The 133,283-nt window shown below is 44.2% G+C and overlaps 2 protein-coding genes across 7 annotated transcripts in view; both read left to right on the forward strand.

The window, feature by feature from the left end:
* The first annotated feature begins 19,729 nt into the window (after positions 1-19,729).
* Positions 19,730-108,560, forward strand: ACTN1 (actinin alpha 1). 6 transcript variants are annotated; one of them, XM_054400281.1, is made up of 22 exons: positions 19,730-19,921; positions 61,598-61,712; positions 66,837-66,956; positions 73,288-73,374; positions 74,755-74,842; positions 75,772-75,850; positions 81,766-81,847; positions 83,445-83,530; positions 90,250-90,342; positions 91,462-91,692; positions 92,309-92,456; positions 93,026-93,176; positions 95,605-95,713; positions 96,215-96,355; positions 98,308-98,490; positions 99,188-99,322; positions 100,430-100,609; positions 101,543-101,689; positions 103,578-103,658; positions 104,205-104,270; positions 105,742-105,900; positions 107,666-108,560. In XM_054400281.1, the coding sequence occupies exons 1-22, from the start codon at positions 19,817-19,819 to the stop codon at positions 107,822-107,824; spliced, it is 2,745 nt and encodes a 914-aa protein (XP_054256256.1). In that variant the 5' UTR covers positions 19,730-19,816; the 3' UTR covers positions 107,825-108,560. The 6 variants fall into 6 exon arrangements, with proteins under 6 accessions (XP_054256256.1, XP_054256258.1, XP_054256259.1 ...); XM_054400283.1 differs by lacking the exon at positions 103,578-103,658 and having other exon boundaries at positions 92,978-93,176; XM_054400284.1 differs by lacking the exon at positions 104,205-104,270.
* An 8,583-nt stretch (positions 108,561-117,143) lies between these two features.
* Positions 117,144-133,283, forward strand: part of LOC128981300 (serine/arginine-rich splicing factor 5-like) — an 18,405-nt gene continuing 2,265 nt past the window's right edge. The window contains exons 1-7 of the mRNA XM_054400013.1: positions 117,144-117,239; positions 119,525-119,663; positions 123,763-123,833; positions 124,576-124,662; positions 127,141-127,213; positions 132,033-132,106; positions 133,059-133,169. Coding sequence (XP_054255988.1) covers positions 119,538-119,663; positions 123,763-123,833; positions 124,576-124,662; positions 127,141-127,213; positions 132,033-132,106; positions 133,059-133,169 — 542 coding nt within the window. The 5' untranslated portion in view covers positions 117,144-117,239; positions 119,525-119,537. The remainder of the gene's footprint in view (positions 117,240-119,524; positions 119,664-123,762; positions 123,834-124,575; positions 124,663-127,140; positions 127,214-132,032; positions 132,107-133,058; positions 133,170-133,283) is intronic.

Consider the following 133,283-nt stretch of genomic DNA (forward strand, 5'->3'; position numbering starts at 1 on the left):
CCAGCTTGTTCCTTAGTTTCCCTCTGGGGAAAGGGAGCAAGGAAACTACAGAATCGGCTCTCTATGACCTGCACCTGGAAGCTTTTACCCTATCTGAAGTTGTCTCCTAATAGGATTTGGCTGGTCAATACCAGCTAGTGTGCTTGGGCTGAGAGTACTTTTAAATGGGTGTTGAAAACTCTTTTGTGGAGAATTTCCAGCTTGCTTATTGCTCCAGGTGGGAGAAGCCTGGAAGAAAGCCACATGCATGCAACAGTCTAGACATGTTTGATTTCTTTTTGGAATTAAAGAACAGAAGTCCCATAATACCCTTTTTTTTCCCAGCATTTGTACAAGTAGCCAATATAAACAATTCTCTCACTGCCCTGAAATTTGGAGTTGCTCACAGGATGAAGCAGTGACCTACTGCACCTCTGGGAAGAGTAATATTAGCCTCCGTCTGGTCTGCTGCCTTCTTGGCTTGGGTCTGGCAACTGCAGCCCAGCTGCCCTGCGTACCAGCAGAGGCACTCTGCTGTGATGTGTCTCCAGGGTGCTTCTGGGGCTGCTGTTCCCATAAAAGGAGAGGAGATGCACAATGAGATCACTGAAGCTGTATTTAGGCACCTAACAAACCGGCTGCTGCTCAGATGCAGCAATCCACCTGGAAGACTAATCCAGGGATCAGCGACTCACATTAGACACTACAAAAGTGTTGACCACAGAGAACATTTTTCTATCACACCCAAGAGTTGCTGCTCAAGCTAGATTTCAAAGTGCCTACAGAAATATGTTCATGACTGCAAGCCTCTAGGCTGACTCGCAGGCAGATGACTGGGTTTGCTGGTTCCTCTCACATTTGTGGTGCTGCTCCTTCAGACTTCCCCTAAGCATTCTTGGCACTAAATTGCGGCCTGGAGTACTGCTGCTGTCACTTCTCCAGCTTGTTTTATACGATTGGATTTATCATTTCTAGGTTTTCTATGCCTTCAACTTTGGTCCTGCTTGCACGCTCAGCCATGTTTGGAATTGCATTGAAGATACATCCAACAAAGAACAATGGAGCAGCTGCCCATATACCCTGCTTGGTTTCAAGTGCAATAGAAGAGATGTCAGCTGCCCAGGCTGGGCTCCCGAGCATGGAAATGGCTCAAAAAGAGCCAAAACATAATGAGTGAAAAGATCTACTCAGGAGTCAGCCTTCCTGACAGCACAGGGAGGAAGGCTAGATGCAGATAGGTTTGTGTAAGCTGGATAAGCCACCCTGTGCAACTAGGAGACTTATTTTTGAAAAGCAATTGTAACAGCCAAGAATGGGGAGGTCATATCTTCCCTGTAGTGGTAGGATGAGTGTGGGGGGTGTAAGAAGCCCCTAAATGGAGTCAAGAGAAACACCTAAATGGGGTGAAGGGATTGTTTCCTTTCAGCTAAACTCTTGTCCTTGCCTCTTTGGACTTCAAGATAAAGAAGAGGCCTTTGGAACTAATTAGGACTTAGAGAAGCAGCCAGGCTGATAACACGTTTCAAGGCTTTCATGCCTTGTGGATTCATTTTGGTCTAATCCCTGTGTAGTTAATTTTGCTTCCCAAAGTCCTTTTGCAGACTTTCACCGGCTCTGTTCTGCCTTGCATTGCACTTCATGTGGTGCTGGTGTTGCTGTGGTGAATCCCACCACAAGCTCCTGGGTTGATTACCTCCTCCATGCTCCCTGGACTCAGAAGGCAAGATGAGATCCCCTGGCCTGAGGGTGCAATCCCCAAAGGAGCAGTTACTGCTGTTATCATTGCTGAAAATTCCTCGAGTATGTCTCACTGAACTTCATTTCCTGTGTCGCTCTGGCAAAGTTCCTCGTTTCCATGGCAATGATTTATTCCTTTAAACAGTTCCTATTCAAGAACAATATCACAGGTTCTTCTCTGTTGGTTTAATTGTAAATAACCTACTCTTCTTCTGGCCTCAGTCTTGGCTGAAGAAGTTGGAGTTTGACACGAGCCTCCAACCTCTCCAATCTCCCTCAGAAATGAACCTCCTTGCCTACTTGTGGATTGGTTTAACCTCCAGGTCTGTTCTTGGCTATTCCTGACCTATTCTGCTGAAAAACTTCACAGAGGTGGATCTGGAAGGAAAATACAGAGATGAGGAAAGGAGGCACCAGTTGAATTCTCACAGAACAGCACCATGCAGTCCAATGTCCATCCAGCAGAAGAACAGGAGCCTGATGCCCTCCACACTTTTGCCCTTGAGCTTTCCTTGTCATGAACAGGGAGGCTTGTGAGAAACAGGAAGCTTTGTGAGAACAGCATGGCTCATGATGAAATGTTTTATAGTGCATCACTCATCATTGCAGCCTGGATGTTCAAACAAGCTGCCAAAGAGGGAACCTTCTCCCTCCTCCCCAGTCTTTGTTTTCCAAAACAGATTTTTTTTTCTATGAGTAGAGCAAGAACTTATAGCCTGAAAACTGGAAACAACCTCCCTCCCCCACCTTTCCCCCCTCCCAGAAAAGGAGAGAAAATTAAAAGTCTGAACTACATATTTAGTGTCCATTTTACTGCATGGAAGTTTGAACAGGCAGTCTGCTCTCCACACAACAGGGACCATTTTATGTTTCTTGGGACACTTTATTCCTTGCTCTCTATGCAGAGGGAGACAGAACATCTGGTTTCTCTGCTTCATTATAAAAGCCAATGCTTATTTTGTTAAGACATTTACATTCCGATTTTCCTCACACATGGTAAAAAAAGAATGCTCTGGGGCTCTTCTAGGTAGAAGCCCATTAGCATGGGATTTTTTTTTTTTAGGCACCAGTAGCAGCCGCTCCAGCCAAGCCTGGAGTTCAACCATCGACAAAGAGAGTAGACGTCAGGGAAAGTGAATTCCCATCCACAAATCAAATTCCTAATTCACTGCAGAAATTTTCTGACTTGCTGTGTTAACTGCAGCCAGTACTGGCTTGGGCTGGGAAAGGGACAAAAATCTGTCTACAAAAAAAAAAAAAGTATATAATATAGCCTTCCAAGTGCTGTTTGCTCAGGCATACAAAACAGCATCCCAGGAATGCCATGCTGCTGGCTAATCCAGAAGGGCAGGTACCAGGTACATTTCCTTCTGCAATACTCAGGCTGTGAAATCCTTTAAAGTGGTTGCAGCACCTTTCAAATGAGCAGTGCAACTCATCCTTATAAGGTGGAAAAGCTCAGCGTTCCACTGTTGGAAGACTGGAATGTGAGCACAGCAAGGATTGCTTCACAGGAGCCCCTTATCTGAGAGATTGGCGATAAAACTAAAGAAGCTCACTTGACACGAGAAGAATTTCTCCCTTATCTCAAGGAAGCCAGAGATGTGCAAGTCAGAGGTACAACACACAAGATGAGTTATGAGAAGGAAATGATGTCAAGGGGCCAGACGGTTTGGAAATCTGCCTGCTTGCTTGAGTGTGTTCTATTTTGTACTTTGGAGGATTGTATTGGCATCAATACAGCATCAGTTTTAGAAACACTTGACTGGAAGCTTGAATCTGCTGACTGTAGGGCAAAGCAACAAAATCCAAAGTCCTGAGGACCCTCCAGGTGTGGCAGCCCTATTTTTGGCCTCTCTTTGACACTGAAGAGAGAAGGCAAGAGAGGATTTTGATATAAGCCTTCCAATCTGTCCGTTATATTTGTCATTTTCCTTAGGCAATTTTTTTCCTGAAAGTAGCAGCCTCTGTGCCTCTTAAAATAAAGTGAGGGAAGATGCTGTGCTATTGAAATGTTTAGTTTGCCTCTTACCAGACACCCACAAAGTTTGCCCAGAAGAGATATTTTTCAATCATTTAAACCCTTGTTTTAAGATGGCTTGTGTCCTTTACAAGCAAAGAGGAAAATGCTACATCTCAGTATAGAATATAGGCACACCAAGTGTTAAAATCCAGTTATTTCCTCCATACCCTTTTTCAAAGGCTGGCTATAAATGTCTTGCACAGTTGCAAGAAGCCTGTGTGGTCCTTGTCTTCTCTTGGCACACCACTCTGAACAGTGTCCCTCAGCATGCTCCCTGGTTATTCATCCAATCAACGGCTCCTGCTTCCATCACTCGTGCCACTGCTTCTGTGTATTTCCCGTTTTACCTTTCTACTATGGTGTGGGGCAAGGGCAGCCACATCTGTCACCAGCCTCTTTCCCTGCCCTGCAGGACACATGGCCACCAGTCTTGCACCAGCAAGACTTGTCATCCACCTTTTGGGCATTCAGGGGAGAGACCCACATCTTTCTTGCGATACTAAGGACAAAAAAATTTCATTTTGAAGACAGCAGATATTTATGATGTCCTCAAAAGTTTCCATGGAGCAGGCAGGACTTGATTCCTAAAACCAGACGGACCCAAACACCACTAATGTTCCTACTGGGAGCACATGATCTGATGGCTCAAATACATCTTTCCTCCCTCCCCTTCTCTGTCTCTTTACAACCTCTCATTCTCCACAGTTTTTTTTTTCACCTAGTCACAATGCTTGACCAAAACACTGTTTACTCCACCCAGCGCTGTGAGGGAAAGCCAAACATCACATCTTACCTCTTCTGGTCCATAGACTCCAGCAAAAGCAGTTACAAGGCATAGGACTCCTGGTGAAACTAGAAGGCTGCAAGGGAAGGACCACGAGCTCACATGGACCCTGGGCAGCACAGACTCAGCATGCTCTCTGTTTTGCCAGGAAAATTCCAAGGCAAAACCCAGGTACCACAAAAAGAGCTCACCAGCAGTGTTTTAGTTGTGGTGCTATGAAGGCATGCCATGGCAGATATTGTCTTTCAGATACAGTTTTCTATCAAAAGACCTTGTCCTTCCTGAGGAGATCAGAGCATGTTTTTAAAAGAACAGCCCTGGGCTATTTTTATCAAAGACAATGTGGCCACTAGAAAGGGTGTAATGGGGCTCAGCATGACTTGCTTTTTTCCAGAACAATGGCCATTGTTCCAGTGGAGCTGAGGACAGTTTGGGCTCTTACCAATTTCCATTTTTATATAAACCAGGGAAAAAAAAATAAACTAGAACCTGGGCACAACTGCAGTGGTTTCTGCATTGCTTGTGTGACTAAACTGTGGAAAGAACATAACTCAGTCTCTCAAGCCAGCAGATAGAATGAATAAGAAAGTGTTAGTGAAATTATGGTTTTTGGACTGAGTAACTTGATCAAAACTGGCCTTGCTCTGAGCTGGCTGTTAGACCAGATGTCCCCCAGGATGTCTGTCCAACCTGAATTACCTGATGGTACTCAAGAATTACAGACCTCTACTGGTCTGAAGAAAAAATTGGCCTGAACGTTCACAGACATTAAACCAGAATGAGATTCTAAGCTCCTAATGCCTTTTTTTATTATAAATCCAGAACTTGATGTGGTTTTCTGGTTTTACTTTTAAAAAACACTTGGAAGCAGCCAGGCACCCCCACCCCCCAGCCAAAGCAGGAGGCCTTGCAGCTCAGCCAGTTCTTCCCACCTGGTGGCCCATGCGTGTGCGTGTCCTCCCTGAAGGCAACGCCCTGCAGCAGTAGCTCTTTCCAAGCCTTCCCGTTGGATCTGGAAGGAGCAAGAGACGTGTCTGTAGCTAGAGATTAAAATGTAAGACCTAAATTTTTCTCAGCAGGACTGAGTATAGAGTCAATGCAGCTTCTGCTCCTCCAAGGGAGCTGGAAGGCAGATACTGGCCCCGTTCCTTCTGCAGGGCATCCATCCCAGGCTTATCTGCAAGTAGAGACCTATGCTGGAATAAGGATAGTCTGAATATCATCTGGTGCCTAATAAAAGGGGATGGTGCCAATGTGAGAGTGTTCTAGCACATGTAACATGGGGCTGTGCTTGGGGAACACCACACTGTCCTTCCTTTGCAACATCCATATCAACCATGGCCATGGAGGGCTGGGGAGCCTCTGGGCTGCTTGTGTGGGCAGAGACCAGAAGGTAAGAGGGACTTGTCAGGAGGGACAAGTCTGCTGCAAAAAGCTGCCAAACCAGGCTGGAGAACTGTAGCAAGAATTTTTCAGCCTTTTGCACCCACCACTAATTTATCCCACCAACGCTCTGGCAGTGCTGAAGTCTTTTGATGTTCAAGAAGATCTTGGAGCTGGTTTCCTCTCTTAGGGTATTCTACATGTATGCAATGTGCTGTGGCTATGTGCCGAGAAACTTGTTGGATGGGCTGAATTTTGTAAATATAAATGCTAAGTCACAGATAAATGAACACAGCAGATAAGCAGGTACGAGAGAAAACGCTGCTGTTAATCCAAGGTGTGCCTCTTTTGTAGCTGTGTTTGGGAATGAGGAAGACGCCAGCACTCAGTCCTCTTCAAGATAATGGTAGTTTTGCTATTGGGCACACACTGTTTGAACTGGGCCCAGACTCTTTTCTCCCTCTGTTTTTAATTACTCTTTCCATAATTACTGCTATTGTTGCATGTAGTTCTTTTTTCCCTTGCAAAAGTTCTCATTACTTGAGTGCAAAAGCTATGAGCAGATGGAAGTCACTCCCAGAGAGTGCCCAAGGGCTAGGGTGCCACTGCCCTGAAACAGATCATGCTGCAAAATAAGGAGGGTCAGGAGACTTGTTTCAGACCAGCTGGCATTGGTGAAGATGTTGTGCCATCACCGTGCTGCAGAAGACCAAGCACTGTCAGCCCTGGTCGTGTCCCAGGAGAACCTGAATCGTTGGGCTGGGATTTGCCTCCCCTCTATGGTAGTCATATAGGAGGCTTTGGGCTTTCTTTTCCCACAGCTATTTGATAGGTCTGGGCAAACAAGGAAACTGGTCCTGGAGAAGAAGCTCAGCACTTGCATGGTGCTGAAAACAAACTGCAAAAGCATGGAGAAAAGGGGGTGCCTTGTGCCTTCCACTTTGTTTTTCACTTGTAGGGGTTTCAGGTGTCAGGCACAAAAAGAAAAAAACATGCAGAAAACCCCACAATATTTACATTTTATTTTTAGCTAAAGCAATGCAATTTGTGACTAATTTGCTGGTTTAAGAAAACAGAATCAGAGAGGACTATAAACTACTGAGGTTATTTATGTGTTTCAGTGAGATTAACAGAACCTGTTCCAGCAGCTCCACAACCCCAGCCAAAGCCTCTGGGCAGAGGGGATGTGCATGCAGACGCCACCATGCTGGGAGCTGCACTCAACTCTACTATTAGCAGATGCTATTTGAACATGTCATAAAGTGATAATCCAATAACCTTAAGCACACTTTACTCTCATTCAAGTCAAGCAATGGTGTTCAGCTGGACTTGGCACAAAGGTGACTTAAGTACCTTTCAAAATCCAAAATAGAGCCTTGCTTGAGTGAAGTGGTAAAGAAGTGTTTCTATTTATTTCCCACCGTGTCAATTGTGTAATTTTTGCATTGTCTGTTATTCGAAGAATGGAGAGTTAGGAATCCAAGGGGATCAAGGGGGATGCTTTGTTACTTTTTTTCCTTAGCAGAAAATAATCCTTGAATTAAGAGCATGGAAACATGATTAATCCCAAAGCTGTATGTTTCAGAAACTGCAAGTATGTGGAGCAGAGTCTGTGCACAGACCTATGATGGAAATTGTTTCCCAGCTTTGTTTATTAAGAACCACAGGGTGTCCCAATGAGGTGCTGTCAGGACAGAACTTAAACCAGAACTTCCCAGTAAAAATCCTTCATCAACCAGGTTTGTATCTGTGTGGTGCTAGGGCTGAATTTGACACTGCCTTGGCAGAGGTTTGCATATGGGTAATTTGCATGGAGGTTCCCTTAGGTTCTTAGTCAAATGTTCACAATTTTTTGTTTTCTGATTCCATCGTTCTTTACAGTACCAGGTACTCAAGGTACGTGAGGTACGCTTGGATCTGAAAGAAACACAGAGGTTAAAATGTGCTTCATCAGCTGTGGACGGAGGTCTGTCAGCAGAGATCTAGAACTGTTTCTCTGAGAGCATATTTCTAGCTCTGTACCTGGGATGATCATGAGCACTGGGAAACAATAGTAGTTACAATGGTTTGTAGTAGAAAAATAACACATCTCACTGTATTTCACAAACAAATATTGGCAATTTATTTTACACAATTGGAAGCCCTATTATTTTTTTCACATTTTCCCCTTCAGAAACTACTTCCCATTCAAAAAAAAAAAAAAAAAAAAAAAAAAAAAAAAAGAACTGCCTTTATAAACAGAAAGACAGACTGTGCCACAAGGCTTTTTCTTTTATGTGGGTATTGCTGTAGAGAAAGACATATTATAATCCTTGGTTGTTGCCCATGGGGTATCTTGAGAACCATTTAAGTTCATCTGTGACAGTGGAGGATTTAAAACAGGACTTCATAGGAAATAATGAAGATGTTTCACAAAATCTCAGTATCCTGGCATTTCCAATCCCTCTCTGTCAGTCTGCAGTGCTGTGAACAGTGTCCCCCAGAGGCTTCAGATGTCAGAAGGGTGTTCAGAAGAACAGGATAATTCCACAAACCCAGCCCTAGAGCTGCTGAGTCTTGCAGTCAGACCAGGCCACTTTCTTTTTCTTCCCAGACTTCTATTTTAATCACTAATTATGGCCATCAGAGTACCAGAAAGATGCTCTTTTTTAGCTCAGCCTTATGAGGAAGAGTAGAGAGCACCTGGGGCTCTTTACCACAACAGTACAGGGAAACTTCATGAAGCTTTATTAGCTCACCTTGTCCAGCCATGCAGGTACAATGAACATAACCTGCACAATGATTACTGCAACAGAAAATTCCTTTTTCTGCTCCAAGGTCTATGCACTACCATCAACCATGAAAGACCTTTTTTTTCTGGCTCCAAATATAACTCTTTTTCCAAGACCTGCAAGCTCAGTTATCCCAGAGTTACTGCACTAAAAAATACCCTCTGAGATGAGGTAATTTAAAAAAAAAACAAACCCTAGAGATAAGTGATTAGGAGAAAGAGGCCAGCACACTGACCTTGTGGCTCATTCTTGTCATCATTGTTTTTGCTGGATGGGGATGCCCTCACTTCTTCTCCAATAACTTTGAGGTGCCTGCTTGGGGTCAGCTTCTCAGAGCTGTGGGTAGAAGCAAGACATACCAGGCTGCTATGATGGAGGACACCATGGTACCAAGCATCTTGGCTGGAGAACTGACCTCAACTGAGTGGAACTCAGTTGGACTTGATGATCCTGAGGGTCCTTTCCAACCTGAATGTTTCTGTGATTCTGTGATTCAAAATGCTGTGGTCAGGCATTGTGTATCAGGATATACAATAGCCACAGTGCCACCACTGCAGGTGAGGCCAGCTCTCTTCTTCCAAATAACATCTCTGTCTTTTTAAGGTTCATTGATCTGGAAGATCTGACTCCCTGGAGGTAGTACATCACTGCCAGGGGATGGGGAATCAACGTTTTAGTCTTTACCTTTAGCCTTTCTCCAGAATTTTTCATGGAAATGGATTCCAGCTCTTCTCTGCAGACCAAAGAAAAGTTGGTGTTTGCCATCCAGTGTGTTTTGGGCCAAGGTTTGTGCAGGATGGATAAGATGAAGCCAGTGACTCAGTGACAGAGGAGGTGTATCAGGCTCATTCCAAGGCTGCAACAGCCTCTTCCTAAGGCTCTCCCTTACCCAGGGCAAGAACATGTGGGTCTCACTGCGTCAGCCCCACAGCCAGAACCCTTATGCCTATGATGGGATTCCCACTACATGTCCAAAGCTGCCAAGCTCTTATACATCACTGCTCTCACTAAATATACAGAGCCAGAGACCTCTGGCTCAGGTGATAGAAACCTAAGGTACAGCTGTTCTTATGCTTAAATCCCTCCATTTCATAGCTGCTCTTGCCCCAACAAGCTGCCACACAGGCAGCTGAGAGTGCAGATGCTGAAACCCTGTACACTCTGTCCTGTGAAGAAGATGGGGTTGGGATGTTTGGATTATTTTTGGCCAAGAATAGTGATGGTGGCTGTTAGCCATAACACAAGAGAAAACCACATCTTCCTTTATATATACAAGCAGCTCTCCCTTTTCAGCAGGGTAAGACCCAAGTTTGCTGTAAGGAACGCCCAAGCTTTCTAGACAGGAGAGCATTGCCACTTTCTGCCTGTGCTGGAGGCAATGTAAAGCACAGATGTCTGGAGCATCTAGCTCACCCCCAAACTCTCCACTCAGCATTTCTTCTTCTTGCTCCCAGTTTGAGTTTGTCCCTCCATTTCACAGCTTCAGTCCCAGCGGTCTCCTGCTCTGGTTTGGGAAAGCTGCTGGTGGGGCAGCAGACAAGCTGAGTGCTGCAGGAGGGAGGTCAAGAGGAGCCAGCACCAAGCAGGCAACGCAGGCTTGGGACCCCCAGTCTGTGGGACAGCATCACCCCTGCTGCTGCTGCACCACTGCCATCCTCCATGTAAGGCTAGCTTTCTACCAGGCACACCGGGGCCAGGCACAGCCTAGAATGGAGGAAACCTGGGTGAGGAGAGGAAAGCATGGCCCATCAGGATGACTGGAACACTTGGCTCTTGTCTTCATACCAAGTGCCAGCCAATACTGGATCTGGGGAGAAACAGAGTAGATAACAGTGCTTCCACTCCACAAGTGCTGCAGTGATGCAGCTTGTGTGCATTGATTGTCCAGGCAGACCCAGTCAGGTCACCAACTGCTGGGATGGACAGCAATTGCACTAAAGCCTTCTTTAAAGCTTCAAATGATAGTGCGTAAGAGCCTACAGGCTGATTCATAGGCATCCCTCATGGAAGTGTATCTGTCCTTCCCATGACAGGAGCACAACCACAGGGAAAGCCTCTGCTTGATGCCTGCCCTGTCAAAAAAAAACAAAGCCGACCAACCAACCAACCAAAAGAACCCAAAAAAACCAGAAGACAACAAAAAAAAGAAAGCCAAAAGCAACACTTTTTAGAGACTTTGCTGATCTCCTAGAGGTCAGGAAAGAAACATGTAACCACAGGGGTTAATTTGCTGGTCCAACAAAGAACATGAGAGAGTTGTGTCTTGACAGATGAACTTCAGGCTTAATGTGAGGTCTCTCCCACCATTTCATATGATTCCTCAGCCCCTTCATCTTCCTTTCTGCTTGTGGAACAAACTCTCTAAACAGTGAAGATGAATTCTGAGTGCTGGCCCTGACTACTGAGCTACAGCCCAAGAGAGCAGAGGTGGGGTGTACCTACAACCAGCAGCCCAGTCTGAATGTGGTAGGTTGCCCCAGGAGCCTCCTTCACTTGGTCCAGAAGTACCACTGTCTGTGCTTCTCATATCCCTCTTTACTTGCTGTGTTCCAAAACTAGTTTTGTGGTAGGCTTGGAGGGCATGAGCATGTAGTAATGGCTCATCAAAAAAAAAAAAAAAAAAAAAAAAAGAGGTACCGGAGCCCAGGACTTGCACTGCTGGTTTAGAGTCTTCTCTTAGGAGCAAAACCACAGGTGTATGTTATGTGAAAAGATGGGGAGGAGAGGGAAGTCCTACTAGGGAAGGGATTAAAGGAAGCAGCTTGTCTAGTTTCCTTGCTGAGTGGTTGCTTCTGCTGAGAGCTGTTGTATCTCCTCCAAGCTCTGTTTTATGGCACCTTTCTAGCAGGGAAGATGCTACAAATATGACAGTATGAGGTTTGCTGCTTCTTCCCAAAGAGGCCTTCTGATGCAGGAGGTAACTTGGCACTGCAGTTTGATTTGAGGTAGCTGTGGAGTTGCTCCTACTGTACAGAGAAGAAATAGCAAAGAAAATGAGCCAGTTAGGAAAAAATAAAATAAACATAAGATTTTCTGTGCATAATCCATAGCCTTTGCTATGCAGCAGGCTTTGTGTGTGGAACATGAGACCTAAATTTGCTTTGTGGGGGCAGGCATGCTGCTGACCACCCAGGTGCTCCCTGCACCTTCCAGAGGAGTGAGATGAAGGGGCTTCTTCAACCCCTTGCCCATCCCTGCTTGTAAGATGGATGAGCTTTAGGCATACTTTGGGAAGGCAAGTTAATGGAGTGGTGGATTCAGGCTCAGCATGTGGATCTTGCTCCACTTCTGAGACAAGTCTGAATTTGGATCACAACCTTACTGACTCAGCATCATGTTCCCCACTCACTGCTGGGCCACGGTGCTGAGGAAAGGCTGCTGTGCCTGGAAGACTGTTGTGTTTTGCAGTTGTACCAACTACTTTTCTGAAATCAGTGAGCTCTTCCTCCACACCACACTGTGCTAAGATGTGCCATCTCTGCTGCTGGTGGAGGTAGGTGGCTTGGCATGGTACAGGAAACACCAAAATAGCAGCTCAGCTGCTTTGCCCTGATCCCCCTGCACTCCCAGCACTAAATGATGTTACAGGAGCCTCAATTAGCATCCTGAAGACCACAACTAACAGGAAAGAATTAACCACCACCTTCTCCCTAATGTTAAGAGGACTCACATCCCATCGGTGCACTAATGCTGTCATCCCTTCATGAGCTGTCATCATGGCCCCACACGCAAGCACGGAATGTGAATATAGTTTGGAGTCCAGTGTCACTGTGAACTCTCTCTACTGAAATAAGCAATGCTAAGAGCACAAGGAGATAAAGAGGCCATGAGAGGTGCATTTGAAAGCCAAAGCCAGGAGTAAAGCGTTTCTTCTCAGCATTTGGAGTACTAAAGGTGAATTTTGTTGATAGCTGTAACACAAAAGAGAACTGCCACTTCCTTTATGAGAAAGCTGCACGTGGGTTTAGAGTGGCTTTTGTCCATGCAAGTGTACCTAAATGTGTGGCTGTACTTTTTTTTTTCTACAGCGCCTTTCACCTTAGTCACCTCTCAGCTGAGTCAAGTTCCTGCTGCAGGCATGCTGTAATGTGCTTTACACATGAACATTGGATGGGACTGTTTAGGTCAGGTTCCATGTGTCTGATTTTACATTTTTTACATCTCTGCAGCTGTAAATGCTTTTCTTCCATTGTTAGTCTCTTTAGAACCATGTACATGTTGCTTCACAGTACTTGTCTTACCCTCTAAAGCTGACTGTGTTGCAGGGCTGTGAAACAGAGCTGGAGGGGATCCCCAGAGATGACACAGGCTTCATCATCCAGGCTCGTGGTAAGATTGGTTGTCCAGCCTTTCTTATCGCTGTCCTGCTTGAACTTTAAAGCCTTCAGCAGTGGAGATTCATCAACTTCCTTTGGGCCTACTCAAGTGCTTTGCTATCCTGCCCTTTTGCAGATTCTCTGGCAGTTACAGCAAATGATGTACTGTTTTCCTTCTGCATTGAAATTTTACATGCTTGAGGTCTGCTACTGTGTCTCACTTCATTTTTTTTCTTCCCTAGACTAAACAAAACTGCTTCTTTCAGTCTTCCCTTTAAGGTCAGGTTTTCTAGACCTCTGTGCCCTCTTGTTACTTCTCCTTGGGACTTTCTCCAACTGATGTGTATCTTTCTTAAAAACTTGCACCCAGACCCAGCACTCCATCCACAGCCTTACAAATGCTGAGGGAAACAGAAGCTTTTGCTATCCATTTTCTACAAGTGACACTGCTGTGTCTGTGAACTTCTGGGCATGGATTTCCTGGGGAAGGCCAGAGAGAGCTGCAGCTCTGCCATTACATCAGCCTGCAGAGCACATGTACTGTGCCATGCTGCTGCAGTGGCACAGCATTCCCTGGCTGTTCACTCTGCTCAAGATCTGCTGATGTCTCTTCTGTGTTTGCTCTGTGTATGTAACTGACATAGCCTTAAAAGCAACGCAGTGTGAAGTTTGCCCTTTCGCACCACTAACTCCTCCACCTAGAATCAAAGACTGCAGCAGCCACCTGGCCTGCTTGTATTGCATTTTGCATTGCATCAGATCTCCACCATCCATCACCCTCTGTGGTTCCCTCTCTGTGATCATCCTGGGTCTGCATCACGCAGGGAACAAAACTTGTGAGCAACTGAGCTTCGTGCATGATGGGTTCTTGCACCAGCGCTCTGCAGCTGCTGCGTAAGCAGCCTGCCCGCAATGAAAGGGCCACATGACCAGAGCGCTGAGCTCTTGGGTAATCCATCTCCGATGCACTATCCTTGGCAGGACTAGTGTGCACTGGAGCAGACCCACGGCTGCTTCACATGTCCTGCAGATCTGCCCTAAGAGACACTTCTCTGGAGCAAAACTGCACCATGAGTGGATGGAGCACGGGGTCTCCAACTGGCTACAGATCACCGAGCGCTGTGAAAGCCTGAGCAAGCATCCCCAAAGTGCTTTCCTCTGAACATGGTGGTGGTTTTGGTCAGTCACAGATTGCTGCCACACTATTGCAACTACTGTTGCATGCCCTACCTGTACTAGCTGAAACTAGCAGACCTAGCATGTCCCAGAGCAGTGATCGATGGCACAGCAATGACTGGTCAATGTTAGACTTGCAGATTAGTGGCAGAGCCACACAGGGTAGAAGCCAGTGAAGCATGTTGCTGGAGTACAGTGAGCAAGCTGCCCTGCTCAGAAGTGGTGAAACGTTTGTTGGCTTTCCTTTGGAAAGTCGTTCCAAGCTGTGGCCAGATAGGGGCTCTGCTTGAAAACAGCCTGAGGATACCACCGTACAAGTGATGTGCATGGAGATGGGGGAGGGCTGGTTTTTTTCCAAGCACTGTGTTAGAAAATTGCAGACTTGCAATTATGGAGAACATCAAAGGGAAGGGGTTTCAAGTGAAGTTTTTAAGCTGGAGCTAAATAATGACAGGTCTGAGAGTTCATTGACTCATATAAAGAGATTTTCTGTGAGGGCATGGGTGGAGCTGGAAAGAGACTAATTCCTGTGCTTGCCTTCTTGCTACCATCTTGCCATCATTCCTATTCCAGAAAGACTTCAACACTTGACTCCAAACCTTGTCACACGTTGTTTTTTGGTGCCTGGGAAGCAAGAGAAACATCAGATTTTGCCTCTTGAATCTGCAAGCCATGGGCACATCATCATTCTCTCAGCCAGAGTGCAAACAAGAGACTCAGACCTGAGTCTTTCCCATGGAAGCATCAGGAATGTACCATTCTGGACTTCATCCATGGTCTCCAGAAGTAACCAAGCTCCTCTGCTTTCTCGCTACTTTGGCCATGAGGAAGGCACAAGTTGGCTCTGCCTTGCATACCTCTGCTTGTGGAGCTGGGTACCTATTACAGCCTTTTCCCCTTCAGCTGCTCTCATCCCAAAAGTCTACACTGAGCATGGCCTGGATCAAGCCTATGGTTAGTACATGAATATACCACTTGTCAGGGATTTGTGTGCTTACAGTCTTCAATTGGAAGTGTGTTTTAATCCATTCCCTTTCTCTTGTAGGAACATGGAAAATGCTGTTGTCTGGCATCTCTGGTCCCTGGGCCAGACAAAGGTACTGTGTCAGGACTGTGAAATGGGATGTCCTTTAAAGAATGACACAGGAAATGAAAAGGGCTCAGCAAACAAGCCCACAAAGACCTGAATTACAGGTGGTAGCAGGAATATAGGACTGGAGGTATAATTCCTGATTATATTGATGCTCAAATGACACTGTGAAAGCAAAGGGAGCAATCTAGGGTATATTCTGCTAGAAAAGCAAAATCAAAGCTTTTACAAGGAGGAAAAATATAATCATAATTTTCACAAAATGACACACAACATTAGCAAATGCTTACTGTCTGAAGACAGCTCTGTAAGTCACTTTGGCCTTAAAGCCCATGCTCTGAACAAGCACAGCTGACTCCCAGTCATCAGAAGGAGAGAACACCTTCTTCGGCTGAAGACACGTTACTTCCAGGGTGCAGGGCTGGGGAATCCATTTTGGAAGTTTAGTTAAATGGTATGGGAGTTAAAAGGAAAGTGGAGACCAGATGGTAAGGGCAGGATAGAAGATGAATACAGCTCAGGTGAGGAGGCCCTGAAGGAGAGAAATGATGTTTTGTGCTTGGGAGTTTCATTCAGGTCCCTTTTTCCCATCCTCCAAACACAACATCCCTGTCTTGGATGTTCCTTTTTTTTTTTTTTGCCTTGCTTCCAGCTATCCCTGGATGACCATGGCACTTACTCCATAGCATTTCTTAAAAACCCAAATTTTACTTAATCTCTGGGAACAAGCTCCCTCCTCCCCAGTCTCCCATTGAATTCCACCAGATTAATGTCTGCATTTCAGAGGTGTTGAGTTTTTGTTAATAATGTGTCCTGGACTGAGGAAGTGGAAATAATGAAAAAGAATAACTCATTGCATTCCTTAGCTTAAGAGCCCGATGTGCAGTCCAAATTTAAGTGCTAAATCCCATAGCTACAAAGTTGGTGTATCTGCAAAATGTAAGCACTGAAACTTGACTGTGGGACTTCCTAAAACAAAAGTCAAGGGCCACTTCAACACAGACTTGTCCATTGTTGTAGAGTGACCGAGCTCACCTGCTAGGCTTCATTAGAGAAGCCTGGGGATGTTTTTGGCAAGAAAACAGATATCTCCCCAGGGAAGCTTGTGACTTGTAGCTAATATGCTAAGCACAAAGAAAAAGAGCAGCAAACAGTAACCAGAAATACCCCAATGCTCTCAGGTTGCTTCCTATTTTTGTCTGTTGCAAGCTGAAGAAGTAGGATGTATGTCCAACTGTTCCCACGGTGGCTGTGCTCCCTGTCCCACAAAAAGTCACTTTTCCATCAGATTGGAAGGACACACTCGAAGACCCACTTGATCCAGCAAGGTATGGATAATGCCCAAGGAAATCAGCAGCCATCTTGTAACAGAGGAGAAGAGTACTCTAGGAGACTAAGGGAAACCAGAGGATTGCTGTAGTTACAGGCATCTCTCCTATCAGCAGCACTGGCTTCTGTAGCCTCTGCTGCTGCTGTGCCTTCCTCTCCCATTGCAAGATCATCTCTTTCCCTTCATGGTGCTTGTACAATTCTTTGCAAGACCAAGGGTCACCTGCATCCAGGAACTACCCAAGTTTACAAACAATCTCCCCCCACCCCCAACCCCCAGGGCTGCCTGTAAGTTCACAAAACTTTGGCCGAGAACACTGACTTGCATTTATTAAGGAATCTGAGCAAAACTGAGAGTCAGGATGGGGTTAGGAGAGACAAATTGAGATATTTCCCAGAAATCCATACAAGAATTAGAGATACAAAGGGCAGGAACAGTTCAGACAGAGGGTCTAATACACTGGAAACCTCTCCATTATTGCCTTTTATTGCACTGATGTTGTACATTAAATCACCTAATCCATCCTCTGCCCTGTTCTAGAACAGGTAAATGAACAGGATATTGGCAATTACTAATATTTTTCTATTTATAATACCACTAGTCTCTGTAAGTAAGATCACTACATGTATAATACACAGCTAAGAATAAAAACTTATGACTATGGAGATAGTTGCATTGTAAACAACTCCAAGAAACCAAAGAGGCACCTTACAGAAGCTTGCCACATCTTACAGGTTGGATCTCCCCAGTGCTGAGCATCTCCTGGAAAATGCTGAAATTCCTCACTCACAGAACTTCAGCTGAGATCTTTCACCACATTTAGGGAGGTGTGAAAAGTGGCCTTCAATAACGTCCTCTTAAAGTGCAAGGGTGGGGAAGAGACATAATAGGACCCCCTGCCTTAAGGTCCAAAGCCCATGAGTTCTCTCAAGGAATGTCTTTGTTTCCCTCCTTTCTTTGTTTCCTCAGATCTCACTAATTCCCATGTTATTCCAGATTGGAATAACAAGTTGGAAGTGTCTTGATAAACAAGGAAAAAAAAACCAAAGTAAGAAAACTTTCAGGCACATATGCTGTCTCTATCATGTCAGCAGGCTGTAGCTGTTAGTTCATAATTTCTGTTACTGGGTGTTCATCAAATGATTCCAATAAATAAAATTTGGTCTTTTCTCTTCAAACCCTGATGATTTATAGATGTAAATCCCTCCATTTTGCTTTTCAAAAAAACATCAGTTATCACCTGTATCTCCCTGCAGTGCAGAACTCTGGGGGAAGTTTCTTTCAAGTCCATTACTATCTCTCCAGAGTGATAGGACTATTTTGTGTTAGAATCATAGTATCATAGAATCAGTCAGGGTTGGAAGGGACCACAAGGATCATCTAGTTCCAACCCTCCTGTCATAGACAGGGACACCTCACACTAGAAGTCATGATGAAGTGTTCCTCAACACTTCATCACGAAGCACATCCAGGAGGAGTTCCAAAGTGCCTGGTAGACCTAGATTCCTCAGATCTGGTTTGCCTGAGCTGGTAGGATGCTGAATATCCTGCTTTACCAAAGGGTCTCAAAAGGGAGACATCTTGCATTGCTTTTGAAAATAATTGGTATTACTGTACTTATGTATTTAAATAATCTTTGGACCCCCAAATGATGCAGATCTCTGAATAGTGCAGAACAATGCTCATAATTGGGTTTATGATGGCTGAGAGTACACACAAGGAACATCGTATGACAGATGAAGACACAGTACAATACAGGTCATTTCTCCATTATGGTTTGCACAGTTATTTATGATGAGAAGTGAAAGAACATATCTGATTTCACTTCCAGTGTCTGTAAGAAGCAGAAAAGAACAAATTCCTCTTCTGGAAGAGGAGCTTGCTGGTGTAATTTGGGGCTAAATCCTACCTGATACTGAGCACTGATGCTCAGTTCATCCTGATGCTTTGCAGCAACCTTCCAGTCTCCTCTCAGCATCACTCACAGGTCACAAACTCTCCATTTCCTCTGATCTGGATGAACTGGGATACGAGCTCACTCTACCCTGGATGACGTTGCAGAGCAGCGTTTCTTTAGGCTTCCTCTCACTTTTGTGAGAGATACCGTCCTGCTTCTCAAAGAGACTGACACAGGAAACTCATAATGCTTCAGTCATTTTTTGCCTCTCAGCTTTCAACGGACAGAAAACCATTTGTGTATCATAATGCTCCTTAAGGGTTTGTGTTTCTCTCCTAGGAAGCTGCTAGATGAGCCAGATGCACGTTAGTTCAGGGTTTTCTTGTTAAACAGGATATTGTGGGCAGAGTGCGGCAGCTGTGCCCGAGAGGCCTGGATGCAAGAAAGGCCAAGCTGGGCAGCCCTGGCACCCACTGCACGGCCGCAGCTGTTGACTCCGGCTGGCAAGCCTCGGCCGTCAGCGCTGCCATCCTAACCCTGAGCAGCAGCCGCCAGCAAGGAAGGGGAGAACGCAGCTATTTTTTGGCATCCTGAGTGCAGGCACAGCTGCGTGACCACACGAAGAAGCTGCGTCTCGTGTACGGTGGCGGTAAGACTGCAGGGCTGCGATCAAGCATCCGCACTTCGGGGCCAGGAGCGGCGACCAGCGCACGAAGGCATCCTTTCAGTGATCACACGCTGCCGTGACCCGCGCTGCTCGGCCACTCCGCGCACCGCTCAACCGTGACGGCGAGTCTGCGAGTGACCCGCTCGCCCGCACCCTCCCGCCACGGAGCCACTGAGAGAAAAACACCCCAAAAGCAGCACTAAGATCCTCAACATCTCTCCGGCCCGGCCCAGGCCGCCGGCTACAGCCCCTGCTCGCCCGCCCTCAGTCGCCGCCGCAGGGGGGTGTCGGGCGGTGCCGGGGGCGGGGCGGAGCGGTGGCACATCGCCTATCACGGCGGCCGAGAATTGAGACGGACGCGAGGAACACGCAATGAACGAGGGGCTGGCGCTGGGAAATGCAGGGTCGACGGGGGGAGGGGGGGCAGCCAATGAGAGGCACGGGGGCGGGCCGCAGGCCACGGGCAGGGGCGGGGCGCTGCGTCCCGCCCCCACGGTGCTGCGCGCGGCCGACGCGAAGAAGTGGGAGCGGGCGCCAGCGCCGCCTGCTCGGGCTGAGCGGCCGCGGGGCCGGGCACAGAGGGCAGCCACTGGCACACCGGACGGACGGACGCACGCCAGGACAGAATAGGGACAGGCAGCCGCCGCAGCAGCAGGAGCAGCCATGGATCACTACGACCCGCAGCAGACCAACGACTACATGCAGCCGGAGGAGGACTGGGACCGGGATTTGCTTCTCGACCCGGCCTGGGAGAAGCAGCAGAGAAAGGCGAGTACACGCCGCTCCCCTCCCCGCACACATGCACGCAGCGGGTCTCCGGACGCGGCCCTGTTGCCCCTCAGCGCGCGCCCGTCTGGGGACTGGCGCTGCGCAGCGTGGCGAGGAGATGAAAGCCGGGCCGGCGGGGGCTGCGGGGGCGGGTGGAGCGGGCAGGTGATGGCGGGGCGGGCAGGGAGGTGCCGCGGCGGGTCTCCCCGCAGCAACAGATGTCAGCGGTAACCGGCCTGCAGGTGCGCCCAGGAGGAGCGGAGAGCCTGGGGGTAGGTGGCGGCGCCCCCCTGCCTGCGCCCGCCACCCCACTGCCTGCGCCCTGGCCCCGCCGGCCCGGCAGCGGGACGGTCACTGGCTCTTCGTTTGAATGGTGTGGTTTAGGGCAGGGCTTGCGCCGAGCTCATGTCCAAAAATGGTAACATTCAGCCCTTTTTTTTAAACTGAAAGGGTGGCGGCGGGGAGGGGAGCTCAGGAGGAGCTCTAGCCTCGCCGCTCTCTGCTTATGTGGTTTTTTTTTTTTCCCCTCCTCCTTTCAACCAAAAGCATCCTGTATTAGATCACTCAGGAATCCTAATCCCTGAAACGTTTCCGTCTTAGTCACTTCATCAGGCAACAATACAGCAGCATGTGAAGCGCCGCTCATGGTAGCGGGGCAGGGGCCTCGGGTTGCAGCCGCCTGCCGCTTCTCTTCCCGGCCAGTCACTTGCCTGCTCACCTTTTGAATCGAGTCTTGCCTGCCGGAGCTGCGAGCAGGCAGGAGAATCCCCAAACCTCCCTTGCTAGCGGGGAGGATATATTAACAGATACTATGTAGCTCGAGGTGTGGAGCTTCAAGGAACTGGGAGGGAGGGCACACAGGTGAGAAAACTCTTCTTGCCATTTAAGCCGATCTCCTTACCCCCTTCTCTGCTTCTATGTGAAGGGTTTTCAGGTTCTGCTGCTCATAGCTGTCTGAAATGGTGCCAGTGAGAAGTTATTTCCTTGGAGGCTGATGAGTTAACTGAAGGTGATGGCTATAGAGCTGCTGTCAGTGGTTTCCTCCCTTGGAAGGACTTGGGTGGTGAGAGCAGACAACATAAGAACTAAAACACACAAACAAGGGCATTTAAGGGAGAAGGAATTGATGCCATGTGAGCTTAGATTTCAACAAATGAGAAAGCATGGGCTCTAACCATGGTTTGGGGTTTGAGTGCTGGATTGCTTATGGGAAGACCAGGCTCTACTCCTTTGAGGAGGGAAGTTTCCTCCTTTTCACAAGATCTGCCTGGCAGTGATCCATATCTTCAGTCCTACGCCTATATCTGGCCAATGCATCTAAAAAGAGCCAGTGGAGCCAGAGTGAGCTGGGCAGTATTGCTCACAGGCTGAGGGGAAATGATTGTCATGCCATGGGACTTTTTGCCTTTCATGGTGCAGGGTGAAATGAAATATCTTACATGTAGTGGAACACTGTCTTGATTCAGAAACAGGAGCTGAACATTTGTAGTAGAAAGAAGTCTCAAACCCCAGGTTTTGGTATATGCCATAAGGTGAAGGCCCTGCTCTGTTAGGGATACCACCTTCCAGGAGATTTTAAGTTCTCTTGGTCCTATCACAAGAGGGGGACAGAGAGCTACTCTGTTAACATGGGTTACTTGAGTGGAGGGGAGAAGCCTCTTAAGAAAGAGTTTTAAAGAATTAATGCATCTGCTTCAAAATAATTCGAGCCAATTTATTTCAATGGACCTCTACCAGTTGAATTAGATGTGCCAGGTGTTTCTCGTCAGCTTGCTGAATGGGAGGGCTTTATAGAAGAGAAAGCTGGTAAGGGACTTTTTAGGGTGTCAGGTAGTGATAGGGTTAGGGGGAATGGAGCAAAACTAGAAGTGAGTAGATTCAGATTGGATGTTAGGAAGAAATTCCTCACCATGAAGGTGGTGACACACTGGAACAGGCTGTCCAGGGAGGTGGTAGAAGCCCCATCCCTGGCGGTTTTTAAGGCCAGGCTGGATGTGGGTCTGAGCCACAACCCTAACAATTCTATGATTCTATATAGTCCTTCTCTGATTGCAAGATCACTTGATTGTTTCTTTTCCTGCCAGTGAACAGCTGGAGCTGTTCCCTTCAGCAGTGTGTGCAAATTTTACCATGATCCACCATTCTGGTGTCTGTAGGTAGGATGGTCTGGTCTGGGAGTGGGGACTTCCCATTTGCAGCCCATCAGTTAATGCCCTTTCAGAGGGATGGATGACTGGATCCCTTGGCTGTACAGTTCTTGTTCTTCTCCCAGTGGTCTGAGTGTGACCAAAAGCACTGTTAGGGTCTTGGGGCTTGCTTCCTTCAGAGGTGTGGTGATGTTATCCATCAAGCATAAGCTTGTGATGTGTGTTGTAGTAAAATGGTCACTCCTTACCTGTGAAATGAAATGATCAAAGTAATTAAAGTTAAACGTTCATTACTGTTAGTTAATAGCTTACTGGGGTGAACTGGAGAGATTCATGCTTCCCAAATACTCCTCTCTTCAGGCTCTGACTTGCCTCTCTGACTCATGTTTTAGGTTTTTCTTCGCTTAATCTGGAGAATTTATCTGATTTAAGTACTACTGAATTATTGGCATTTTTAGACCAGTCAGTGGGGCAGACTTGAAACTTTCATGCTTGGGCACTCTCTGGGAGAGGAGACAGCATGTCTATAGTGCTGGCATGGCCAGTAATCCAATAGGCAAATGCTTGTGTGAGAAGTGGCTGTGTCTTGATGGGTCTTTCCAACCCCTTGTGTCTTGGCTCGGTAAGGCCCTCTGTTGGCCCTGTGGGCATAGCTGTGACTTGGTGCTGTCCTGTGTATCTTTGTGCAGCTGGGACTATTTGGGAAGCAGACAGTCTAGAGCTGTTGCTCAAAGATAAATTGAATCCAGCTCCCTTTCTTTTGTCTGCACATGCTCAACAGAGCTCATGGCAGGCATCAGAAGCAGGAAGATCTCCTGGACTTTAGTAATGACCTCAACAGGCACAACAGAGGAAAGACAGGTTTGCTGAGCTGTTGGGACCTGGCTTGCAGGTTTCTGAGCCATGCTAAGTCAGATATGACAGCCTTCACTCAGCCTTCAGATGGGTAAATAGGTGAGCTGCAGAATGAATTTCATATTTGGAGGGTGAAGCTTGGCCTCTTGAACATGATAGAAGAGGCACTGGTCTCACACCTCTTCCCACCTGGCCCTTCCTGGGGAGTTACTATTTTACAGTGTAGGGATACAATGACAGTTCCTGGGTGGAAAGCAGCTTTCCTCATAGAGCCTACTTTTCGTGTCTATCAGAAGAGACTCTCAAAGGTTTTAAAGAGCTCATTGCAGCATTGCTATTCATAAGCAGCGAAAGATACAATGTGCAGAACAAATTAATCCACTTCTCATTTGATGTCTCTCCACAGCCTTTTTTTGCAGGAGCAGGGAGTTTCTTATGGGGATTAAAATACTTTCCCCTTTGCACCGCTGAACTCCTCTCATTAGTTTCTTCTAATAGCTCAGATTTACAGTGCTGCTGAAGCAGTGATAGCACACACTTTGGGAGCACCTTTTCTGCCCCAAAGAAATGCTTAAGTACAGTTATTCATGAACTTAGAGAAATTCCTTTTTAGAAATGTCAGTCCCCCAGAACTCCTCTTGCCATTCTGTGCCATGCACTGTGTATAAAGGCACACACAAATACAAGGCTGATCCCATAATCTAAAAAGCCATGGATCTTGCAGGTCTACTGTGAGTGTCTGCATCCAACAGATCTTACTGCTTTTGTTAATGATTTGAGTTTTGCTGTGCTAGTTGCCTCTCTGAGGTGGGGTTATTAACGTTAGAAAGTACTTGTTAAGTAGAGCCCAGGTCCCTGATGGAAATGCCTGACCTCCAAACCTGCTGGTAGCATGCTCAGATCGGGTGGTTTAAGTGTGACTGATGACTGAAGTGTGACAAAGTGTAAAAGTCACAACCACAGCTTCCTTTTCGCTTGGACTGAGTGTCCTCTCGTACAGACAGGGTCTGTTTTGAGAAGGGTGTCTGGATTTCCAGAAAGCAGCAGTTGTGGTAGTTGCTGTGGACACCCACGGATGTGATACTGCACCTAACCTGTAGTTCGCTAAAATGTCTTTCAGTACCATCATGAATTCAGACGTGAGGTAAATAAATGTGGGTTGTTGGTGAATGTACAGCATTGGGTCCCTTTTCTCCCACTGTGGGTGACGCTGTGTGGTATTTCATGGGCCATAGCTAGGGATGGTCCTTGTGTGGTCTTTGCAGTGTGGGTGTGCTGTAGGAGGGCTGGCCCTAATACACCTGAAGATCCTCTCTGTCTTATTTTGCACTAACCGCTATTAAATACAGAAGCAGAATGGTGAAGTTTGTGCTTGCTCAGCTGCTCATTTAGAGTCAAACAGGCAGGGAATATAGGTCACCAGATATCTCCTACCTTTCAGATAAAGCTTTTGTTGTTTAACACAGGTAGTGTGTTGTCAGGTACTTGCTCTTCAAAACATTAAACTTAAAAATTGCTGTAGAGGGCTCTGGAAGTATCTGGCTTTGTAAATCACTTATTTGTCCTTGGGTGTAGGAGCTGCTTCATACTTTCTGTGATCAGGTTTTGTCAGGGTGTGTGCTTGTTGGTTTTGTTTGTGTTTTTTTTTTTTTTTTTTTTTACAAGAACTTTGTTATTCATTGTAATCTCTTCGTGCATGATGAATGAGGCATCTGTGCTTTGCAGTGACTTACCCATCTGGTCAGCAATCTATTTACGAGGGGGAACTAAGGAGAAAGCCTGCACAGGTTGAAAAGGAGATTGCATGTTCTTTGGGAGGTTCTGTACTATATCCCAAATATCAACTCACGAGAACACAATGCTCACCAAGCTTTATTGAACTGTTTCTTCACCTAATCCTGTAGGGGAGGGTGAAACACCTCAAAGGAATCCATCTACCAGCCCAGCGATGTAAAATGTGTATGGGGAATTTCTTGCTGACTGCTTCAGGCAGCCAGGTTAAATTCTTGTGCATGTGATGTGGTAATGATGTTTTTGCCATGCATAAGTGCAAAGGCTAGAGAGGGTAACATTGTTTTCTTCCCTAACAGTGTTCAGTGGTATAGCTTGGGACATCTGCCACGAAGGACATCTTTAAGCAGAAGCCATTTGGAAACTTCAGTTTTCTTGGCTGTCTGGTGAGAAATTGCCCCCTTAGAAGGAAGATTTTGTATGAGGTGATGTTGCCTGGCTATCAGATTGAAGTGTGACTGTATGGTAGCTGTGGGAATGTGGGCCATTAAACCTGTTTGGTAAAAGTGTTCATGAACTCTGTGATCATAGTTTTGGAAGCTGTGTGTGTTACAGTGGAGACCCAGTGAATAGTACCTGTCCTTCCCAGCACTGAGGTGACCACTGTGAATGAATGCTCCTTAGCTGCTTCTGCTGTAAGCACTTTGCTTTTCTCACATGTGGTGTGTGAGGTGCAGTTCTGCAAGTGAACGTGTCTCATGCATTTTTAATCAAAGGAGGAGCCAGGGTTCAACTGGCCTCCCCAGTCAAGTTGTGAGCCTGTGAGCTTTTATGTGCTGTCTCACTGGGATCCACTTAAGACTTTGGCCTGGACTTCTTGAAGTTGGCACAAACAGCAGTGACAGAGATGGTGAAAACTTGCACAACTGTGCTGGGGAGAGACCGAGAGCCTTTTCCAGCTGCCTGTGGATGGTCCCCATGGTGCTTGACCTGTAGACTGTCCTTCAAAGTGCCTTTGTGCTAGCAGAGGATGGCTCTGCTCTTGCTGACAATTAGGTGCAGAAAGCAGTCACTGTAGAAAAGAGACTGGAGACCTGACCCGAGAATTGTTGGGAAGCTGTTAAAATGTAACATATACAGTTGATCTGTCTCACTTTCATGTGTTGCATCTGCCCCAGGGGCTTGGTGGATGTATTGATGTGTTTTGTTTTTTGTTTTTTTTTGTATGTGGGATTTTATTGACGCAGTCTAAGCAGTGGCATTTGGGGAGAATGGGGGACAGAGCAGCAGAGTTTTATGTAAGAACATAAAACTGATTTCTGGCCACATGTGACTATTGGAGATATGATGGCTGCCATAAGGAACATGCTTAGCATGACTTTACAGATCTTATATAGCAATGTAAAACCCTCTCATCCCCTAGAAGCCACAGATGCACTGTGTGTGTAGGGGAAAGAATGTGTGTAGTATGTTTGAGAGCTGCTGGGTTAGAATAATATGACCTTGGCAAGAAAGGCAGAGAGTCATCTTTTCTTCAGAGGCACAGAATTTACTCTAACTCTGGTATTTTGGGGAAGAAACATGTTACACAGACCTTGGATCTGTAGGATGAGTTGGTATAGCACAGTGAGATAGGCATGTCAGCAGCAGGATCCTCAGTCTGGTGCTAGTCATGCCAGAAGTCTGTTTTATTGAACTCTGAGGAGCCTCCTTCCTCTTGATTTATAACCCCAGCACATGAGACTACTGTACAGGTTCTCAGTGGAGTCACTGAAGTCCCAGAGACAGAACTAGAGAGTTCTTGAGCCAACCCAAAAGATGCTTAAGTGAGCAAAACCATTGGCATTAATATAATTAGACAAAAAAAGTTTGCTTCCTGTTTCCCTCCTGCTGTTGCCTTCCCTCCTCTTGTTCCTTTACTCCATGAGAGCAGAGCTTGGTCATAGGATGTCTGTGGTGTGGCCTGGTGCCAGTTGAACCTCTTGGCTCCCTATTAGGCAGTAAAGTAGAACGTTGGAGCTTTTTTCCATGTGCTGGTTTCCTGTCGTTGTCTTTCCTGCTCAGTTGGCAATGCATGTACCCTTTTGGTAAGGACTAGGTCAGGCCTTTGCAGGCCAATCCTGTACTGCAGCTGGCTGACCTCAGGCTTTTACCTGAGGTTGTCTGCTCTTTTTCTTCTTCCAAATCTGTTGCTGCTTTGAAGCACTACAACATGATCATGTCTCTGCAGTGTAGAGATCTGCACCCTCAGTGCACAGCTCCCATTGACAGGGCTGGGTTATTTATTTAAACAGAGGGGATTTTGGTTTCTCATACAGATGACTCTTGGATTTGTCATCCTCCTGGTGTGGGAAGTTAACAGTGAAAATGGCCTTTTACTGTATTGGAGCCAAGATGGGAAGTGCTGGCAGTTAAAAAGGCTTGTGTCTTGGCTAGTAACACTCACTACAGTGGATGCCACTGAAGTAAGTCTCCAAATATCACCTGTCTGTTGCTCAGACTGGAGTGCTTTCAAGTAGATCTCTGAATGCCAGCAATCCAGGTCTTCTGGGCAATCTTACAGAAACACACCAGCATGGATAGTTGATAGGCAAGGTGAAGGCTGCAGGGCAGAATTCATAGCAGCAGCTTGTCCCATATCCTCTTAGATGGCTTACGAGGTCAATGGGAAGACAGGAGTGCTTTGGTTGCTTTGGCAGGCTGCTTGACTTCTCAGTGACTGTGTGCCATTGTGGCATAGGGCCTGCCCTTCAGGATAGCACAGGTGGGCTCTGTGCATGGCCATCAGTTTCAGAGGAACCCTTGTGAAATCTGCTGCACAGTGTGGATGGATAGCCTGCTTTGCTCCTTCCATGAGCAGGGTGCTGAGTGGCCAGAGAAGTTTCACACAGAATATTCATATTTTATTTTACAACACTGAGAACAGCTCTGCCACCTTACAGAAGTGGTTAACCAAGGCCAGCTCACAGCAGAGGAAGGACTGCTGCTTTCCATGGCCTTTGGATCAGGCAGCCATGGCACTTGCTGGTTCTCCCTGCAGTGTATTTGATGCTAAGCACTTGAGCTTTGCTGCTGCTGTAAATGGAAGTTGTGCTGTTACATCTTTGCTCCCTGAGCTAGCCTGTAAAGGTCTCTGAGAGATTAGGGAGAGTGAGAGAACCATGTATGGTGTCTGCATCCCAACTGAGTGCTCTTTTTTTCATCATGGAAAGTGTTGTGTACATCCCAGAGCCCTGTTTTCTGGCCAGGTTCTTTGGCTCTGTAGCAGATCAGTTTCTGCTTCTACCCAATGTGCTTTCCTGTGATTCTCCTCAGTTTATTTAAATTTACCCTTCAATAGATGATGAGTTAGTTCTGCTACTTATGTATATTATCCCCAAGAAAACATTAACATTTGGCTGCACAGGTGAAAAAACCCCAAAAGGGCAAGTCAACTTCTTAACTGCTAAAAAACGGCAAAGAACAGACACTTTGTTTAAAGATGTTTAGACCACATCTATGCCAGGGTTTATCACAACAGAAAATATTTAATTCCTAAGGAAGACTGCAATTGCAACTAAATACAGTTGCAGCTTCTTAAGCATATTTATGCTTCCAGGTGAGCTTTCTACATGTGTCATCTGGTTTGGGAGATGTGGAGACCTTCCACTGATGAGGGAAGAGAGAGCAGATGCAAGGGTGTGGTGGGAAGAGGAGTAAGCAGGTACATTTGTTCAAACCTCTGCCTTCCCTCTAGCTCTGCTTATGATGTTGCTGTGTACAGGAGGGGCACCTCCAGAGGAAGTGTTGGTCTCAGCCACACCTGTCTCCACACAGAGCAAGAGCTTGGACTTCATCAGTGCTTGCTCATCAAGCACTTCTTGGCAGTGGCACTTGAAGGCAGCTGTGCTGGGCAGAGAAGGCTGGGTGGGGACAGCTGGGGAACACAGTCATGAATATGAAGCAGTCTGTTTCAAAATGGCTAACGTGTGGAAACTCGCTGTTTCCCAAGCGCTTTGTTGGGCTGTTGGGGTACTCTGGCCAGGGATGAGACTATTTCCAGCTGTGGTGAGTCAAGTGTGAACTCACTATGGGCAAGGTGCCCTGCTCCACTGGTCTTGTCCTGCCAGAAATCCTCACCCTGCAGCCAGCGATACCAAGCTCAGTTTCTGCCAATCCTCAGATGAAGGCCTCCAAAGGGATGGGAGAAGATGATGCAGACCAAGATACTGTGAAGGAGAGGGTGAAGGGAGTCACTGAAGAGCTTGTACAGGGGCCATGATGTTGGAGCATCACCACTGAAGAGTGGCTATGGTGGGTGAGGGATGTAAGGACCCATCTCATCTTGGGTGAGTGATGGGCAAAAGTGGGTGATGGGATGCCAGGGGTTGGCTTTCCTTGATTACACAGAGCTATCCAACAGGCAGGGACATAGTGCTGGCAGTGCCATCGTGGTAGTCATCTGGGAATGACTGTTGTTCCCTTCAGTGTGGTTCCCACCCACTGGGGATTTCTTCTGTGAAATAGGACGTTTCCTCTTTTGTGGAAGGTGCTGCAGGGCAGAAGTTGCCCTTCAAGGGGAAGCTGTGCATCTGGGACCTTTTGCCCTCCACAGAAAAGACATGGCCACAAGAAACTTCATAGGGCTTCATTTAGGGAGTTTTTGGTCCAGCTAGTTTCCCACAGAGACTGCTCTGCAGTCAGATGCTGTGGAATAACAAGGGGATGTGTGTCAGGTGTGCAGGGAGCCTTGTATGGATTAGTAGGAACTGGAGGAGCTAGAGTTTTAATGCCTGATACTGTGGTCCTTCCAGTACTGGCAACAATTGCTAGTGAAAGGAAATTTCTAGCTGCTGGTTCTGGTGAGTGCTTTTGGCTCCTGATACTGTGGGTGTTTGCGTTTAGCTGTTTGGCTGGAGCTAGCAGGTCTCTGTTAGAGTTTCTAAAATGCCTGTAGGCACAACTCCTTGCATGCTGAAACAAAGCACCACAAGCATGACACTGTGTCGGTGGGTAGTTTGGCGTGCACACACCTGTCTGCATCATGTCTTCTGGGTCCAGTCATGCAGAGGTGCTGGAGCTGACAGAGCCAATTTATGAACAGGAGACCTTTTGTTCCTGCAAGCACACCTCCTCCAACGCTGATAATTTTCATGTGCCAGCGTATCATTTAGTGACATGTTGTTCCATGCCGTTTGAAATGGTCTGACCCAGCCAGCTACTGACAGCCTCCTATGGGGTGGATCTCTGAAAGCTGTTTCCATCCTAGAACCAAAGGAGTATTTCCCTCCCCCTCCTGCAATGGCTTGTTTCTTTTAAGCTGTTAACTGGCCATAATCCAATCATTACTACTGTAATTAGTGAACTGCTTACAGTAACTAAAACACTTGTAGTGTAATATCCTCTCTGTTTGCAGAGCTTGGAACAACTTTTGCCTGTAGTCCTGTGAGAGGTCTGATGATGGCACAGGGTTTAGTGCAGGGGGCACAGGGCATGCTGCCTCTTCTGCCGAGCCCTGGCTGATGCCACTTGGGCTTTCCATAGCAGGAAGAATTCTGTTCAGGAGCCCCATGCAGGTGAGCTAGAAAATCCTTGTGTGCACCAAGCTCAACATCTCGTCTTGGTGTCAGATTGCCCCCTTGTTTCTGTGCTCTCCCTTCACCCACCAAATTATTGACTTTGTAGGCAAAGCCAAGACACTTAATCTCCTGGCCCTGCACATACATTCTGCAGAACATGACGTTTCAGAAGGGACAAATTCCTCTTCAGCTATTTGTACTTTTGTGAGTAATGTCCTGGCTTTCCTGAAGGCTTCTCCAGCCTTTCTCTTCCTACCCTCTCTGGAGGGTAGTACCAGTGCATTTATCTCCAGCCTTTGTTCTGCTTCCTTATTTCTACCTCCTGAGATGGAACTTGTTGTAACTCAGGCTCTTCTTTGTTGAGAAGGAAGAGGACTGTGGTGAGGAACAAGCATAGGCAACTTTTGAAGTGGGGAGTGCTGCTGGATGAGAAGGAGCGAGGGTGCATGAGGAGAGCAACTACAGCAAGCAAAGGCCCTGCAATGGTAAAATACCCAGCACAGCCAGCCATCAGTTGGCAGACAGACTCTACTCAGCAGCTGAGCAGGGTCTGGCCTGTGATAGGGTTGGAAAAATGAGAAGCCTTTTTGGCCTAAGGATGAGGTTTTAAAATAACAAAACCAACTGAACACCAAAACCAGAAACCATGCAAATCCTTACCCAAAACCCACTTCCATCACAGAGTTTTCATTCCTTTGTGGTGCTGGGCAATATAGGCACAAGATGATGTACAGTCTCCATCATGGCCCCCTGACAGGTGAAATGAGTAGAGAAACCACCTCTGGTAAGAATGAGTTTGTTCCATGTCTTCTGGATTTAGCTTAGGAGGGGAGTTCACCTCCCTGGAGTTTGTGCATGCTGCCAGCCTTCTGCTATACGCTTACCTTACTGCCCCAGGAGAATGCTGCTCTCACTGAATTGTGTGCAAGACTGAAAATTTACTTGCTGTCATGTAAGTCAGAGTGGTCAGTAGGGTGAGCAGCAAATCCTAGGATGCCAGTGGCCTGCAATCTATGTGGTGGGCCCTACAATGTGCCAAGATTTATGCTTGCTGGCCTGAGCCTCTTGCCTTCTACCCTGCCTTTGCAGCTATCTGCATCTTCCTGCAGTCCTGCTGTGCTCATAGCCTGCAGGGTAACTGGGGAAAGGGAGAATGTTTCTGCTTTGTTTGTCCACTGTTATCACCACAGAGCTCCAGTTTGTGAACCTGGTTCCCAGATGCTGCAAGGCTGTGCATAAACAGTGAAGTGATGGACACTTTTTTTGTTGTTGTCTTAAGACCACTTACTTGTGCTAATTACAGTGCATGGAAGTTGCTTCCCTGTTTGTGGTACTTGCTTACAATCCACTTGACTCAAAGAAATTGTTATAAATTCCCCATTCTTCTGCACTAGCACCATGTGTTTGACTTGGTTGGTTTTAAGTACTGGTGCAGCCACTGTCAGCACACCCTGCTTGAGTGCTTCCCAGTCTCTTCAGGAGGAGGTCTAGTAATAGACCACTTCAGATTGGTGCTTCTGTTTTTAGCTTCAGATACTTGCTTTCAGCGTGTTGCAACAAAATTCCAAGTACAGCTGTCTTTTTCTCCACATTCGTCCAACTCTGCTAGGATACATTAACAAAATGATGTTCTGGAAAGCACTTAATTTTTTTTTTTATTAGTTTTTGTTCATCCTATTCACCTAAAGAGTATTTTGGTGGTGTCACTTTTTCCTTCAGTGCTTCTTTGGAAGTCTGCCACTTGCCATGGCAAGGAGAGGGGAACAGCAATATTAGCTAGATGTGCCTATCAAACTGGCCTAATTTCCCTGCCATTTATTAGTTTCTTTGCCTTCTGAAGAATATATGAGTGGGCAAAATATTTTACATGTGTGTTGTGGATAATGTGCTCCAGAGCTCTTAATGTAGTTTATGTAGCAGTTATCAGCTTCTTGGCTAGTGAACTTTCTGTCTTCTGCAGCCTTACAAAAAGAATGAATAAATGTATTGTGTAACTGTAAAGTCTGTAAAGTGAGTTCTAGACATTTGCCAGAGGCTGACATAAGGTATATTCAACTTGACAGTTCCCTATGGTTCCAAAGACCTGCCAAAATCTGATGGTTTTGCACCTAATTAATTAAACTTCTGCATACGCGAGTGCTGAGCATTCTTTCTCTCTTCATTCATTTACTTGGGGCAGATCAAGTTTCACAGACTTCAGTCCAGTCTGACTGTACTTATCTGTCACTTGTTCTCACTTGGATGCACCCACAGTCAGTCCTTGCATGTGCTCTGGAAAAGTTTTCAGCCAGAGCTGATCCTGCTGTGCCTAGAGTTATGGGAAGGAGAAGGTGGCAGGGTGGAGGAAGTGAAGGGTCAGTGCAAAGTGAGACCATCTGCTTAAATAAAGTGGTCGACACCAGTCATGGAACCAGTCCCTCAGCAGTTGGTGTTTGGAGCTGCAGCAAATGCAGAGGGGCTGTGACTCTGGCAGCCAGAGGAGCTTGAGGTTTGTGCTGTGTTTGGGACTTCTGAATACCTTTTACTTGATTGGAAAGCACAGCAATGCCTTCTCACTTTTAAGTCCTGCCCAAATTCCTTGAATACTTGCAGGTTGGACCAGGTGATAGTCCTAGTCTGCATGTGAAAAGAATAAACTGCCTGCCAACTCTCCATAGGTAGGAATGCAGCTTAAAACCACCTCAAGCCATGCAAAATATCTGAGGTTATGGGAGAAGGGTGTTGGAGTGGGGGAATGGGAATCTGCCTAACACAAGTAGTGTTGAAAGCAACAGATGCAGTGCTTGTGGCTTGCTAGAGTAAGTGTTAGCAATAGCTGTTCCCAGCTGCTTCATCCACCCCTTGCAAGGTACAGCATTGTTCCAGGACAAATGCTTGTGGACAAGAACGGGTGAGGCAGATTAGAGAGCTTAATCTGTGTTAAAGTTAATTTACCAAAACACTAACAGGGAGGGAAGTTAAACCTAGATAGCTCCCCACAGTGAGGGAGCAGCAAGAGAATGAGAAAAAGTTGGAGAGTGTCTAATAAAAAACATTACAACCTCTTAACTGTTTGGCTTTGTGGTTTTGTGGTGTGGTGGTGGTGGTGTTTTTTTTTTTTTTCCCCCCACTATGGAAATAAATATTGGTGGATCTGTTTTCTGAACATCACATTGCCTGGTTCCCCAAGCACTGGCCCTGGACTGGGATTTGACATCTGTCTCATTTTCAAGTCCAACACAGTCTCCCACATTCTGGAAGAGTGCTTAATAGCTGGTCAGAGAACTGCTGCACAGCAGCTGCTGAGCTGGAAAAGAAGCTGCTTCTGTTGCCTATTCAGGAACATAAGCTGCCACCTCTTAGGCCCTGCAGAGATTGCCAGAGCTCAGAGCATTTCATGTGAATCCAGTTGCTGAAGCTTTGAAGAAATAAAGCTGCTCAGCAAGTGTGGTCTTCAGCCCTCTAAATCTGAAAGCTCAAAACCTGAAGGCTTTGCCATGCTGCTTTGCAGAACACCAGACTTCTTCCATGAACAGGTACCAGTAGTCTAATCCCTGCCTTTAAAGAGCAGCAAGGTCACTGCAGGGAGTTTGGGCTGTGCTGTGGGTTGGTTTCTCATGCCTAGGAGCTGGTGCTGCCCTGCTAGGATAAAGCACCTGGGCTGGCTGCTGCTACAGTGAGCTGAGGGGGACTCCCCTATTAGCAGGGAGACGCTCTGCTGCAGTGGCTCCACTGATGGGTGCCTAACTCTTTATTCCTTAGATGCATAGTGCTCTGATCTGATCAGATTTTGCCACCTGGTTGCTGTTCATGTGGACCTGTACTGCTCTGCCAACTGTTTTAAATGTAGTCCAAACTCTGAAGCAAGGCTCTGATCTGGGTCTTCCTGTGTAGAGCTCAGGCTACAGCAGTCCTAAATACAGAGAAGCCATACAGAAATTTGGAGACAGGCTCTGAATATCAGGAGTGGATTCTTAAGCATCAGGAAGCTAGGGGAGAAAAAAGGTTAGAGAGTATCCAGTTAAGCAATGCTTAGCATAGGCTTAGCTCTTTTTTTGCTGCTGTGAAGGGAAGAATAAATTCTAATTTACTTAACAATACCTTACCTGTGTGCAGAAATGTGCTGGTTGGCTCATGGCATGGGAGACAGTCTAATCTGGAAATGACTAACTTCCTCTGGCAGTTGCCAGTGCAGTGCATAGGATGTGGGAGGTAGGATGTGAGAAGGTCCTGGGCCACTAATAAGCGTAGCTAGGCTTGTGAAGTACCAACTTGAGCTTAATGCTGAGAAAACTCCACTTTGAGTTTGGTTGTCTGATCTGAGCAGGAAGAAAATGTTTCCCTTATGAGCACAATGCTCTGTGGTCATCTAAGAGGAAGGAAGAGTCCTACAAAGGTTAGATTCTCTGTGCCTTTATGATGGGATACACGATTCCATGAGAGGGAAGAGGATCCCATGGGAGAGAGGGGCTGAAAGCTGTTACTTACCTGGCTTCCAGCCTGATAGTTCTGGTCACTTTCCCTTCCCAGGCTGGTGCAGGGCTTCATGCTCATGTGTGAGCAGCATGTGTGGCAGCAGTTGGAATGGGAGCTCAGCATGTGAGGCAGGGCACCGGATGCTTGTGCAGCAGCCACGATGCCCCTGGGTGGTGGCCAACACCTACTGTAGTGTGTAACAATTGTGTGATTGCTTGCTGAGGAAAGGGCTGGGACAACTGTGCCCTTGCTCTTCAAGCCCACTCATTGCTTATTCAGCATGTTGGGAGTGGGATTATTTCTTCTTGGCTCACAGACAAGAGTGGATTGAGCCTCCCACTGTGGGATCATAATTGCCCATACCCTTTTCCCTGTGAAGCTGCACATAGACCAGTAGTGTTGTTTGACATGGCTGTGGCTGGTGCCCAACCAGCTTGAGTTGGAGCAGGGTAGATCACTGAATGGAATTGATTTCTAGGGGACTGGTTATGGTGGAAATCGCATTCCTCCTTCCCCGCTCTATGAACATGGTTTCCCAAAGGAGACAGCAGTGAGCACAGAGCTGAGGACAAAAGGCCAATCAGTCTGCTTTGCTGTTCCCACTGCAATGCTGTGCTGATGTGCAGCTGCCAGCAGGAAGAGGGTTAAGCACACAGTTCTGTTTACTGCATACTTCTCATAATCGGGGCTGGCATCCAAATCCGGAAGAAGATTAGCAGTTAACTAGGGACCCTGAAACAATGTGTTTCGTGTCAGTGTTCTGTGAAGCTATTCAGCCTGCCATCAACTCACTTGCAGAGACCTGCTCATCCCTGCAGCCCTCAGAGTGAGCTCTGGGGAGAGGAGAAAATGAACGGCTTTAGTAACAAAGACTTAATTGGACTGAGCTGCATTTATCATTGGTGTAAGCTTGAAGCCAGGGGGATTTTGCCAGAAATTAATTTATTCCATAATACTACTGAATGAGGTTCTGGCTGGACACAGGTCTTGAGATTAGTGCATGAAGTTATCCAGGCTCAACGGTGACCAGTCTGGGTAATGGGATTGTGCCTTTTGGCATAAGAATTTACATGGGCGTCATTGAGTGCTTTGACCAGTATTGAAGACAAGCAATTGTGGTGCTGGAGAACCAAATATAAAATTCAAGTTGGTTTTCAAGGTGTGGTTTTGGACAAGAGGGAAGGTGTGATGATTTTTTTTTTTTTGCAGCAGTCTGTGGCGTGTGTGCTGTCAGCGTGGATATAATTGTAAGCAAACTTCCTTGGGGTCCAAGGCAGAGTGTTATTTACCTTGCTACTCCTCCTTCTGTTTCTTTCTTCTAACAAACTTTCTTCTAAGAAACTCATCTCAAACTCATCTAACTCATCATGCATATACACAGCATGGAGCTTTTGCCTTCTCCAGTCTAGTAGCAGTTAATTTGTGGGGACTCACCTTTTCCTCCTTAGAGCTTCAACACATGGCAGCAACCTGACTGCCAGAGTTGTTTCTGAACTCCTATCGTCTCTTAGGAACTACAGAAGTCTGTTTTCCCTCATGTTTCTGAAGGTCTTTCTATCACCCTCTTCCTGTCTTACCTGAAAAGTCTGATCATTATCCATGGATGATGTTTATATGTGTTGAAGCCAAAGTTAATGGAAAAAGAACTCCTGACCATCCTGTTTTGTTATTGAGGTCTGCCTGCTTAGGAAGTTCTTGGTCTGAAGGGGAATAGGAGAGGTTTTCCAGTCTAAGCACAAGCTTAGAATAAACCTGTGTCTGTTCGTAATGTCAAGGGGACTCTCCTTTTTTTCCCAACAAAGTTGACTTTTGTTTACGCTTTTGTTTCAGCAGGAAAGGAGATGAGTTCCTGCTTCCTATTCTGCCCAGTGGTAGCTGTGACTGCTAACCTATGGTGTGGTTTCTTTAGCTACAAATATTAACATAACAGTTTGAACCTGTCTTGAATTAACTTTTGTATATTAGTTTTGCACTGAGTCGGATTATTGTAGGACAGACAGAAAGCTACTTGAACTTCTGGAAATGATTCCATGTTCCTTTAATTAGAAGACACATGCTGGATATCTTAGAGTGCTAGCAAGGTCTTTGTTTTCAGTAGATATTGACAGACATTGTATGGATGTTGCTGGAATTAGATTTTTAGGTCTTCTGAAACAAGTGGTAATAAATGTTTCTTGGCTGTTTGTTCCAGGGGTAATTGCTTCCAGGTGGTAACTAACCCTGCTGTCTGTCATCTGTGTGCACCTTGCCTGGCTCAGATGATTCCTTAATTGAGAAAACAGATCACAAAGATCACAGCAATTGTGACAAACTTTGAGTCCTGCCATTTGGGCTATTTCTTGTCAGTGCTTTGTTGTTTGGTTTTGTTTTTTTTTTTTTTCATTTTATACCCTTTCTAATGTAATATGATGCCTCATCCAGGATACGCTAGTTTAATTGTTCTTACTGTATCTGTGCATGCATGTCGTGAAGTAAAAATGATTTAGGTGTTCCCTAAACAGCCTGAGTGTATGGAAAAAAAAAAAACGGGAAAAAAATGAACAGGACTCAACAGCCTTGTATTTTACTGTGTAACCATTAGGAACAATCACCATGTATCAGCTGTGATAGTAAGCTGAGCTAGGAATGCTTTGCTTAGCAACGGTTGCAAAGGAAAATTGTCAGGCAAGGGCAAAAATTTGGAATGAGTATGGAAGGCCCTCTTTTGAAGAGGTGAGCTGTACTCTGTGACTAAATGAGTTGGCATTTTTCTTACACAAACACCTAAGAAATACGAGCATTTATGAATAAGCATGAAAGCAAGTTCAGTCTAATCCCCTAGCTTCATAAATGCTCTTGCTTGCTTTCTGAGTGTAGTAGATCTCTCCAGGCAGCATCCCAACAACACAAGGCAGCAGGGTCAAAGAGCTTGGTGTGGTAGTAGCTTCACAGCCAACTTTTGGGCTGTAGTGATAAGTTTGAATGGACACCTGACCATGGCAACTGGAGAATGGTCGTTGGCTTTGTCACTCTCCATCATGAAGCTGTTCCCCTACCCCTAAAATCGATGACGTACCCGAGAGGGCTATCACTGATACCACGTTTGACATCTCCCTCCTGTGGAACTGCACCAAGGTTGAAGGTGGTGTCATCAAGAATGTGAGTGAGGTACTGGTGCGTCCACTCTCAAGTACATAGCAGGACAGGGTAAAACAATGAGTGACACACCATGTGCCATCTGCATAAGTGCTTGTTCAAGAAATACTGGCTGTGGAGCTGCCTAAATGGAGGATGAGCCTACAGTGAAGAAGGCTTTAGTTTTGTCATGCGTACACATTACCAGAGAACACTGTGTTTAAAAGTCTTCATGAATGGGGCCAATCCAGCAGGGTTTAGGCCTGGAATAAGTAATTGAAACTTAGCCAAAGAACTGCTTTAAGCACCTTTGTTAGGCAATGTCTGCTTTCACATGCTTCTTGCCCTTGCTACTGTAATCTTAAGGAGGGACTGTCTTGAGAGATGCATGTAAGTAGCAGCTGGGTATCAGAATACAAATTCTGTCAGGGTAAAAGCACTTTCATTAGACATTACTTATTCATGGGAGGAATTATTAAAGACCTTGAACTGGTACATGAGATGTGCCTCAGTGTGCAGGAGCCTTTCTGCTGGGTTATCCATGAGAGGGTGCTTGACATGTCTTACACACTCCTTTTTAGCTGACTATTCTCTGCACAAGTAGATTAAAAGTTATGTAAGGAAAAGTCAGGGTAGAGCATAGTAGTGACCTGCCCAAGCTATTTGTCCAGTCTTGAAGTGAAGTATCCCAGTGTCACAGCATGAGGTTTTATAGTACTTTCATCACCCTTCCAGTCCTGGGCTCAGCTGGAACGAGGGCACTGTCTCTGAAGTACCTGATCTTTCCACTTTGTCTGTCCCAAATGTATGGTGTGTGGCAAGGGGGAATTGGTCCTTTGCCAGGGTCACGACATAGCTCAAGTGGAAACCCTCCAAGACGAGAGCTCCACTTTTGAACCAGAAGAGTCTGGCAGGAGAACATTTTCAGTGAGGCGTTGTCTTTTCCTGAAATTTTCTTCCCACCTGAGTCCAAGCTATTTCTGCAAGTTCCATGCCTTGCAGTGGAAGGACACCAAGCAGGATATCCCTCTCTATGATGGGCCACAAGAGCTGTGTTGTGAGCATGAGCTTTGGACTTGTAGTTCTGTTGTTCTGGCTGCCCTTTATGAGTTTTGTGACCTCCTCCAGCAGGAATCCTGTTTGTTACAAGCCATGGTAGCTCCCAAATAAAAGTCCAGGCTACTTCATCTTGCCCTCAAATGAAATGTCTTGTATAAATAATTTGTCTTTCCCTGGGCAGAGACTGTATTTTATCCTTGCCATCAGGTGCAGTAGATTCTGCAGCCTTGTTGATCTCCTGAACCTTTGTGATTTCAGACATGTCAGCAAGGGGTGCCTCTTGCTTTGTTACAGATGTGGTGTTGTAGCTGTTGTACTTGGTCCCTAGCTGTGTTGCTGTGCTGATGAGCATGGTGAGGGTGGTCCTGGGGATCCTCCATGGCTGATGGAGGAGGCAGGTGCTCCTGGAGACACTGGGGAAGCCTGTACTGTTGTTACTGACTCACTCTTCCTTGCAAATAACTCTAAAGCCTGTTTTTTGGGGTTTAATAACTCAAACTTCTTGTTGTGTGCATCTGCTTTTCCAAAGGCTGCTCAGTTGGTGGAAAGCAAATGGTGTCTCACAAGAAGTGGATGGTTGGAGGCACAGGGGCCTGCTGCCAGGCCCATCCCTGTTGCTGTGTGGCTGCCAGGGCCTTTGTGGTGCCTGCAGGAGATACAGGCTGTCGCTGTCCCCTGGATACCAGCAGCTCTGTGCTGGCATCTCCTTCTGGCTCGTGTCTCGTCAGCAGCAGTCTCTTCCCTTTCTCTTGGCTCTGGCCTGTACTTGGCAGAGCAGCCCACTGTGCAGGGTACTCCTCTCCCCATGCACTGTCCCCACTGGTCCATGGTGGTGACTCATCTCTGCCAGCCTCCTTAGGATGGTCTGTGCTGCAGTCCCACCACTTTGGTGGTGCTGGCGTGTCTGGAAGATAAATGGATTGCCACCCTGATTCCTGCCCTGTCAGCATAAGTGTGCTTGGCTCTGTGAGCAAGCGTGCCATGCCTGTACCCTGTGTACTTATGGCTTCCTTGGTGTAGCTTTGTCTCTGTTCACTGAGCAGGTAGCTTGGCAGGTATATCTATTCATCCAAGAGGTCTGCTGACTTGTGTCAGGAAGCACAGGGAGAGACCAGCTCTAGTACTAAGGCCACTGAGCAGGCATCCATCTGTATGTTCTTCAGGGGTGTACTGAGTGGGCACAGCCAAAAGAGCCTGCTTAAAACCAGACAATGGCTGAGAATACAGATGTGGAAAGCACAATTCTGTGGTGATTGGCACATCATAGCACACCAGTAATTGACACTCTGAGAGCCATTGAAGTAATTTCCTCCCCCCACCCCCCGCCCCAGGATTGAAAAAAGTTCCCTGTAGCCTAAACTGAGGTACTGGTAAAGGACTTACAGGATTGTGGGATGATGGAAACCCAGGATGGTGCTCTGGGCATGTGGGAACTCCTTTCCTATTGCTTGTCACAGGCAACATCTCAATGCCTTCAGCTTCAGCCTGCTGCCAGCACATTGCTTAGGTCCATAGGCTTTTCCAAAATTGCCATAGAAAGCTGAAAACTATCTGGAATTTTAACACTCTCCTATGTTGAATAAATTCTATGCCACCTACTGAACAAACGGCTTTATTTATTTATTTATTTAGAAATGCCATTCAGGAATTATGGGATTAGAAGTTTCTCTTGTCCCTGGGGGAAAAGCTGTGCTCTGATATCCCAGGGCCCCAGGTTGATGGGCTTCCGTGGTAGCTTGGGAATGCTGCTATAGGGTACCTTTGTATTTTTTTAATGGGTGCTCCCTATTTTGAAAACCATTAGATGGCACAGATTTACTGGCTGTTCATTTCTGCAGCAGAGCGTTTAATGCATCACAGAAAACAAGATGAGCTAGGTAAGATTCGTGATTCCAGCTACCTGGGTACAAATATAAAGCAGTAGGCATCCTTGTACTTTGCTTTTTCTACAAGCTATACCACAGATCATTTCCTGTGGTCAGGAGCCATATCTGAGAGTACCATATGCAAGTTGGGGACCTTGTAGCTAAAACAACATGCATTTCGGATGAGATCAGAGCTTACTAAAAAGAAGAAAACTTCTAAGGAAGGATAGGGTTAGAGATATGATTGCGTGCGTACTCACTTTAGGCAAATAATGTCTTCTAATGGCTCGCAGTAGTCATACGCCCTGTTTTATAGGGAGTACTCAAGCACTGCTTTTTGAAGCAGCCCAGTTCTGTTATCTATTCATAATTATTATCTTTGTAAGACTATTTCAAAAGCTGCAGTAGGTAGACAAGGTAGAAAGCACCCCATCCTTTGAATGCTTTCCCTTCTGTGTATGCTGCCCTTACAGCTGCTGCCGTCAGTGGCATTTCTCCCTGGTAGTTAATGTGCAACCACAATGTCCACAGAAAGTCTAGATTTCAACAATTATTTCTGTACCTTGACAATGTCTTTTTCAAGAGTGATGAGGGAGGGGCAGGAAAGGGGAGATTTACTTTGTATTGCTTTAAAAAAAGCTAAACAAGCCAACCGTAAGCCAGATAGTATTGATCTGACCTTCACCTAAGTCAAACTCTGCATAAAATCTGCCATTGATGTATGGAACAAGTACAGTGTAATTCTATTCTGCTCTTTGCTGATGAACTGTGAAGCAGAAGTAAGCTGAACATCTCAGATGATTTAAGGAGTTTGCTTATGAAAATGTTTTGTTCCTTCTCTCTGATTGTGCAGGTTCAGGACCACGGTGTGCTCTGTGTGTAGGTGCAGCACAGAGCAGTATGTGGTTAATGTAATGCCCATAACGGTTTTCATCCCATTCTTTCCTCACCTCTATTTGCAGTGTCACTTCTAGGGTGTTGCTGTCCATTAAGCAGATGAGTTGGGGAGCAGCTGTTCAGAGCTCTTCCCTGTTTTGTCCTGGTTTATCTTGAATTAAGGGTCCAGTAAGATGTTTGAGTAGTTCTAATATAACTGAGTCCTTGAGAATTTATCAGCAGTGACTTTTATTTGTCATGATGCTACTCCCCTGACTTAGATTAAACCTAGTTCTTTGCACCTGGGCTTTATAATCAAAATATATTTTCACCTAATTGATGATCTTAGTTTTTCTCTTAGTAATAATTATATCAGGTGATATTTGTGTTTGTATGAAATATTGTGTAACTCTCTTGCTTAGTTTGCTTCATGATGGAAGCTGGGCCTTTAATGCTTTCATTTTCTATTTCTAGCTAGTTTATGTTCAAGGTGAGAATATTCCTCTTGCCCTATAACTATTTGCCTTTGAGGGGTCAATGATGTTATGATAACAGCAAAGTTAGGAAAAGTAAGTTAGAAGATGGGCAACAAAGAAGAGAGGTGTAAACTGCCTGCTTGTTTCTGGAGATGTGGCAGGATGAGACAAGGAAATTGGGTTTGTTCCTTTTTAGACACTAGTGAAAGTGCACCAGAGCAGTGTAGGAAGCCAGACCTCCTTACTTCCACTGCTTATGGAATGGCTTGTTATCGAGGAATAAATAGGTTAATATTTGACTTTGGGTGTGAGGCATTAATTCTCCAGAAGAGCTGAAACCAAGCAGATATTTAATGCAATAGTATGTGGGAAAGGCTGCACTAGCATTATGTTGCATCTTTCAAGAATGACATGTTGCCTATTCTGTTACTGGCAATTTGTTTGAGTTGCCAAGGAGAGCTGGTGCTTAGCAGTGCTAGGAGAGGCTAAGGCATCTTCCTGAAAAAAAAAAAAAACAAACTACTGATAACCAAAGCAGCTGTGGGCTTTGGTAGGCTAGCAAGGAGAGGGAGAACGGGGACATATCGTCAATGATGTTTAACTTTGATGCCATTTTAATGGTCAACTTTAAAGCTTTTACTAGGAAGATGGTGTTGACTTAATGCCTAGGGCAGCTGCAGTCAGTTCAGCAGTGATGCAGGTGGAGCCTGCTGTCTGGAGGGGAGCACTCCAAGGGTGTTGTCCTCCATCCTCCTCCACTCTTTGCAATGAAAACTGCATGTCCTTAAGTTAAGGATTTCCATTACTCTGCCTGAGTGACAAGACCTATGTGGGGGTGCTCAGTCACCTGATGCAGAGGTTTAGTGGATTTGCTCTTGGCTGTTGGTGGGACTTTCTTTGTGTTGATAAGGTGTGGCATGATTTTTGGCATCTAAGTGCAATTCTTTGTCATACATGAGGTGGGAATGAAGTTCCTGTGTTGACTCTGTGCACATCTCTTCAGAAGATGGAGTAGGATTTACTTCAAGGAAGGGGAAACTTTTCTAGGGCTTACATGTGGTTTGCAAGAAGATTTTGGATCTAGTGGTAGAGCTGCTGCAGTTCAGGCGCAGCTTGCTACACTACTTAGTGGAATAGCAATGTTCAGCAGTGGGGCAGGGTGGAGTTGTGTTAAACAGAAGGTTTCTTTGATCCTACCTTCTTGTTGAAGCTGGAAAAACAACTTTTGTGGAACATTGTTACACAGTGTGCAATAACACTGTTGCTTATGTGCTTCTGCTGCGCTGGATGGTGTGTAATTAGCCCTGCTTACTGCAATGTTCAACAGCCCATTGCATGTCAGGCTGTCTTCAACTCTTCTGTTCTTATGGCTTTGCAAGTCTTGAAGTGAGGAATCCTTGCCTAGATGTAGCCAAGGCACAATGCTGAAATGGGATTATGTGCCCTGTTGCAAGCAAGCAGTGTGTGCTACAGTGGAACATCCAACTTCCCAAGTGTATCTTTCATGGCACCTCTCTCTTCCTTCCTCCATCTTGGAAGAATACAAGTGAACGGATGGTAATGCATTAATGTATTAGCATTTATGTGGCCAGAGCAACAAGCAGTGTTTTCATGCCATGATTTCAGCTGCAAGATTTCCTTTTGTGCTCAGGTGAATTGCCAGGGGAGTTGTAAGGGCTTCTGGGGCAGCAGTTTGAAAGCCAGGTCTCAGCCTTTGAGACTTCATGAAGAACATGTGCTTCCTGGGGTGGCTACAGCTCGTGAAAGTCTCTGTTACATTTGGACAAGTAAGATGTCAATGAAGAGCAGTACACAGGCCCTTTAAGAACAAATTGGCAGAAGAGCAGCTCAGTGTTTAAATTTAGTGCAGACAAAGAGGGGAAAAAATTCCCTGCAGCATCTGGTTTGTATTACTGCTCTCTGCTTCAGTAGAGGATGTGTTTACAGGGAAGCTCTCTGGTGTGCAGCAAGGGGGGTGCTTAAGCTGTTTGTTTCTGAGGGACTCTCAGCTCAGGGTATGCTTTGCAGTCACCCCCATGTCCTCCCTTTGGCCTCCTTAACTAATCCCATTTCAGCTGTTGAGCAGAACAGACAGGTGCCCTGCTGGATCTGGAGTGTCTGAGCACAGCCCTCCATCTTCCAGGGCTCTTCAACAATGCTTGCTGGCCTGGCTGCTTCCCTTTTTGCTCAGCTTAGAAATGGAGGCAAATAATCCCCTGATTATGAGTTATGTGGACATATGAGAGTGCTGGATACCTACAAAGACTAAAAAGCTGCTGAGGCATCTGCATCCTGGCTGCTGTAATGCTTTAAACAGAGCTGGTGGCTTATGACTTGTTCATAATGCAAGGTTGAAGCTCAGTGTGGGAGGTGGGAAGAGCAGAAGGGTAACTGAATTTTAGTTGTGGTGAAATTTCTCTTCTGTCTGTCTCTCTGTTTTCTTTATTAAGCCATGGTTTGTGGTCTCTTGAGCAGTTTCAGCAGAGCTGAGTGCCAAAAGGAAATCTGACTATAGTAGCATTAGTAGAGTGAGCTGCTTCTCAGAAAGTAGTAGAGCTTTGCACAGGTAGTGCTTTGCAGTAATTTGTGGTAACCCACCCAAATGTCCTCTTCTACCAGTACCTTGTGCATTTTGTAGTGTGTCTGACTACGTCTCTACTTGTGCATGTCCAAAAAGTACAGTTGTTGGACTCTGCAGCAAGCTCCTGTGCTCTGCTTGGGAGGCAGGGAGGTTAAAAATTCTCTTGAGTTCAGCAGTAATAAATTGTATTGCAAGATTTCATCACATTCAACAATAAAATGCCCCCCTTTTTTTTTTTTATTTTTAGACCTAGAGCTGTGAAAAAAATAATTCTTAGACCCCCCAAGGCTAGTGATCATTTCAGTGCCTCCTGTTTTAAACTTTTGGGAATAGATGACATATGCTTCCAGGCAGAAGGAAGAGGAATGGAAAATTCTGGATTTATGTTCATGTATAATACAGACTTTTGATATGGTCATTTTCTCCAGCTGCTGCTGGACCAAAGCCTGTTGCCACCACTGCCAAACTGAGATTAAAGCTCGTAATACAAATAAACTCTTCCCCCAGCTATTTTTGCAATTTTTCTCATCCAAGAAAACACAAAACTAGTCTCCACCTCCTCTTTTTGCTTTGCCTGTCCCAGGACGAGTCAGAAACAATTCTCATCTTGCAATTTTCATCATCCCTTCTCTTTAAACAGAAAAGCAGCAAAGGCAAATGATAATTATTTTGTCTGATCCCATTCAGATCAGTTCTCCCCAACTACCAGTCACTCTTTATGACTGAATGCATCTACCCACAGATGAATCAAAAGTTAAACCCTACCCTTGCCTCTCTGCTGCCATCCTCCTCTTCCAACCAGGCAGCCAGCCAGCTAACCAACCACCCTCTTTCTAGCTGCTGTGTTCTTTTCCCAGTGACTGCCCTCCTACGGCCAGCCTGCTGGGAGTGGGGAGAAAATAACTTTTCTGAAATTAAGTGCTGCACGGTTGATGGCAAAACTGGCAGCACTGTGTGTGCCCTGCTCCCTTGACGATGCTTTGGGATACACTGGTACCTAGGAGGATATTCAGCAATTATTGCAAAGGGTCAGTCCTTATCAATCTGTTGGAAATGTTCTTTGACCAAAAATATGTGTACTCTTAAACTTTTCACAAAAATACTACAGTTGTGTTTTTCATGGGGGGAAAGCAATGTTGGAGATTTTTTTTGTTTTGGTTTGGTTTTGGTGGTCTGGGGTTTTGTGTTGTGTTTTGGTTGGTTAGTTTTGTGGGTTTTTTTTGTTTGTTTGTTTGGTTTGTTTTTCTCAGAGAAAAGGCCAGATACTGAAAATGCTGAAGTCCCAGTATTTTAGGCTCTTCTCTTTCCCTTCTGTAAAATACATTTGAGTATGCAACTAATAGTTCAACTGGATCTGTGGGACGTTCTCCAAAGGGAGTCACATCTCACATGACTTGCATCCATCGAACTCCTCTAAAGTACCATTCTACTTGGTAGCTTGTTGTGGAAGATGCCTTTAAACAAGGTACTGCACAGGAGAAGAAAATAGGAGCATGAAGTATCTGACCTAGAGCTCCTGAAAGACATCACAGCTTAGCTGCCAAAGCAGAATCCTGCAACTCCTGACAAAGTATTTCTCTTATATGTGTCCTTGCTGAAAACAGACCCTGTTCTGTAGAGCAGAAAAAGTTCTCTGATTCACTCCAGCCAATATCTCAAATAGTCAGCGCTATCCTGAAACTTGCTTATGTTTTTAGAAAGGGTAGAATTGCAACTACCAATTGGGAATGCTCGATAAGAATATAGCTAGGAGTATGGTTCGGGTTAAAATGGAGCCAAGAAAGGAGGGGGAAATCCCATCAGCGTGTAATGTGGAAATATATTTTTGTAAAATATAATTTTAACTTTGTTTTCATTGGGATTTTCCTCTTCTATCTTTTATCTTTCTTGAGATAATACTTGCATTAAGGAGCAGCATCTTGGGACATTTAGCATGGCAAGTAAAAAAAAAAAGAAAGATAATTAGCACTTTATTGAAAAAATGGCTGAAACACCATTAACTTGGAAGTTTATTCATTTTCCCTGATGAAAATACCTGATTTTTCTCCTTTAATCTCTCTTACAGTCCTTTGTCTACCATAGAGCTCCTCCTTAGAGAGGGACAACTTGGGAATTTTTTTCCCCCCTCTTATCCTTTTAGTGAGTTTTGGAAACAGAGCTAACATTTTTTTTATGCCTGGTGTAATGCCTCCTCCTCTGGCCCACTGAAGAATGCCCTTTTTATACCAATGGCCTTTCCTATAAATGGAAAGGTTCTGGCTATGTGCAGAGCACAGTGGGGAAAAAAAAAAAAAAAAACTGGTGCTGGCACTCAGCATCCAGTTTACATCATCTATTCTCTCTTGTGGTGAGCTCTTTGACCTCATCTCCTAGAAATGAGCAAATGCAAGAATGTGAACGTGTTTGTGGTTAGGGCTTAAATCACTCTGTCCTCAGCCATTAGAGCTGCTACAGCTCCTGCCTTCAGATTATTCATACACTTTCCTGACTGCCCCATGTGCCAAGTTAGTTTCCCCAGCCAGATAGAGTAGTGTGGTGTTACTGATCTGTATTACATTTGGGCTTGCCACGTTTTTCCAGAGGGTGACTTTTCACAGAAGGTGCTGGTGCTCCAGGACCTCACCAGTGGGGGGACGTCTGTTTACGCAAAGCATCTATGCTGGGACTTGCCTTCCCCTTGTCTCTTCATGCTCTCTCTCTTAGACAACATTGTTTGAAGCCTCCAGCTCCCTGAGGACAAAATGTAGAAACTGCAAACATTTCCTGATGGGCTAAACTGGCTGGCAGCAGTGTTTTCCTCTATGGTCCCATAGGTTTTCTTGTCATCTGGCCAGTGAAGGTCTTGCTGCTACACTTAAAAATAGATCGAATTTTCCCCATTAGTATCTGGCAGAGTGTTCTGTGTGTCTGCTTTTAAATAATGGGGCAGCTCCTTACATCTCCTTTGGACTAGGTTGGAGCCAACATACTTTTTTTTTTTTTTTTTTTTTTGGTCATTCTGCCCCTGCCCCTTCAAGGGCAGGGCCTGATCCCAACCCCATTGCAGTCAGTGGAAACATTCTCTTTAGGAGCCTTCTGGTCAATCATAGAATGGTCTGGGTTGGAAGAGACCTCCCCAGGGCATCTAGCCCAACCCCCTCTGCAGTAAGCAAGGACATTCTCAGCTAGATCACATTGCCCAGAGCCCTATTGAGCCTCATCTTGAATATCCCCAGGGATGGGGCCTCAACTACCTCCCTGGGCAACTTATTGCAGTTTTCCACTACCCTCATGGTAAAGAACTTGCTCCTAACATCCCATCTAAATCTATTCTTCTCTAGTTTGAAGCCATTGCCCCTCATCCTGCCAATACAGGCCTTTGTAAGCAAGTCCAGAAAGTTTGCTGACTGTACTTCCCAGGCTTTATCTAGGGCAGCTCTTTGAATAGGCTCAGCACCCTCCCAGAGTATTGCAGATCCATGTGCCTTTCTTTAAGCCTCATTTCCTTCTTGCTTTTACAACAGTTTTGGAAACTTAGAATATAATGCCATAACAATATTTTAAAAGAATAAATGAGACCCAGAGACACTAGCTCAGACCTACTGTGCTACCTGGAACTGAAACTGCTTTGCTAATGGCTCAGGTTAAATAAAAGATCAAAGAAAAAAACCCCAACCAACAAACTTGAATCTTTCCCTTTTAATCCTTGATATCAGTCCCACATCTGACTTCTTTCAGAGATTCTCTCTTGCTTTGATAAACTACATAAACAGTCTCAAGACAAACAAAATAATTAAAGTCAAAATAGATAAAAATATGAGGTTTTGGTCATGGGATTGAGAAAAATCTTCAAAGACTACATCGCCTTAAAGTTAGGTCACATTCTGCTCAGATTCCCAGTATAGAGTCTTGGTGGTGATAGGCAGGGCAAAGGAGCTTGAGTCTGGAGCAAAGTAAGTAAACTGGGAGCTTAGAGAAGCCCTGAGGTGCCTGCAGCCAGGTGTTACATTGGGTGAGCCAGCATTGTCTTCATCTCTCTTAATGCAGTTGCTCTCTTGGTGTCTGAAACTCTGGACCACAGCAGTCTGGAACCAAACTCCTGCTGTAATTATCACCTATCATAATTTTTAATCTTCATCTGCCTTTTTTTTTTTTTTTCCTTGCTTTGCTTTAGGATCTCCATCCTGGTCTGAACACAGCTTCTGGAAGACCTAACCTCCCCTGCTGCTTTGCTTCTCTGCTTCTCTGCAGTACTGAACCTCAGTTCTTGTGCTTGTTAGGTACTAATCTCTGCAGAGGGCATGTGCCCTGGGTCCCTGTTATTCCTCCTACATTGGATAGCCCTTGTCAAGCTGTTCCTGGTACCTTGGCTCAGATACTCAGACACCTCTGCGCTGTTTTTCACTGTGCTGTCCAGGTGTGCCTACAGATCCCTCAAAACACACTGTGGTACTACTCACAGCTGTATCTGCTGGATAAAGATGAAATCACACTGCTTGCAGTGCATGTGGCAGTAGGGTGGTGTTAGAAACTTGTGGTGGCATGCAGATGCCTAAGGGGCCATGAGGCTGCTCACTAATTAGACCACTCCTTGAGCTGTGACATACACTGAGAAATAGTTTGCTACTCAGTGCTAGTGTAGACAATGTAAATCCTGTTTTACCCTAGCTCTTAGATGACACATTCATGCCTCAGCAAGGAATATGTCTTAAGATCCCAGAAAAGACCATCTTTATAATCTCACCACCCACAGCAGCTTTAGCACTTTCTGTATCCAATTAAAAATAAGTCACAATGCAATTTTAAATATGCCTGTTACCTTATTTAAGAGCCTTCCCCACAACCACAGGATACACAGATGCTGATACATATGAATTTGTGTTCTTAGCTGTTTCATGTGCTGGGTGTTTAAACTATAAGGGAAAACACAGTTGAATCTGCAGCTGTGCAAACATGTGCCACCCACCTAAAAGTTACGTCCTGGGAGGGGAGATGCCTGTGGTCAACTCCCAGTAATTCACTGAGGATCTGTTCATCCTGACACTGCTTGTCTGTGCATTCTTGAAGGCCTGCAAATTCAGTGAGACACTTAATGAGAATCTGGCAAGCTTGTTCCATGGTGCACCTGCTTCATTTGTGAGAAACTACAGATCTCAGCATTGTCCCAATTATCTGTGCTGGCTTCATGGAGGTAACAGCAGTAATAAGTGGCAGTTCCTCCTGCTCTGTGTGTAAATGAAAGGAGGACATCTACTTACAGGTACATAGAGGAGCAGCTCTACCTTTTCATAGTCTCTCTGTTGGTCTGTGTTAAAGGGATGGAGTTGGGAGGGTGCAGGGTCAGTGGGGTGATCCCTGTTCAGAATTTGAGTCTCAGTTCCATATTTTGCCTTTGTGGCATCACAGCCTTTTAGAAGATGTTTACTGCTCGTGTGGATTAGTGGTGGGACTTTTTTCACAATGACTTTATGTAAACACTCTATCTTGCTTACACTCAGATCAGATAAATCCTTTTATCCAACAACAGATGTGACATTCCCTACTCAGACCTGACATTTCATTTCCCTCCAGAAGGGCTGATGGATCTCCCATACAGCTCCCATGCCGGCTCTTCGTTGTCTTGTATCTGAGTAACGGCAACATCCTTCTTTTCTGACCTTCATGAACGAATCCACTCACACTCACCCAAACAGCTGCAGTGATAATTTTTGTCACCTATGAGTTATAAATATCCCCTTCAGCTCATGTATCTTCAGCAGCTCACCTTTCTTCAGTGTGTTAAATGAGGTACCTGTTTCTTTTCAAGACTCCATGTTGCTTATCCCATTTATCTCTGCCATGAAATGTCAGCTCTCACCTCTATCAGCCTCTGAAGCCAACTGTCTGCTTGTTACATTTTCAAAGAAATGGTTTCTTACTCTTGTTTGTGCTGCCTCTCTTGCTTCAGAGTAATCTGCTATAGGCAATTACAGTTCTGTTGTTTCTACTCCAGTTAGGCTACCAGTGCCAACTGCAGGCACCAAGCTAAGGTGAACTGTACTGTGCCAACAGGATGTAGCTTTCAAGAAGATGATGGCACAAACGTTGGAGAGTGTGAGGGAATCAGTCTTGCAGTCTTGCACGGGAGGCTGCTGTTCTGACAGTTATGTACCCTGTAGGATTGTGAATGGTTGTTGCTTTTTTCAGCTAGAGCCAGTCTTTTTGGATTAAATTTTTCTTTAGTTTACTATGATCTTGGTAAGCAACGTGACAGGAGGTAGGTTGTGGGTGCACTGAGACCACTGCCAAGCACCCTGACTAATGCTGTCTTGTTGTTCTGAGATGCGCTGTTTCCACCCTCATTTCTGAGTCTCACATTGAAAGTGCTTTGAGCACAGAGCAGCTTTTCACCTTGTGTCTGTGTAGTCCCTAGCATGGTAAGATCCCTACCTGTCTTTAGGGCCCCTTCTTCTTTGGTAGTACATGGGCATCACAGTCATCTTGTCCCAGGGCCTATCTTTTTAATTTTGGAAAATCCCATATCAAGGGAACTGTTCTTTAATAGTTGCAGACCTTGTTCAGAGGGCAAATCCTTTGGAGCTGGGAGAGATGGGTTTCACACCTACAAATGAGCACTTGAACTCTGAGCACTGGTGTTACACTGAGCCAGGAATAGTGATGATATCCAAAAGTATTGTTTTCTTCCCATACCTTTTAACTAAGAGTTTTATGTCACCAGTGATGGGAGTGAGGCCTGAGTACATAATAACCCCATGCCATGTAGCCTCCAGAAACTCTGTTGGAAATAGGTATCCTTTCTGATGCTTTGTTCTTTGTTAGATAGCTCTCAGCCTCATGCCAAGCACAGTGTTGGTGTCCCTTTCTCACTACAAATGCAGCTATAGCTTCTTTTAGCCAGAATACTTGCCATCTTGGAGAACCAGATTGTGTCAAGGGTTTTTTTCTGTCTTCTAGAGGTGTAGAGTGACTAAAGTTCTGCAGCCTGAAAAGCCTGGAGCAATGCTTTGTGCTAATTTTGCAGCATTCATACAGAGTTGTAAATTTGTTTCAGTTACTAAAGCTATTTACTTAGCTCTGTGTATAGAAAGCTTGGATAAATGAAGCTGCAACTTCCTCTTCTCCCCTTCATCAGCAAAACAAACAGCTGAAGAAGAGTAATGGAAAAAGCAACACCAGTGAATGCCCCCAGGAAGCTGAGGAAGCAACCCTTTATGACAGCAGCATGCAAGGTGGACACAAGGGCTCCAGGTAGTCCCACGTTTCTGAACCTACACTGCAAAAGGGCTTTCAGCCAAATCAGCTCCTGCACTTCTGGCTTTGTGGACTCAGTATAAACTGATAGTCCCCCCACCCCATGAGAGCAGAGGCACAAGACAAATCTTCAGCAGAGAGTTGTGTTAATGCCTGCCTGTGGAGCAGTATGAATCCAGCAGAGAAAGGATGCTTCCCTGCCCTGCTTCCAGTTGAAAGAAGTCCTCCTGCACCCTGACAAGCTGGAGCAAATCACAGAATGTTAGACACTGGAAGGGACCTTGAAAGATCATCTAGTCAAAATATGTATGTCCTGATTTGTGTTAGTGTCAGGAGCTTGCTGTTTTCCCCCATGCCCCAGCCTTTTCTTGGGGACAAGCGGGTGACACTTTACTGTGAATTTGGTACTAGGTCTCAAACTCTCCAAGAGGTTTAGCAGTGAGGTGTGAAGTTCAGGCCTGCCATCATGGATATAAGACTGCTCATGAAGTTTACTATCCTGGTGTCCTAGCCTAGTCCTGTACTGGACAGTTGAAGTTTAGCCTCCATAAATTGAAAAGTTTTGCTTTCAGTGACTTGTTGCTGCATTCTAGTGTTCGGTGAAAATATTTCTTCCAATATATCTTCAAATGCTGTAAAGCATTTGGGAACTTCAGCATATGAAGCACAGAGACAAGGTCTGCTTAATTTTTGAGAGCTCAAAGCAAGTTGACATTTATGAGCTGATTTGATAGGAGAGAGAAGACCTTAAGAAAGAGTTTTGCTAGTCTGAGCTTTACAATACACTCTAAAGGACTGCATTTCTAGCCAGTTGATCTCCTCATGCAGTTTTTTGTCTTGGTTTTTGCATATCTATATACTTTTTGAAAGTTCCTAGCTATTAGTGCTTTCTGGTAACCCTGGAATAAAGAAGGCTTGTATTTTACTCATCTAAAATGCCCGCTGACTCCTGGATTCAGTGGTCAGTAGCTTTCAAATGCCAGAAGCAGATTTTTCCTGAAATGGCGCAGCTCTGTGTCAACAGTGAAGTTAAGGGCTCCAGAGGCACAAATGCAGAGAAGAACAAATATTTACTCTGTGTTGGACAGGAAGTGCCCTGGATTGAGATGTCTGCCCTCACTACTTTAGCCTGTTGTTAGTTAATGAAAGGGATTGTTCTGACTCCACAGCAGCTAATATTATGCCAGTGGAAAACCGTTGTGGAAGGGCCTCTAGGGTTTGTTTTTTTTTTTTTGTGTCCCATCTTCCAGGAGAGGAGAATTAGAAATTGTGCAAGACACTGAGAACTACTGCACTGAGGAAAAAAGAGAACTCCTACACTGAATTTACTTGATTCTGACAAATGATGTGCTGATTCATTGCAAGTGTTCTAAAGGATTAATTGATTGTCAGGAGGGCTTTTATTTTTCCTATGCAACAGTTCCTAGCTCTTCTGGACAAGGAGAGGGGTTGGTGGTGAATTTCACATTCCCAGTGGGATCCAGGCTGGCTTATACAGTTACAGTTAGGGCTCTTACTCTCGTAGCATTGCTCTCATCCTGAGCTGTAGAGATGGGTTTTGAGAAGTAACTAAGCAGCAGTACTGGACTGAGCTCTGTTTGACTTGCAGGGGCTGTGCCCTGGAGTTGGGAAATGCAAGTAAACTTAAAATTTTCCTTTCCACTCTCAGCAATTCCTTACACAGCCACCAAGTTGGTTCTGTAGGTGGGTGCTGGTAGCACATGATACAGTCTAATGATACCTCCTGTTTTCAGAAGCAGCATGGGCTGTGTTTTGTCTTTCAGCCATGCTTGAACTCAGCAGCTGGTATTAATCCAGAACAGGACATTGCTACTGATGTGAGTGGTACTGAACTCCTTTTGTGGAGGTGTCAGTAATTGATTCCTTCTGAATATCTATTTAATTCAGACTTTTTGAGAGAATTGGCCAGCTCCCTTGGAAAGCAAAGCTCTTTATTGTGCAGTGTTGGTCTTACTGACCATCATACTTGTGATTTTTCAGAGACTGGGAGACTTTGGGAGAATGGGCTCAGAGTAGATGCTGAAAGGGTTTATCAGATGCTTTTATTATTTTTCAAAATTGTTACGTGGCTTGAAATGCCAAGCAATGTGCAGTAGAGCTATTTCAGGTTAGAAGATTAAATTGGAAGGTATGCCAAATGGTGGCTGATCTTGTAGTTCAAACAAAATGGCTCCCTGGACATGCAGTGAGGTTTGTGTAGAAGATCTCCACTACCTAGAGCTTCTCTGTGTGGAGAGGATGACCATTTGTGCATATTTTGAGGCATCCTAGCAGGCATCCAAGTACACCAAGGAATAAGCCTAGAGGTGCAGTATACAGAGATGAGGGCTGCAGGGCTGCGTTTTCTCTGTTGCAGCTGAAAACCACTAATGTATGTGTGTATAAAAATTCTGTTACTTGCAGCCTGTTGGCACAGAAACCAGTCAGTGAGCCAGGAGACTTAATCTGGTCACAGCTGTACTTCATGAAGGGCCCTTTCAGGGTCCAGCTCTCTTCATTAGGGTTGTTGGTGTGATCTGTCTTGTCCAGCCTTGGCCAAGATGTTGACAGAATCCAGGATTACTTTGTAATTGTTCCCTAATTAACCAAGCACCTCCTTGTCAGTTTATACCTCAGTCTTGGGCAGGAAAAGAGGCTGCAGCCAAGTCTGTCTTTTGAGTCAGTGTTGGGTGTGGGGAGGTGACAAACAGCTACCCAAGAAATCCCAATGAGATTTTCCAAGTGCTTTAAGATGTGAAAGGAGGATTTAGAGAAGGGGGTGCCACAGAAACTGTTAGGGAGCAATAGCACTCCGAAGTGGAAAATCACATGAGACCCTGGGGTTTAATGCTGGTAATAAATTAGTGCTAAGTGCAGGGAAACTTGGACTGGATGGTTGAGATCTGTTTCATGGCTTGCCCAGACTTTCAGTCCAAAACTTTCTGATTAATAAGTCAATGATGGCCTAGTCTGTCTATTCAAGAAGCAAGAAAGAAGGATTTGTGGTGACTGTGGGTTAGCATCCTCTTTGCTTGATACAGTATGTTCAGTTCCCAGACTACTGAGGTGGAAGGATCCCCATTTTGAGGCAGCTGAAACTGCTTTATTTGTAATTCTGTTGCTTAAAGCTGTGTGTGCAGCAGTTTTCTGCCTGCTCTTAGTAAACTATTAATCATTGTTAGCTGAGAGCCTCAGTTGTTGTTCCGGATAATGTAATTTAAATAAAATTCCTTGCAGCATGGAATGGGCTGTAGAATTTGTTGCAAGAGTTAGCAGATCTGTCTTGGCAGTCCTGGAATGTCCGGCATTGCAGCAAGCTGGCACCATGGAGAGTTTGCTTTTAGGCCAGGCAGGGATTGCAGCCTGGTTGTGCTGTCAGAAGCCCAGGTGCACTCCTCTGAACATGCCACTAGCAGAGGAGCAGCACTTGCAGCTGCATAAATTGATTTTGTTTTCCAGCTGTGCGTGGTGTGGTGTATTGTTTGAATATCCTGCTTTCTCTTCTGGTGAATGGAAAGGGAGTCTTTCTGTCACTTCTACAGCACTAGAAGAAAATGTGGGCTAGCACCCATAGCTCTCAGCCTGTTCATGACCTCACTTTGCAGAACATGTGTGCAGACAGCATAAGATTCTGCTATGAAGCTGAGGATTGTGTGTGCAGTCCCTTCTTGATTCTTATCCCTTCGAGTTGTGTGTACATTCCCCTCTTAAAAGGAGCCATACCTTTGTGGACACATCTAAACAGCAGAGCTGTGTTGAAATACTTGCTTAAAATTCATCCTGTAGCATAAACACAAGGGAGGAGGGTGCCTTGGTGGCCATGAACACTGCTTCCCTTTGAGTGTGGTGGTGGTGTTCTGGCAAGGCCATGCTCCAGCGAATTCTTTCTTTGCTTGCCTTCGTCAGACCTTTCTTCTGTCAGGAAGAAGGGGGAAGTAGCACTACTCTGGATCAGTTACAGCTTCTCCAGGGCTGTTACACAAATATGGCAGTCTCTTGGCTATGTCAGAAAGTTTACACTCACCCATGGAAAGCAGGGCTCCATGCAAGAGTGATTTAGCAAGGAGAGAATTAAAGAACATCTGGAAAGGTCAGATAAAGCTGGAATGTCACTATTACAGCCACAAAGAGATAAAACTGCCCATTTATTTTTTTTTAATGTCATTTATGTAGTTATGGTAGCTTTGACATTTACATTGCTAAAATTGCTCAGTAGCTGAAGTGCCTTATGGCTGTTTTCTTGCAGCAAAGAGCTCTTAGGTCTGCTCTGTGCTGTCACTTTCTGAGCAGAAGCATTCTTTAAAAAACGTTCACTTACTGTCCTGCTTCCCCTGTTTTCAGGAAGGTTGCCAGAGCCACTTTGGTACCAGAAGGGTAATGAATTTGGAAAGGACAATGTGAAGAGAAGAGGTTATTGTATTTCAGGAACAAAACCCAAGAGACTGGGAAGTGCAGAGTACCAGAGTGTGTGTGTGTATGCACATGTAGTGCAGGGATAACCAAAAGTCAGGTTTGCAGTTGGGGGCATAGTTGAAGATGGTTTCTCATTAGAGCTTTGACTGCAGGACCTTCAGCAATCACCTGGCTGTTTGTTTTAGTTAATTCGTCCCTTGGCAAGGGTTAATACAATGAACTCTGAAGAAGCAGGAACAGTTTTTATGTCAGTGTCAAAAAAACCCCAAACAGGTGTGTGCATACCTGTGTTGAAATAGATATGCAGGTAGGCTTGTAGAGGTTACCCTAGCAGTAAACCTGCCTGATATGCTGTGGCAGCAGAACAGTTAATCTTATTTGCTTACTTTTAGTAACATTTGTTATTGCATTTATTATCTGATAGGTTATATTGCAGCAGAATGTGAAGGCCCTATTGTTTGTACAGCACCCAGCACACAAATAGCAAGAGTTGAGCTCAGTGTCAGGGATCTTGCTGATGAATCTGGGATATGAAAAATGGAAAACTACAAATGGGCTAAGTTGCCTGGGGAGGTGGTTGGGGCCTCATCCCTGGAGATATTCAAAGTGAGGCTCAACAGGGCAACCTGATCTCATTGACATGCCCCTGCTGACTGCAAAAGGGGTTGGACTAGATGATCTTTGGAGGTTCCTTCCAACCCAGACGATTCTATGATTCAAGATGGAATTAAGGAACATGGAGGGCAATGATGAGAAAATTGTGCATGTGGTGCAAATGCGTAAGTGTGCCTTCAAAGGATATCCTCCATTGTAAAGACTGAACAAGAGGCAGACCTGCAGGAGGGGTCCTAGCAATCTATTATACCCAGAAATTAAATTAGGAGTACAATATATGGAAAGATCTGAGGGCCAAGAAACACATCTCTGTTTTTACCTCTTGTGCAGTTACCATGGAAAATTGATGATGTGACACTTGTATGGAGAAAATCCAGCTGATGATATATTTTTGTGCTATTATTTAACAGAAAGTAATTTTCCAGCTCTGCAAAATTTCCATATGCCTCAAGATTAACAGTATTTGTTTCCTTGTCTTTGAGACAGGGTAAGTGGGAGAATAATCTCCAGCCCTTGTGCATCTGCAGGCAGCAAGGAGGCACATCTGCTGCCTCAGAGCGGGGTTTGAACTCAGAGCTGAGGAGACAGTGCTTCCCACCTGGCAATGCGTTTATTTCTGCCCTATGAACTGGGCTGTGCCTCACCTCACCCTAGCAAACACAGGTGTTGGGGGGTTTTTTGTTTGGCTGCTCCCAGGGCTGGGCCTGTGCCAGAAAGATGGGGCTGGCTGCTCTCAGCATCCTTTCCACTTTGGAAAGCTTGTTAGCTGGTGACAGGCAGCACCGCAGGGCTTAGTGGCTGCACTGAGCCGACTGTCACCGCCAGCTGTGGCTCAGGGCGTGGGGAGGAGCAGCTGCATTGTCCAGAATGTTGTTGGGGTGAGAAGGTGGTTTCAGGATGTTTCCTAGAATAACAAAAAGGATCCTGTGATGCATGAAGCCAAGTCAGTAAAAACGGCTCCAAACAAGACTGTCAGGATTGCAAAACTCAGCAGAGAGCAGAATTTAAGCTCTCACCTTTCTCTTGGGCCCCTGACTTTTCTGCCACATTTCTCCAGCCTTATCTATCAAATCTCCTTCTAACTTACTACTCAGAAGTAAGAAGGTATTTTACTCTTGTGGAGCTGTTTTCTGATTGTTATGTTTTGATGGATGTTTTTCTGGGTTGGCCTGTGAAGGATATACTTTGTGAACCCCATGGCATTTATTAATAGAATCCCTAATTTGGCTTTCTTGTAGAATAATGCATCCACACTGGGCTGCTGGTCACTGCTGTTCCCATAGACGATTCTGCTGCTTACAGTATTATGCTTACTGGAGTTCATGCACCACGTGAGGGGTACCTGGAGAAAATAGCTGTGTATTGTGTCTAGTGGGAACAGTGTATTCACTCTTTATTAACCCTTCGTGGTCCATGTCTTTGAAGATCTGGTATGTCAGCTCTGCCACTGATGACTAGCCATCTTACTTAAGCATGTCAGAGGCCATGGTGTGATGGAGATGGCTCCAGCAGAGTAAATGGAGGGCTGGCCTTGGGACTCAATTTTCCACCAAGCCCTAGGTGACTCTTGCAGTAAATAATCTCATTGATCTGGTTATCCTGCCAGCCTTTGTAATAACACATAATTTATAAGATTTGTAGGTTACTTTTAATTTCATCCATGTTTCTTAGAAATTTAGACCTGATCACCCGATTCAGTATTCAGAATATGCAAACAGATGCCCAGTTTAGCTGTACTGGGATTATTCATGATTTAAAGCAGAGCTTTCTTATCTGCTGATGGAAAACAAAACTGAAATGGCATCAGGGAATTCATACAAGAAGTAAAAGTGCCCTGTGAGTTCTCTCCCAGGCTTCCTCCTCAATTCAACACATTTTATAACATAACCCTGGGCAAGTCACTAGCTCAAGGGTCTTGCTTTGACTGCTGTTCAAACATGAGAAGGAGGTTCATGTGCATCTGCAACCCTTCTGACATGTCTTGCATTGATATGTGATGATGATGTAGCATTTGAAAGCATCTCTGTTCTCGTTTACCCTTCTGGAAGAGTTGAAGGAACCTGGCTGCAAAAGGGAGCCAAGTCAATGAACTTCTCCCAAAATACAGTGCAGGCAGTAGAATGAAGAAAGTAGTGCCAAAAGGATGTGCTTCAAGATACAGGACCTGTTTTCAAATAAAACCACTCTTATTTGAAAAAACTTCACTTTCATTTCTCAGAGGAATAACAATAAAAAGTAATAAAAGGTGCTTAATGACTTATTCTTTTTTTAAAGCTTCCCAATCTGGAAGGAAACCAGACCATCTTGAAAAAAAAAAAGCCGAAGCTTTCACAATGCAGGTATCCAGCCAAAGGGCCCTTGCCATGAAAGTATTTACAGCTGCACTCTTATCCTGCTGCATCCCACAGCCCCAGCAGAGAGCAAGGCCAGAGCACAGCAGTGGGAAGCCCAGCAGCTGTTGAGCAATGTTTCTTCCAAGCAAAGATTCTGCTATGCTATTTGTACTTGCGTAAGCACAGATGTGAGCAGGTTCACAGAGGAAGCCCAGCTTCTAGACAAATAAGAAGGCCTGATGCTCTGCCATTTGGGGTACTCTTTCTTTTGAAATCCTGTGCATGGTGGAAACAGTGGTAGAGCAGTTCTGAATTTTTGGCATGCCTCACTGTCAGCTGAATCCTTTCTGCTGCAGTTCCCCCAAAGACTAAGAAGGCATGACTGCTGTGGTTGACTCCACCCGCAGCTTGGCTCATGCACCCCAAATTTTCTCTTGCAGGGGCTTGTTAGACTCTGCTGAAGTGTCTCCATGCACTACTGGGCAGAATCCTAGCCATACCAAAGTAAACAGTTCTTGCCTGGGGCAGTGAGTTCAGCTGGCTCTAGGAGAGTGAGGGAAGAATCATAGAATTGTTAGGTGTTGGAACAGACCTCCAGAGATTCTCAGGTCCAACCCTCCCTACCAAACCAGGATCACCTAGGGCAGGCCACCCGGGAACATGTCCAGGTTGGCTTTGAAAGTCTCCAGTGAAGGAGACTGCACAACCTCTCTGGGCAGCCTGTTCCACTGCTCCATCACCCTCAAGCTTCTCCTCATGTTGAGGTGGAATTTCCTGTGTTCCAGCTTATATCCATTATTCCTTGTCCTATTCCTGGGTGCTGCTCAAGAGAGCCTGTCCCTTTCCTCTTGACACCTACCCCTCAGATGTTTACAGATGTTAATAAGAAAGACTTCCTTTCCTTGTAGCAGCACTGAGCTGTTGGAACTACTCATTTTTTGAGTAACCTTCCCCCCTCTCTTTAAGGAATTACCAATTTATACCAAGGAAAGTCTTTACTTAATCGTCTGTTCAAACACTGTGAAACACATTCATTAGCACTGAGACAAACTTGTCCACCTTAGAAGAACTAGTTACTACCCTTTACTCCTGAGGTGGCACTTCTGTGTCAAACAGCTTCTGCGTTTCCAGACTGGGTTCTTTTGATTCACCTATTTTAAGACCACGCCACACTTAGGTGCCTGCATTTCTCGTGTTTTGACTGTCCAACAGTAGCATTTGCTTTTCTCTTTCAGACCCCTTCGCATAGTGCTCTTTTGGGATAATCCCTACTATTGCATCTCTTGGATGAGATGGTCTCTTCCACTTCAGTACCTCACATATCCATTGTTCAGAACATGGTCTGAAAGATTGCAGCCACCGAAAATGTGCCTTGTCATCAGTTGTGGTGAAATTCACTTCTCTCTTATGTGAGATTATCTTATCCTGACCACTTGAGTTCTGAAGGCCTTTCCAAAAACAGCTTTGTTTTGCTTGAAAGCCATTGACTGTACTGTAGATTGGACCTCAGTCCCTCCTGCGCTTCAAACTCATTATTAATCCAGTGGTGGTGCATCATATCACTAATTACAGAGTGGCTGTAATTTCTATTATTGAGGTGGCTGCAGTGATTTTTCTGCCAGAGGCTCTCAGTCAGTGGGAGTTTTGGACTGTGCAAGACATTAGCGTTGCTAAGTGATGCTTGCTTTTATCATTTCTAGGACCTGTGCTTCTGTGAGATGGGTGATAGCACTGTTATTCAGAAAGCATTTACTCCTTCAGTTGGTGGGGAGGAAGGTGGGACAGTCATGCAGGGGAGGTTGGAGGCAGCAGGACAGACTACTGGGATGTGGTTTATCTGGTTGAAGAGCTTAATGTGCTGTTCCTCAGTGTCTTAAGGGCTGCAGTGTTTGCTGGGAATGGAGTAGACCAGAGGCAGTTGGCTGTAACAGAATGATCCTTTTTATCCTCAAGGTCCTGTCTAGAAACAAGAAGATCTGGAATGCTGTTTGCCATTGGTATTATGCAAGATGTGTCATCTAACTCCACTGGAGTCCCTAGCAACCTGAGCACTTAGCATGCCTTAAAGTCAGTTTCAAGGAGTTCTAGGCCAAATGGAATGTAGAGGCCTCTCCAGAAAATCAGACATGCTGGAGCCATGAAGTTGTTACTGTCCCTCTCAGACTCCTTCTGTCATGGGAACATCCTGCAAATTCTTTGGATACTAAGGATCATGTTCCATGAGGGCAGGAAGTGGAAAGGTGATAACAATAACCAGTGTTTGAATCTGTGTCATGGTACCTAGCAGCACTGCTTTAGTTCTGAACTGTTGTTTGGCTTCTGAGAAGATTACTGACTGCCTTTCTTTTTTTTCTTTCCTGTGTTTTAGACATTTACAGCATGGTGTAATTCTCACCTTCGCAAGGCTGGGACGCAGATTGAGAACATAGAGGAAGATTTCAGGGATGGTCTTAAACTCATGTTACTTCTGGAAGTCATTTCAGGTGAGAGAGGTTCTGTGTGGTTCTCTCAAGTGTCCTGAGCATCTCTGTCCTGAAAAACACTCTCCTCATTTCATGTAGAATAGCTATGGCAAGGGCTGCAGTGCTGCAGATTTTGCTGGAATATACAAACATCTCCCTAACAAATATCTTGTCTCTAGCAGTGACCATTAATGTGCTTCTGGAATGTACTCCAAGTTTTGTGGCCTGTGCAGGCTGTCTGTTGCATTCCTGCTCCTGCCTCTCAGCTTCCCTCTGACCATCAGGAATGCACAGCCTCCTGTGAACGCTCAGGCAATGGCTCTTACTGCTTGGCAGGACTGACAAAGCAGCTCTGGGAAGGTTGTGGGAGTGCTCTACTAGCTAATCATATCGAAGCTCTACGGCAGTGAGAATAGATAGAAGTTATTGAAAGAGGGGAGTCAAACCAGTAAATCTTCTGTGTCATTTTTTTTTGGCTGTAACTGAGGCTTTTCCATTCAGTGCTCAAATCTTCAGGGGGAAATAAAAAAAAATCCCAAAGAAAAGCAAAATCCCAGAACATGCAGTCTGAAATAAAAACAGTGGCATGAACAAGTTAGGTCAGATTTGTTTCCACTCCCTATCACAAATGTCCCACTACTTGACAGATATCTCCCAGGGATTATTTCATGTAAGCAGTAATCCCTATTGGTGTGCTGATGAAATAAAAACCTTAGTAAAGTATTGTGGGAAGCATCAGGGTGACTATATATGAAACTGGGGTTGTGTGCTCACAGACTTTCTTCTGATGGCTTTTGTGCCAGTAATAGCCACCCGGTGTCTTGCACTCCTGACCTTCTTGGTACCTTTTTCAATAAAACTGCCATGGTAGAAGCACTCAGGTGGCTTTCTGTCTGCCCTTCTTTCCCTTCCTCTTTACCAGCTCCTGAAAAGATGCTGTCAGTATACATGTTTCTCAGGATTTACCAAATGTAGGATAAAACATCGGGGGGTTTCCCCATAGTAGTGGTTCATAGGGATCAGAGTTCAGAATATTATCAGAGCTTTGCAGCACGTACACTGCTTCTGTGGTGCCTGTAAGAAAAGAGGTGATGCAGTCCTTTTAGTTTTTTCTGTATTTATGTTCCCTTGCAGAGGAGGGGCTGCAGCCTGGAAGCTGGAGCAGATGGGCCTTGATGGCTTAGTTTCTAATCACTGAACTGGAAGATAGAAAAGCAGGAACAGAGGAGGGCAGAGGAGGCTTGGTGCTGAAGCCAGGGCTCTCATATCTCACGTTCCTTAATTTCATTGCCCCATCTCCCACTCTTCTGCTTGTCTTGCCCCTTTGGAGCCCACTGATGGCCTGCAGTGGTGGTATGGGCACAGCATTTCCCTATCTGCTGCAGGGTAGCTCTGTGCCTACAACCTACCAATTAGACAACCAGTGGGCAAAGGCCTGGGGAGCAGCTGTGGGCTACATCCCACCAGAGGCCATGGACCTTCACACACTAAGGATTGAGTACTTTTCCCTTGGAACCAGCAGGAGCTAGACCTGTGGTTCTCTTAGGTACAGCATAAAAGAGGAGAAATTTAGCACACTTGTGTTTTCCCCATTTCATTTCTGTCACTGGCAATTCCATTTCCAGTTGTGAGCCCTACTGATTTTAGGGAGCCTCTTTCTATCTGGCCCTGCTAGTAGCCCTTTTGGCCCATAGCTGGGGAAGCAGCAGCCCAGCCTGGAAGCGGCTGTGGGGGTAAGGAGTCTCCTGCTGGGCTCACCCCTGTCATCCTGCCATGGTTCCCACTGATCACCTGCCAGTCTTTGGATGGCTCTTAGTCCTCCAGTTCCAGCTTCTGGCCTTTCTTTCAGCTCTTGGCTTGCTCCACATCTTTCTCTTCCCATATTTTGGAGTATTGATGTGGGCATGGTTGCTTTGTGGCAGAGTGATCTATTCCTCTTAACCCAGAGGCTGATGGCCATGAGAGCGCTGTGCCAGGCTGACCAAGAGCCATCCAGAGTCGAATGCTTACTCCACCTGGCCACCCAAGCAGGGTGTGTGAGAACCACTACCTCTTTCTGCTCCCACTGCAGTGCTGGTAGTCTCTGTGCCACTGTGGGAGAGAAGGGATGGAGCCTGCATCAGGAAAGCTGCTGGAGACCCTAGAGTGGGAGAAGGGCTGTGCCACTGGGGCTGTGGGAGACATGTTTCAGGGCAGACCTTCCCATGTGTCCTTGGGGGCATGTTCCTGCTGGGCAGCTAGGGCAGGCAGGAAACATTTTCCCATACAAAGTGGGAAGAATGGGAAGCAGTGGTGTCCTGTAATAGAAGGGTGCCTCAGTTACACTCAGCCTGATAGCTTATCACAGTGAGCTATGCTACTGACAGGTCCCTTTCTAGCCCAACCAAAGCCCCTTGGTTTCCCAGGCGCTGTGATGTGGGGGAAGCTCCACAGACAGTTCTGGGCCTTCCTCGTTGCAAGTCCTGTCCTGCTAGCCCTGGGAAGTAACAGCTGTCCATCCCCTAGAAATTGCCCCAAAATGCACACTTTCATTTTTCACCACATGTATTTCCTTCTGCTGACAAAGCTGTTAAAAAAAATAATACTACAGGACTGAAAAAAGGCTAAGCTCATATTCAGTACTTTAAAAATAGTTATAAGGCTTTTTTTATTATTCCCCCCTCCCCAACCAGAAGGAATTACTAATTGAATTTTTTCCTAAACAAATATGCTGTAAATGTCTATGCCAACATTTCCTTGCATTGTTTGGCTTTTGAAGTACAGCCTTGGGGGGGCTAGTACATGAAAATCATAGAATGGAAGTGAGTAGATCATTTTGATTGTGTCAGCTAGGAAAAGTACTGAGAAATAAAGCAATGATGCAAATAGGTGAAAGCAGAACTTATTTCTAGCAGGCTTCTCCTTTAACAGTCTACATTGTTAATAATGTATGGCATGGAACCAGGTGATGCTTTTATCTGGAAATCTAAATTTGTAATAAAGTCCAAGTCTGAAGGAAATAGCCATTGGGTTTGGGGACTTTTTAAGTTTTCCCCCACTCCCAAAGGATTCTGAAACAAGTAGAAAGAGTCCAGCTTTGCAAGCACTATCAATTGCTAGAGGATCTCATTGCTGTCAGAGGGAAGAATCCTGCTGTCCCCAGCCCCAGGGAGAGCAGTTCAGAGACTGTCTCTTGTGTTGGCAGTGCACATGCGGCCACAAGGTGAGTTGGATCAGCTTGCTGTTCCAGCTGAAACATAATCTCTTCTCCCTTTTTTTTTTTTTTTTGTTTTTGCAAGGCTCTTTTACAGTCACATGAACTGAAGAAAATGTTTGGGGGTTTGGATTTTTTTTTTAAGTTGGCTCAACCCATTTGTTGACACTTGGCAGCATAAGTCTCCTTAAGTCTATTGTGACACCACATGTAAAAATGTCATTGTGAAACTGTCACCAAAAACGTGTCCACTTCTATTTAGCACCACTAGCATTATTCAAATGGAAAAAGAAAGTAATGTGCCATGATGTTTACTTGAGGCTCTATTAAACCAAGAGATTTGGGTTTTTTAATCCTAGGATGGAGGCAGTACCATAAATACATCTTTTTACTCAACTTGTCAGACATCAGTGCTTAATTTTGAAAGCAAGTCTGGTTTTATTCTTAAGCTTGAGAGCTAATGATACCACTCTACAGTAACTGCTGAAGCACTTCTAAAGGGTTTTAATTTCCAGATCTTTTTTTTCTCTATATATATAGGGTGTGGTTACAGAGATAATTTAATTTTATCCCTTTTGGCTTTTCCTCACTCCTTTGTTAGGAAGCAAGCCACCCAGTTTAGTATGAAAAAGAATTCATTAAAAAGTGCTTTTCTTTCTCACCCTTAAGCCTCAAATAAAGGTTTTAAATCAGCTTGCAGTGACTTAAAGATTTCAGGTTTAAGATGTAGCAGGAAACTTTTGTAATCGAATGGGTCAGGTGGCTAATTACTTGCTTAGACTTGCCCATTTGATCTCCTTTTAATTATCTCATAACTTTTAATTTTTTTTCTAAACTGCAAAAACTGTTTGCATTTTGTTTGCATTTTTTTTGTATTCTGAAGCTTATGATCTGAAAGCAGCTGTTGCTGTGTGTCACATGCAGGTGGTTCCTGATGTTGTTTTCAATTATATTTCTGTCAGAGATCTCTTTGAAAAGTCTGCTTGTCTGTCCAAGTTTTAATGCTTACTCTGCATTTTGGGTTAGTGTTAATTAAAGTAGACTAGAAATGCAGTTAGAGGCAGTCTGTTAAGAAGTACATGACTGCTCTTGATGCAACTCTTTCAAATAAACAAGATCGAGAAATTGTGTTTCCAAGTCTTCCAGCCTTACTCCAGTCACGAGCTGGTGTTTGCCTTGAGACTTATTTCTATCAGAGATTTACCTGCTCTTACCTCAGAGCTAGGCTGCTTCCCTTTTCTCCCTCGTTGTAAACATTTTAAATGTATACCACTGTATGATAAGAGACCATTACATAGAGTTAGAAGTACATTGAACATGTAATGGAAAGGAGTTGAGGTGACAGTCCTCACAGTTATAAAGCCACTTGCCAAAGAAATGATTTTATTTCCTGATAGGGGCAGTTATGGCCTTCAGTGAAGAGACTAGAGAGGTAGGAGGGAGGCAGGGAGAAAGGCAAGATAAGAAATCACCCTCGTATTTGACTATAGGGAGTTCCAAGAAGGAGAGATTTGCTTTGTAAATTGCGTGCTGTAAATGCTGGAGGGGATCTCCTCACCTGTCTTCGTGGGGGAGTGAGTTTGTGCTGTTTCCAGGCATCGTTATTTGCAGTACAGAGGTTAGTTCCAATGTCTGTCTCAGGGGTTGTTTTGAAGGGCCTTTTCACCTCTTACACAACCTGCTGCAGAGGGGACTCAGTACCAATAATTCCTCTGTTACTGAGTTATCTGGGACGCCACAAAAAGATACTTTTTTTTGGCTGATTCTTCCTGGGTGTACTTAACAATGAGTACAGCTGTCTTACATTTGCTGTCAAGAAAGAATGCAGGGTGGTCTATCCTCTGCCTGGATGAGCAGCAGGAGCTATCAGCGTGGGGAAACACTCATCAAGGAAGAAAAGGTTCAGAGTCATTTTCTAATACTTTTATTTTTTTCCCCTCTTTTCTTGTTAGGTGAACGTTTGGCTAAGCCTGAAAGAGGCAAAATGCGAGTGCACAAAATATCCAACGTGAACAAGGCCTTGGATTTCATTGCCAGCAAAGGAGTCAAGCTAGTATCTATTGGAGCAGAAGGTAAGGAAACTATCTGATTTGTCTGGGCCCAAGCTGTGCTTAGTTGTTGCCTTTCACTCCTGGCTGCGTGTCACTTCCTTTTGTGCCTCCCTAGCCCTACCATGTCCTTGTAGAATAAGCCACAGAGGAAAAAAGGAGATATATTAGGCCTTTACTCTGGATTTACATCCCACTTTCACACCAAACTTCCAAGCCTTGGGTTTATTGGTCAGGTCCTCCTGCCTTTCTCCTGGTTCTCATGAAAACCTTGAACGGTGGCAGAAACAAATTAATTGAGATGTTTCTTTTTTGAATGAAGGAAAGTCACAACTGAAGCATAACAGCTGCTTGTATTTAGCTTGTTGCAGAGCTGCTGGGAAGGATCCTCTTGCCATAGGACATCTTATGGGTCAAACCCAAGTGCAGTCAGGGTTTTCAGGCTTCTCCTGCGTCCCATAAATCCAGGAGCTCTGGATCGAAGCCAATGTATCCTTGTATAGAGACAATCATGGCAGCACCAGGGATGCCCTCAGGATGAACTTGTGGATCATGCAAGGCAGCAGGGAGTTTTGTAGGATTTTTTTCCTTTTTGGCAAAGATGGTAGGTGTTTTGCAGAAGCATCACCTGAGACCCAGAAAAGCTTTCAGCTAAGTAGGTAGCTTGTTCTCTATAAACCTTAACAACTTGTTGTCTTATCTGTGTTGTGTTTTCATGACACTTGTCTTCCTCTCTTCTGGTCCTATGTGTGAGTCCTGACTCATGTTGTCACTGTTGCTGTGGAGACACTCTGCTACTGTGGTTTTTCTAGGTTTGTCTTTAGAGTGACCACGGAAAATGAAGGAGGTTTGTTATCTCCAACTTGCAGATGGAAATGCATGGTTTCTCCAGGGAAACTCGTGACAGAGCCAGGAAATGAGCCTGTGATACAGTTCTAGATGAGTATTCCTCCTTTGGGACAGTTATGGGGCTGCAGGGCTGAGCCCTGCCTGTTCTTAGTCCAGGAGGTCAGAGCAGTATCAATATACTGTCTCCAACGTTGGCCTTTAAGGCATACTATTGAAGACGTCTCCAAGATGTGCCCATCCTATGCAAAGGAGGTCTTTCTTGCTCATGTCTATAAATACCTGAAGGGTGGGTGTCAAGAAGGACAGGCTCTCTTCAGTGGCACCTGGTAATAGGACAAGGAATAATGGATATAAGCTAGAACACAGAAAATTCCATCTCAACATGAGGAGAAACTTCTTTACTGTGAGGGTGATGGAGCAGTGGAACAGGCTGCCCAGAGAGGTTGTGAAGTCTCCTTCACTGGGGACATGAGGAGAAACTTCTTTACTGTGAGGGTGATGGAGCAGTGGAACAGGCTGCCCAGAGAGGTTGTGAAGTCTCCTTCACTGGGGACTTTCAAAGCCAACCTGGACATGTTCCTGTGTGGCCTGCCCTAGGTGACCCTGCTTTGGTAGGAGGGTTGAACCTAGTGATCTCTGGAAGTTGCTTCCAACCCCTAACATTCTGGGATTCTGTGATACGGAGGCATTGGGCCCATGGTGAAAGCCAGCTTAGGTCATCTAAGTGTGATCACAGCATGGGCTTCTCCACTCTGGCACCTGCCTTTGCACACAGGGCAAGCCCAGGCCACTCTGGTGGTCACCAGGAAACATAACATACTTCAGGGGCTTCTGCCCAGGCCATTCAGGTGCTTGGTGTACAATAAAACTGGACTTTTACTTTGAACACCACAACAGTAACTGTCCATGGAAGGGATTATAAACCTTGCTGGCACATGAATTTTAAGGGCTGACTTTCAGACTCTTAAGAACAACGTTGTGCAGCAGCAGGACAGAAGATAAAGCCAATGAGGCAGTCATAGCACTGCACCAAGAAAATGAGCTGAAAATGCCTCAGTCATGTTTGACTGATGCAGGAAGTTTTCTAGATGGCTTTTCGCCTAGAAGGGAAAACCACTATCTGCTAGCAGTGTAGTGGGACTTGCTGGGGCAGTTTGCTCCAACCCTTGGGTATCTGCTGGGCAGCAGAGTCCAGTGTAAAGGGTCTGCAGTGCAGCTGTAGTTGTCTGTGTGTATTGCACAAATGGCATTGACCATCAGTCCTGGCTTTACTTCTTTTCTTTTTTTTTTTTTAAAGTTCCAGAGAGAATCCCAAAGAGACTCTCAGATCACCTAAAGACTTGTGAAACCTTGTGCTTAATCAAAGTTAAAGCCAGCAAAAAATGTTTTTGTGGCATTTATCTCGTATTTCATCAAATAAAGACCCCTCTGCTGTTAACAAGACAAGCTCTGTAGCCATGTTCCAGTGAACAAGAACCAGAGTCGAAGAGGACTCCTACACTCAGCAGGAGTGCAGGACATATTCCAGGTCCATATTAAATGGAGCATGAACTAAGCAAATAAAATAGGCAATGAGGGTTAAGAGCTGTTTTTCACAACCACCTTTGGCTGTTAACAGTTCAAGATGGTTCTAAACATCTTTGTTAGCCAGAGTCCATAGGATCAAAGCAGTTGTGGCGTAGAGCAGATCTGTGTAAATCTGGATCAAGGAAGGCTCTAGCCTGGTGCAGCTTCCAAGTGGTTTTGTCATCTGCTTTCAAATCTCTCTGTCATCTGACGCCTCAGGAGCTGCCTTTTGCAGTAATAGATTCCATATTGGTGTCTAATGCTCCTGGGATTTAACAGATTGAATAGGTCTAGTATGTGATCCTAAGGCTGTTTTATCAGCACCTCTAATGTGCACAGAAAATTGCTCTTTTCTTGGATGTGGCTCAGTTCAGCATAAATATGACTTTGGATGAACTGATCTTGTTCTCACCTGCATTTTAAAAAGGTAGTGGCATTTTAAAAGCCACATCTTATGCAGCCAGCCAGTCTTGCTCTGAAGGACTATTTGTCAGGCCCTCAACTGGCTGTCAAACAAAAGGGTGAGAGTACTCTAGTTTTGCCATATTTTGTTTGTGGCATTTGGTATGGCAATGGGACCTAGGTGGAAGCATAGTCACTGGTGCAAAAAATTTGCATCCAGTGGATGTAGATGCCTCATCAGCTTTAGCCAGCAACTGATCTATGTCCAAACTGAATGTAAATCACGTTAATAACGTATACTTGCTGCTGCTCTTCAGACAACAGCTGCTGATGGTAGAGAAAGTGCAGGCAAGGTTTGCAGAGGTCCTTCTTAGGAAGAACACTTGGAAAAGCAGAGTCAGGTAGAAGATACGGTCTGATTTTTAGGCTTTTAATATTTGAACTGCTCTCACATTGTTGAGCGTTACTTTTATCAGCAGGGGACAAAACACAGTCTCCCTAATTAAGCATTAGATTGTTCTAGCTTTGTAGAGTAAAGTTCAGGTTTTTAGCAATTCCTGTGGAGTTTCTTTCTCTTAATCACCAGGAAGCAGGAGGCTTCATGCAAACCTGTTTTGCAATCATGTTTTTGACTTTTGTTTCTTGGCCAGATTCCACTCTATCAGAAAGAGACTGGCAGCAGCTGAAGGGATCTTAAAGGAAAAGGAGATTGGCACTGGGGAATTCAGGGATGGAAAACCAAGTGAGTTAGGGTCCAAAGAACACATGGATTTTCTCATCAGCCTGGCTGGCTTTGTAACCAGGTTGCCAGGAGAAATAAAAAATGCTTGCCTCTAGAAATAAAAAATGCTTGCCTGCTTCTAAAAAAAATAGTAACAGTTGTGTCAATTTGATTTAAAAGGAAAAAAAAGAGAGGAGGAAAAGGACTGGGGATGGTGTGGTTTGGTAAATGCAGTCAGGGATGAATCAGTCACTAACATCACTACATCAGTATCTGCTTGGTAGATGGTGGGGTTTCTGTGTCAAGAAAAAGTAAGATGTTATGTAGAGGTGAAGGACTGGAAAGATTCTGGGCGTCTTCCTGAGCAGCTTTGCTTTGGTGCACTGCTAAGGACGAATCAGACATAGGAGTGGGAAGCACACATCTTCCTTTTTAAATGGCTAATGCAATGGAGGGGGGATGGAGTGGAGAGACACTTTCCACCTTAAGTCCACCAGCTAACTTTATAAAACTGGAATTTGAGAACATGAACAGAGCACAGTGCTGAAGTCTAATGCCATATTAGCAACTTAATGCCATGTTGGTTTATGTAAGTATCTTGACTTTTATATCCATTTGAAATCTGTGGAACAGTAATATTAATTACCAGTTTCAGCTCACTGGTTATTAGGGTTCATAAAGCGTTTTCAGCATTAAAGTATTGCCATCAGATTTTAATCCAGTCCATTAAAATAAAAAACTCAATTTAGTTACAGATGTTAAATATATCCTAGGGTACTCCTGCCAACTGCTGTGGTTTTTACAAGCATTGGAGGTTTTTGATGTTTAAAAATCCTCACAATGATCTCTCACATGAACAGAACAAGCTGAAAACATGAATGCATTCTGTTATAATTTAGCTGTAGTATCTCAGGTATTTGTAACAATAGTAAGGATTTTCAATTAAATTGATTGCAGTGCTTGGAGGGGTGAGGAATGCAAAAAGTGCAAAACCAAATGTACTTGCCATGGCAAGGCATTTTCTTACATCAGCCTAGCAGACAACCCTCTGGTCCCAAAATACTTGCAAAAAACATTTGTGAGAACACCGTCAACAGGCAAACATAGTTTTTTCATGCTAGCAAAAATAACTGTAGTTGTTCTGTACTTCAGTGAAAAGTTGTTGGCTATTTAATTCTGAGCAGACTGATGCCCCACGAAGGTATCTGTATGTACTTGTAAGTGCAGGAGTGGGCACAGGGGCTTGCAGTGTAGAACAAGGTGATAGGTCTTGTTTTCTGTCTTTTCTCTAAGTTCCCAATACATATGTGTGGCAAAGCACAATAGAGATTATCCTTCTAATTTACACTGGAAGTTGCACCAAATGTATTGCTAAATCACAAGCCTTCAGGAATTTGGACTGGACAGACACCAGTTTGCCAGGCCTGCTACTTGTCTGTAAGTGTAACTGAGGTTCACAATCTGAAAATTTTTCATAAGAGGAAAGATTTCTTTTAATGTTTTAGAAGGAAAATTTCAAGTATTATTAACTTCTGTGACAGGGTCCAGATAGGTGGCAGTTACTGTATTGCAGATTTCTACTTGCCCCAGAGCATGATGTGTTCCTACTAGGCAGCTTCATGACAGAAGCAGTGGCACAGAGGTGTCTGCAGGAGTACAAAAATTATTTCTGGCAGGCTTTTCTTACTGAAAGCACTCTTGTAACTCTTTGGTTATTTGTGAAAGATCTTTCTGCCATGCAGAAATGTGCCAGAGAAGGAGTAGGAGAAATGCAGATAGGCTAGTTTCACTATCTGAAAAAAATGTAGGCTGTAAATTTTATAAAGTGTGTATATAGTCTCTGTGGAATTTTTGTAGATGTTGTGAGGATCAGCACTTGAGACCCTGCTGCTCACCATTTGGACTGTTTGGTGCTAATCTATACGTGGTGGAAACCCCTTCCTGGGCTAGCCTCCCCTCAGAACTTTGATTCCTCATCCTAAGCAGATCATAGCTCATATATGCAAGCAGTCACTTTCCATCAGCCCCTAGCTGATTTATATTGCAGAGTCTGGTGAGCAATAAAGCACAATCTGCTTAACAGCTTAGTTTATGTTATGGTCTGCTCAGACTGGCCAGCATGAATTAGCCAAGCAGAATCCATGTACTTTGGTGTATGCTCTCATGTCTTTGGGCAGTTATATGACTGAAAGTAGTCCTATACATGCAGTGTGGTGTATTTAGGCTTGTTTGGAATTAAGAGGTTGATGTTTGTTTGGTTTCTTGGTGATATATTATTCACATGACAAAAACAGCAGTCAGAGCTCATCTGCACTGGGAAGTCTCACCAGATCTTTTGGTATAATTATGCTGGGGCAGTTACAAAGATGACTTGGAACAGACATCAGTGTGAGAGGAAGGCTTTTCCTTTTCCCAGTTTGGCTATACGGCTTTTAAGTGATTAGAATTAAACCTGGTTTCAAGCCCCTGTTAGGAATTACACTGATCTAAATTAATCCTTAGTTCTGTTTTTTGTGGGGTTTTTTTGTTTGGTGTTTTTGGTTGGTTGGTTTAGTTTTGTTGGGTTGGGGTTTTTTTTTGGATGATTGGTGTTTTTCACACTCCTTGCTACACTGTAAGAGAACCAGTCTGGTTACTGGGTGCTACTGGGCAAGATTGCTGTACCAGCAGAACATCTGCGGAGGCAGGAATGAATAGTTTTCAGATGGATTTCCAGTTCTTCCATCTGCAAAAGGAAATGCTCCAGTTTTATTAGGATTTGCACTTGCAGCTGATGGCTTCTGTTTCTTCTCTTTCTGCCTTTTTTTTCCCCCTTAGAAATCGTGGATGGCAATGTTAAAATGACTCTTGGAATGATCTGGACCATCATCCTTCGTTTTGCCATTCAGGATATCTCAGTTGAAGGTAAATCTTAGTTCTTTCCAGCCACTCTTTAACAATTGGGGTAACTAAATGTCATTGCCACTTAAAAGGCCCAGAATATGCTCTTAGATGAGTCACTAGAAGATCCTAGGGAATGACCCTTCCCAAGCTGCCCTGTCATCTCACTGGCATTTCTCTTTATGTTCAGCTATACTGGGAAGTTTTTCCACCCTTTTCTTGAGATTTTAAGAGCAGTTCAAAAGGATATCTAAACCTGAAAGCCAGATTTTCTGTTGAAATCTATTGCATTTCTTGCAGGCTGATTCAGGGACTATCTCTTACAAGTTCTACAGAACTCTCCTCTCTAATCCACAAAAGCTATCTCCTTATTACATAACCTCACTGTGAAAATAACAGTAGCAAAATTACCCCAGCAGACTCTTCCAGACAAGGAATTTTCTGACAAGTGGAATTAAATCCTCAGTAAGTTTGCAGATGATACCAAGCTGGGTAGCTGTGTTGATCTGCTAAAGGATAGGGAACCTTTACAGTGGGATCTGGACAGGTTAGATCGATGGGCCAAAGCTAATTGGGTCACAACAACCCCATGATAAGTATGAACTTGTGGATGTGTGGTTGGAAAGCTGCAGCTTAGAGGGGGATCTGGGGTATAGCTGACTGAATGTGAGTCAGCAGTGTGCTCAGGTGGCCAACAAAGCCAATGGCATCCTGGCTTGTATTAGAAATGCTGTGACCAGCAGGAACAGGGAGGTGATTGGTGAGGCCAGACCTTGAGTATTGTGTTCAGTTCTGGGTCCCTCACTATAGGAAGGATGTTGAGGTGCTGGAGCATGTCCAGAGAAGGGCAAGGAGGCTCCTGAAGAGCCTGGAGCACATGGCCTGTGAGGAGCATCTGGGGGAGCTGGGGTTATTCAGTCTGGAGAAGAGGAGGCTGAGGGGAGGCCTTATCTCTCTTGACAACTACCTGAAGGGAGGTTGGAGCAGGGAGGGAGCAGAGCTTCTTCTCCTCGATGGCAAGTGACAGGACTAGAGGAAATGTTTGCAAGCCATTCCAGGAGAAGTTTAGGCTGGATATTAGAAAATACTTCCTCACAGAGAGGGTTCTCAAACATTGGAATAGTCTGCCCATGGCAGTGGTAGAGTCACCATCCCTGGTGGTGTTCAAGTGTCATGTGGACCTGGTGCTTAGGGACATGGTTTAGTGTTGACCCTTCAGTGCTGGGTCAAGGGTTGGACTGGGCAATCTTCGAGGTCTCTTCCAACCAGGTATGTTCTGTGAGTCTGTGTAAATAGAGCACAATACAGTGCAGTCTGTACCAAAGAGGTTTTCCTAGCATATGCTCCAGACACTCCTGCTTTCTAAGAAAATAAGTTAATTGGTGTGTTTTCTTTCTTTCTTAGAGACATCTGCTAAAGAGGGACTTTTGTTATGGTGTCAGAGGAAGACAGCCCCCTACAAAAATGTAAACATCCAGAACTTCCATATAAGGTGAGTTATGAGCAAGAGCTTAGCTTTACAGTCTGTGTTATTTTAATGTCTCTTGGTTTATTCAACAATGATCCTAACAGACCTCCCAGGACAATGCAGATGCGTGTTACACAGTAACACCATAGTCCAAAGCAAGACCTAGGAAATTAAAGGCAGAGGTTATAAGAGGATCCAAGTACCTACATCTCAGTTCCTCATTCTGGTTACAATTGCTGCTTTCGTAAAAGTTTAAGAGAATTTAGTCCTCTGGCAGCAGCATAGGGCTAAGCGAGACAGATTCTGCTTTGTGAAAGTTTGGAATGCTTTAGGAGCCATGAAATAAGGGCTGCACCAGAAACTTTGTAGTGTGATGGAGCTGGGAGGGAACTAAAGGATTTCTTGCTCTGCTCTTAATAATTCCAAATTGGCAGATGTTCCAGTGAGGATTCTGTATCATAGTGCTTTTTCCAGCATATCTTGAAGAGCTGCATGAACCATATAAATGTAGAGCATTTTTTTGAGAGCTTAAATGCCATCCTTGCTATCCAGTACTGTAGTGGAGCTAGCTATGGCCATCTGCCTTTTCCCTAAGGAATGCACTTGTTCCTCCTTTAGGGCTTGTATTTACACCTTTCTTCAAGCTTGAGCTCTACATCTTTCCTTGCATGCTCCACAAGACATGCACAGTTCATTCAGCACAGAGAACTGGCAAAAAGGAGGTGGTGATTGCAAGAGCCAGCCTGAATCACCATGGATTTTCCTAGGGATTGAAAGGGGCCCTTATTGCAGTCTCACGCAGGTACAAATCTTGGCTCCTTCCTAGCACTTACAGAAGCACTATTAGCTACAAACTAAATCAGAATTAGTAATTCTGCTGCCATGGTTCCTTCCCTCATGCTCATGCCCATCACTGTGTCTCTCACTGGCTGTCTCTTCTGTCTCCCTTGTAGTTGGAAGGATGGCCTTGGTTTCTGCGCTTTAATTCATAGACACCGTCCAGAGCTCATTGACTACGGGAAGCTACGAAAGGTACAACTCAATTTGTTTGTCAGACCAGATGCTTGGCTCCTCGGAAGTAAAGAGAGAGAAGAATTAGCTTGATAAGCATAATTGGAGAACTTCAACACAAGCTGGCAGTTGCAGTATTGGGGAGAAGGAATGAGGGATGAATCAGTACTTTCAGGCTTCTTAGTGAAGCATGAACTTAATGAGCTTCCTAATTGACTTTCCTTGCATTCAGGCTGCCTTATGAGAGACATGTGCCCCATTCCAACTGATGAGCAAAAGCTGGCAGATTCACTAACACCAAACGTGAGACTGATTCTGTGCCAGTGTCACAGACTAGATTGATACCTGGAGGATGAGAATAAGCATTCAGCAGTTTGTGCTGCCAGCAGTGTCTTGACCCAGCAGGGTGATGGAAGAGCAAATTGGGTTTTCATCATACTGGCAGTCCTGCAGTCTGCCGAGGTCCAGTTTCACTGTATCTGTGCACATGTGGAATGAGTTGTCACCAAGAGTGTAACTGAGGTGGTGTCACACAAAAAAGTTTGACTTTCTGATCTCATGGGCTGGGTGTTATCAAACACAAACGTGCTGGATATTGGCTAGGGAGATAAAAATGGAAGGCCATCACTAAAGGACCTGGGCTCTTGGATCACTGTGCAAATAGACAATATATAAATGAGTTAATAAACCTAGCTGCATCCTTGAGGCAATTAATTGTACAATGTGTGATTTGCTTTTCAGTCACCTTTTATGTCTTTACTGTCTTACAGAGCTGTCAGTTATATTATCTGGTCAGTTTTCATGTGTGGAGTCAGCACATGATGAATAAAGAGTGGGGAGAAACTGTACCTATTGACATAAACAGCACCAATAAAAAAGGGAGTTATTAGAGTTACATTTTCAGTGCCTGATCTTGGGAAAATAAAAGCAGATAAGCAACATGCATCTGACAAACCCTAATGGGTAAATGATAGAACAAACATTATGAACAAAGCCCTAAGCCAAACCCAAACTCTCAAGAGTGAGGGAGAGTAAGTTATTTGGTCATGTTGCCCGCAGGCTTTTTAAGGTGAAAGAGAGGGTGATTGTCCTAGCCAAAAGCAATGTAGATGGGAAGGAATTTATCCTCCTTGGAGTAGAAGCAGCATCTTTTGTTCTCTGCTTCCCTTTGATCTCATCCTTCATGAGATCCTAAACACAGTTATTGCCCGGACTATTTCTGTCATTTGTTTCCTCCTTTATTCCTTCTTTCTCCTCCCTTTGGCTCAGTTCAGCTGATTCTTGCCTTCCTGGAGCTTACTTCTCCTCTCCTCCTTCCCTCAACAACAGAGGAGCAAACAAACCAACCAGCCCAAACCTTTTGAATAGTCCCTGACTCTGCAGAGGACTTACCTTGCAGAGAAAGATGTGAGAAAGGATGCTAAGAAGCAGCTATCACAGCTGATAGTAGATCAGAGCTGCATCTCCAGGTCTCTTCCAGCTCTAGGGAGTGGTTAATGGTATCTCAGTTGTGTATGCCTTTGGTGATGTTGTGTTTCTGTGTACACACAAACACATATGTTTAAGATAGAGAGGTGAACATCAGTCCAAACCGCCAAGAGGCCTGCATGAACCTCCTGGTTGGGCACTATTCTTGTGTAGTTTTAGTGTTTTCTGCTCCATCACAGAGGCCGTGTCTATGCTACAGACCCTGTATTGGCAGTGCATGCTGGCAAAAGGTAGCCAGTGTGACTGCACGTCTCCTTCCCAAAAGATGGCAACATCTTTTGTCAGCACAGTTAGGTACTGAGTTGATGTGGCTATTTTTCCTGGTCTAGGTATATTAGTGGAGCGAGCATGACTGCCTATGTGCACTGCCTAGCTGAAGTTGCTTGTATAGACCAGGCCCCAAAGTCTGCCCACCTTGGTGTCAGTGATTCAGCCTGGAGAAGACTCTGGGAGAACCTTATAGCTGCCTTCCAATACCTGAAGGGAACCTATAGGAAGGTTGGAGAGGAACTTATCATAAGGACAAGTGGGAATGGTTTTAAGCTAAGGGAGAGTGGGTTTAGACTAGGTCCTACAAAGAAGTTTTTCAGTACTAGGGTGGTGAGACTCTGGAACAGGTTGCCAAGAGGGCACCCCCTCCCTGGAGGTGTTCAAGGCCAAGTTGGATGAGGCCTTGAGCAGTCAAGTCTTCTTGAGAGGTGTCCCTGCCCATGGTAGGGAGGTTGAAGTAGAAGATCTCTGAGGTCCATTCTATGATGCCCTGGCACCACAGCTATTTTTATTCAGTGCAAGTCTTTTATTGTTCAACTCACAGTAGAAAAGATCTTGAGAATCAGCTCATGGTCTGCATGTAAAGGATATGCAGAAGATGGGGTTTCCCTTCTTCCTTTTACCCCTAACTGTAGCTTAACTGTAAGCCACATCTAAGATCTTTTATCAAGTAAAATGATTGATTTATGGCTCAGGCATCCCCTCATATACCATATCCGTATAGAAACATGGTCTGTGTACTGCTGTGTTGGATGCATTTGTTATAGATATTCCTGAAACATGAGCTGTACCAGTTGGATTTCTTTCCTAGTGCCTTCAGTTCTGGCAGATATAGGAAGTGCTTGCTTTCTGTCAATTTTCCTCCCCCTCCATCTCCTTTCCTGATTGCTAGTTAATAGAAGAATTTTTTGTGAGTGTCACACTGCAATAATTGCCATGGCAACCTTGTGTGCTGCAAGGATTTGGAAATAGCTTCAGGAGAAGATTCCCATATGAGTTAGGGTTGGGGTGAAAGAGGAGGAGCCACAGTAGTCTTTAGTCAGCAAAAGCAGAGAATGTGCTAGGTGAGTATATCTGTTCAGGGCAGGTTGCTGTCTGCCACTGTTAAAACAATGTAATTCCTCCATGGTAAAACTAGAGCTTATCTCTTGACTGGCCCAGCGAGAGCCTGGCAAGTTACTGCTCTGCTTCGTGTCTCTGCCATTACGATCTTCACATAAGCAGAATGGGAGCCAAAGCACCCCTGCAGAACCTCATCTGGGTTAGTGCTCTTCTGGGAGCTGTGGGAAAAGTCAGGGGAGAGGTGACATACTTTTGATTGCTGTGCAGCCTTTGGGTTCCTAAGGTGTGCCCACAGCCATGGTGCTGCACTGTAAGGCTTGGAGGTGCCAGGTCAGCCTCTACTACTTTATCCCTTTTGGTGCGAGTCAGCTGGAACAGGTGATTTGAAATAGTGATTAGCTGGAGCTGAAAGTGATAGAGTTTGGAGGAATTCCATAGGGCTTGAGACCCTGTTGTAGTCTTGGGCAAGTTCCTGGGAAAGCCTTATCTCTTGCACAAAGAAACATCACCTCAGTGATGAGCAGCTCTGTGAGGGGCAAAGCTTTTTCCACAGGGAAGAGGGTCTTACTCAGGCTTGGCTCAATGCTCATCTCTGAGCTAGTCTTTGGACCTCAGTGGCTTGCTTTCAGTAGCACTATCTTTAGCTTCATTCCCCAGGAGACTCTGATCACACATCTTTCTTACATATGAAGTAGAAATCTGCTGGCTTCATCTAGGTGAGTCTCCAGTTTCCCACATATTAAGACTTCCAGCCTTTCCTTTGGGAGTGCCCAAGCTCAGTAAGTTTTCCCATCAGGAAACCTCTCCCAACTTCCAGCTTAAAATTTCTTTTTAACCTTTGGCAGCATTGCTCCTGCTGTTACTTAAAAACTGATAAGAAAGCTATCTGCAGTGAGTTTGCTCCTCCCTTTCCTCCAGGGAAGGCTGACAGATCTCCAGGCAGTTTGATGAGATGGGTCTGTGCTAAGGAAGTGTCTCTGTTAACACCCTGACAGAGTGTTTAGTATTGGCAATGCCATGGTGGTCATGGCCAGCATAAGGCTGAATTTGGTAAATAGTAGGGACATGTCTACAGAAGTAGAAAATGGCATGTGGGCTAGGGTAAAACTGGGAAGGGAGCTGCCACTTGGCATTTCTGGATGCTCCTGTGCTTGAGTGAAGGAAAGGCTGTTACTTTTCCTTCCTAAATGAAGCTAAGGCCCTGTCTACACATGGTAAACGAGGAATGTTATGTACCAGCTACTCTCACCTCCTCAAGTAAGGCTTGTGGTTACACTTTGGGTTCATAGAGGTTTCTCTGGACACAGGAGACAATTAGGCTGAAGCTGAAATGGTACCAGCCCCTAATTCCATGCCACAGGGTGGTTTCTTTTTTCTATCTGGAGGATAGCAGAAATCCCATCTGTACCCCTGCTTAACTCTGAAGAGGTAGATGTAGATATATCTCTAGATAGACATATAGTTAGATAGATAAATAGATCTGATGTCACTATTAAGAGTGTATAATTACAGGGATAAAGTAGTATTTGACGCTGAGATGGGGCCCTGTTACCATGTGTGACAGCTGCTGGTTTTAGCACAGTGTGCCCACAGGGATCATTGGTTGTGTCTGTTTTAGTGGCCTCTGTGTGATTTACTTCTGTAGGTGAAATGTTGCTGTCTACTGGAAACACTCACCCAAAGGAATATGATGCTGCTAGGGCATGCCAATCTAATACATGCATTGATTCCCAGGGAAACGCTGCAGGAAACTGCTTTTCAGAATAGCTTAGTCTCCTGGTTTAACAAGGGCTACATGATGATCAGTGCCATAAAGGAACTTCTCTGCACGCCCATGCCCTATCTGCCTGAGCCTGCCTAGCTTCATCTTTCATGCTGGGTGGGTTCAAAGGAAATTGCCTGTTGATTAGAGTTTAGGCACAGCTTAATCTTCCAAGTCGACGTAATAAGTAAAGGCACATGATCTCAAACAGAAAAGACACAGAACATGGAAGCCACTACAAAAAATAGGTGAAATAATTATCACCCGTATTTCCTAATTTTTAAGGTGGGTCTCAGAGTGAGTGGCACAAATGACAATATGGAGAGTATGACCTCATCTTCCTCTCTTCTGAAAGATGCTTTGGTAAATAAGGTGACTAAACACTAGCAGTTTATGTACAGCCTTTCCTCCAGCAGAAGCCACCTGTCTCAACAGTAGAAACCACTGGTGCAAATGTCACTTGATTGTTCAGAATAACCAAGTATCATGGGAGTACAGGAATCAGGCTTGTATAAGGGTCTCACCCCAGCTGGTAGGTGTCTTGCTGCTAATCGTTATGTTCAAGTGCTGGTAACAGTTTGCAGAGGTCTTTCACTTCCGGTGACATCTGTTTTTTGTAGTCTCTTGTGTGGCTCTTTAAAATCTAGTTACCTTTGTGATATGACTCATGATGTGATAAGCCACATTTAACTTCATTTGATTATTGTGTATTGATGTCTGCATCTGATGTACATCCTGCCACAGCAGGCTTATATAGGGAGGAATAGAAACGCACTAAGGAAATGACAAGTTGTGTGCAGTGCCTAGCAGGAAAAGCAATACTCAGGCAAAAAGAGTACTTTTATATGTATTTATTTTGTTAGAGATATGTTAAGAGATTTCTCTTCCTCCCACTCAACTAGTGTTCAACAAATTGCTCTAGCTAAGGACAGCAACTGCTGCAGATGTTGTTACTATTTTGGTATCGCTTAGATGTTCTGGCAGATACGCTGCTCTGCAGTTCTTTAAAATGGAAGTTGCAAACCTAATAGAAGTGTGAGATTTACATGTGAGATACAGCCATTTACTATCAGTGTGACGTGAAGCTAATTTTACTTCAGGTTCAAGACAAAATGTATTATTGCTTCTTGTTGCAAGTGCATAGACTATATGTTAATTATCATGTTACGAGTCTCTAGGCTCTGCTTCCAAAAGGAAGCTAATTATTTCATCCTGCTACATGAAGATTCACACAATTTTGCCTGGACAGCACACTTACCTGAACCAAACCAAGTACTATAGCTCTGTTTTGACCAAAATGCTGTGTGCCTTATTAGAAGTTGATGGTAATGCTCTGGTTCTTTTTCTTTCCCAGGATGATCCTCTCACTAATCTAAACACAGCTTTTGATGTGGCTGAGAAATATCTGGATATTCCCAAGATGCTGGATGCAGAAGGTAAAGTAGAACCCCCAGTGGCTTTTAACTTCCTCTTTCTCAAGAAATTTCCCCCTTCTTCTAGGTGGACTTGTATTGTACAAGAATTCAGTAACCTCTGAATGCTCCCTCCATCACCACATGCTAAATGTATAGGGAAAAAGTTACAATGGAATAATGAATCACGTGTTCTGCATCCCCCTTCCTCCTGTGCACCTCTCAGTTTTCTGAGCCTGGTGTGGAGATCTTAACTTGGCATTGACATACTAGGCAGAGATGAGTAACACCTGGCTGTGTCTACTGCTGATTAAAGTGTTCCCCTTCAAGAATCAGGCTTAATACTGAGTTAATGTATCATGTAGAACTGCATTCCTTTTGCTCCAGATGTTTTTCCTGGGCTCTTTCTGACATTGCTAGTGATCTTACTGTTGGGGGGCATGATATCAGTATTATAAATGGCTTCTTCTTGACTACTTGGAAGTGTTGGGCATGAAGATCCCTCACTGACTGGGTTTGGATATCAAGGCAGAGATCCAAGTTATTCTGTGATGCTTTTGCTACTGATTGTGACTGCTTCCCTGAGGCCACTGGGACAGCAAGGATTACAATTCAGAGCCTTGTCAGGACCAGCTTGACAACAGACTTTGAAGACTGTAACTTCGGAGTACAAACAACAGCCTTAAATAGTTCACCATTTGTTGGCTGTTTGCCTGAAGGTAGAAGTTGTATTTCAGTCTTGGTTTGGACAAGAGAAGCACTTAAAGGCTTGCTAAATAAGGGAGTGAGAGAAACAAGGGGGAAGGGTGGTGATAGGACAGCTGAACCCAGTGAGCCTGTATTTGGGAAAGCAGGATGTTCATATTCTTAGGCAGTATTTCACATCCCCAGGGATAAGCCTTACTTTCCCTGCGTTCATCATGCTGAGGTCACCAAAATATCAGTTTCTAGAGTAGATTCCATGCTTCCTTCCATTCTGTAGGAAATAAAGCCACCTCCAAAATAAATGAATCTGACTTCATATCTTAGTAAAGCTGGCAGTGATAAAGAAGGCCCCTTGCAGGAGCTCCCACTGCTGTTTCCTGATCACTCTTCTCCCTCATGGAGTTCAAGCTTATGTGCATTTCTCCATGCCATTAATTCTGATCTCTGTAGGTGTTGAGTTTCCCCTGAAACTGATGAAAGGGCCTTTTGAAATTCAAGCCGTTGTTTTGAAATTGAAGTGTAGAAATGAAGGCATAGAAAGGGAGAAAGGATCTTCCCTGAAGAACTGTGTGGAGGAATTGCAGTATATGTCTATAAAGGTCATATTGACCTTCTGCCAGGATTGATTCAACCCACCATTCACAGTAATGTTCTCAGGATGAAATGCTGTGACACAAGACGTATGGCTGACGTATGGCTATGTTAGCCTGGCCAGACCCTGGAATCACGAGAGTACCAGGAGAGTGATCCTGGCTTCTGAGAGAGACACATCTTCTGGGGAATTTTGGGAAGTCCTGTGGAGTTGCTGTGACAAGCATGTACCTCAGCAGGCCTCCTGGACACTTGTGGTTCTCCTTCTCCTTTGCTTTCCTCCCATCAGTTGATTACACTCTTAACATGAGGTTTTTTTTGACAGACATTGTTGGAACTGCCCGTCCTGATGAGAAAGCCATCATGACCTATGTTTCTAGCTTCTACCACGCCTTCTCAGGAGCCCAGAAGGTATCACAGGATCCCAAGCTCCCTCCACAGAGCACACCTGGTGCCGTTGCTAATGTCCAAATCTTTTTTTTTTTCCTTTCTCTTTCTCCTCTCTAGCTACGGGCATCTTTATTATTATGCTCTTGGTGGTGTTGGCTGTTGGTTCAAAGTGGTGCCCCAGAAACAATATCTGGGGCAAGGGAGCTAGGGGTTCCATTTGCCTATAGTCAGCAGTACTTTCCCTGGCACAATTGGCAACACATTGACATGTACATAGATCAAAGGAATGGGGAGCTCTGCCTTCTCCATTTGCCTTCTGAACTGCTGCCCTGAGGGCTGAGGATCTGCAGTCCCTGTTCCTGGGACCTAGGATGTTTGGTCTGACAAAGGCAGAGATTACCACAGAGACGGTCTGCTCAGCATGACACTGCAGCCTGCCCCTGCTGGAAACAATGCTCAGATCTATTCATTTTTTTTTCCCCTCTTTCTCAAAGATGGAAGACCAGAGCTAACTTAGTGGTTTTCTAAAGGGTTCAATGAATACTGAAAAATTCTTTTACCTTATGTATGCTGCAGGTTCCTGCACCCTTGCTCCTGCACCTGCTGCTTCCTTAGGTTGTGCCACAAACTCACTCCCAGTTCACCTGGGGCATACAAAACATGTCTGACGAGTAAGTCTGTGGTGATTTTGCAAACAGAGCATAGCTTGTGATGACTGAGATGCCTGGGTTTGTGCATTTGTTCTTTTTTAACATCTTTTCTCACCCACCATGATGGAAATCAGGCAGCTGGGTCCTTACTGTGTCTGGCTTAGCCAGTTTCCTGTTGGTAATGGAGTCACTTAAGGAAAACATTTTGCAGGTGAAACCCTGTAAACATCTCTTGCCAGAACCAAGCAGCCGCCCGTACTTCAGTGCTGTAAGAACAGGCAGTGCATGTTGCAGCAGAGCAGATACTGTGTAGGAAGTTCAGTGTGTAGGAAGGCTCTGATCTCTAGCTCCTCACGTACAGAAAGGCCTCAAGCGTGGGTGTTCAGACCTACAAACAGCCTGTTTGCATCCTTGGGCCAGGCCCTGTGACCGCCGCCGCGAAGGTGCAGAGCCTGGACCCTCAGCTCAGGATCCCCCTGGATTGGGGGGGCGGGAGGGAGGGGTGCCGCTTTGAGCCACAAGCCAACGCTGCTAGCCACCTTCTGATCTGAATTCCCAGCTCTCCGCATGGAAATCTGTTTGGCCTGTCCTGCAATGCATGATGGGAAGTTTTCTGCCCCTCTCTCACGCCACCCATGACTGTTTTGTTTTATTCTATGTGCTGCTTCTTACTTTATCCTTTCAACCTCTTTTCCTTCTCTGCACAGATATTATAGGCACGCTAAGGCCGGATGAGAAGGCCATAATGACCTATGTCTCATGTTACTACCACGCCTTCTCAGGGGCGCAGAAGGTGAGACTTTACTGTTAACAACCCCCTCCCTTCTCCCTGCCCTGCCCACCGAACCTCTCCACTGAGGAACAAGCCAGACCCCCCTGTCTGCCCCAGGACGTTTGCAGGGAAGCCCAGTGCATCCAGCGATTCACTTGGGTGTCTGTAGTCTTGCTGGAGAAGTGATGTAAATGTCCTTTCAGACTTGAGCTGCTCCTTCCATCCAGTCTCACACCCCAGTGGTGGAGAAAGCGTTTGGTAAAGCTGACATCAAAATATGAATGAATGTCTGCTCTGACACAGTCAGTACCATCTCAGTGACTAATGAGCATCATCCTGGCCAGGCGGTGAGCCTCCAGAAGTATCACAGTCAAGTCGGCCTACTCCAGGAAATCACAACCTGTTCTCCTTGAGTTGCCATCCTGCCTTCCACACTCAGTCCCCACTAGGTCAGCAGTCTTTTCCTAGGCTGTATCATCTGAGCTGGCTGCGTAGCACTTTTGTGCAGACACAAAATCCATTCTTACCAGGCCTTGAGCTTTCCAAACTCTTCTCCGTTTCTTCCTTCTCCTTGGTTATTTGTCTCTGTATCTCAAAGCATCTATATGTCTTATTTTTCTTTCCTCTGCTTTGCCCAATTTTCATAACTTCCAGTTCTCCTTCCTCTGCTTCCTCTTTGCTCCAAAGCCTCTTTGCCTGGCATCAGGACACTTGTCCTTAGAGGATCCAAATAGTCACAGTTTGCCTTTGGGCAAACTTTCTCCTAAACAGAAATTTCCCTGTAATCCTTTGAATAGAAGAATGAAGTCGATCCTTTCGTCCCATGCCATAGCTTGGCTGGGCTGCAGCCTTTTCACAAGATCAGTGCTGATTCCAGAGCGTAGGCTTTCAAATAATAAAACCTAAAGTTCAAGACTATACTCTTCACGTTGCCAATAGATGTAAAAAACTCCCTATTTTCCCCAGCCCCAACTATTTCTCTCACTAGGCCTTTTCTCTTTGAGATACTGTCCATGTGGTGTCCAGGTTGAGGTCTAAGTTGAATCCGAGAAGAGTCCATTTCTTGCGCAAAGCAGTGCTGATAGTCACAGCATTGATGCAGATACCACGCTGATGCTGCCTTGCAGAGGGCAAACACATGCAGTAGGTTCCAGGGAGCAGCTCTTTAGTTCTGCCCAATCTCATATAAATTATCTGATACTGTCTTGTTTCCAAGGAACTGGGAGTATGTCCCACAGCAGTGCAGTAGACTTGCCCATTTGACACAATTTGTTTAGTTGTGATTTTTCCACCAAGGTCCTGCTTCATAAACAGCTTGAAAACCTTAAGACCAGGCTGCAAGCTCCAGCCAGCTGATACTTGCCCAGGAAGACTGTGGCCTCAGAACTCATGCCAGTCCAGTAATAAGGCCTGCTGTTTTCTAAGTGCCCCTGAGGGACTGCTCCATGCTGTCTGCTTAACCTGAAGAACTCCAGATTGAGGAAACAGCAAACCACAATATGCCAGCTCTGGCCAGCTGCAGGAGCAGCCACACCCCTTGCCAATCCCTTCCTCTTCTCTCTGTGCCCATTCCATGATTTGTAAACTCGTTCAGCAGGTCCTGTGCTCTTGTCAGCAGTTTAGGTGGATGTTACGTCTCCAAGGATAACTGAAAACAACCTTTTACTGCCTCAGAACCTGAATCCAGTAGCCAGAGCAACAACTAGAGATGGAGCTTCTTAGTTAAGGCTTCAATCCCATGTAGTCTAACTGATTTAAGATTAAAGATTTAATAATTTATTAATTTTTTTAACAGTCCTGATGGGCCAGCAACTCAACTGTGCCCTGCAGAAGGAGCACAGCTCCTTTTTGGAGCTATCCTAGCCATACATTAGCCAGCTGCTGAGTGACACAGATTCCAACCCCCTGGCAAATGCGAAGTGATTCCTGAGTACAAGCCCCAGCCCAGGTTGTAACATGTTGCAACCTCATGCACAGTTAGGTGATTTACTCTGATATCGCTCCATTTTTCATTCAGATTTTTCATTACTGCCACGAGTCCAGAAGGGGAAGTCCCATGAGCTGCTTTCTGCTTCTATCACTCTCTTATACTGAGCCTTTGAAGGTACAGGGTCCCCAGCCTGACATGTGTGTATAGATGGCTGCTTTTTCTTTATGCCATTTTTTTTACATATATATATTTGTAGGTATACTTGCTTTGGTTGGTTTGCTTGTTTTCTAACTGCTTCTTACTTTCACACTAAATGCATGCAACTACTGGTTGGCTTAATATTTTTTGTAAACTTGATTTCTGGGTTGAAAATTTCTAACTAACTTTGTACCGTTTTATTAAGGTATTGTGTTTAGCATACAGTATTCTGGAGAGGTCCTCTGAGACCAGAGGACAGCAACAGGCAGACATCGTCCCTTAAGTATAGCACACTGTGGGAATACCTCCCTTTATAATCCTTCTCAGTGAAGAGGCCTGGATCCATGAGCTAGAGAGACAGCTAGCTCCACATCCATCCTAAGCAGTCCAAGTCAGGGTTGAGAAGCACAGGAAAGGAAAAAAGCAGAGAGATTACTGTTACTTTGGCTATTCAGATTTCCATTTTGAGTCTAACATGCAGCACATGTGGAATGCCCTGGACTGGCCCTCCCCACGCTGTGTGAGTGCAAGTAATGTATGTCAGCATGATGCTGTGCTGAAGATGATCAGTTCACATGGGCTCTGTGAGAATACAGGCGTGCAGCTTTCAGACCCCAGGAGGGTGCATCTCAGTGCTGCTGCATGCCTTGTAGGGGTTCTGGCTTGTTTGGAACCAGTGTGAGCATCCAAAATGCATCACTGGCTTAACAGCATGGGGAAACCAAACCAGCTTTTTCCCACTCCGCTAATGAAAGTGTAGTGGGAGCTGCCTTGGACTCGTGTAAACGTTTTAGTGTGCCACTCTTCTTTCACCTGAAAGTGTTTGACTGAGGTGGCCGTCACCACAGAGCAGCTCATTTAGCAGCGGTGTGGGAAGGATTTGTTGAGGTTACCTGAAAGCATTGGGATGTTTTCGTCCTATCTTGTTCAGTCAGTGTAATGCATTGATCATGACACTAATGGTGATAGTGGCCATGGAGCCTTTCCTGCTCCTGCAGCAGCAGTGCACTTGGATAGAGTTGGCAAGAACCATTGGGAAGCAAGTACTGGTTGGGGAGAGAAATTCTCTGCACTTCAGCCGTTAGGATAATACAAATAATGTCATAATTGCTGACATTCAGAGGGCTTGGACAGATGTTCAACATGCATATATATGCACACATATTTAAAAACTTGGGCAGCTGGAGGAAATCTATCATCAGATACATGTAAATAAGCCTTTGTGAAATTGGGTTCCTCCTGTACAGCTGGCTGCTGCTGCAGAGTGCTCCTAGAGTTTAAAAAGCTTAAGTCTGCAGGCAGCTCCTCTCCTGGGATGACTGAGGTAAACATTTGGCACCACCAGCTCGCTGCAATCACTAGGCACATCATGGTAGCACTCCAGCAATGTCTTTTTGACATACTGTTTGGTCCCATGTCTACAAAGTTTTCTCTGGATGTCAAAGAACACTCCATTAAACTACAAACTTTGGTTAAAAACAGATCAAAGTACAAGCTTTCCTAAATGTAACCATTGTTTGCACTTCTTTCAGACTTTTTTGTTGTGGTGTTTCTTTGGGGTTATTTTTTGGTTTGTTTTTTTGTTTGTTTTTTTTTATTAAATTGCCTTTTCTCCTGTACAGGTCCCTCTGATGTGTTTTACATTAGTTAATATCCATATATCTCATAACTGGCCCACTTCAGTGAAGGGACAGATGACTGAATATATGTTTCTACAGCTTCTTACAAATGAGTGAGAATGCCAGATCCCTTGGGACCTTAGCAATCCATACACCACTCTGTGGCCTAAGACTTTATTGCTATTCTTGCTGCCTCACATCAGCTGTAGAAATTAGAAGATTTTTTTTTCTCAAATGGCCTTGAAGATTGACTAAACAGATAATAAGAGGCCTTTTAAAAATAGGAAAAAGTTGAAACTTGCCAACTGTAAGCTCTGCAAAACCTCTTTTGGCATCAATCCCACATATATTTTTAAGGCAGGACACAGCATTTGCAGTTGGTCTGTTGTAGTGTTGGCATGTACCCTCTCCTCTTCACTTCCACTTAGCCTCTGAAAGGAGGACTCTCCATAGGAGTCCTGTGGGTAGCTCTAGCACCTTCCTCAGGCACCAGGATGATAGCTATAAGAAGGTGCTGAGCAAGCCCCTGATGCCCATCACACATTTTTCGAGGCCTTGGGGTCACATCCTCTGAGGCTTCGTGGCATGACACCTATTGTGATAGTAATAAAGTGAGCTGATGCTCCTTTATATCAGCCTGCTGCATGTTCCCCATGCCAAACACATGCATAGTACTCCAGGGCAGACTGGCTCTTGAGTTCATAGCTGGGATTTTTCTGATCCTTACTTTATTCCAACATGTTTTAACATGTTCAACTCCCTGCAGAGAACAAAATTGTGGTCCTACAATGGAAAAAAACAAACAAAACCAACAACCTAGATAGTAACAGCAGGCTTTTTTTGAGGAGGCTTGTTTTGGGAGAGTAAGGAGAGATTACCCAGAGATTGGAAAAAATAAAAATTCCTCAGCTGGATCATGAGACCTTAAATATAGTAGGTGTACAGTAGGTACAGGAGGTGATCCTGTAATGTGTGCCAGAAATACAGGGAAAGCTGGAAGGTAACTGCTGGGCAGGATTTAGGGTTAAGAGGAGGATCTACCACTTTATCTTCCAAACAAAATTAGAAATATTCCGAAATCCAGTCTATGGATTAACTCTGCTTAAGTTACAGGATGTAGAGACTCTCACCAGCTTGATACCACTCCAGTTACTGGTGTTGCAGCTGTGAATGCTGGTGAGGGAAGGGGAAGTGGTGGCAGAAACTCTCTGTCTTTGTAAAGAGGCAGGCTGGGCCCCTCTGGTAGGAAGCATGCCTTCTCAGAGAAACAGCTTCAGAAAAGGCATAGAAATGTGGTTGTCTTGCAACACACAGGGTTGGATCAGCAGAGCTGCAATTCTCTGAAGGAATGTCTTCACCTGAGAAGGGAAAAATAAATTATTACAGAAGGTCAGATGGAAAGCAAAGAGGTCAGGGCAGATATTTTGAAGCACAGATAGGTTGCTAGAGGCAAGGGTAGGAGACTTTATTTGCAGGCATGTGGTAGGGAGGTAAGCTGCAAGCTCTGGGTTGTTTGTTTTGTTTTGGGTTTTTTTCACACTTTTCCCTTCTGTTTTTCTTCTCTTCATCAGGCGGAGACAGCAGCAAATCGTATCTGCAAGGTGCTGGCAGTCAACCAAGAAAATGAACAGCTCATGGAAGACTATGAAAAACTGGCCAGTGATGTAGGTGTCCATGGTGCTGTGGTTTTCTGGGTGGTGGTATGTGGAAAGGAATTGCATTTAATGTTGATATTTAATCTTGGAGAATGCTGTTGGCCCGTGTTTTCCTAGAAAATTGAGGGATTTCTCCTTGAGCTTGAAAAAAAAAAATAAAAATCAAACTTACCTTAAAGGCAAGAACAATCAATTTCAAAATAGAAAGCCTCCATAAAGCAGCTTAGAGTGTCTCTGTTTATTAAGAGCAGCCACAGAAATGCATAAGATTAAAGGAAAAAATCAAGCTGGTTTAACCTGCATTCTTCAAACCTATACAACTTCATAACATATTTCATACAAATTGTGTGTTGATATACTGTACCAGTCAGGAATTGGGTCAGAGAATGGAAGTTAGAGATAATGCAGGAAAGAAATACAAATTTGCAGGTAGCTGGAAAGAATCTGTTGAAGATAATAGCAGGAGGCTGCTTTGGTTAGCCTGGAAGATTGAAGACTGACAGACTAACAGCTGTGAACCTACAGGAGTGACCAAATTTGGACTGGACTGTGTTTGTGGAAAACAAGTACAGAGGAGGAGAGGGAGAACAGAAGGGCAAACACAATCCATGAGCCCAGTTTCAGACTGGTCTGAAAAGCATTGGAAGCTGCTTTGCTCACCCTATAGACTGCCCATTGCCATCAGCATTTTGTCAGCTCCCCACCTAGGTCAGCCAGGGAGGGTTATTCCGAGAACAAGAATGAGTTCAAGGAAGGCAGAGTGAGAAAAATGTAACTGGAGGCAAGAACTTGATTTCTCCTGTCACATCCTTCTGCACATAATATGGCTTACAGCATCCTTTAGTTATGGAACAGTCAAGCAAAACTCTTAAGGCTTTAGTGTAATCTGAGGGCATAGTTTGGTCCTGTTTGTGTGAAAGCTATGCAAAAAAAAAAACAACTTTCAAAAAAAGCTGGTGAGCTTTTTTTTTTTTTTTTTTTTTTTTTTTTTTTTTTTTTTAAAAAGCCCTGCTGGTGGCAGAATCTTTCTGACAGCAAACATAAAAGTAAATGGTCCCTAAAGATATCAGAGCAATGCCTGTAGTTTTAACACAGTTTCAGTTCAAGACTTGTTGTTGCTCTTTGCAGCTGCTGGAGTGGATCCGTCGCACCATCCCCTGGCTGGAGAACCGGGCCCCAGAGAACACCATGCAAGCCATGCAGCAGAAACTGGAGGACTTTCGGGACTACCGCCGCCTGCACAAGCCCCCCAAGGTCCAAGAGAAGTGCCAACTTGAGATAAATTTCAACACTTTGCAGACCAAGCTGCGGCTCAGCAATAGGCCAGCCTTCATGCCTTCAGAGGGGAAAATGGTTTCGGTGAGTGGGGGTAACTGGTCGTATATAGAATCATTTCTGTTGGAAGAGACCTCTAAGATCAAGTCCAATCTTTGACCTAAGACCACCATGGTCATCAAATAGCCATCAATATATCCCAACCATTCCTAAAAAATGAGACCCCAATTCTGCCCATTGGTGGGCATGCCCTGCCCACCTTCATAAGAAACTATTGTGGTTGGAATCCTGCAGAATATAGTTCAGTGAGGCCTTAATAAGACAGGGTCAAGCAATCATTGCTTCTCTGCATCTAAAGCAGACTGGGAGGCTCTTTGCAAGTGACTTTATGAGACAACGTTTGGATGCCTCTCATTTTTTCTAATTGAAAATTGATTGAGTTTTGTTGAAGTTTCATGTGGAAAAGTGTTTTGAGAGGAACTCTCATGCAGACAGGTGTATCCTGACACAGGTAGTCCTGCTTGTCTTCAGTCTGGCACTTCATCTTCCTGACCTGTCTGCACAACCTTATGAGATTAAAAGCCCATATCCACACCAACCACCTGGAGCCATGTAGCTCCTAGAGATTAATGCTGACCTGTATCTTCCCACCCACTACCACCTTCTAACCTGCCTTTTCCTCTTGTGTTCCTGTCTCTAGGATATAAACAATGCCTGGGGTGGCCTAGAACAGGCTGAGAAGGGCTATGAGGAGTGGTTGTTAAATGAGATCCGAAGGCTAGAGAGGCTGGATCACCTGGCAGAGAAGTTCCGGCAGAAGGCATCCATTCATGAGTCCTGGACAGATGGTAATGGCAGCCTTACATATTTCCTATTGCCTGCCATAGTGCTGCCTACTACATAGGGAGGAAGAGATGGATCATGTATATGTCCTTCCATGAGGCTTTCCCCTTGAGAATACTAGGTTCATTTCTTATTTTATTAGAAAGTAATGCATGAAAATTATCTCTGTTCTGCTACATCATACAGCCACATTGGCGTTCCCTAACTGTTGCAAGTGAGAAATTTGCATAGAAAAGAGGTACAGAGCAGAGGAAAAATTACCATTGAGTAAGTGCTACAATTGGCATTTACAGACCCAGCAGAGCCCAGATTGCACATACCGAGACAAGTCCACTATAAACTGTGACAACACTGGCTCAAGCTGCACCGCACAACCTTCTCTGTTATTAATGGCAAACTCAGTCAGTTGTTTGAAAGTGAAGGATCTCTAGGCCAGCATGTGTGAGGGTAAACCTTAGACAGGGTGTCCGAAGTCGGGCAAATGTCCTTTCGAGGGCTTCCAGGGCTGCCTAGGTTGGTTGGGGAGGCATTGGGTCCTGCCCTTCATTCTCCTGTCCTTTGGCTCCCTCCCCAGGTAAGGAAGCAATGCTGCAGCAGAAGGATTACGAAACCGCTACCCTCTCGGAGATAAAGGCCCTGCTGAAGAAACACGAGGCCTTTGAGAGTGACCTGGCTGCACACCAGGACCGCGTGGAACAGATTGCTGCTATTGCACAAGAGCTGAAGTATGGCACCCTGGCACACATCCCATCCTTTGGGCCAGAGAGGCTCGATCAGCTTTGCCCTCTGCCCGCTGGAAAGCATAAATCAATCCCCATAGGAAAATGCTGGGAAGTCCCAGTGTTTCTAAACAGTATCTAGGATACTGCATTCCAGTATCCGGATGCACCAGAAGAGCAGACCAGAAAACGTATGAGTCATGGGTGCTGACAGGGGGGGCAGATGTGATACTGTGATATTCCCAAGCCAAGTTGCCAACCTCTTCCAGCTTCTTATGCTGCTGTGAACCCTTTCTTAAAGAGTCTGACCTGCCACTGGTGCCTCCTAGGTTTCAGGGCTGTAATGCTGTCATACTTTTCTGGGAACAGCAGAGGATATCAGGCTCTTGGTCTGCTCTTTCTTGTCAAAAAAATCCTCCTTTGTCTTGTGGGAAAAAAACTCTATTGGTGCTTGAGAGCGTGGTGGCCTCTGCTTCCACCCTGGACCCTTCAGCCCAGGAGTTGCTGCACCGCATGAACTCTAATCAGCACTTGCTCCAGGGCATCCCCACAGCAGCTCAACTACCTCTCTGCTTCCCTCTGCTTGGAAACCATCAGTTCCACTTCTTTTCCTGAAGTGACAGGTGATGCAGGTTACCAGGAGAAATGAGATCTCCTTAGGGCAGGATGTTGATTGCTAGGGACAGCAGGCAGGTAAAGAGCTGGCCTCTGTACCACAGTGAGAGAATTTTAAAGCCCTGCATGTTTCTTGGCAAAAACAAGTCTGAACAATTTGGTTTTGACTTTGTTTCCTATTTTAAAAATACTTCTCTATCACTTTGGCCTATCTCAAGTTGGTGTCTGGGCTAAGATCATTACTCTGAGGCTGAAGGACTGTTTTGTTCTAAAAAATCAGGATTATTGGATCAAGATCGTTATCGCCTTTAACAGCACAGATTTACAGAATTGCTCCCTTGTCCACTAGAGGATTGACCTTGGAACAGGAGGAGAGTTCAAGGCAATCCTGCATGTCAGTAAGATTAAAACTCAGGCTGGCTAGTCAGCAAGCATTAGCTGAACTGCCACTTCCAAAGCACATGCTACATGCCAGCCAAAGCAGCTGCAGTTCTAAGCGCAACAAGGAGGGCTGGTCCCTAAGCCAGGGGAGAGGTGATTTCTTCCAAAGTGTGAGCATAGCTCGTTCTGCCGTTCTTCTAAAATCCATCTTCCATCTCAGCAAAGAGGCTATACCCTGAAAAACTGTGGCTGAGCTTGTTTCACTCCAAGAGATAAACTGCCAGGGAGATGGAGAGGGTCTGGAGGAAGCCACTGCAGCTGCCTGTGCCAGGAGGTTTGTGGCTTCAGCATGTTCCACTTCCCAGCAAGTGGTCCAGAACCAGTGCATTACAAGCCAGGCTTTCAGAAGCAGTTCTTTCATCTGCAGTGCTGGCTCTGCAGCAAAGTAGATCAAGGAACTGATCTGGATTAAAAACCCAGCAAAGAAAAAGTTATTTTTAGTCCAAATCAGTTTCCTGGCTCATTTACTGCAGGACTCCCACCAACAGTTGTGCCCACATACCTCAGGAGGGCAATATAGTGGTGGGAAGAAATATGGCTAGGAGAGGCAAAAAGCAACCGTTTAAACCTGCATTACTACATAGAGAAGTGATAATCAGATGGCCCAGGGCCACTCTGTAGCCCTGTGAGTTATTCTGCTTTTGAGGCTGACACTTCCCAGCTTGGCTGGTCCCCTCTGCCTACAGGTTTCTCCACTTTGACCACAAGCAGAACCAAGAGCTCAAAGCAATACAAGACCACAAGCTTCAGCTTAGTGCCATGTTCTCTTTGTCACAAACATACTCTTACCAGCCCATCTTCTGTGAGTGCCAGCCCACAGACATCTCAGCAAAGCACTTCTTGTCAGGCATACAGAAGTGAAGCCCACACTATAATTCTAATTGTCTGAAGTGAGTGGCTCGTGTAATTTAGCTACCCCTTGCCACCTGTACTATGCAACTCTTGGAACACTCTTAAGCATCTTCTTTGTGTTCATAACCAAACCCCCTCTGGCCATTCTGATGTACAGGAAGCCTACATGATGTTCTTCAGCAGTGTGATGACGTACTGCTCAGCACATAATCTGTTTATTCCCATCTTGAACAGAAGTCTATACTCCCTTCCCCCAGTGCCAAGTTACTCCTATCAGGCAGTGTTATTGAGGCCTTGGGTGGTGGTTGTTTTTCTTCCTGTTCTGTGCTGTTTGATGTACCATAACACAGAGTGTCTCTGAATCTAGATACTGCTGTCTTCCTGGCTTGTTTTACTTGCAGAGACCATGAGCTTTTTGTCTGGATGTATCCTCAATGCTGATAAATATTTCTAATGGGTTTCTCTTTCTTCTCCAAATAGCTTTTATCTGACTTCTTGTCCTTGTTTTTTGACCCACCCCTTACAGTGAGCTAGACTATTACGACTCTCCCAGTGTCAATGCCAGGTGCCAGAAGATCTGTGATCAGTGGGATAATCTGGGTGCCCTAACCCAGAAACGTAGAGAAGCCTTGGAGGTGAGACATGTTCCAAATTGGACCTTTGGGGTTGCATGGGTAGATCATTTGTGGAAAGCAAGCTGCAATACACACAAGCAACCAGTTTAATGTCTTTTCTGCACTTCTAGAACTTCCCAAACTGTAAACAAGGGCTGCATTTCAATATATTTAGCCTGCTTTTCCCCTTCCAGTCCAATCAGGGTGCCATTTGTTTCCTCAGGCTATTGATTTATTTCTACCTTTCTGTGGTTTGCAATTCTTTTTTTCTGCTTGGAAAGACTGTCATTGTTTTGTTTTATTTCAAAAGACCTCAAATTTTTCCCTGAGGCAAAAATCCATCCTGTATGTAATCTCTTAACAGCAGAGAGACTTTCACTGTAGTGCAATATGGGCATATCAAGGAGATCTGGAACAAAGAAGCAGCTCTGAGGACCCACATATCGATGTGATTTTTTTGGGGGGGGGGGTTGTTCTCTAACCATCCTGCCTGATTTTCTTTCTTTTTTTGTGCATGCCCAGAGGACAGAGAAGTTACTGGAAACAATTGACCAGTTGTATCTGGAATATGCCAAACGAGCTGCCCCTTTCAATAACTGGATGGAAGGGGCCATGGAGGACCTGCAGGACACATTCATTGTTCACACCATTGAGGAGATCCAGGTACAGAATAGTCATCTGCACCAGTCAGGTTGGGAGAGAAAGAAGTTGAGGGTCTCCTGGATTCCTAGTCCATTGTAAATCAGAGTTTGGTGCTTTTGCTCTAGTGAGTGAGCCTTAGCAAGAGAACAAAAAAGGAGTTGTTCTGTGATTTACTCCAGATCTGAATAGGAATGAAGCATGTTCACACTGTCCTACCTGGACACAGAGAACTGAAAGGGGATCTTTCAGTGTAACTCCAGAGTTTCATTAATGAAAGCCAAATATTGAGAGGCTCTTTTAGGGTTATGTGTGGGTTTTTTAACCCACGTGATCAAAGCTTAGTGCTGCTCACAGGTTCTGTAGGTCAGTTGTCTCGTGTAATGACATGTCCAGGTCACTTGCTCCTGTGTGATAGGGTGTGCCATGAGGGCAGTTTCTGAGCTGCCAGCTGGGTTTTGGTGCTAAGCACAAGAAGAGTCAGAATTGTCCATTTTGGCAGTGGATCACCATTTGAAGCAAAAGTTGCTTCCTGCAATAGAGAAAGTATCTCAGTTTTCCCACTTCTGAAATGTTGTTATGAAAACAACTTGAGGAATCCGTGGGTAATTTTCAAACCTTTGAGAGCAGCAATTACTCTTCCCTAGGCTGCAGCGGGAAATTTTTCTCCCACTTGATGGGCTCATGAAAAGAATCCAAGTCGGTGCTTTGGTTGACTTGGTGATGGTTGACAGCAACATGGGCATCAATCAGGAAGCAAATGGGAGGACAAGGGACACTATGCAGTCAGGAGGCAGAGGGGTAGTGAATAGCCCTAGCTTGGTATCACCTTTGTTATGGAGCTGCTACTTGTTTCTTCCATTCCTCCCTTCTGAGCAAAGGGGATCACTAAGTAGTCCTTTGTAATGCAGAAGCAATCTGAACAGCATTTAAACTCTTCCAACATCTTGTTGTGATTGTTTTCCCAGGGGCATTACATCTCTATGCCCCTTTCCCAGGGGCATTACATCTCTATGGCCACTGCAGCAGCTGCAAAGTAATGAGTCACCATCTAAGGGAAGAATTTTAGGAACAGTAGTTACAGTGTGTGTGTTGTAAGAGAGTGGTCAATCATGAGGTTTACTTCATTCCCTCTTCTGTCCACACTGTTCCCTCGACTATCCCTGCACATGCCTCTCTCTCCCGCATTCATTTTACTGCCTTTCCCTTGCGTTTGCTTCCCTGATCTTGCTATTCCAGGCTTATGGGATGAAGTACCTTAAAGTCCTGTGGAAGCAGTGGGAGATGAGCCAGAACCAGCTGGCTTGTCAGCTGTCCACAAACTACCAGCAAGCGTGTCCCCACCATGGATCCCTGGAGCACAGTCTGGGCACTGGCGCAAGACAGGGAACAGAAAAGGGCCTGTTGTGTTCAGGGAGAAGGAGCTGCTTTCTGGTGGCTGGAGCATATTTTGCCTCTGTGAGATCCCTGTTGGCCTGAAGACCTTCACCTAGTTCTAAGTGACTGATCAGACTGAATCTGACTCGTATTATTCATCTGGAGTTATCTTAGGTGTGCACATTCTTGTGGCAGAATAAAAAGGTGGTGTGTTTTCACTAGTAAGACATGTCTGCTTTAATAGTAGTGCTACTAGTTGAATCTTGCCAAAAGGCCTGACAGGCAGTTGCAGAGCAGTATTGGAAAATAGCTCCCACTCAGTTATGAGCCAGAATTATTACACCATTTTTTTTGGGCTGTGGTCTCTCTCACTGTTCAGCATGGAACAGAAACAGAGAGAAAACAAGACCACATCATTTAACTACTTAAAATAGCCTGTTTAGTGATGCTGAGGGGACATAAAAGTCTTATTAGAGTAGCCTGCTTTGTAACCTGGGAGTATGTAAGCTTTGGCAACCACTTCTGCAGCAATACATTTGCTAAAGAGGCTATTCAGTAGCTAATGCTCTTACCCATCCTCTGCTGCTTTCCTTCTGCAGGGATTAAGCACAGCCCACGAACAGTTCAAAGCCACTTTGCCAGATGCTGACAAGGAGCGACAGGCCATCCTGGGAATCCACAATGAAGTCTCAAAGATTGTCCAGACATACCATGTCAACATGGCAGGAACAAATCCTTACACTACGATCACCCCACACGAGATCAATGGCAAATGGGAACATGTAAGTTGTTTTCAACCTCGTCAGTTGGTGTGGGAGGGTGCTGCTGCTCAGTCACTGAGGCCTCAGGAAGTGGATCATTTACTCTTTAGTTACCTTCTCAGGCTTGCTGCTGATCTTTGGGGGCTTTTGTCTTTCGTTTGCAGCTCAATTCCCATGTGCTTGGAATGTAGAAAAGATCTTTCATAGAAATGCCTAGGGAGTGCCAGATCCATTTTACTTGCTAGTCTTATAATAAAAGATGCTAAATTAGAAGCTTTAAGGTTTTCAGTCCTCAGCTGACCTGACAAGCGAGGAAGTATGGCATGTGAGTTTTTCACCATTCAACCCTTCAGATGTTCTGTTTCCACAGAGCAGCTATTCTCTATACCACCTCTGCTGATGGTTCTTACTACCAAATGAGATCACCAAAGTGAGATCTGAACAGGGTCTTGCAATCCAGTTAACAAGAGCCACCAAAACCCCACATAGTGAACAGAAGCTTCTTCTGGTCTTCTGTAGCCTGAGTGGAGTTTGCAGTGTGCATCCTACAGCAGAGAGGATTCACATTCCATGAGCCTTCCCACTGTGTCCTAAACCATGTGACTGTTTTCAGTGCAAACACCCAGTGCTCCTCCCTTCCTTGCAGCAATTCCTACCTTTCCCACGTGGGTGCCTTTCTACACACATAAACTGCATGCGGTGTCCCTCTTGGCTCTAGGTGCGGCAGCTGGTGCCCAGGAGGGATCAAGCCCTGATGGAGGAGCATGCTCGCCAGCAGCAAAATGAACGACTTCGTAAACAGTTTGGTGCACAGGCCAATGTCATTGGACCCTGGATCCAGACCAAGATGGAGGTAGTGCTTTGCTCATTTTGAAACAATCTGTTTTCCTCTGTGATCTTCGCTGATATCCTTATCCTTGGTCTTTCCTGACCACTGTCATGGTCATTCTTCCCTCAGGTTACCACAAGAAAAACTGTGGAGAGCCCTAAGATTGATACCAGTTACTGAAGTGCTTGTACTTTTCTTCCCCTAACTCTTTAGTGCAGACATAAAGAACATGACTTAAAACAGGGAGCACTGGTATTTTAGTAGAGTTGTGGGAGTTTTAACTCTCTGTATCTAAACACATCAAGACATATTTTCATAGAATCATAGAATGGATTAGTTGGAGGGGACCTTAGAGGTCATCTATTCCAACCCCCCTGCCATGGGCAGGGACATCTCACAATTAGACTCAGCTGCTCGAGGCCTCATCTAACCTGGCCTTGAACACCACCTCCAGGGTGGAGCCATCCACAACATCCCTGGACAACCTGTTCCAGAGTCTCACCACCCTTGTACTGAAGAGATTCTTCCTAAGATCCAGTCTAAACCTACTCTCCCTCAGCCTCACACCAGGCCCCCTTGCCCTATTGCTAGACACCCTTATGAAAAGTCCGTCTCCAGCCTTCCTGTAGGAGGTCTTGATATGCAAGACACAATAAATACATTTAGTATATCAAACATCATTGGAGGAGACATTTTTAAGGGAGATGCTCTATCTTTAGGTAAGATTGGAATTTAAGTAATTGGACCTGATTAAAAGCAAAAATACGAAGCTATTACTGATGGCAGGAGCTGTATGTATTCAGTCTGTATGAGGGGACCGAGTTAGCGACAGGCAGCACATCAGAAGAAGATCTGGCTTGGTACATTACTAGCGCATGCTCTCTACTTTTCTTTTGTATCCTTGTATCAGACACAACTCATATGACTCATCTTGCTTGGAAAATGTTCAGGGCTCTGTTAATTTTTTTGCTGACGCTGCCTCAGCTCATTGAAAGTAACTGCTCCATGAGATTTTTTTTTTTTTTTTCAATCATCCTTCTGCGTGAGCATGAAATAGCTGAAATAAATGTCAAGCATGTTGAGGCTTGCTCTTCCAATGGGATCTGACTCCTTTGGGTTTGGCTAATGCAGGAGATTGGCCGCATTTCGATAGAGATGCACGGGACCCTGGAGGATCAGCTCAACCACTTGCGGCAGTATGAGAAAAGCATTGTGAACTACAAACCAAAGATTGACCAGTTGGAAGGAGACCACCAACAAATCCAGGAAGCGCTTATCTTTGACAACAAGCACACCAACTACACCATGGAGGTAAATGTTTTGGCAGCAGATCAGCCAGCCTCATCTGCCCTGGCCCATTAGCATCAGCCACATCTAGCTCTGGCAACCTGTTGTGGTTTGCAGGGAAACTGAGAGCTTGACAATGTGGCCAAGCATGCAGCATTTCACTGAATGTCTTTTTGCCTTGCTGTACTTTATGCCAATCCATTCCAATGTACTTCCAAACACAGGCGATAGAAATAACCTGAATGAGGTCAACAGGATTGCTGGAAAAATTGGCTAGTCTTGCTTCTCCTGCCACCCAGTTGTGGCAGCCTATGAGCTGGGATTAGAAAGACCAAGAGAGTGCTGGTGATTTTGAGCTGCCACAGCCTGGCAAAAGAAGAATACTCCCAACAAAAGCTTCTTAAAATCAGTTTGGTTTTCTTTTGACCACGTGAGGTTTCTTGCAATCTGAGTTCAGTGTGAGTCCAGAAGAACACAGATGGGCTTTGAAACTTGTCTTTTGGTCTCTGGCCAACTCTCCATTAAGCGACACCAGAGGCAGTGGAGCACCAGTGTCTTCCAAGGACTGTGGTTTATTTATTTTCTTGGTAAGGAGAGTTTTTTGCCCAAATAAGTCCTAAAAACACTGTGTTTGATTCTTGTTTTTTACTAAAGGCCCCAGATATGTTGCTTTGACAAGGCAAAGGTACCTTGCTATAGGACCAAAATTTTCTTAAGTTCAGGAATTGATCACTTCAATATGTTTTTTGGGGTTTTTTTTCAGTCAAAACAGATTTTAAACGTCTGGGCGGCTCGCACTGCAGATAGGAGTAAAGTTTTTCTGAGCACATGGAATTCTTCTGCCTTGGTCACCAGAATCATTAAATTTGCAAAAAAACCAGCACATACAATCCCTTGGCCTCAGAGGCAAAAGTACTGCTTTTTTAATTTAAAAATTGTCTTGTCCTCTTTTTCCAGCATATCCGAGTGGGCTGGGAGCAATTGCTAACAACAATTGCTAGAACCATCAATGAAGTGGAAAACCAGATTCTGACCCGTGATGCCAAAGGAATCAGCCAGGAACAGATGAATGAGTTCCGGGCTTCTTTCAACCATTTCGACAGGGTAAGTCAGTGCTGACTGCAGCTGGGTAAGCTACGAGCTTCCATGTAGGCTGCACAGTGCAATTCAAACACTGCAATTCAGTCACTGTGATAAACTAGATCAGTAGATGATGTTTCATGCTTTAAAATGCCATTCTTGTGGAGCAGTCAGTCCTGTGAAGACTGCTAAGTGATGATTAGGCTGTGAGAAATGCATCTTATTAAGGAAATTAGACTTTTACCCTGTCTTTTCCAGAGAGCAGATTATTATCTTGATTTATAACATTCTTTGGGGAAGCTGTCCCTGTACAATCACTTACCTTTGCTTAAACCTGTATTGAAGAAATCAGTACTGCTCTTGTATGGAGCAAAGAGGAGGATCTATACATGCCATGGCATTGCATGATGTGGATAAACTCTGGTGTAAAGCATGCCTTGCCTTATTGTAGAAATATGTGCCAAGGCACTAAGGGACTCCTTAACGGAAATCTTCCTTTCCTCAGTTTGCCAGCCTGTCTGTAGCTCTTCCTTCTGTAGCCTGAATCACAAAGATCTCATGCAGGGAAGCAGAGACAGCAGCCCAAGCCTGAAACAGGCTCCATTATCAAGTCTTTCAATGTTGTCTGGAAATTCATGAGCAGCCTGCAGAGATACTAAGCCAGTGATGCACATCGGGGTTGATCTCACCACTTGCTGCTCCAGCCAGACTGTTTTAAAGGTGTCCAGAGAACAGGGTTGCAGAGGCTAGCAGTGCTTTCAGATGAATGAACACTGTCTATTTCAGCCCTTCTCTAGCTGCCAAAGAAAAACTGAAAGCCATGGCTTCTCTTCTTAGCAGAGGGACCCATAAAGCCCTGTAGATTTTTATATTTTGACCTTCATACCATTTGCCCCTGCCTCCACAATGGTCTGGAAAACAATGAAGAAAGAATGTGGATTTCCCATCTTTAACTGTATATATTTAATTTATGAAGATTTAACACTGACTTTAAGAGCTTTTTTTTTGAGGAAAGTTGTTTGAATTTGCCCCACCATCCTGTCTCTAGCTTCCATAATCTGGCCAGAGATGGTGATGGCAGGCAGGGGCTCTTCAGTGCTTACAGTAGGATGTCCTGAGCTAAAATTCTGTAGGGGTCTCAGTTCCTGTGGCAGTTTGTGTGCAGTTTGATGGGTATGTCCAAACACTGGGGAAAAGGGGAATGAGCAAAGGGAAGAGCAGCTGCCAAGATGTCTTATGCTGTGCAGCAGTGCTGTTTGCAGAGCTGAGCACTTGAATAGTTTTGTTAGTCAAAGCTCCACCTCATGTGCAGGTCTCAAATACAGCCATAACACTGCACCCCTGAGCTTCAGCTGGGTTTCCTTGTCTGTTCCTGGGATGCCCTGACAGCTAAGCTATCTCGAGTGTATTGCCAAAAATACCTGCCCTCACCTGCTCCTTTACTGGAACTTCTGACTAGAAGATGAAGGCAATGCTTCCCACTGCCTCTGCCTGCTTACGTGCACTCCAGGTTACCAGTGAAACACAGGGCTTCTGACACTATGGATAACAAGCAGTAATGCAAGTAATTCAGTGGGATATGGAGATCTTGAGGCTTCTGAGCATCGACTGGTTTTGTCATTCAAATGCTCTCAAGATGTGATGAGCTCTCTGAGAAGGAACTGTTCCAAGAGCATTTTTAGCACATCCTGAAATGTCATTGTGTATCTAATGTTGTGCACTTTTTATTTTTCTTCCCTGTCTTCCTATCTGCATGTCATTCTTCTCTCCCTCTCTCCTCACCCACTGCATGGTGCAACTGTTTGTTGTCCTTCCACCTTGCTTTGATCTCCACTGTGTCTACCTTCCTCTGCTCCACACCATCACCCCACTGGCACTGCATGTCCTGCTGCCTGGCACACCGCATAACCAGGACCACTCCGGCACACTTGGCCCTGAGGAATTCAAAGCCTGTCTCATCAGCTTGGGTTACGATATTGGAAACGATGCACAGGTACTGAATGCTAGTGGTGAACACAGTCAGATGTTAAACTCTGAAAAAATAACAGTTTTTTTCCTTTCTTTTCTTGTTTGTCTTAATCCATCTGTCATTGCTATTCTTGTATTTGACTATGCATCACTTTTCTATCCCACTTCCTCTCTAAATGTACTTTGATACCTATTCCTTTTTAATTCCCTAATTGTTTGTCTTGGGAGAATTCCTTTTTATGTCTTCAAACTATTCCATTTACTTCTGTGTCACTTTATACTCACTTTCTGCTCCATTTCTTGATCTGTCTTGCTTGATATCTTAATTCTTTTTTTTTTTCATCAATATGTTCCTTTTGTGTAAACTATTCCATGTCCAAAACCACCTTTGCTTGTCCATGATTTCTCAAACTACCTTTCCTCTGTGGTTTCCTCTTGTCCTATAAATCCTTCCTTCCGTCTCCTCTCCCGTGAAACTCATCTTTTGTAATGTCTCCTGTGGGTTCATTTCTTCCTGGACTGGTCTCCCTTTTTCTCTTGGCTTTTTCCATCTTTGCATCATTCCCTGTAGAAGAAGACTGGTATGATGGATTGTGAAGATTTCCGAGCCTGCCTTATCTCCATGGGTTACAATATGGTAATGTAGAGCCCTCTGTCACTCCTGTTCAAAGTGATTCTCGTAGGCACCTTCAAAAATAAAGGGAGACTGTGTAGTGAATGAAGATAAATACAGCTTTATCTTCCAGAATTGTCAGCAATGGATGTTAAACCTCATGCTAGTTGTACCTGTAAAATTCTTGTCTGGCAGCAGTGGCTGAAGGTGAAAAAAGTGGACATCATAGTCTAATTCCTATGTATTTCAAATAAGAATTACATTTATCAATGTTTTGTAGCTGCAAGTGCTCCAATAAACCTCCTTGTATTGATACCTGTGCTTTGCACAGCGCACACAACTTCCCCAGCGGAAGTATCAGTTGAACCTATCTGAAGTATACACTACCTGATTTCTAAATACACTCAAATGTTGCTCCTTTCATTATTGCCATTTATTTCACATCTCTTCCTGTGCATGGAAGTTCAGGTTCTAGTAATCTTCCCTGTAGCTTTTCCCTCACCAGCATATTCAGAGCAGTAACATGGCACCTCGAGAGGCACAGTAACAAATAGGAAGAGCTTCACGAAAGAGCAGGAGAAGTGTGTAGTGCAAAAATATTCAGCTGTATTCTGAGTATCTGTGCTCCTGGTATCAGGCAAAGATGTGTTTAGTCATCTTACTCATCAGCCCCATTATAAATACAGACTCTTTAGTGTTGCATGCTAACCCACAGTAACATTTGATTAGATTCCTTAATTACTCTTGAAGCTATACTCTTCTAGATGTGTTGGAAGAGTGTATTCCCAGAAGACAACTCAGCTCGGCTCTTCTCTCCTCCTTTCCTGGGGAAGAAAGGGTCCCAGAGATGAGAATGGATGACCTTCTGTTTATATGCAAAAAAAAACGTGCAGAAGACGACCCTACAAGGTTTTAGCTTCTGTAGGACCTACCCCATAAAGGCTACTTCCCTGGACCACTCCAGATGTGCAAGTCCTTGTTTCCAAAGCATGTCTAGTTAAGATGAACAGGATACTATTAAAGACCTCAGAGACCTTTTTTTGGTGATTTCTGTTATGGCAGCGGAACAGAACTGTAAAAGGTCTCTTTTAGTAAATGAAAGGATTTGAAGAATGCAGATCTTCAAATATTGCTAGAAACATCTAGTACAATGTGTATAACAGAGAAATATGCATCTTCCCCCACAGTCTGTGTTGTATTGTTCCCTGATAGGAGCGTTGTCCTAGAGCTAGATGGAGTTGGATGTTACCCTAGGGCACAGGTGGGAATATTATTCCTAAGGACAAGTGAGTGGGAAGCATTTGTACACAACAGCAAGCTAAAAAAGAACATGCTGATGAAAAAAACAAACAAACAACAACAAAAAAAACCCAGAAGTGATTTCTGTTTGGCTTTGCTTTTCTAGCTGTGAGATATGCTGCTGAACAGTTTTTTCACCACTTTCAAAACACTGCTGCCCAGATGTCCAGGCTTACCTGACTCTCTTGTTCTACAGGGAGAGGCAGAGTTTGCCCGCATCATGAGCATCGTCGACCCTAACCGTTTGGGTGTAGTGACGTTCCAGGCCTTCATCGACTTCATGTCCCGGGAAACAGCAGATACAGACACTGCTGACCAGGTCATGGCTTCCTTCAAGATCCTGGCTGGAGATAAGGTCAGGCTGCACACCTTCCTTTCCTGCATCTGCGTTGCTCCTGCTTTCCTTTTTCCCTTTTGTCTCTGAGAGAAAGTGTTGAGGGAAGCACTCTCTAGCATGGAGGGTATTTTCACAGGAACATTCTGTAGTGCTGGAGGAGTGCAAGGCTAAAATGTAAGTTAATGAGCAGCCTGCCAACCACTTGAAAGTCCTGTTCACTTGAAAGCTGTCAGTCAGAACTTTGCTGCCCACTCTTGCTTCAAAAATTTAATTAAGAGCTTGGTTGCAATTTGTTATTTTAGAATGTATGAACAAATTCAACAGATGGTTCTTGATTAATCTTGAAAAACTCTTAATTACTGACAGCTGTAAACTTGAGATGACTTTTCTCTACCACTTCTTACACAATCAGTAGTAGATTTTCATTGAGGATATGCTCAATATCTGCAAGGGGAGCATCTTTTAATCATAGAAATTGGACAAAAGTCTCAGAGGATAATACCAATTAATTTTCTAAACTTGCTTTTATCAGTGGAGCCAGATGATTATTTTTTCTTATATAACAATCCCCACTAATCTTTTATGTAATTGAACAAGTGATATGTACATGTAACATTAGTATATCACTACATTTGCAAATTATTTTATTCATCTCACTTGAAATGTGGGATACCATTTCTCAGATTGTGAGGAGTTACCCTTAAATTCAATATTGGTTTCCATCTTTCATTAATAACCTTGTCATAATCAGTAATGTAGGAACCAGTGTTGCCTCTTCTTTACGCTTCTGCCTCACTGAAGGCAGTCCTCCTGGCTTTGATGGCCTGAAAATTCCACATTATTCAGATAAACCAGTCACTGAATAAATAGGTACTTTTGGATACAGTATTACTTATTAACTCATTTATTCTGTACTGGATGTTAAATAGACACGTCAGTGTTTAGTGTGCTCTAGTGACTGTAACACGAATCAGACAGTATTTCATTGTGAAGAAAAATACTCCAATCTGAGAGGTAGGAAGGGAAAAATAATAAAAAAGTCACAAGGGAAGGAGAGGTGGTGTGAAATCTGAACCATTGTTCAGAAGGACCGCAAATGCCCATGAGTCAGTCAACTGAAGACGACATACTGGTTAGCAAACAGGCAGCTACTGTTACCTACTGCGTGGAAAGAAGCCAGGCCACATCAGCTCAGTGAGTCTCCAGAAGCTGAATTTACATAAGGAGTTTTGCTTTCTTATTAAAAATGTCTGCTGTGAAAGGCAAGGATTGTTGGGAGATCTGTGGAAGCAATTCAAAGCGTTTGGTTGTGTGCTGCCTGCATTGGTGCCTCCAGCATGAGCTCATGAGGATTGCTGCTTTCCTTGCTCTGAAGAGCAAGTAGCTGTTACCTCCTGCTACTGAGGGACAGGATCCAAATGAAATTCCTGCTTCCTCCCACTGGCTTTCAACAGGACCTCCACTGTCAACAGGAAGGCACAGTCTTACCCTAACAACTTACCTTACTTACCTCCAGGTCTTTTCTTTAGGTATGCCAGCATCACTCCTGTAAAACCAATCTTTCCCTCTGTTATAACCCCCCCACAGTAGGGAGTGACTGAGTTTCCTCCCAAGGTGTATGTGAAGAAAGCTCCCATAGGGGAGCACAGTTCTAGTCTTAAGTTGTTGGAGTCCTGTCCCTGACTGTTGTCTGCTTCCCTGAGCAGGCAGAGCATGATTGTCCCTCTGAGGAAGGTCAGTTTTCTGAAGGTGATAATCATCTTTTCATTTGTCCTCTTTGCAGAACTACATCACTGTGGACGAGTTACGGCGAGAGCTGCCTCCTGATCAGGCTGAATACTGCATTGCTAGGATGGCACCCTACAATGGCCGTGATGCTGTGCCAGGTGCCCTGGACTACATGTCCTTCTCCACGGCACTCTATGGTGAAAGTGACCTTTAATTTTTTTTCTGTCCCACCACACATTCCCTCCCCTCTCCCCCGTCCGACACGCCCTTCTTTCTCTTTGCAAAGCAGCCTCTGCTCCACTCTTTTTTTTTTTTCCCTGTTTTGCTTCAGATAACGGATCACATGTTTAAGTAGGGCGGGGGAAGGACATAGACATGGCACCGCCTGCCTTGCCCTTAAAAAATGACAGTTTACAAAATTATTTTGTGCATTAAAAAAAAAAAAAGCTAAGTTTTAAAAAGAACAGACGTATTTTATTATAGAAAAGAAAAAAAAGGGTATTTTTCTCCACCAGATTGAAACTTAAAAAGAAAATGTTAAAATATTTGCACCAAATATTTTTTGTTGTGACATAGAAAGTCGAGCACAATGTTACATTCCATCCTTTCCAAAAACCAAACGACAGCAGAACGCCACTTGGTCTCTTAACTTTTTACATTTGCATATGTCTCTTTTATCACATTTATCTTGGGAGGGGGGAAGGCACACTAGTGCATGTGTTTGCTGGTTCACTCATTTCATGAAAATATTTTACAATAAACTTTTGAAATTGCTGTGTTTTCTAGGGAAAAAAAATAATGTACACAGCTCATGTTTTCATATTTAATTAAAAAAAACAAACAATATGCCTCCTATGTTTATCAGTGCACAACCTTTTTTTTTTGTTGCTGAGAGTTGTCTGGTTTCAGAACATGAAGCTTGAGAGTTGATAACTTTGATATTGCTTGTCACAAACCATATTAAAAATTTCTTGTGATAACAAATCTAGACTTTATTCATTTGTAAGTAAATTCATTTAGTCCTGTTTACTTGAAGCCACAAACATGATGGAGAGACTCCAAAACCAATGGTTTTTAAATTGAAGTGACCATATTTCAAAGGTAAACTTTGTTTCCCCCACATACTGTTCATTTTTGTTGAATGATGGTGCAATTTTCACAGCATTCTTACTATTTTAATGTCTCAAATTTTAACCATCCCTAATACACCCACATCTCTAGGAACAATATTCTTGCCATTCCTTAAAAAATACCATGCAATTAATTACTAGACCTGTGCAAACAGCCAAACACCTTATTTGGAACAATCTATGAAAAATTACTTCACTGTCCCATGCTCAGCATTGAATATCACTGCTCTTGATACCACACCTGACTTTATAAATTCTTCTGGAGCCCTCAAGATCATCTTTCTATTGGAAATTCAAAAGAAATTGGCCTTTGGGACATTTAATGAGTCATAAAGTAAACACACACAGATACTGTGCAGGAGCAGAGAATTCATGCACACATTCACAAGGTGCTCTGGCCGCTCTCGGTAGCATTGCCCCCATTCTCCAGGGCAAAGTCCTGACGAAGACTTTGTACATGGTGAATTGGGATTCAGCACAGCCTTATACTTTATTCCTGACCTCCAGTAGGATACAAAAGTCACAGCAGTGTATTTTGTTGTATCCCAACCTGACATGGAGATGTTAATATCTACTCCACACTTCCAGGAGATACCAAGACCTGTGTTCTCCTGTAGACAGGATAACGTGTTTGCAGAGGGGATGCAAGGAATAGAATACTGGTTAGGTTCAAACACAGACAAGACCAGACTGTACTCTTAATAGTAAGTCTTTAGAGGTTGAAGCAGAGGCGGTTCAGGTAATTCACCAATAACTGTGTTGGTAAAAGAGTGCTGGAGTTGAGCTGAAGCTGGGTTTCCTGCATGGTAAGCCGTGATACCAAGAAGCCTGGAGAGGTCTGTTACCAGTAGGCAGTAACACAGGAATTGCAGCTATGTCAATATTTAATCCACTTGCAAGCTTCTCTATAGAGCCATTTTTAACTGTGTCACTACTATGTTGCTAGGAATGGGACTTGTCCTCTTCAAAGACAGGGAGTGCTGATTCTATTGCCGTGTTTTAATGTACATAACAGGTTATCTGTTTGAAAACTAAATCAGCAGAGAAGATGGTTACAGGCATGAGCACATAGTCTATACCGAAAGTTTGCCTCAGAGTTCCTGTTGCACTTGCTTTGATACCCCTCTTTCCTTATCCATAGTTGCTGCCCTGTCCTTGGTTTGCTGCACCTGTGAATGGACGTTTGCACTGTCAAACAAATCGAGGGTCTTTGTGGGCTGTACCCACTCCCAGAAGATGTAATGATGCACTCCTTTTTACACATGCTTTTTTTTATTACCTTTTATTATTTAAACAGTAATAGCAGAGGGTGGGAGGAATATCCATTGGGATATTAGGTGACTGCTGTCTGGGGTAAAGACAGGAAAAAACATAGATGTACCTTGGGCCCAGGTCTGCTACCACTCTGAAACTGAAGCCAAATTATTTTGAATGATCCTGGTGATGGCACTCTGCAAGTCCATACTTGGAGACTGCAGAAGCCTTTAAAAAAACCTCTTACTGAGCTGTAATAATGCTGCACTCTGTGACCAGGTTTCACACAAAACCCCAGCTGGGTCTGAGTATTCCTGGGTTTAAAAGATGGAAAACAGATAGTTCATCCCTGCTTATACCACAAATTAGTGGCAGTGTGTTAGCCAGTCTGGCTAACATTGTTCTGTTGGCACCACAACACTGCATCCTTTTGTGAGGTTGAGAAGTTCTTGGCTGTGCTTCTAAGTAGTTGATTTCAAAATGTTGGCAATAGGTGTGCTTAATATTTTAGGCATACATACTAGTATTTCTTCTGCTTAGGTGGTATGTTTTTTGACAAACTGGCTAGAGCTTATACGACCAGGTTTTTCCCTCTAGGCTGTAGGTAAAGCCTCCCCAGTCCCACCCCACCTGGCAAGGAGTAATATGATGCTGTAACACATTCACCTTGCTCATATGCAGCATAGGATGTATCTTGCAATCGTGTGACCTAACAGTCTTTGGCAGTTAGTATGCTGAAATCTGAAAACAGCTTTTCGTATTGGGCTCATGATTTTGCAGCTACATGCCGTTCTTTAGCCAAGTCCTGATGTCAGCCTTGATGAAATTCATCTCTGGAAGCAGCTGTTTGTGGCTCAGTGACTGCCACTTCCCCTGCCAAGAACAGACAAGATGCAGGCAATCTGCTTCAAGCTCACATCTCTCATTCAAGGATAAACTGTTTCCATCACTCTGCAATGCTCACACTATTTTCAGGCATGTGAGTTGAAATAATGCTTTCCCAAGAAATTAACCAATTTCCTTTTGTGGCTGTTGATATCTTTGGCTGCTGAGATCTCAGTACCTGCACTAGCATGACTGTCTGACAGTACGGGACAAAACCCACATCAACTGTTAAGATAATATGGGTCTGCCTTGCCTGCCAGAACGTCAACCTCTCAAATCTGTCTTGTGACTGTTGTATGTCTTCAGTGCTGCCAGCATCTTGTTTTGGAGAGGAAGTGCAGAGCCAGGAGTCTCAGAAGACAATGAAAGGGAACTGGTCTGAAACCTTGAATGAACTTGGTTTCAAAGAAGTATTTATATATCCCCAGAGGAGCCAGCCAACCAGATCAGACTGACTGGTTTTATCAGGGAAATAACAGAGAAATAAAGAGGAAGACTGTAACAGCTGGGGAAAGGAACAGCTTGAGCTAAAATGACTTTGTTAAGAAAGCAGATTTCACATATGATTTTTAGGCCATAGATTATTTGTACTACAGATGCTGGGCTACAGCAGGTTTTTTCCACTCCTGTGGTAGCCAAGCACTAAGAATGCTTAATCCTGTTGAATTAATCAAACTGCTGAGGTGACTGACTAGCAAAGGAGTTGCTACTGTGTAAACCCTTAAAATCCATTGCATTAGCTCTAAGCTGCTGTGAAAGCCTTGGCATAATGAACCTAGATTAACAAAGACTAGGGCATATCCTGAGACAAACAGGTAATCAGAACATCCTCCAGCATGCACTGAGAAAATGTGTGCTGTGCTGGAGTCAGTAGAGAAGCCAGCCATTGAGAAGGGTAACGTCAGATGGTCTTGCAAAGGGAAGGATGCCCTATGAGGTAGATCTAAATCTCAGCAATTTGAACTCACTGGAATTGCAAGAAAATTAATCTTTTTCTGTCTTTGGAGGAGGTACAGTCCCTATACATTTCACCAATAAAATACTTAAATGGATTCCTCCCCTGTCTTTGGACACCACACAACAGTGGGGAAATAATTTCTCAGTTTCATTTTCCGCTTTGATTTACATCATGAAAAATATGTTGGTACAAACTGCACTACATCCCATTACTGTGTTAACTATTCTCATCAGGTTTGTTTACACCTTCTTACTATTAATCAGTAGTTCTCATCCTGGTGACCTGGCAAGCATTTGAGCAAAATATCAAGAGGACCCCTAGGCATCGCAATACTTCAGTGACCCCTGATCCTCACACTACATCTAGTGGTGTTCTCACTATGCAGAGGAAGAAGGGCCATAGGGGAAAAAGGGCTAGATATCACTAGAAGGTAGAAATGTGAAGCCTGCATTTTTAATTGCAATCCAGTCTCTCCTCAGCTGCTGCCCAAATGTGGAGCTGCCTCACTAGGCTTTTTCCTGTTGCACCTAAACCTTCTCCACACACTTTTGTTTCTGCTTCAGGACAGGCCTGGAATGGGCCGTTGAAACAACTGGACACCTGGTTGCCTGTGACAGTCCCCAGGGCCTGAGCATTCCCCTCACAAACATTATCATGGGCTCACCCTCTGCACACAGAGCAGTGCAAACCACCAAGACTGGCTGCTTTCTTTGCAAAGCCTCTAGGTGTGTTGGCCATGCATTTGCTCAGTGAGAGCCTAATTGCCTGCAGTATATTCTCACCAGAGTAATGCAAGTTCAGTACTTCATAATCCTCAGGGCATCTCTACCTCCCAGCACTATACCCTGACCAGCAGGGAACCTAATGGGCTTGGTCAGGGAGCATCTCCCCAGCCTCAGTCCTTACCTTTGTAAGATGAAGAAAAAGCAACCAAGCAGTAGAAGATAAAGCATTAATTCATATCATTGTGGTTTAGGCAATCACTTTGCAGAAGGAATGCTACATTCAGTTCCTGCTGGAGTCGTGGTTTAGGTATTTTCTATTAAACAGACAAATGATGAAATACAGAACAAAGTCTCATGGTGGAAAAGAGGCCCTAGGATGCCTCTCCCAGCACTCCACTAGGGCTGCCTTTACACTTGGTTGTTTGCTCCATAGTGGTACAGCTTGAATAAGAGGAGCCTCTCTCCTCTATCACCACCAGCTCAGACTGTGGTTAGGGCACTTGGTGGTGAGAATCTGAATTTTCAGTCTGAGGAAGTCAGCAGATCAAATCCTCCAGAGTGATGGATATTTTAAACAATAGGCCATTTTACAAAACATAGCTTTTGGTTTCAACATGTCTCTTGGCAGCTAAAAAAAAGACTGAGTTCTAGTTAGTCCTCACTAGAAACAGATGTTGGTACTTTTCTTTGAAACTCTTTCTTAAGCAGTGGATCCCAAGTGGAGCAAGGGTCTGTTTTCCCAGCTGCTGGAAGGTGTGTTTGTACTGAGCAGAGGCAGGATGTTAAATCCTACATCTCTCACCACTGCTTCCTAGCAGCTCCTCAGTCACTAGCTAGCATGTGGGCATTTTTGGTCCCCAGATGTCTACCTTCCCCTGTGTCCTGTGTAAGACCTAGCTCTATGTCTTGGGTTACTTCTGAGTGGCTGGCACCAATTAGGTGCTGCAGTGAAGGCAACAGTCTCCAGCCAGAGGTGGTGTGCCAGTGGTCCTTGGGGAGGTCCTTGGGCCAGCTTTGTTGCATTCCAGTGTAAATGCTGCAGTCATCCTACAACTATTTCAAATCTTTTCCCAACCAGTTCCTCCAGTTCCTTGATTGCTGTCCTGGCATTTTGTATGAACCCTGTGACTTTTGTTGTATGGATTTGCCTAAACCCAAGGACTCTTTTAGAGAAAGCGTATGATACCTTCTTTACTATTAAGCACATTCAAAACATCACCACAACCACTGTAGTGAAGAATTTCTCTCCTGCTACTCTTTAAACAGGGCATAATCTCTAATCTGTGGTAATGAGCCACAGCGGCCTCCTGCTTTCTGCCACAGAGAAAATGAAACATCTTCTTCATGGGAGCAAGCAAGCAGTTAATTTACCCCAGCAATAAAAAAAAAAACCAAACCCAAAACACAACCATAGTGCTTAGCTATCCTAATTCCAGCTGTGTATTTGCTTACATTTGTGTAAGCAAATACGCAGTCAGGAGGCTAATAGTTCCGAGTCAGCTTTCAGATGGTCTTCTGAGAGATCAATCTTTTACTGCAACCAAATTAATAAGGAAACTAAAATACAGCTTTAGTACAAAAGTTGATTTTGCACATGGTAGCTTCCAGAAATGCTACCCACACACTGCAATGCTGCAGATTCTTCTAATGATAGATTTCATGCCTTTTACCACCCATGCACAGTGTCCACAACTAAGAAAGGAAAAGTGGGGCTCCAGCCCAGCTCAGACACTGCCAGAGCAGCCAGAGCTGTGTTCCAGATGCAGAATTGCATCCTTCCCCACTGGAATGATCCCAGAGGCAGCAGAGATGCAGGACAAAACCAAAAAGAAGCTTTAATTTGGTTTCTGGTATGACTTATCTTAGTGCCAGTAACTTGCATCCCTATTGCTCCCGTGCCATTACAAGATTGCCACCTAAGGAGCTTTATTCTGCTTCTGAGCTTCTTACAGTGCAAATCAAGCACATAGGCATACAGAGACTCTGGTGCTACTCCTGTAATAGTCCAGCTCTTCTACCTAGGCACAATCTGCATAGAGAGAGCCACAAGCCTGTGATTTTGAGCATCTTGTATAGTCTTACCAAATAAAGTAGAATGGCCTTACAACTGAACATTGTATTCAAACTTGTAAGAGGTACTTGTCCCAGCTAGCTACCTGCTTTTTATTTTAACCACAGATAGCTTTGTTAAGCTGTCATATCACTCCATTTTTTACCAAAAAGAATTCATATCAGTTGCTCTGCAGGAAAAGAGCATCTTGGACTTCATCAGGCAGAGTGTTGCTGGAAGGTGGAGAAGAGTGAACCTTCCCCTCTACTCAGCACTGGGGAGGCCACTCTTGGAGCATTGTGTCCTCTGCTGGGCTCCCCAGTACTAAAGAGATGGGGACTTACTGGATCTAGTGCAGCACAGGGCCACAAAGATGACTGCAAGAGTGGAGCACCTCTTATGTAAAGAAAGGCTTGAGCAAGCTGGGACTCTTCAGCCTGGAGAAGGCTGCATGTATATAAATACATACCTGATGGGAGGGAATGAAAAGTAGGGAGCCAGACTTTTCTCAGTAGCATCCACTGAAAATTAAAAAACATGAAATTCCATCTTAACACAAGAAAATACTTTTTTTTTTTTTTGCTCTAAGGGTGGTCAAACACTGGATTGGGATGTCCAGAAAAGTTGTGGAGCCTCCATCTGTGGAGATATTTAAAAGCTGCCTAGGCACCCCTGGGGGACTGAAACAGATAATCTCAATGGGTCCCTCCCAAACAGAATGAGTCTGATTACTATGAATGCTGAATGTGTAGGTTATCTCCATCCTAAAGAATAAGTAGAGAGCAAGAAATGTGAATGATGCCTGAATCTAACATACTATGTCATAAATGTAGGTATTTACTCAAAGTTAAATCAGGAAATCCAGACACGATATTATCAGGCAAGGTGGGTAATACAGCAAAATAAACTGTAGCAGTATACAAGTCTGGGTTGTGAAGATGTAATAAGCTATGCTATACTGAAAAAACTGATAATTTTTATCTCGATCATCATACTGTGAACTGCCATGAATTACACTGTAAGACTTCTATTAAATAAATACATCTCAGACACTGAAAAAAAAAAAAGCCACAAAAGTATTATGCTGCATGTATATGCATGGAAACACTAACTTCTTCCCAGCACCTTCATACAGAAGCCTGTTATCTTCACTAGGCACTTTTCCCCACCCAAGGTTTCCCCCTGGTGTCAGTAACAGTAACAGTAATTTGGTTTTATCCAAAGCAGCGTGATTGTGTGTGCTGAAGAGGTGAGAGAGTGAACTTTTGTTGGCAGGAGAGCTGTAGTTGCTGAACTAACATGTAACACCTCAGATGAACTCTTCAAACGCATGCCTTCCCTCATCCACTTGTTAATCAGTATAGATACCCGTCTTTTTTTTGCCATAGCTTGGTCAAAAGTCACAGGCAATTCATCATGGAGCAGAATGGCTGAGGGACAGCAGCAGATCAGCAGAGACACATAGGCAATGCATTGCTTCATTGGGAAAGAAGTGCGCTTTATTTCAGGGTGCTTCATAGCAAGTGGTGGCTCCCAGCACATTCTTACCCCTCAGCCTGGGCCTTGCTGTGGCAGGAGCCTCCTCAGCTTCCCCTTGAGCCAATGGCCCCAGCCTCACAGCTCACCCTAACTGGGCCCACAGCTCACCCTAACTGGGCCCACAGCCTGTCCAGGAACACTGCATCCCGTCTAGCACCCCTCTCCTGCTGGACAGAAGCCACGGGCCTCAGGGATCCCCATCTCGATGGTATGGGTGTCCTGGGCTGCTGTGGCCAGTGGATCAAGGGAGGTGATTCTGCCCCTCTACTCCACTCTCTTGAGACTTCCCCTGCAGTACTGTGTCTAGCTCTGGGGCTCCCAGTGTGGAAAAAAAGACATGGAACCTGCTCGAGTGGGTCCAGAGGAGGCCACAAAAATTATCAAAGACATGGAACACCTCTGCTGTGAAGAAAGGTTGAGAGAACTGGGGTTGTTCAAGCTGGAGAAGGCTCCAGGGAAACCTTTTAGCAGCCTTCCATTAAAGAGGGGTTTGTAAGAAAGGTAGGGACAGTCTTTTCAGTGGAACAGTTTTTGTAGCAGGGTTTTGTCTGCTGTGACAAGACAAGGGGTGATGGTTTTAAACCAAACCAGGGTAGATTTAGATTAGACATAAGGCTGAAATGGTTTACAGTGAGGGTGGTGAAACACTGGTAGAGGTTGCCCAGAGTGGTGGTAGATGCCCCAGAAACATTCAGTGTCAGGCTGGAGGGGGCTCCGAGAAACCTGATATAGCTAACAGATCTGGCTCCGAGAAACCCGATCTAACAGATGCAGGGGGGTCGGACTAGGTACCCATTAAAGGTCCATCACACCCCAAACCATTCCCACCCCCCACAACGCCCGTCCCACCGCGCTACGCCTCCCGCCGTACCCAGGCCCCGCGGCGCGAGGAGGGGGGGGGGGGGGGGGCGGGGAGCGGCGGGCGGCCGCGGGGCACGCTGGGAGTTGGAGTCGGGCGTTGGCGGCTGCGCAGCGGCTGTTGGGGACGCGCGGCGGTGTCGGCTTCACGTAGGAAGAAGGCAGCCATTGCCACAGCAGCCGGGAAGAGCCGTTTCCTCACGGCCTGCAGGATCCAGCGCTCGGTGACGGTAAGTGTCCGCCCCTCCTTGGGTCTCTCGATGGCGGGAGGGCCTGAGATGGGTCGGGCGTTGAATTGCGAGCAGGGTTTATGTAGCTGGGCCCAGCTGTCGGGTGGGGACGGGCCTGGGCCTAGGCCTAGGCGTAGGCCTGGCCCTGGCCTTCGTCTTCCTTGTGGCGGCGCCGGGCTGAGGGGAAGGCTTAGGCGCTCGGCCGGCGGCCGCTGCCCTTGCGTAATAGAGGCGCGGCGGCAGCAGGCCGCGAGGGGCACCGCGTTTCATCGCTGCCCCGCGGCTTGTCGAGGGAGGGCTGATCGCCATCGTTTTGCTCGGAGGAATGGGTGGGATCCGTTGGGGCTTGAAAGCGAGTGTAAAGCTTTCGCAGCCGACGCTAAAGTGCCGGAGGGATGTTCGCTGCTGGGTGGGCCCGCGCCTCAGTGACGGCGAACCCAAGGAGAGGGTCCGTCTGCCTCGAGGCGGTGGCGAGTCTAGCGCTACCTCGTCCTGTCTCCTCAAAAAGGCGAATGAGCAGATGGCCTTGTGCTGTGGGCCCATGCCTTCTTCTGAGGGCCTTTCTGCCGGTATGTGATATTTCGTGAGCCACAAGCGAGAAAACACGGTTGCATTGTGCTGGGAACAATGTGTAAAGCTCTGAGAATTACAGATGTCGATACAGATCTCGGCATCCATTGTGTTCCTTGATGTTTGAGTAAATAATGCAGGGACAGATAATTTGCGGGTCTTAACGTTGTATCCGTGACAGTTTCTGAAGCAGGCAGTTTCATCCATCCCATGTTAATTTCCATCTGTGATTCTTTTCCCCACCTTGTTTTTCTACAACTGAGGTAGTTGGGGGTTTTAGTTGAAAGTATTGAGCGGCAGCGGTGCACTCGTTTTAATGTCAATTCTGTGTCGCTTCCAAAATGAGTGCTGTTGCCAAAGTGATACTGCTTGTCGTGTTTTAAAGCACAGAATTACGCAAGTCTGTCCTTCTTTACTCTGCAGAGATCTATCTTTCCCTTAATACCTACTGCTGGCCTTGGCGGTGTTTGTATAGTTAGGGTGCATCAGGGAAACAATTTTGTCTGAAGACTCAGCGAGGAAGTTGGGTCAGTCCTCTGAGCTGAGTTTCCATGTGGGCATGTAGCTGCAAGGGTGAGCACAAAGGAAAGAATGGTTACAGAGGGCAGCATAGCCTCTTGTGGGGGAAGCACAAAACTTTTCACGTGAAGGCGATTAAATAGTTATTGCCTCAGGTTGTGGTTCGTTACGCTTCTACCCTTTGCCCTGCAAGAAGCCATGTACCCTGTTTTCCAAAGTTCTGGCACTTCTGGTGGCACAGTGAGCCTGAGTAAACAAGCTAATCAGTAGAAGCCTCTAATAGGTGTTAAGACAGAAGGTAAGTCACGCTAATTCAGAATACGACATCCAGATCGTCTTGAACTGCTTTCACAGCTAAGGTGATAAATTGTTTACTCTCTGCTTTACAGACCAGTATTGTAATATAAGATCACGTTGTGTGTCCCTGCTGTGTGGCCTGGATTCTTTGATTTTTGTATGACAACAAGCTCACTGAGTGAACCAAATGGTTGATATTGACCAGTTATGGGGGAAAAAAAATTCTAGAACATATAAACTGAGAAAGTGACACAATCACGGTAAAACGATGAAGCTTCCATAAATCATCTCAAATTATGTATCTGGATCAGTAAATAGTTTTGAAAATCTGGCTATCCAAAATAGCCTCTGGTTTTACCACTGTTGAAATCTCATAATAACAAAATGTTTCTTCATAACTTGATAGACCGTTAAAATACAGGTAGTGTAAATCTAAGTAATTCGATGACTACTGTTTACCTTTTAGGGGCTAATAGAACTTTTATCATAGTAATTCTTCCAGGTGAAAGCAAAAGTCTAAGAATGTTTTCTGTGATTTTAATGATTAGCATAATAGTGTTATTTTCTCTCTCTTTTTTTTTTTTTTTTTTTTTTACTGCAGTTAGTCCAGTAAATTAATTTTGAGCTTATAGAGTGAAGGTTTTTCATGCTCTGTGATACAAAAGCAAACAAAGACATGATTTCAGATCTAAGATGCGTTTCAGTTATAGGGACAAAACTGGGAGTTCTGTGTAGTATTTTCTCACTTCTCTGGCTATAGAGTATTGGGTTTTTAACATATAAACCGGGAGGACAATAAAATCAAATCCTATAACCAGGATTTCAGAGATGTAAAAGTGATCTTAATCACTCTGATTTAAGTTTGTTAATCTGATAAACAGTGCTGTTTTCTTTCCTAGCATCAACCTTAAGATGAGTGGCTGCCGTGTCTTTGTTGGACACTTGAGCTCACGCGCTCGGGAACGGGATGTGGAGAAATTCTTCAAAGGATATGGACGCATACGAGAAATCCATCTAAAAAATGGATTTGGATTTGTGGTAAGTAGTGCCGTCTTTTCCCTTCTCTTGCTTGCAGGTGCTACTCTTGCTAGGCTGATGTCAAAGAAGGTAAGATTCCCAAGAGGATAATAGTTCCAAGGGGAAATGGAAAATATTCATATATCTCACTATTTCTATATTTGTATAATGCTAGACTGCTTTTTAGGTATTGGGATTACATTTTTACCTGGTTTTGGCCAGGTTGTGCTCAAAATCTTGGTAAAAACTCTAGCTATATAAAATAACATCTGATCATAGTCTTACATGGATTTGAATTTTATCCATTATTTCTGAAGACAGTAAAAATACTGTCTTAAAGTACAAAACTTGACAAAATATTGACCTGGAAGAAACTTTATATAAAGCCACTTAGGTTTCTATCTCCTAGTGTGTTTGATCATATCTCTAAATAATGGCTTGACATAAAAGCAAAGTAGGTGGCTAAGACAAAAGGTGTAATAGGTACTTGCTGCTAGGTTTAAGCAACACAGCTTAGCCTCTTGTGCAGCTAGAGTGACAGACATTCACCATCAGTGTACGTTCACAGGGTATCTGTCAGACTATTGAATCAGTTCACTGAATTGTAGTTTCATACCGCTGCTTTCTAGAGCTCCTAAACTACTGTCCAAATTTGTACAACTTTACAGGTTTCCAAGCTGACTTGCAATCAGGCTGTTTCTTAGCAATTACCTCCTGAGAACTGAGAAATTGTGGTTCTGCAGCACAGAACTGGAATGGCTGATACTGCCCTCGCACTATGGCAGTCTTACACCTGTTCTGCCAAGATAATCCCTTGGGTGAAGCTGTGGGAGAAGAACAAAAAACCAGGCTTTGCCTACTTTAATTTCATACAAGCATTGCTTCTTGACTTCTATACATGCTGGTTTCCTGACTGCCCCGCAGTATGACCTACTTCTTGTTGACTGCCAGTGGGTAAACACCTGCCTCTTAAAGTCCAGGGGTAAATGGCTGACCTAAATGTGAGCCTGAGTGTGTCCTTTCCAGTTGCTCAATCACTTTTCTCTGAGCGTTCTTCTTATCTTCTTGGGCGGGGCCTTCGACTCATCAGGAACAACTTCTGTTTGACTGCTGTACATGACCTGAGTCAGCCAACCTTCTTCCTCTCTTCCAGTTGCTAGGCAGAACCGGGTTTTGTCATGTTTGTTTGGTTTTTTTTCCCCAGAGCTCACTAACAGGCTTGAATAATTGTCATACTAACATGTTTGAATAGTCATATAACTGTCAAAAATGTTGTCATGATGAAGAATTTTTTCTCTGCATCTGAACAGTGTTTTCCCTGCCTTTACCTGTTGCTGTATCACTGTGTACCCATCATGAGGAAAGCACTCCATCATCTCTGTAACTGTAGTTTAGGAAGATTCTGAATGGATCCCATTTGAGCTGCCTTTTTTCAGGCTGAACAAACATGACTCTTTCAACCTTTCTTTGTTCTCTAACCTTCTGATCAGTTTTGGTGGCCCTCTGCTGGTCCTGTTCCAATTTTTCCATGTCTTGAGCTGGAAGAACCAAAACTGGACACAGCGTTCTGAATGTGACCTAACCAATAGCAAGTCGTATGGAATAATCACCTTGGTCTGCTGGCTGTTCTTAGTGATGCAGCCCAGGACATGATTTCTTTTCATTGCAGCAAAGCCACACTGCTGACTCATACCTAGCTGACTCTCCACAAGGACTTCCATGTCTTTTTCTGCAGAACTACATTCCAGCCAGTCAGACCCATTCTGCTTCTGAGGATTATTAAATCCTCAAGAGCAGGATGTAATATTTATCTTTTGTTAAAACTTGCAGTTCTTTCTGGTCTTGTCCTTCAGCCTATCAGGGTCTCTCTGTGTGATGGGTTTTTCATCTGGTGTATCTTACTCTTCTCCCTTTTATGTCAGCCACCGAATCAATGAGGGGACACTTGGTCTTGTCATCTGGGTTGTTTATAAAGATATTAAATAGCATTATCCTTTGTGGTACCTCACTTGTCCTGTGCTGTCAGTTCATCTTTGGTTTTGGTTATTTATAAAACCTCTTACAAAACCAAGTTATTTTCATTGTAGCATTAAAAGCATGTTTCATTGTGCTTGATTGAAATAATTGCCTGATCTTTGAAACTAATTATATTTACTTAAATCTTGTAGATTGCAGTGCAGAATGTTTTCAAACTTCAGACTGTAAACCTATGTGAAACTAGATAGACTTGCAGGCATTCGCTTTGTTAGAAACTAGCTGAAATTATGGGAGTTGTATGGGCTAACTATTGTAGACACTAAATTTTGAGCCTAAATGAATGTTCTTAAGATAATGCTTGCATGATGATGCAAGCATGGTGATGGTTCATCTTGGTGGAGAAACAGATTTCAGTGCAGAAGGGGGAAGATTGCTTAACCCACTGTTGCTACTGAAAAGCTGTTTATAGTTATGCAAACGCTTTCTTCAACTTGAGAATTTGCTTCTCTGTTGGTTGTTGCTCTTGAACTGTGGTTCCACAATTTATTTTTCTCCATCCACGCTTGGTTCAAGCAGTTCCTCGCCAGCTGCTTGATCTCACTGCTTTATTTCTTTCCTTTCTCTCACTGCCTCACATGGTGTTGCCATGGTTGTTCAGCCACATAATGGTCCTAGCTGGGAAGCTGATCTAGTTGAAAAATAACACTGTTTTTTTTCACCCCACTTCCTGCACAAAGTGCTGTTTTTATTCTGGATAAGTTTCTTGACCTAGTTTCCTGCAGAGTTGTACAAAGAACTTTGCCAAGAGCCAGTGGGATGGATAGTGGGCAGAGGCTACTTGGGCTGACTAAAGCAGCATTGCTGCCGAAGTGACTGATTCCATTGCTAGTGTGTGGAATTGCATGTTACAGCTCATCCAGGCCCACAGGTGGCCAATGCTGAAGAGGTACTTAAGTTTCGTATTCTTCTTACACAGGCACCTTTTTGTCAGGCTAGTGAGCTGAATTTGTGCAGGGGAAGATCAGAAGGGCTTTTTTTCTAGTTTACTGTCTTCTCCAATTCAGTAATAATTGAATCAGACCTAGATCCCTTTAGAGAGTTTTGGGAGTACACATCTCTCCTGTTTTTGCTTGCAGTTGATCAGCCCATGCTGTTACATTACATTTCTCTGTATGTAGAGCTAAAATTCTGTGCTTTGGAGTAATCCCCCCCATCTCTTTCCCCAAAAGTATTTTGGATATTTCTCTAATAAAACAGGAAATTGAATTCATGTATTTTATCTAGGTCCTGAAAATAGTTACACTGAAACAACTGAGGGAAGCCAAAGGAATTCTGGATGGAAAGAGAAATCACAGAATCCCAGAATGTTAGGGGTTGGAAGCAACCTCTGGAGATCACTAGGTTCAACCCTCCTACCAAAACTGGATCACCTAGGGCAGGCCACGCAGGAATGCATCCCAGCCAGGTTTTGAAAGCCTCCAGAGGAGGAGACTCCACAACCTCTGGGCAGCCTGTTCCAATGCTCTGTCATCCTCATTGTAAAGAAGTGCTGCCTCGTGTTGAGGTGGAACCTCCTGTGTTCTAACTTGTGCGTATTGTTCCTTGTCCTATCACTGGGCACCACCACAAAGAGGCTATCACCTTCATCTTGACACCCACCCTTCAGACATTTATAGATATTGATAAGGTCTCCTCTCAGCCTTCTCTTCTCAAGACTAAACAACCACAGTTCTCTCAGTCTTTCTTCATAGGAGAGATGTTCAAGTCCTGCAGTTATCCTCGTAGCTCTGTGGGACTCTCCAGCAGATCCCTGCCTCTCTTGAATTGGGGAGCCCAAAACTGGATGAAGTATTCCAGGTGTGGTCTCACCAGGGCAGAATAGAGGAGAAAGAGAACCTCCCTAGACCTGTTATACACATTTTTCATGATGCACCCCAGGATGCCATTGGCCCTCTTGGCCACATTGTTTGCCAACATGGGAACATCTTGACTTTTCAGTCATAAATGTACTAGGAATGGACTTCCTTGTTCAAAATTCTGGCTGGTACTTGCTGCAGAAATTTAAAATTTATAAAGAAAATGTATTTTCTAGCATTTGAATATACTATGAGGGAAAATACACTCATTTCTGTTTTCTTTCTAGGAATTTGAGGACCACAGGGATGCTGATGATGCAATTTATGAACTAAATGGTAAAGAGTTATGTGACGAAAGGTAAGCCTGATACCATAATTTCCTTTTAACAGCAGAAGTGCTTTGTATCCACATACAGTGCCTTAGCTTGCGCCAGAGCTGGTGGGATAGATCTTCTGTAATAATACCTAAGAAGATTCAGTGGGACCCTGGCTACAGCCTCATAATGGGCAGAAACAGCTTGGGACTAGAGGAGGGATGGTTTTGAGCAGAGCTGACTGCTTTTCCACTTGCTCTTACTTAAAGCAAAGTTGAGGGCTTGTCACTAGAAATGTTAGTAGGATTGAATTGAACTTATTTGTTGTTTACTTCAAAAAACAAGTTGATGATGCCTCCCATCATTTCAAGTGTTGCCTTTCATTTTTCAACAATGTGGACTGTAGTCATTTTATGTTGCAGTGATTTTCCTTTTGATTGTGGAAGCTGGGTTTAGGTCATTTGGTTGTTGTTGCTTATTTTGGTACCATTTTCCCTCTGTGATGACTCTTGTGCTCTGGATGAGCAAATTGAATTGTTTCCACCTGAATTAAAGACCTGTTGCAATTTCCATGAATATGTGAGGGAAATAAATGAGATGAGATTCCCCTGTTCTGGCTCTTCAAGAAATGCCAGTGACTGTTATATAAATCATTGCTTGCAAGGGCAAGATGATTCTTGTTTGTGCATATGTGCTTCCAGTTGCAAAAGATGTAAGTCAGTGGCAAAAACTTAAAGCTTAACGTTTTATTTTTTGTTTGCTTGTCTCCTTTTGTTCTGTTGTAAGGGTTACAATTGAGCATGCTCGAGCCCGAAGAGGAAGAGGCAGATTCCCACAACGGTTCAGTTATTACCAGTCCCAGAGTGGATCTAGGTGGGTGATCTGTACTCCTGTTTCCTACAGACACACTAACTGAAGAGGAGTACTGAAATATTGTTTTCTACTTGTGGTTGGAGTTAGGGATCCAGCTCTGTTTCCTTGTATAGCTTCCTGAAAGAAGTTTTATGTTTTCCAGCCTTGGAGGTCCATTGCTATTATTTACTTCCTCTGGCTGAAGGGAATGTGGATACTAAAGCAGTTTAACTGGCTCATAAAAGATTCACAAACCTATTATGAAATGCTCCTCCTCCATGTTGTAGCACTGCATTGGTCTTGCTTCCTACTGTTATGTAAATGATGTAAAGGAGTAATGCTGCAGTTGGATTGCCTGTTTTTAACACTAAAATCAAGATGAATGCCAAAGCTTCTCTATTAAGGCTTTAAACTGAGCTTATAGGCTAAGGAGAATTACTGTAGAGCACTGAAACAGGCTTTCACAATTCCAGTTGTATGGCTATCAAAATGATTACTTCAGCACACCATACAAAAGGAACTCTGAGAAACAGTGCTAGGGCAGGAGATACAAGCATGTGCAGAAGTGTTTAAATACCAATCAACTAAGCTTGCTGACCAAGCAGGTGGCTTTCTGAAAGAGGGCCTCTGTCCAACAATGGAATCTGAGAAACAGAATGTATCTAGGATACCTGTAGTGAACATACAGTGGACTTTGTGAAAGTTCTGCAGGTTTGCAGATATGCAAAGTGTAGTAGTTTGGTGGAATCTCAGTACTTTATATCTACCTGTGTGAACACAGAATGTTTGGGGTTGGAAGTGACCTTGAAAGATCATCCAGTCCAACACCCTTGCCAGAGCAGGATCACTTAGAGTAGGTCACACAGGAATGTGTCCAGGCAGGTTTTCAACGTGTTCAGAGAAGGAGACTCCACAATCTTTCTGGCCAGTCTGTTCCAGTGTTTCGTCACCCTCACAGTGAAAAGTTTTCCCTTATGTTCATGTGGAACCTCCTGTGCTCCAGCTTGCACCCATTGCCCCTTGTCCTGTCATTGGACATCACTGAGAAGAGCCTGGCTGCTCCTGACGCTCACCCTTTATGTATTTATAAACATGAATGAGGTCACCCCTCAGTCTCCTCCAAGCTGAAGAGACCCAGGTCCCTCAGCCTTTCTTCATAAGGGAAATAAATAGGTACAGAATAATTTCCTCAGTAGAAACATTTATAGCTGTGGCCTGTGCAGAGCGAGTTTGGAGGAAAGACAAAGACCTAACTGACATAAACCTCTGCATTTGTTTCAAAGTCAGAACTGCTGCCAATTACAAACCAGTGTCTGGAACATCTAATTTGCATATGCGAGTATGCTAATTAGATTATTTTTTCTTTAGTGGCAGTAACCTTGATGCGGTATAATTGGTCCGAGGTCCAGGCTAAAAGTGGAGTTTTAAAGTAGGAAGTGTGATTGAAGGTCGTGGGCATCTGACGTTGTAGTCATGTTCATGGTGTCAGACTGCCGATGCCAGACAGGAAGAGGCTGCGGTTTGCAATAATGGAAAAATGAGACTCATCCTGCCAGTTTTGGGACTCTGGGACCTCTGTTTAAATGCCTGGAAGATCTGGATGTTCTGAAAAAAATTGGGACACTTTGAGGTATGCACTGAAATGAAATTCCCTGTGCTTCAGTGTACAAATCAATACGCACAACATAGGATTATGTTTCTATGGGAGGAGAAGATGAGAATAATTTTCTCTTAAGGTCAGTGTTCTTGATTCTTGAATCTTTATGTAGTAATACAAACTACTGCCATGGTTAGAATCCTGCACTGCATATCAGTGGCACAATTCTCAGATCCCTTTGGATTCAGAATGGCTAGGATTGGCAACAGAAATGACCTGCAAGAGCATTTCCAGATGTCTTCTGTTGAACACATTCAATCCACGTTTTCATTTTTTTTAGGAGGTCTTCCATTTTTGACTAAGTGAAAAAACAACAGCTTTCATTCAGGAACTGTAAGGTGCCACAGTTATTTCAGGGCAACCAGTTACCTAGCTCTCATTTTGTTAAAGAATATTTCTACCCACAGAGCAACAGGTATGCCTCTATCTTCCTGACATGAAGCAGAATTTCCCCTACCAACTGAAAACAATTTTTTTAATTGCCCTTTATGTTATTAATCAAAACCATTTGGGTGAGCCAGGCCTGCCAAATACCAAAATTGAACAAATTGTCTTTACATTATTTTTGTTCTACTAGGCACTTATTTCTGTGTATCTAGATAAAGTGGCAGTTATATTGACTGCCTTCGTATGAAGTTCTTTGTCAAAGTCCTTTCTAATAGCAGCTTTCTTCTTGTAGTGGACTCTAAAATGCGTTATTGACTAGAGAGAATCAAATCTGCAGTCCAGCAACAAGGAAAATACTTAAATCTCTTGGCGAACTGTAGAAAACATCAGATTTCTTAAGTTCTAAGTTTCTTACACTGGAGACTTTTTTTTTTTTCCCTTCTGAACTCTTCTAGCCGATATGGACCTCCTGTTCGTACTGAACACAGGATCATAGTTGAAAACCTTTCATCCCGTATCAGCTGGCAGGTGAGTTAACAGCATCTTTTTTTTTTCTTTAAACGTTATTTTCCTGCCCTGTAAGTAGACTGCTCTCAGCCTAATTTCTTACTAAAGCCATCATAAATATTTAGCCTGTGTCCTAGTTTATAGCGGGACAGATTGCTCTGTTGCTCCAAAAGGGGCAAAAGAATAACACTCGCACAAATGGATTGGATAGTCATGGAAAGTTTAAATGGAAAAGCAATTCATTTACTACAAAAACTGCAAAGCATAGTGGTAAGCATAGCAAAGTTCCTTTACACCAGATCAAAAAAACCCCAGTGCTTCCCTTCTCCCCACCTGGGGTTCACCAAAAACCCCAGGGCTCTTTCTTCTCCCCCCACCCATTGCTAGGCTGGTTTCAGGCTGGCCAAGCCTGAACTGCCTCCCCTTTTTACCATGGCATTAGGCCTAAACAGGCCAAGATTGTGCAGGAAAAAACGTTATTCAGGCCAAAGAGGCCTGGGATACACCCCCATTGTTATCAGATAAGAGAGCATCTCTCTCACATAGGAGCTGAATGGGAAGAAAGAGAAAGACAATAACTTTGCAGACAGATTTATATAAGGATACAGGGTTTATGGGTAGAAATAAATGTATTTTCTGTGTCCACCCACTGGGCTGAACACTGGACATTGGAGGTCTCAACTCTGTGGCTTCTTTTTTGGAGGCACCCAGCCTAAACAGATGACAACATGCTTCACAGTCTGGGAATACATTGATCATTGTATGGATGGCACTGTTATTAAAGTGGTAGTCCGTGACATTCCAGTGTACCTTGAAGCTGTTCAATCTGTCAGAAAAGAGCTAGGTGTTCTGTTTGATTATGCAGGTGCAATTGGACATCCATAAGTGTCAAAGCTAGCACCCAGACCATTTCCTAATCTAGCTACAGCAGCAAACTTCTGGTCAAAACACTATATAAGCACTATGGGTGCGTTTAAAGCTCCTGACATTGTTCCAGGAGCAACAGTCAACAAGGACTTGCCTCAGACTGCCATGGCAAGGAGAGTCAGTAGGACTCAAGCTGCCATGGGAGATACGGATCCTGAAACTGATGAGATTTTGAAGTTTATTTGCATTACATGGTTTTGTAACCACTGAGCCATTCTTAATAAAGCAAACACTTGAAGTCTTTTGTTTCACAGCTGTGCAGATAGTTCTAGAACTAGATTTGATATGTGGGAACTGATTCTTGCTCACATTTGTTTACCAGCTGATAAAACTTCAGAAGACTCTGGGTTTTTTCTGAATTCTTGAAGCATCACATCCATTCAAAACATGTACTATACTTTTCTATTCTTCCACCTGGAAGTGCATGCCTTTATTTTGAGTGAAAATTGTGGTCTTTTCTGTTGTGCAAAATGTTTTTGTGACATCAATGGATGGTTGAGGAGTCTGGTAATATAATAAATAGGGGATCTTAAGACAGCTACTATGTAAAGTATGCTTGCTGTGGATATTTTTAAATGACAAAAGTATTCAGTAATTCTTTTGAAGCTTTTTTTACCATTTTCATATATTTTTTCTTTTTTTTTTTTTATCCCTTGCTAATGTTTTGCTGATTTTTAGCTTTTAACAGCTTTTTAATGAATTGATATAATCAATTCATGTAGTTGCATTCCGTGTATTACAGTCTATAGGAAGTTTTTAAGGGCATAAAAACAGGTGCTATTTACAAAAGGTGAGTGAGTTTAGTCTTGTTCATTAACCTTTGTATTCTTTGAATAGAGGTACATTAATTAGCATACTGAAAGATGCAGTAGAACTCATTGAATATTCAAAGCCTTGATCTTGCAGCTGAGTCCACAAGAGGAGGCTGTTCGTCTTCTCTGGAGCTCTGATGATGTGTTTTGTAAGAGCTTGGGTACAGTCCAGCAGATAAATGGTTGAACTAAGTTTATCGTCTGCTTGACAGGTTCAAAAGGTTCATAATTATACAGTTGTGTTAATTACTGAATAATTAAAAACCCAACTTCTTGATGTGATGTGCAAATGGATATAATCTAAGTATCTTGTGGGTATGCTATCTATTTATGTATATGAAGAGATTGTTATAAAGCACAGCACTTGGAAATGACAGTAGGGACCAGAGAAGTAAGTTAGCATGGAGTGTTAAGAAGCATAAATGCTATAATGCTGTTTGGTGTTAAATTTGTAACTTGAGAAAAAAACAAATTTGTGTTTCTCTAACTTACTTGTGAATATTTATAATGGCTTTATGTATACCTAGATATATACTTTTAGACCAAAGTTCACCCAATTGAGATTTCTTACCAATGAATCTTCAGGATTCTAATTAAATGTTTTAATTATTCTCTTTAAACATGTAAGTTAACATAAGATGCCTGCCTAATTGATACCTGCCTAAATAGAAAACATATGAAGCTAACATCCGTATCAAGCCTCATTTACTTTTGAAGCCATAGTGCTTTGTTAACTGACTACGGTGTTTCAAATTCTTTTAACTATGCTACTTGCACAACAGATTAAAGTAGCTAATACACTAACAATAGTGGCATTATTCTTCCTTTCTAATTCCTGAGCTTCTAGCAAGTATAATCGATAGGGTACCTTGCTTTAAACCTTAGGCACCTAATTTCCTCTTTGATGTGTGCATCTCCTCATGCTTTGGCAGCTTCTTTCTCCTTTAAAAGTTAGTGGTGTGATATTAAAAAAAAAAACAACAAAAACACACACACACAAAAATCCAAAAAACAACCAAACAAAAAAACCACCAACCCACTAATAAAATTTGTATTCAAATAACATTTCCTCAAATTGTTGACTGTACTGTTAATGGATAATCTCAGATCTAAGTAGTAGGCAAACTATCAGACTTCTCCTTATTTTACCAAATGTATATTTCTGCATGTTCAGAGCTTTCCAGCTGCTTTAGTTCGTTGATAACCTGTGAATTTTCAAGCAGTTGGGAAAAGCAGATCTGTGTTATATCAAGATGCATTTTTTAATATGTGGGTTTCCTGTTTATGGTTGTCCTACACTTTCTTTTCCTTTGCTGCTAAGGACAACGGGTATTCTTACACTGTTTGAGGTTAAACAGAAGAGTAAACTTAGGTTAATACCTAATACCTATCTGACTGTTCCAGTGGTTAACTTCCTCTGGTTCCATAGGTAACTTTAATTCCCTAATTATGTCAAATACTCTGAGCTTTTTATAATACATGCACACATACTCTGTTTTGAGCAGTAATATTGATGTTTTAGTCATGTTGCCACTACCATTACAAATGATATTTTATGATGATGATCCTTAGAATTCCATATATAGTGTGGCAAGCTTGAGGTGCCCTCGATTTTAAGTCTTAAAGTTACTGAATTAGGATTAACATTTCCTAATTTCCTTTTGATTTACCAGTCCTGGTCCAGTTAAACTCTCATTGACCTGAGCAGAATTGAAATTTTGTTCTTTATCTCTAAATTGGGATAAACTTACTGAAGTATTCTTTTTAATGGTGCTGTAGGGCCCATTTCTCATTTGCTAGTAAGGTTTCTTTATGTTAAGTACATGTGAAATGAGGAAAATGTCTACTAGTTTCCATGTGCCATTTTTTTAAATAAAACCATTGAATTCTAATTAAAATACTAGATGAAACTAAGCTGCCTTATATTCTATAGCAAATGTTCTAAAGTTTTTTCTGGGATTTTTGTTTTGTAGTCTTTTCTTCCCTAAGCATATTTCTAACCAAGTGCATTTTGAACCTCTTCTAACAACCTCAATATAGCTAACTCTCATTTTCCTTGTGTGGATAAAAAAGAACCAAAGATTTGGGGGTTTTCTAGTGACTTAAATTCTAGGGTTTGGCCTGTTCTGAATTTTCCTTTTGGTTCCTATGACACTCCTGTTTTTTGGCGATCTAGATCTTGGTTTGCCTGGGTTTGATCTCGATTGGCTAGCGCAGATCATCCTCGGGTTCTTTAGCCACCTCTGGAGACTATGTCCAGTGCTTTCAGGGCCTCTGGTACCTCCATGAAGCATATTGGTATGAGCCATCACTCTGCCTTTCTCATGTAAGAAAGTTCCTCTTGGCCAGCTAGGTATTGGACAAGCAACAATTTGCTTAAGGTACCTTCTTATGTCATCTGCCACTTGTGGCATGTTGCGGTAAGTAGTCTGGGATTCTAAAATACCAGATACTGTTTGGTAAAAGTACTTCTTTGACTTATACAAATGTTCAGCTTTTTAGTGACCTTTTACGTTATTTGTTTGTACTTTATCCTATTGCTGAGCCAGTAATTTTAGAGTGGCTGCGTTAGCCTCTATTAAGTTAAATACAAGTCTGTTCATGTGGCACTATAGTGTGACAGATTCAAGTGAAATACAAGAAAATTTTTCCTGATGTAAAATTATTAATTAAATAGCAATTACTCCTTGTTGTGTTTGATTTTGCTGTGAAGTTGGGGGAGGTGAGCGTATAGACTGAATTTGTCTATGTATTGTCATCTAACAGGGTTGTTAGTCATGAAAATTTGCGTTTAATACTATGTTGCTTTTCTTCTGATTTCAGTGAATATGTTGGTATTTTAACTGTTGCATTGTCTTGTCTTAACAGCTGGGTTTGGGATGCAGCATTATTTTAAAAGTAGTATTTTTCACTGTAGTTGTAAAAATGAGGGATTCTTTCTATACAGAGCTGCTATTACATTGGCTATTTCAGAAACTTGTTTTCTAAATTATATGTACGTATAAAAACATTAGGCAGGTTTAGCAGAGAAAGTTTTGGGGGGTATTGCTGCTTGCTGACTCATGTCCTGGTTAAGGCTAAAATGTTAACTTTTGCTGCAGGACTTGAAAGATGTCATGAGAAAGGCTGGGGAAGTCACCTATGTGGATGCACACAGAAACAACAGGAACGAAGGGTAAATTCATTTTGTGTCTAAACCTGTATGATAACTGAAACTTAAATGCAAGATGATTCTTGTAATATAAAAGAAATTAAACATTAATCTATGGTGTGGCTTAGATGCTGAAATTTCTCCAATTAAAAAAAAAAAGAGCATACCACAATAACTCACTCACAAACTGTCAGTGAGTAGCAGTTCAGAAATAATACTGAACTCGGTCTCTGCCCAGTGTGTCAAAACAGAAAGGCAATAGAGAATACCTTTCAGCAGTTGAATTCTGCTGTCTTTAACTTAGAGTTACTTATGTATAATAATTTATGACCTTACTCTTGAGGCTAAAATACCTTCTGTCTGTTGTGGCTTTGTGCTGATTCAACAGTCAAAGTCAAGGAAAATGAACATATCCAGTCTCCACAGGGAATATCTAGTGCCTGCTCTCCTTTCTTAATTCTGCAGATTACAAAGGTCCTTCACTACACAGCAGTAGAAAGAGAAGTATGAATAGAGTCTCTGTGCTGGCAAAACAGTGCTCTCGGGCTGCTACAAGCAAATGCAACTTAGACTTTTTTTGAGGGGAAAACAAATTTAAAAAGAGGGGATTTTTCTTTTCAATGTTTAAAAATCTAGAGCAGGAGAGTCTACAAGTTTACTTTTTCTTGGACAGCTTTAGAATGCAGTTTAGTAGCCGGTTCAGGTTTGTGTGGCTTCCTAGATTTTCTCCATCTTCATTGCAGATTAGAGTTCTGGTAATGTTTAAGAAGAGGTGAAAGGTATAGATGGCTAAGACTGTTAGTATCATATTTTTCTATAACTAAGTTAAAAATTAGCTTTCAGAAGATAAAACATCAAGCTGCAAATCAACAGATTGAAAAAGGCACAAACTTTGTTCTTGCTTTTTTTTTTTTTTTACTGAAACTTTCTGGGTTTTTTTGTTTTTTTGTTTTTTTTTTCCCCTGATGATACACAGGGTTGTGGAGTTTGCATCTTACAGTGATATGAAGAGTGCACTGGAAAAATTGGATGGTACTGAGCTGAATGGACGCAGAATTAAACTGACTGAGGATCACAGAAGGCATAGGTATATCACCTGACTTGATAAAATTCTGCTGAGGCCATGGATTTGGGTAGCATCAATGCCAAAGTATTATTATCTAATTCTGTGGCCCCAAGCTAAATATCACCTCACAGAACC

The sequence above is a fragment of the Indicator indicator genome, chromosome 4 (assembly GCF_027791375.1).
Source record: "Indicator indicator isolate 239-I01 chromosome 4, UM_Iind_1.1, whole genome shotgun sequence".
Taxonomy (NCBI): domain Eukaryota; kingdom Metazoa; phylum Chordata; class Aves; order Piciformes; family Indicatoridae; genus Indicator; species Indicator indicator.

What these genes read in the sequence shown, in the direction of transcription:
- ACTN1 (XM_054400281.1), top strand. Translation starts at nt 19,817, where the DNA reads ATGGATCACTACGACCCGCAGCAGACCAACGACTACATGCAGCCGGAG. An exon ending in CTTTCAACCATTTCGACAGG is followed by an intron (nt 101,690 to 103,577) that starts GTAAGTCAGTGC and finishes CCGCATAACCAG; the next exon opens with GACCACTCCGGCACACTTGG. An exon ending in TCTCCATGGGTTACAATATG is followed by an intron (nt 104,271 to 105,741) that starts GTAATGTAGAGC and finishes CTTGTTCTACAG; the next exon opens with GGAGAGGCAGAGTTTGCCCG.